This window comes from Meles meles, chromosome Y (assembly GCF_922984935.1).
Source record: "Meles meles chromosome Y, mMelMel3.1 paternal haplotype, whole genome shotgun sequence".
Classification (NCBI taxonomy): Eukaryota; Metazoa; Chordata; class Mammalia; order Carnivora; family Mustelidae; genus Meles; species Meles meles.
This window is the reverse complement of record NC_060088.1, coordinates 10,987,762-11,131,940: the sequence shown is the minus strand read 5'-3', so window position 1 is coordinate 11,131,940 and position 144,179 is coordinate 10,987,762. Positions and strand designations below refer to the sequence as shown.

The window sequence follows — 144,179 nt, the reverse complement described above, 5'->3', positions numbered from 1 at the left end:
TGCCTCTTTCTTTTGTTGACTGTGTCCTTTGCTGTGCAGAAGTTTTTCATTTTGATGAAGTCCCAAAAGTTCATTTTCACTTTTGTTTCCCTTGCCTGTGGAGACGTGTCTTGAAAGAAGTTGCTGTGGCTGATGTTGAAGAGGTTACTGCCTACATTCTCCTGTAGGGTTTTGAAGGGTTCCTATCTCACATTGAGGTCTTTCATCTATTTTGAGTTTATCTTTGTTTATGATTTAAGAGAATGGTCATTTATTTCTTTGGTATATAGCTGTCCAATTTTCACAGCACCATTTATTGAAGAGACTGTCTTTTTTCCATTGGACATTCTTTCCTGCTTTGTCAAAGATTAGTTGACCGTAGTGTTGGGGGTCCATATCTGGGCTCCCTATTCTGTTCCACTGGTCTGTGTGTCTGTTTTTGTGCCAGTACCATGCTGTCTTGGTGATCACAGCTTTGTAATACAGCTTGAAGTCAGGCAACGTGATGCCCCCAGGTTTGTTTTTCTTTTTCAACATTTCCTTGGTGTTTCGGGTCTTTTATGGTTCCATACACATTTTAGGATTGTTTGTTCCAGCACTCTGAAAAATGGTCTGTATTTAAATCAGGATGGCATTGAAAGCATAGATTTCTCTGGGCATTTATATATAGACATTTTAACAATGTTTATTCTTCTGATCCATGAGCATGGAATGCTTTTCATCTTTTTATGTCTTCTTGAGTTTCTTTCATGAGTGTTCTATAGTTCCTTAGGTACCGATCCTTTACATTTTTGGTTAGATTTATTCCAAGGCATCTTATGGTTCTTGGTGCTATAGGAAATGGAATTGATTCTCACATCATTAGTGTATGAGAAAGCAACTGGTTCCTGTGCACTGACTTTGTACCCTGCCACATTTCTGAATTGCTGTATGAGTTCCAGCAATTTGGGGGTGGAGTCTTTTGGGTTTTCCACATAAAGTATCATGTCATTTTTGCAGATGTCATCTTTGCAGATGACATGATTCTTTACCAATTTGAATACCTTTTATTGCTTTTTGCTTTCTGATTGCTGTTGCTAGGAGTTCTAGTGCTATGTTGGACAATGGTGGCAAGAGTGGGCATCCTTGTTATGTTCCTGATCTCAAAGGGAAGGCTGCCAGCTTTTCCCCCATTGAGAATGATACTTGCTGTGAGTTTTTCATAGATAGATTTTAGGAAGTTGACTGTTTCCTGGATCCCTATACTTTGAAGAGTTTTAATTGGGAAAGTATGCTGTATTTGTCAAATGCTTTTCTGCTTCAACTGAGAGGACCATGTGGTTCTTTTTTCTTCTCTTATTTATTCTGTCACATTGGTTATTTGTGAATGTTGAAGCACACTTGCATCCCAGGGAAAAATCCCACCTGGTCATGGTGGACAATCTTTTTAATGTACTGTTGGATCCTATTTGCTAGGAACCTGTTTAGAATCTTGGCATCCATATTCATCAGGGATATTGGTCTGAAATTCTCCTTTTTGATGGGGACGTGGCCTGGTTTGGGGACCAGGGTAATACTGGCTTTGTAGAAAGAGTCTGGAAGTTTTCCTTCTGTTTCTATTTTTTTGAAACAGGTTCAGGAGAATAGGTATCATATCTTTGAAGGCTTGGTAGAATTCCCCAGGGAATCCATCAGGTCCTGGGCTCTTGTTCTTTGGGTGGTTTTTGATCACAGCTGCAGTCTCATTACTAGTCCTCTGCAATCTTTGCCTCCCTGGCAATGAGGGAAACTTGATCAAGGGCCTTACGAGTAGTCACTGTGTCCTTCATGCCTCAAGCTATGATGTATAAGTGAAGGCTCATAGCTCTGTATATCCTCACACACAAACAGCCCTGTCATCTTAGGAGAAACCAGGCAGAAAACCAACAGCTTGCTAAACATGGCATTGAAACAATGCTACTGGGATTTTTCTACTAAACTATGAAAAGAATTTTAAAATCTAATGAAACAGCATTAAAAGTTCTGTATTCGTAGGGCGCCTGGGTGTCTCAGTGGGTTAAAGCCTCTGCCTTCACCTCGGGTCATGATCCCAGGATCCTGGGATTGAGTCCCACATCCAGCTCTCTGCTTGGCAGAGAACTTGCACCCCCCCTCCCCTACTTGTGATCTCTGTCAAATAAATAAATAAATAAATAAATAAATAAATAAATAAATAATCTGTAAAAATTTCTGTATTCTTGAGTGAAGAATGCCAGATTTTATCATGAAAATGAGAGATGGAAGCAATTAGTAATTACTAGAGAACTAGTTAATTTTAATGACAACCATGACATGATTATGAACTTCTGACTCATTAACTTAAGATCCTTTGGGTTATGAAATCTGTCCCCTTGAAAGTGGATTTTTCAAAAATAGATTTGGCTTCAGGTTAGTAACATCAACTGGATAGAAATTTACTTTTCTCTCACATCAAAGTCTAGTTGGTATGTCAACGCTGTTCTGTGAGTTGTGGGAATGTTACAGCATCCTATGGTGCCATGGAGGTCTGCCTTCCTTCCTCTAGACACTCTCCCACCTCTGCCATGCTCTCCTTGGACCCATGGCCAAGATGGTGCACCACTAGGCCTACATTCCAGTCTGAAGGAAAGAGGACAGAAATTAATCTTGCCTAGTTACAAGGAGTCAGGGAAATGTGTCCTGCTAAAAGAATAATGAAAGGATTTTTAAATTATGGAACAGGGGTCAACAAACTGCAACTCACAGATCAAGTTCAGCTCACTGTATTTTTATGGCCAGAGGCTTAAGAATGCTTTTTACATTTTAAAATCATTGTTTAAAGAAAAGAAAGAAAAAAGACATAATCGTGACAGAGCCTGTGTATGGTCCACAAAGCCTGAAATATTTACTATCTGTCCTTTCACAGAAAAAGTTTGTTAATACCTTTTATAGCAAGAGGGAAGATAAGACTTAGGAAAGAGGATAAACTGTATATTTCTTTTTTTTTTAATTTAAAAATTTTTAAATATTTTTCCACTTTTTTTTTATTTTCAGCATAACAGTTTTCATTGTTTTTGCACCAAACCCAGTGCTCCATACAGTACATGCCCTCCCTATTACCCACCACCTGGTTCCTCAACCTCCCACCCCCTACCCCTTCAAAACCCTCTGGTTGTTTTACAGAGTCCATAGTCTCTCATGGTTCATCTCCCCTTCCAATCTCCCTCAACTCCCTTCTCTCCATCTCCCCATGTCCTCCATGTTCTTTGTTATGCTCCACCAATAAGTGAGACCATATGATACTTGACCCTCTCTGCTTGACTTATTTCACTCAGCATAATATCTTCCAGTCCTGTACATGTGGATACAAAAGTTGGGTATTCATCTTTTCTGATGGAGGCATAATACTCTATTGTGTATATGGACCACTCTTTCTTATCCATTCATCCGTTGAAGGGCATCTTGGTTCTTTCCACAGTTTGGCAACCATGGCCATTGCTGCTATAAACATTGGGGCACAGATGGTCCTTCTTTTCACTACATCTGTATCTTTGAGGTAAATACCCAGCAGTGCAATTGCAGGGTGACAGGAAAGCTCTATTTTTAATTTCTTGAGGAATCTCCACACTGTTCTCCAAAGTGGCTGCACCAACTTGCATTCCCACCAACAGTGGAAGAGGGTTCCCCTTTCTCCAAATCCTCTCCAACACACGTTGTTTCCTGTCTTGCTAATTTTGGCCATTCGAACTGGTGTCAGGTGGTATCTCAATGTGGTTTTAATTTGAATCTCCCTGATGGCAAGTGATGATGAGGATTTTTTCATGTGTCTGATAGCCATTTGTATGTCTTCATTGGAAAAGTGTCTGTTCATATCTTCTGCCCATTTTTTGATATGATTATGTGTTTTGTGTGTGTTGAGTTTGAGGAGTTCTTTATAGATCCTGTATATCAACCTTTTGTCTGTACTGTCATTTGCAAATATCTTCTCCCATTCTGTGGGTTGCCTTTTTGTTTTGTTGACTGTTTTCTTTGCTGTGCAGAAGCTTTTGATCTTGATGAAGTCCCAAAAGTTCATTTTCGCTTTTGTTTCCTTGGCCTTTGGAGACATATCTTGAAAGAAGTTGCTGTGGCTGATATCGAAGAGGTTCCTGCCTATGTTCTCTTCTAGGATTCTGATGGATTCCTGTCTCACATTCAGGTCTTTTATCCATTTTGAGTTTCTCTTTGTGTACAGTGTAAGAGAATGGTCAAGTTTCATTCTTCTACATATCGCTGTCCAGTTTTCCCAGCACCATTTATTGAAGAGACTGTCTCGTTTACATTGTATATTTTTTCCTGTTTTGTCGAAGATTATTTGAACATAGAATTGAGAACCCCATATCTGGGCTCTCCACTCTGCTCCACTGGTCTAGGTGTCTGTTTTTATGCCAGTACCATACTCTTGGTGATCACAACTTTGTAGTAAAGCTTGAAATCGGGTAACGTGATGCCGCCAGTTTTGTTTTTGTTTTTCAACATTTCCTTAGCAATACGGGGTCTCTCCTGATTCCATACAAATTTTAGGATTATTTGCTCCAGCTCTTTGAAAAATACCGGTGGAATTTTGATTGGACTGGCATGAAATGTATAGATTGCTCTAGGCAGTATAGACATTTTAACAATGTTTATTCTTCTGATTCAAGAGCATGGAATGGTCTTCCTTCTTTTGTGTCTTCTTCAATTTCTATCATGAGTGTTCTGTAGTTCCTCGAGTACAGATCCTTTACCTCTTTGGTTAGGTTTATTCCCAGGTATCTTATGGTTCTTGGTGCTCTAGTAAATGGAATTGATTCTCTAATTTCCCTTTCTGTATTTTCATTGTTAGTGTATAAGAAAGCCACTGAGGGAGTGGAGTCAAGATGGCAGAGAAGTAGCAGGCTGAGACTACATCAGGTAGCAGGAGATCAGCTCAATAGCTTATCTAAACATTGCAAACACCTACAAATCCAACGGGAGATCAATAGAGAAGAAGAACAGCAACTCTAGAAACAGAAAATCAACCACTCTCTGAAAGGTAGGACTGGTGGAGAAGTGAATCTAAAACGACAGAAAGATAGACCGCGGGGGGAGGGGCCGGCTCCCGGCAAGCGGTGGAGGAATGGAGCACAAAATCAGAACTTTTAAAAGTCTGTTCCACTGAGGGACATTGCTCCAGAGGCTAAACCAGGGTGAAACCCACACGGGGTCAGCGTGGCCCCAGGTCCCGCAGGGTCTCAGAAGGATCGGGGGTGTCGGAGTGTCACAGAGCTCGCAGGTATTAGAACGGAGAATCCAGCTGCAGAGACAGAGCCAAGGACTGAACTCTCAGCTCAGGGTTACCTTGAACTGGTCGCGGCCTGGGTGAGCTCAGAGCGCGGCTAGAGGCTGGGGATACGGGAGTGATTGGGTGCTCTCCTCTGGGGGCGCACTGAGGAGTGGGGCCCCCGGCTCTCGGCAACTCTGGGCCAGAGACTGGGAGGCCGCCATTTTCATTCCCGTCCTCCAGAACTCTACAGAAAGCATTCAGGGAACAGAAGCTCCCCAAAGTGAACCCGAGCCAATTACTTAGTCCAGCCGCCGGTAAGGGTGGTGCAATCCCACCTTGGGCAAAGACACTTGAGAGTCACTACAACAGGCCCCTCCCCCAGAAGATCAACAAAATATCCAGCCAGGACGAAGTTCATCTATCAAGGAAAGTAGGTTCAATTCCTAAGACAGCAGCCCAATTCCAGAGGAGGAGAAAGCAAAGCACGGAACTCATGGCTTTCTCCCCATGATTCTTTAGTCTTGCGCCTACTTCAATTTTTTTTTCTTTGTTCAAATTTTTTTCTTTTTTCTTCTTCTGCTAAAATTTTTAGAACTTTTACCCTTTTCTTTTTTAACGTTTTTTGACTAGTTTATCTAAATATATATATTTTTTCTTTCTTTTTTATATTTTTTTATTTGTTTTATTTTTAAATTTTTTTTTCTGAACCTCTTTTTATCCCCTTTCACCTCCCCACAATTTGGGGTCTCTTCTCATTTGGTACAGCGCATTTTTCTGGGATCTTTTCCACCCTTTTAGTAGTTTATTTGCTCCTTCATATCCTCTTATCTGGACAAAATGACAAGGCGGAAAAAATCACCACAAACAAAAGAACAAGAGACAGTACCGAAGGCTAGGGACCTAATCAACACAGACATTGGTAATATGTCAGATCAATAGTTCAGAATGACGATTCTGAACATTCTAGCCAGGCTCGAAAAAAGCATGGAAGATATTAGAGAAACCCTCTCTGGAGATATTAAAGCCCTTTCTGGAGAAATGAAAGAACTAAAATCTAACCAAGTTGAAATCAAAAAAGCTATTAATGAGGTGCAATCAAAAATGGAGGCTCTCACTGCTAGGATAAATGAGGCAGAAGAAAGAATTAGTGATATAGAAGACCAAATGACAGAGAATAAAGAAGCCGAACAAAAGAGGGACAAACAGCTACTGGACCATGAGGGGAGAATTCGAGAGATAAGTGACACCATAAGATGAAACAACATTAGAATAATTGGGATTCCAGAAGAAGAAGAAACAGAGAGGGGAGCAGAAGGTCTATTGGAGAGAATTATTGGAGAGAATGTCCCTAATATGGCAAAGGGAACAAGCACCAAAATCCAGGAGATGCAGAGAACCCCCCTCAAAGTCAACAAGAATAGGTCCACACCCCGTCACCTAATAGTAAAATTGACAAGTCTTAGTGACAAAGAGAAAATCCTGAAAGCAGCCCGGGAAAACAAGTCTATAACATACAATGGTAAAAATATTAGATTGGCAGCAGACTTATCCACAGAGACCTGGCAGACCAGGAAGAGCTGGCATGATATATTCAGAGCACTAAACGAGAAAAACATGCAGCCAAGAATACTCTATCCAGCTAGGCTATCATTGAAAATAGAAGGAGAGATAAAAAGCTTCCAGGACAAACAAAAACTGAAAGAATTTGCAAACACCAAACCAGCTCTACAGGAAATATTGAAAGGGGTCCTCTAAGCAAAGAGAGAGCCTAAAAATAGTAGATCAGAAAGGTACAGAGAAATATACAGTAACAGTCATCTTACAGGCTAATAATGGCACTAAATTCATATCTCTCAATAGTTACCCTGAATGTTAATGGGCTAAATGCCCCAATCAAAAGACACAGGGTATCAGAATGGATAAAAAAACAAAACCCATCAGTATGTTGCCTACAAGAAACTCATTTTAGACGCGAAGACACCTCCAGATTTAAAGTGAGGGGGTGGAAAACAATTTACCATGCTAATGGGCCTCAGAAGAAAGCTGGGGTGGCAATCCTTAGATCAGATCAATTAGATTTTAAGCCAAAGACTATAATAAGAGATGAGGAAGGACACTATATCCTACTCAAAGGGTCTGTCCAACAAGAAGATCTAACAATTTTAAATATCTATGCCCCTAACGTGGGAGCAACCAACTATATCAACCAATTAATAACAAAGTCAAAGAAACACATCAATAATAATATGATAATAGTAGGGGACTTGAACACTCCCCTCACTGAAATGGACAGATCATCCAAGTGTATTTCTTTGGTGTTAGTTGTGATCTCTCGTCTTTCATTCATGATTTTATGATTTGGGTCCTTTCTCTTTTCTTTTTGATGAGTCTGGTCCGGGGTTTATCAATCTTATTGATTCCTTCAAAGAACCAGCTCCTAGTTTCATTGATTTTTTCTATTTTTTTTTTTTGTTTCTAATTCATTGATTTCTGCTCTGATCTTTATGACTTCTCTTCTCCTGCTGGGTTTATGGTTTCTTTCTTGTTCTTTCTCCAGCTCCTTTATGTTTAGGGTTAGGTTGTGTACTTGAGACCTTTCTTGTTTCTTGAGAAAGGCTTGTACTGCTATATATTTTCCTCTCAGGACTGCATTTCTGTGTCCCACAGATTTTGAACTGTTGTGTTTTCATTATCATTTGTTTCCATGAATTTTTTCAGTTCTTCTTTAATTTCCCGGTTGACCCAACATTCTTTAGAAGGATGCTGTTTAGTCTCCATGTATTTGGGTTCTTTCCAGCTTTTCTCTTGTGATTGAGTTCTAGCTTCAGAGCATTGTGGTCTGAAAATATGCAGGGAATGATCCCAATCTTTTGATACCGGTTGAGACCTGATTTGTGACCCAGGATGTGATCTATTCTGGAGAAGGTTCCGTGTGCACTAGAGAAGAATGTGTATTCTGTTGCTTTGGGATGAAATATTCTGAATATATCTCTGATGTCCATCTGGTCCAGTGTGTCACTTAAGGCCTTTATTTCCTCGTTGATCTTTTGAAGAACATACTATGAGCAACTCTACGTCAACAAATTTGACACTCTGGAAGAAATGGATGCATTCCTAGAGACATATAAACTACCACAACTGAACCAGGAAGAAATAGAAAACCTGAACAGGCCCATCACCAGTAAGGAGATTGAAACAGTCATCAAAAATCTCCAAACACCAATTCTCCTGAAGCTGTTCCAAAAAATTGAAGCAGAAGGAAAACTTCCAGACTCGTTTTATGAAGCCAGCATTACCCTGATCCCCAAACCAGGCAAAGACCCTACCAAAAAGGAGAATTTCAGACCAATATCACTGATGAATATGGATGCAAAGATTCTCAACAAGATCCTAGCAAACAGGATCCAGCAGCACATTCAAAAGATTATCCACCATGACCAGGTGGGATTCATCCCTGGGTTGCAAGGTTGGTTCAACATTCGCAAATAAATCAGTGTGATAGAACACATCAATAAGAGAAGAGAGAAGAACCACATGGTCCTCTCAATTGATGCAGAAAAAGCATTGGACAAAATCCAGCATCCGTTCCTGATGAAAACGCTTCAAAGTATAGGGATAGAGGGAACATTCCTGAACTTCATAAAATCTATCTATGAAAGACCCACAGCAAATATCATCCTCAATGGGAAAAAGCTCACAGCCATCCCGTTGAGATCAGGAACACGACAAGGATGCCCACTCTCACCACTCTTGTTCAACATAGTATTAGAAGTTCTAACAACAGCAATCAGACAACAAAGAGAAATAAAAGGTATCCAAATTGGCAAGGAAGAAGTCAAACTCTCTCTCTTCGCAGATGACATGATTCTTTATATGGAAAACCCCAAAGACTCCACCCCCAAGCTACTAGAACTCATACAGCAATTCAGTAACGTGGCAGGATACAAAGTCAATGTACAGAAATCAGTGGCTTTCTTATACACTAACAATGAAAATACAGAAAGGGAAATTAGAGAATCGATTCCATTTACTATAGCACCAAAAACCATAAGATACCTGGGCATAAACCTAACCAAAGAAGTAAAGGACCTGTACTCGAGGAACTACAGAACACTCATGAAAGAAATTGAAGAAGACACAAAAAGATGGAAGACTGTTCCATGCTCTTGGATTGGAAGAATAAACATTGTTAAAATGTCTATACTGCCTAGAGCAATCTATACTTTTAATGCCATTCCAATCAAAATTCCACCGATATTTTTCAAAGAGCTGGAGCAAATAATCCTAAAATTTGTTTGGAGTCAGAAGAGACCCCGAATTGCTAAGGAAATGTTGAAAAACAAAAACAAAACTGGCGGCATCACGTTACCCGATTTCAAGCTTTACTACAAAGCTGTGATCACCAAGACAGCGTGGTACTGGCATAAAAACAGACACATAGACCAGTGGAACAGAGTGGAGAGCCCAGATATGGACCCTCAATGCTATGGTCAAATAATCTTCGACAAAACAGGAAAAAATATTCAATGGAAAAAAGACAGTCTCTTCAATAAATGGTGCTGGGAAAACTGGACAGCGATATGTAGAAGAATGAAACTCGACCATTCTCTTACACCGTTCACAAAGATAAACTCGAAATGGATAAAAGACCTCAACGTGAGACAGGAATCTATCAGAATCCTAGAGGAGAACATAGGCAGTAACCTCTTCGATATCAGCCACAGCAACTTCTTTCAAGATATGTCTCCAAAGGCCAAGGAAACAAAAGCAAAAATGAACTTTTGGGACTTCATCAAGATCAAAAGCTTCTGCACAGCAAAGGAAACAGTCAACAAAACAAAGAGGCAACCCACGGAATGGGAGAAGATATTTGCAAATGACAGTAGAGACAAAAGGTTGATATCCAGGATCTACAAAGAACTTCTCAAACTCAACACACACAAAACAGATAATCATATCAAAAAATGGGCAGAAGATATGAACAGACACTTCTCCAACGAAGACATACAAATGGCTATCAGACACATGAAAAAATGTTCATCATCACTAGCCATCAGGGAGATTCAAATTAAAACAACATTGAGATACCACCTAACACCAGTTAGAATGGCCAAAATTAGCAAGACAGGAAACAACGTGTGCTGGAGAGGACATGGAGAAAGGGGAACCCTCTTACACTGCTGGTGGGAATGCAAGTTAGTGCAGCCACTTTGGAGAACAGTGTGGAGATTCCTGAAGAAATTAAGAATAGAGCTTCCCTATGACCCTGCAATTGCACTGCTGGGTGTTTACCCCAAAGATACAGATGTAGTGAAAAGAAGGGTCATCTGTACCCCAATGTTTATTGCAGCAATGGCTACGGTCGCCAAACTGTGGAAAGAACCAAGATGCCCTTCAACGGATGAATGGATAAGGAAGATGTGGTCCATATACACAATGGAGTATTATGCCTCCATCAGAAAGGACGAATACCCAACTTTTGTAGCAACATGGACGGGACTGGAAGAAATTATGCTGAGCGAAATAAGTCAAGCAGAGAGAGTCAAGTATCATATGGTCTCACTTATTTGTGGAGCATAACAAAGAACATGGAGGACATGGGGAGATGGAGAGGAGAGGGAGTTGAGGGAAACTGGAAGGGGAGATGAACCATGAGAGACTATGGACTCTGAAAAACAACCAGAGGGTTATGAAGGGGCGGCGGGAGGGGGTGGGGTGGGGTGGGAGGTTGAGGAACCAGGTGGTGGGTAATAGGGAGGGCACGTACTGCATGGAGCACTGGGTGTGATGCCAAAACAATGAACACTGTTATGCTGTAAATAAGCAAATAAAAATAAATAAATTAATTTAAAAAAAAAATCTCCAAACAAACAAAAGCCCAGGGCCAGACGGCTTCCCAGGGGAATTCTACCAAACATTTAAACAAGAACTAATTCCTATTCTCCTGAAACTGTTCCAAAAAATAGAAATGGAAGAAAAACTTCCAAACTCATTTTATGAGGCCAGCATCACCTTGATCCCAAAACCAGACAAGGATCCCACCAAAAAAAGAGAACTACAGACCAATATCCTTGATGAACACAGATGTAAAAATTCTCGCCAAAATACTAGCCAATAGGATTCAACAGTACATTAAAAGGATTATTCACCATGATCAAGTGGGATTTATTCCAGGGCTGCAGGGTTGGTTCAACATCCGCAAAGCAATCAATGTGATACAACAGATTAAGAAAAGAAAGAACAAGAACCATATGATACTCTCAATAGGTGCTGAAAAAGCATTTGACAAAGTACAGCATCCCTTCCTGATCAAAACTCTTCAAAGTGTAGGGATAGAGGGCACATACCTCAATAGTATGAAAGCCATCTATGAAAAACCCACCGCAAATATCATTCTCAATGGAGAAAAACTGAACGCTTTCCCGCTAAGGTCAGGAACACGGCAGGGATGTCCATTATCACCACTGCTATTCAACATAGTACTAGAAGTCCTAGCCTCAGCAATCAGACAACAAAAAGAAATTAAAGGCATCCAAATTGGTAAAGAAGAAGTCAAACAATCACTCTTCGCAGATGATATGATACTATATGTGGAAAACCCAAAAGACTCCACTCCAAAACTGCTAGAACTTGTACAGGAATTCAGTAACATGTCAGGATATAAAATCAATGCACAGAAATCAGTTGCATTTCTGTACACCAACAACAAGACTGAAGAAAGAGAAATTAAGGAGTCAATCCCATTTACAATTGTACCCAAAACTATAAGATACCTAGGAATAAACCTAACCAAAGAGGCTAAGAATCTATACACAGAAAATTATAAAGTACTCATGAAAGAAATTGAGGAAGACACAAAGAAATGGAAAAATGTTCCATGCTCCTGGATTGGAAGAATAAATATTGTGAAAATGTCCATGCTACCTAAAGCAATCTACACATTTAATGCAATCCCTATCAAAATACCATCCATTTTTTTCAAAGAAATGGAACAAATAATCCTAAAATTTATATGGAACCAGAAAAGACCTCGAATAGCCAAAGCAATATTGAAAAAGAAAGCCAAAGTTGGTGGCATCACAATTCCGGACTTCAAGCTCTATTACAAAGCTGTCATCATCAAGACAGCATGGTACTGGCACAAAAACAGACAATAGATCAGTGGAACAGAATAGAGAGCCCAGAAATCGACCCTCAACTCTATGGTCAACTAATCTTCAACAAAGCAGGAAAGAATGTCCAATGGAAAAAAGACAGCCTCTTCAATAAATGGTGCTGGGAAAATTGGACAGCCACATGCAGAAAAATGAAATTGGACCACTTCCTTACACCACACACGGAAATAGACTCCAAATGGATGAAGGGCCTCAATGTGAGAAAGGAATCCATCAAAATCCTTGAGGAGAATGCAGGCAGCAACCTCTTCGACCTCAACCGTAGCAACATCTTCCTAGGAACAATGGCAAAGGCAGGAGAAGCAAGGGCAAAAATGAACTATTGGGATTTCATCAAGATCAAAAGCTTTTGCACAGCAAAGGAAACAGTTCACAAAACCAAAAGACAACTGACAGAATGGGAGAAGATATTTGCAAACGACATATCAGATAAAGGGCTAGTATCCAAAATCTATAAAGAACTTAGCAAACTCAACATCCAAAGAACAAACAATCCAATCAAGAAATGGGCAGAGGACATGAGTAGACATTTCTGCAAAGAAGACATCCAGATGGCCAACAGACACATGAAAAAGTGCTCCACGTCACTCGGCATCAGGGAAATACAAATCAAAACCACAATGAGATATCACCTCACACCAGTCAGAATGGCTAAAATTAACAAGTCAGGAAATGACAGATGCTGGCGAGGATGCGGAGAAAGGGGAACCCTCCTCCACTGTTGGTGCGAATGTAAGCTGGTGCAACCACTCTGGAAAACAGCATGGAGGTTCCTCAAAATGTTGAAAACAGAACTACCCGATGACCCAGCAATTGCACTACTGGGTATTTACCCTAAAGATACAAACATAGTGATCCGAAGGGGCACGTGTACCTGAATGTTTATAGCAGCAATGTCTACAATAGCCAAACTATGGAAAGAACCTAGATGTCCATCAACAGATGAATGGATAAAGAAGATGTGGTATATATACACAATGGAATACTATGCAGCCATCAAAAGAAATGAAATCTTGCCATTTGCGACGACGTGGATGGAACTAGAGCGTATTATGTTTAGTGAAATAAGTCAATCGGAGAAAGACAACTGTCATATGATCTCCCTGATATGAGGACATGGAGAAGCAACATGGGGGGTTAGGGGGATAGGAGAAGAATAAATGAAACAAGATGGGATTGGGAGGGAGACAAAGCATAAATGACTCTTAATCTCACAAAACAAACTGTGGGTTGCTGGCGGGAGGTGGGATTGGGAGAGGGGGAGGGGGCTATGGACATTGGGGAGGGTATGTGCTATCGTGAGTGCTGTGAAGTGTGTAAACCTGGCGATTCACAGACCTGTACCCATGGGGATAAAAATACATTATATGTTTATTAAAAAAAAAAAAATTTGGAAGTGGAGGTGAACCATAAGAGACTATGGACTCTGAAAAACAACCTGAGGGTTTTGAAGGGTCAGGGGTGGGAGGTTGGGGAACAGGTGGTGGGTAATAGGGAGGGCACGTTTTGCATGGAGCACTAGGTGTTGTGCAAAAACAATGAATACTGTTACGCTGAAAAAAATAAATGGAAAAAAAAAGAAAATATGTAAATAAGATGAGGCCAAAAAAAAAAAAAAAAAAAAAAGAAGTGAGCTGCAGGTTCTGGCCCAAGATGAGGACAGAGGAGGCCCCCGAACTCCTCCCCAGAACACAGCAAATGCACCACTACACCCAGATTCATATTTTTAAAAGATTTATTTATTTATTTGATAGACATCACAAGTAAGCAGAGAGGCAGGCTCCCCGATGATCAGAGATCCCAATGCAGGACTCGATCCCAGGACCCCGGGATCATGACCTGAGCCAAAGGCAGAGGCTTTAACCCACTAAGCCACCAAGGTGCCTTCCAGATTCATTTTGATGAAAACAAAATCCAACTGGCTGAGCAACTCTTCTACACACTGAAATGGGCAGGAAAAGCTGAGCCAAGCCCTCACCATAAACCACAATCCTGACCTGATGCTGCACAATCAGCAGGAAGCTGCCAACCCCAAGATTCCCCTCAAACAGATTGGACTCCACATTTAGTGTCTCAACTTTTAACACAAAGGTGGGCCCCTAAAATGGCTTAAAAAAAAAAAAGATTTTATTTATTCCTTTGAGAGAGACAGAGCACACGCAGGGGAAGCGGGAGAGGGAGAAACAGACTCCCTGATGAGCTGGGAGGCAGACATGGGGCTCGATCCCAGGACCTGGAGATCATGACCTGAGTCAAAGGCAGATGCTTAACCCTCTGAGTCCCCCAGCCACCCTGAAACACCTCTCTTAAGCCAACAGGGCTTGTAGCCATGAGCTCAGGCCCAGAAAACTAACAAAGAAATGGTGCTTAACCAGCCCTAGAGGACTATCTCTTGATCTTTCCCTGAAAGGGTTCTGTTTGCATATAATTACAAACTGTTGCCTCAGAGTCCAGCTTCTACTTAGCACACATCTAAGGCTGCCTTCTAAGCCACCAGAGAAGAGGGAAGCCAGCAGATTCCTCCTCCATCCACTCCCCTCTAGCCCACTCCAAAGCTCCTGTATCTCCCCGGAAGGAGAATTGGGCCTCAGTTTTCATGGCTGCCACCCAACATATCTCTGGAGCATCTGGCTTGATAGCCCACACTGCTTGCACTCAGGAGTTCCACAGAACTACAGGGGGAAAAAAAAAAAAGGAAAGAAAAAGCAGTTTTTAATTGGTGCAGGAGCAACACTCCCCCAACTTCCCCACCTCCTTGGCCAAGTGCAGAGGAACTCAGCCTAGGGAAGATAGGAAAAACACCCATCTCACAGTTGACCTCAAAAAGAGGCGTAACCCTGTTATGCCCAAGTTTTCGCGTCTGAGAGACCACCAAGGAGCCAAGCACCGATGCAATTACACGAGGGTTTATTTGACAAGCTTAAGCTTGGGCCCAAGTATACCCAACACAGTGGAGTAGGGAATTGGACCCCGAGGTGACATGCTTAAGCTTGGGTCCACATATACCCGACGCAGCGGAGTAGGGACTTGGACCCAGAACCAGATTACAGTCAGAGTTTTTAAAGGCAGAGTAGGGGTGGACTCTGCAGTGGGTGAGGACAAAGGGGGTTATGGATGATGTAAGTCTCTAAGGAATTTTGGAAGCAGGTCTCCAGGACCTTGAGGGGCTAGCTGTTGTCTGGGGAAAAGGTTATTCATTACCAATAATAAAAATCTTCTTGTGATCCCCTTTAGATGTATATCAGTGGGCCATATGCTTGGGAATGATCGCTGACACTATCTTGGAGGTTTAGAGATAAAGTTTCACATTTCTCCTATCAAGTGTCCTTGTTAGTGAGATTTAGGTTAGGAGAAATTTAACTTTATTTAGGGCTTGAGGAACTGAGTTATTTGCCTCTGGAAATTGTGCTATTGTTAAGAAAGCTTCTTTGTTGTAAATCTCTAGGACATTGGTAAACCAAGGGAGACTCCTGCCTTGCAGGATTGTGATCTGTGCAAGTTAACTATTTGCTTTTCCCCCAGGGCAGCCAGGGGTGGCCTATGAATGTTACACATACTGCCGAGGGGAGGGGAGCAGGTGGAGAGGGGGTGCAAGGTGCGAGCTTTTGCTTTGCCAAACGGCTGTACTTATGCTAAAGCTAAACCTGAGGTGGGATGGTCTTAATTTTCTCGCCTCCACATTTCCCCCTGAACAACTCTGACCCTTAAATCTTTAAGGTTGTTGAAGGTAGAAGGTCTCATCTTCTGTAACTTCTTCCTGCTGTGTAGGGGTGTAGAGTTATCCCTAGCTACTCGGGTCAGCATTGATCAGTTGGAGAATGTATAGGGGAGTTATGAAAGACAGAGGCAGCTGAGTCCAGGGGTTTAAATCAAGATGGCTGCACTTATGTCAGGGCTAGACACAATCTGGGTACAGCCTTGTTTTTCTTGGCCTCCACAACCCAGTGTAACCCAGCCTAACCCAGAGGCTGTCTGAGAATCTGGCTTCTACTCAGACTTTGTGTGTGTGTGCTATGATCTTCCCCACAGGGACACTATGCAGTCTTGACAACACTCAACTAGCAGCAAACACCAAGAGTAAAACAATTGTCTTAGACGGTCACAAAAATTTAAGAAGCAATCAAGAGCTTGGGCCAGCCTGACTGAGGAGGTTCACCTCCCACCAAGGACCACTGTAGCCTAGGCTAGGTGCCTGGTCATGAAAGACCCCCGTCGCCAACTAATTAACTGCTCCTTTGTTATGTAAAGAGTACCCCTGCCTGCAAAGACCTTTCCCCCAGGGTTGAATTCAATGTAACTGCTCTTTTGCCTTTCTGTAACTGCCTGGCTTTTAGGATGTAACTAACTAACTGCTCTTTTGCTTTTCTGTAACCGCTTGGCTCCCTCAATACAATGTTAGTTGGTAACCTCATAACAGCTGTTTCTTAGCAAGATAGGGCACTCCCTGCAAACAGCTTTCTCGTAAGATATGGCCTAATACCTGATCACGTAGGCAGGGGGCCGCATAGTCACGTTAGTCACGTAGGCAGGGGGCTGCATAGTCACGTAGACAAGATACTTTTCTGCTGAATCCCAAGGCCTAAACTCCCCTCTTTGTTTCCCTTTCCCGCCTTTCTCTTTGCGCACGGGGGTCTCCCAAAGCCAATCCGCAAACACCAAGTATGCCTTTTTCAAATGTTCAAATTGTCAGCCAATCAGCTCCGTCTCATCCAAAACTTGTTTGTACCTGTCTATAAAAACCCTGCACCACTCCAGCCTGGTGTGCTCAGCTGGCAGGAGCTGCTGACCACCCGCAGGCGCCCGCGTTACAATAAAGATCCTCTTGCTGTTTGCATCCTGTGGCAGTGTTGAATTCTTGGGTAAGGGGATCTGCAGGTCTTACATTTGGAGGTCCCACCGAGATCATCGGACTCCTGCCCAAGGATCCAACTGACTCCCACCGGGAGGTAAGCTGGCCAGCATTTAAGCCTTAACACCTGGGTTCTCGTCTTCCGTCTCGTGTTCTCGTTTGTCCTCCATCCTGCCTATACGCCTGTATAGGATTGTACAACAGCGCGTTGTTGCTTTGTATTTTGGGCAGCTTGAGAACCCCTGCCACCCTGGGGGACGCCCCAGGGATTAAAGTATTTGTATTTGTTTGTCCGCCACAGGGGAGCCTCTTGGTTCCCCTGGGCAGGTTTTGTCCACCACAGGGAGACCTCGAGGCTCCCTTGGGTCAGTTGAATTTGTAATTTGTACTTTTGGTTTTGTACCGGAATCGCGCAGCGTTTCTTTTTGCCGGCTCGTTAAATGTCTTATGTGTTTTGTGTATCTTTCTCGTTGCACTTTGGGTTTCCCTTGATTCCATGTGTGTGACTATGTAAGGCAGATAAACTGGTGCCCCCCCTCCCCACGAATGTGCAGCTGGGGCGAAGAAAAAAAAAAAAAAAAAGGAGCTCAGAAGTGGGCTAGGCAGGCTAGAGCGGAAGCTAGAAGGAACGCCCCTACCGCCTGGGCTGCACGGTGGGCGGCGCGGCTGCAAGTTCTGAGCTGCTCGCCTGTCCAGGCAGTCGGGGGCCTCCCGACTCCTGCAGCTGCTCGCCATCTCTGTGCCCTTAGGAGAGAGGGAAACACTATGCCTAGCAAGGAAAATGTGCGATTTTAGAGACAGAACCAGTAAGTAGGAGACAAGTATGCCAGAAATAGAAACAAGAAAGATAGTGGACAGGAGGATATAAGGGAGCCAATGGCTGTAACCAGAGCCAACTGGGGTTGGTCTAACTCAGGACAGAGACCTTAAGGAATATTCCCAAGCAGCTGCCAAAACTTCTTTGTTTTGGGGAAGTTCCCTGCTTTCTCTGGCCTGACTTGGACTGCTTAACCCTAAGTTAAGTTTAATGTTTCAATTAAGATCGACATGTCTTTTAAGTTATCAGCAGTAAATGTAAAACTTCAAAGTTTACTGAAGGTCAAATAAGCTCATGTTACTGGTTAAAATTTGTTAGCAAAAAGAAATTACTAAACTGATGGTTAACTGTCTATCTCAAAGTTTTAATAGGTAATTGCTGAGATAGCTTTCAAAGTCTTTGGTAACCTGAAACTTGAAAGTTTTGCTTGGATGACAAATGGAATTAAATTTGTTGGACATCTAGGTCTTTTCCGAAGAAGATAAAATGCTAAGGCATTGATTACTGAACATAGGTTTGTGCTTTTGACTTCCTACTGCAAAGAAAATAAGAATATTTAAATCTGTTGGTAAGCACGGTTTGTGCTGAACGGATTCACAGATTGGCATCTGAGGATTTCTGTGATGACCGGTCACAACTGGTTAATAGCTGATTAAGGTGTTTCTAAGAGGACAAAATTCTGCTAAGTGTAACTGAGACTGATGGAAATAAAAAAAAAACAACAATTCTGTATAGAGGAAAGTAAGAGATATGTAAAAAATATTTAAGGAATGGAGATGTATTTTATTAAAGATAAAAGGTAATTTTGTCCTAAATGACATGGTTGTTTGGAAGAAAATGGCTTGGAAAGAGACCTGAGTGCAAAGGAAAGTTGTAGAAGGTTTATGAAGGGAAATCTCCAGAAAAGGGATTTTAGATACGGTCAGGATGGACTGAAAAAAAAAAAAAAAAAAAAAAAAAAAAAAAAAAAAACCAGCCCTCAAGGTGATTTAGCACTCTCCTAACATACCTCCACATAGATTATACTTCCAAGTGAAAGGGCCATTTGGCCTTGAGAGATTCAGAAAGCGGCCCAACCTTGAGGGACTGGGAAAACACCCCATTACAATCCCCCATTGCCTGTAACCATAGAAACTCACTCTTACTCATAAAGAATGAAAGGGGAGACTGATCACCTCCCATTAGCCAGGGATACCCAGAGGCGGGTGTCCAACCTGTTTGAATCTGAAGAGTGCCTGACTGTGTGAATGTGTCTGTATGGCTCCACCGCTCTGGCTACAGAGTCTGAGTGGGCTGCACCCTGAGTCTCGCGGGGCGTCATATGGCATATCGGTCATCTACTCCACGGAGTAGCCTGGTCCGGGACTTATACGGACAGACCTTAGCTAAGATGTTCCTAAGTTCCCGCTAGGGATGCGAGCAGGACAGCATCTAAAAGATCCCCCTCCCTTTGTCTGCGACATCATTCACGATGGGAAGGAAACCTAGTAAACCCGCTGTCTTAAGATTGCATGCTTAAGAATAAAAAGGAAAAAACACTGATATAAAAAACTGGTTTTCTCTCTGTTTAAAAGGGCAACATTTTCTTAGGTTAATTGATCTGTTATGGTTTTCTCTTTGCCTGCCCAGAAAACCCAGTTTCTATGTTTTGTTTTATCAGGTGTTTAACAGCCCTAATTCTATTTAGGCATGTGTTTTAAAACTTTCTAAGGTTTTAGCAATTGTTGACAAGATTTAAATTATAAATGAGATCTCTTTGACTCATAAGGCTTTTCCTTGGTATACTAAGTTACTCAGTAAGTACTGCTAAACCAACAATAAACCTTGGGTTACATTTGGGTAAATGCTATAACTATTCTAGAGATTCTATGCACTTCCTGAAGTTTTAATGTTTTGAGAGATCATCATTTGAATTATGGAAATGTTACATGTCACAGAAGTAACCTGATCTCCTTGCCAGCTAAATTGTAAACTCTCGTCTCATCAGCTCTAACCATATCCATTCTGAGTTTTTGTCATTTGTAATTGTTTTAATTGTCTTGTAAGATAAATTCCGTCTTAGAAGAAATTCATATGGGAGACTTTCAGGACAAATACAGGTCTTTGATATGTTAAAATACTGAAACTGAAATGGGTAAGAATTTCCAGAAGTAAGAGCTGCATTCGGACTAAACCAGAATTAGTAACATGGGTTCTGGGGGCTCCCCCGGGACGGCCCAAGGACTGCCATTGGACCCTTGGCCAGAGAGATAAAAGAAAGAGGAGGCTCACACAACTCCCTAATGTGATAGATGCTGCCTTCCCTTTGACTCGTTCTGCCTGGGATTTTAATACGGCCGAAGGTAGGAACCACCTAAATCTTTACCGCCAGTTACTCATAGCAGGTCTCCATAATGTGGGGCGCCACCCCACCGATTTGGCTCAGGTAAGACAGGTCACTCAGGGGTCAGAGGAATCTCCAACCGCTTTCCTAGAAAGGCTTAAGGAGACTTATCGCAGGTATACGCCCTTTGACCCAGATAGCAATGGGCAGAGAGGAAACGTTTCTATGACGTTTATATGGCAGTCAGCACCAGATATAAGGAATAAACTACAGCGCTTAGAGAATCTACAAGATTTCTCTTTGCAAGATTTATTAAAGGAGGCAGAAAAGATTTTTAATAAAAGAGAGACTTAGGAAGCTGCAGGAAGAAAAGGAGAAAAGTTACAGGGAAAAAAAGGAAGAACGACTTAGGAAGTTGCAGGAAGAGAAAGAGGAGAAACTAAAAGAGGAGGCTGAGGAAAGGGAAAAAAAACGAGAATGTAAACGAAGTAAGGAACTTAGCAAAATCTTGGCCGCCATAGTGCAAAGCAGCCAAGGACCAGAGGCAGGAAAGTCAGACAGGGAGGGAGACATAAGGAGGTCCCAAGTAGACCGAAACCAATGTGCCTACTGTAAAGAAAGGGGACATTGGGCCAAAGAATGCCCAAAGAAATTCCGACACCTTCTTAGTAGATACAGGGGCTCAACACTCCGTTCTAACCAAGAGCCTCGGACCATTAAGTGACCGGATGGCATGGGTTCAAGGAGCAACAGGAGGAAAACAATATAGATGGACTACAGAGAGAAAAGTACATCTGGCTTCAGGTAAAGTTTCTCACTCGTTCCTTCATGTGCCTGACTGCCCCTATCCACTCTTGGGAAGAGACTTACTAAGCTCAAGGCTCAAATCCATTTTGAGCCTCAGGGGGCCACTGTGACCGGCCCCAGCGGGATTTCTTTACACGTCCTTACCCTACAATTAGAAAAAGAATATAGACTTCATGAGGAGCCCTCCCAACCTCAGAAAAATATAGAGTCCTGGCAAAGGCAACGGCCGTTCCTGTCAATGTTAAGCAATATCCTATGTCCAATGAGGCCTACCAGGGCATCAAACCGCACATAAGGCGGTTACTAGACCAGGGCATTTTGGCCCCATGCCGGTCCTCCTGGAACACTCCTCTGTTACCTGTCAGGAAACCTGGCACCAATGATTACCGGCCAGTTCAAGACCTAAGAGAGGTCAATAAGAGGGTAGAGGACATCCACCCTACAGTGCCCAACCCTTACAACTTACTTAGCACCCTGCCTCCAGCCCATTCCTGGTATACAGTCCTAGATCTCAAAGATGCTTTCTTCTGTTTGAGACTGAGTCCTCAGAGTCAGCCCCTCTTGGCCTTTGAATGGAGGGATCCGGATTTGGGAATATCGGGTCAGTTAACCTGGACACGGCTACCACAGGAGTTTAAGAATAGCCCAACGCTGTTCGACGAAGCTCTTCACCAGGACCTAGCCGACTTCCGGGTAAGACATCCCTCTCTGATCCTGCTCCAATATGTCGATGACATCCTATTAGCAGCTACCAATAAAGAGGACTGCCAAACAGATACTGGGGATCTTCTTTAATCCGCCAACCACCAGACTGCTGGCTGTCTAATGCCCACCTGACTCATTATCAGTCCCTCCTCCTGGACTCAGACAGGATCCAGTTCGGACCTATAGTGACTCTTAACCCCGCAACTTTATTGCCCACTCCTGGGGAGACACCATTACATGACTGTCACCAGATCCTTGCTGAAACACATGGGACACGGCCCGACCTAACTGATCAGCCCATGAAGGATGCAGATCTGACCTGGTATACTGATGGCAGTAGCTACCTGCAGGATGGAAAACGACGGGCAGGAGCGGCCATCACGACTGACTCTCAAATTATATGGGCAAGCGCGCTGCCAGAAGGCACCTCGGCGCTGCGGGCAGAATTAATTGCCCTAACCCAGGCCCTCCAACTGGCAGAAGGTAAGAATCTTAATGTCTATACAGACAGCAGATATGCTTTTGCCACTGCCCATATTCACGGAGAAATTTATCGACGGAGGGGACTACTAACCTCTGACGGTAAGGGGATTAAAAATAAGACTGAAATATTGGCCCTATTAAAGGCCTTATTTCTCCCCAAGAAACTGAGCATAAGACACTGCCCTGGCCACCAAAAAGGGGATACCCCCGAGGCGAAAGGAAATCGCCTGGCTGACGCAACGGCCAAACAGGCAGCTTTGGGGCCCCAGCTATTAACTGTCACCATACTCACTGGGACGGAAGGGATAGATGGGACACCCATTTGGAATTATGAGGAGGCCGACTTGGACTTCATACAGAAGTTAGGGGCTGATTACAACTCAGCCCTGAACCGATGGGAATACCAGGGAAAAGCCATAATGCCCATAAAAATGGCAAAAGAATTAATAAATCATCTTCACCAGTTGACTCATTTAAGTGCAAGTAAAATAAAGACCCTAGTGGATAGGGCAGATCTAAAAGACTTTATCCCCAAAAGAAACTTCCTTCTTCATCAAGCGGCTGCTAATTGCAAAGCCTGTGCTCAAGTTAATCCTGGAAAGACTGTTATTGGACCAGGGGTCCAGGTACGTGGTCATCGACCTGGCACACATTGGGAAATTGATTTTACCGAAATTAAACCTGGCATGTGTGGATATAAATACCTCTTAGTTTTTCTAGATACCTTTTCAGGATGGGCAGAAGCCTTTCCTACCAAAAAGGAAACCACCAACATAGTCGCCAAAAAGCTACTGGAAGAAATTTTTCCAAGGTATGGAATGCCGGAGGTACTAGGGTCTGACAATGGGCCCGCCTTTGTCTCCCAGGTAAGTCAGTCGGTGGCCAAGCTGCTGGGGATTGATTGGAGACTACATTGTGCTTACAGACCCCAGAGTTCAGGACAGGTAGAAAGAATGAATAGGACCATTAAGGAGACTCCACTAAATTACTGCTTGAAACTGGCTCTAAAGATTGGGTATTGCTCCTACCTGTAGCACTCTATCAGGCCAGAAACACCCCAGGCCCGCATGGCCTAACTCCCTTTGAAATTCTCTATGGCGCTCCGCCCCCTGCTGTCACATTCTTTGCGCCAGATATCTCTGCTCATTCCCCCTCCCCCTCTATACAGGCCCATCTGCAAGCCTTGCAGCTGGTACAACAAGAGGTCTGGAAACCCCTGGCAGCCGCCATGCAAGAACAGGATGAATGGATATAAGATTCTATCCATGAACAAGAAAGAGGGGGGAAATGAAAGACCCCTGTCGCCAACTAATTAACTGCTCCTTTGTTATGTAAAGAGTACCCCTGCCTGCAAAGACCTTTCCCCCAGGGTTGAATTCAATGTAACTGCTCTTTTGCCTTTCTGTAACTGCCTGGCTTTTAGGATGTAACTAACTAACTGCTCTTTTGCTTTTCTGTAACCGCTTGGCTCCCTCAATACAATGTTAGTTGGTAACCTCATAACAGCTGTTTCTTAGCAAGATAGGGCACTCCCTGCAAACAGCTTTCTCGTAAGATATGGCCTAATACCTGATCACGTAGGCAGGGGGCCGCATAGTCACGTTAGTCACGTAGGCAGGGGGCTGCATAGTCACGTAGACAAGATACTTTTCTGCTGAATCCCAAGGCCTAAACTCCCCTCTTTGTTTCCCTTTCCCGCCTTTCTCTTTGCGCACGGGGGTCTCCCAAAGCCAATCCGCAAACACCAAGTATGCCTTTTTCAAATGTTCAAATTGTCAGCCAATCAGCTCCGTCTCATCCAAAACTTGTTTGTACCTGTCTATAAAAACCCTGCACCACTCCAGCCTGGTGTGCTCAGCTGGCAGGAGCTGCTGACCACCCGCAGGCGCCCGCGTTACAATAAAGATCCTCTTGCTATTTGCATCCTGTGGCAGTGTTGAATTCTTGGGTACGGGATCCGCGGATCTTACAGTCACATGCTAGAAGCCAATACAGCACGAAGGAAAATGAAGAGACAGTGGAGTGTGGTCTCAACAAAAGTCAAACTCCAGTGTTGGCTTGGTGGTCGCATACTCTTTTAAGCCTTGCCGGTCTTGGAAACTCTTTCTCTCTCCATCCATTTTGAATGCCAGTCTTGCTGGATAAAGTATTCTTGGCTGCATGTTCTTCTCACTTAGTGCCCTGAATATATCTTGCAAGTCCTTTCTGGCTTGCCAGGTCTCTGTGGACAGGTCTGACTTTATTCTGATGGGCTTTCCTCTGTACATAAGGAGCTTCTTTGACCTAGCTGCCTTCAAGAGAGTTTCTCTACAATTACAATTCCTCATTCTTACTATCAGGTGTATCGAGGACTTTTGAAAAACTATAATCTTGGGGGAGACTGTTCTGCCTCTAGTACATGAACACCGGTTCCATTCATGAGATTGGGAAAATAGTCATGGAGAACTTGTTCCACTGTATCTTCTAGACTTCTTTCTCCCCCCCCTTCAGGGATTCCAATAATTCTGACATTGGAATGTTTCATGGCATCATTTATTCCCCTGATTCTGTTTTCGTGGCTTCTGAGCTATTTGTTCCGGGCTTCCTCCTGATCCTTTCTCTCTGTTTGTCCTCCAGATCACTAATTCTATCTTCTGTCTCAGTTACTCTAGCTTTTAGAGAATTTAGACTAGATTGGAACTCACTGAGAACATTGTGAACATCATCCCTGGTGGCTTTCAGTTCTGCCCTAATCAATTCCATTTGGTTATCCATGGCTTTCTCCTACCTAGTTATTGCCTGGATAATTGTTAGCCTGAATTTCCTTTCCGACATATTGTCTATGTCGATAGCCATTAGCTCTGATGCAGAAGATCCATCCTCTGTATTATTCTTCTGTTGGGCATTCCTCCTCCTAGTCATTTTGGTGAGAGATGGCTGGATGGATGTAGCTGGATGTATCAACTGTGGTGCAGTCAAGGTGCACCCTGGAATGCTTCTGAGCAATCCCCTGATTGAAATGAAATGAAAGAAAAAAAGAAAGAGAGCAAAAAGAAAAAAAGAAAGAGAGAGAAAAACAGGAAAAAAAAAAAGAAAGATAAAAGAGAAGGCTCAGCCCAAATGGGCCCCAAGGTAAGATTTATGAAGTATACAAACAAAAACAAAAAGACTGATAAAAGTATATGACCAGGGGATACACACACACACACACACACAGAACAAAGAAACAAAAAAAGAACCTTGTCAAAAAGAACCCGAAGTATAAAATTTATATACTGCCAGGACAAACACAAATACACAGAAACACTGGTGGAAGAAAAAGATGGGAGAGTGGTCATAAATTCTCAGTGTGGGTGAGGAAGGTTATTTTGATTCTTCCTGGATGTATCTTGATGTCTTTGTTAAAGGACTCAACTTTCCTAAGATAAAGGGGGGTTAAAAAATTGGTTTACCTATAGGGGTTGTATTGATTGGGGAAAGGGGATTACCTTGAAGTTTAGCTCTATATGAATATTAAAAATTAAAATAAAAAAAAAGAATGAACTAAACTAAAAACTAAAATTTAAAAAAATAGACAAGCAAAAGAAAAACATGTATCAAAAAGTTCGGGTTAAAAGGTTATTATGGAATTTGATGTACTGGAAATCTCACTGTGATGGTAAATAGGCTAAAAATTATCTATATAAAAAATTTAAAAAATTTTAAAATGAACCAGAATAGTGGGAACAAATTAAAAATAAGAGTTGTATCTATGAAGTAGTGGTGGTGGTTCTCTTGTCATCTTTTTTAAAAATTCCGGTTGGCTTTCTGGGAGAGGGGCCTGCCACGTGTGTTTTCAGGCAGTGTTTCCTAAGTGTCTCCCCCCCCCCCCCCCCCCCCCCCCCCCCCCCCCCCCCCCCCCGCCCCGACCAAGGGTGTGGGCTCTGAGGAAACCAGTTTTTCAGGCTTTTGTTCTCTGGAGGTTTTTGTTTGCTTGTTCGTTTGTTTTCTATCCCTTTGGCGGCTCTTGATGGTTTTTGGAGGTTTAGAGGAAAGCAAACTGCACTCAGACCTCCCTCTCAGAGAGAAGCCTCAGTCTGTTCCCCTCTGGGTGCTGCAGAGCACACAGGTTCCCCCTAGGCCACTGGCAGAGCATGTTCCCAGTCATGGTCCCTGGGGACACAAAACTTCTGCTTGTACCCAAAACCACAACAGCGGCGGCCATCTGGGCAGCTCCAGACTGCCAGAGAGGTCCCAAGCAGCGACCACAGAGATTTTCCCGCTGGGCAGGCAGGGAGTACTCAGCCTTTCTGGGACCCTGACTGGCGCCTGCGCGCACTTCTCTCAGGGGAGGATGTGGGGCGCGACTTGGGCTCTGATAGCACAGTGCAGCGTGCACATGGGGACTGCAAAAAGGCTGTGTTTCTGCCAGCTGGTGAGGCTCCCAGCCCCTCACGGGAGCCACACCCCACGTGCCCTCAGGTGCACTCGCTCCCAGCTCAGGGACCAAGACCTGGTTTCTCTGCCACACTGTCTCTGGCTCAGTGCCAGGGGTGGGTGTCCTTGGTCCAGGGACTTCAGCCCCTGCCCCTAACCGCCCCAATTCCCACAATTCCCCCCCATGATCTTTTGCTCTTTTTGAATGCTTTCAACCAGACTCCAAGTTAGTGCTGGTCCCCAGTCACAGGGCACTCTCGTATTGGGGTATTACTTTCCAATTGGCCGCCTTTGGTGGCTCCCTCCCCCTTTGTTTATTCTCCAATATCAGTCTGACATTCCCACTTCGCTTTACCTGCCCACTGATGTCTTCTGCTCCTGTAGAGATCCAGACGTGTATAATTCTGCTCTCAGGCTGATTTCATGGGTGATCGGAGTTCTTTGGTAGGTAATCAGCTCACTTTAGGGTACAGGTTGAAACAGCACCTCCTCCTAGTTCTCTGCCATCTCGTCTCTCAAGAGTCAAACTCCAAAACCAAACCATAATGAAACAGAAAGAAGTGACTCACCTAAGAGTGTGAAGTAAGCTCTACAGATGTTCACGGAGGTCAGAACCACACATGAACAAACCAGAAATCTCAACAATGAGAAAATTAAGTATCAAATCATACAGCAGAAGAACACAGGAACAGCTGAAAAATTCGGTAGATGGGTCAACAGCAGACTAGATCAAACAGAAGAAAGGATCAGCAAACTTGGAAAACAGGCCAGTGGAAAAATTCATCCGAAATGCACACAGAGTGTAACTGAAGTGGCCAAAGTAAAGAATCTTAAAGCAGGAAGAGAAAACTTGCAACATACAAAGAAAACCCTGTAAGACTACCAACAGATTTGTCAGCAAAAACTTGACGTCTATTCAAATTGGTAAGAAGAAATTGCCAACCAGGAATAATACCACACTCACAAAGTTGTCCTTCAGAACCGAAGGAGAGAGAGTTTACCAGACAAGAGATAAAGGAGGTCATGACCACTACACCAGCTTTACATGTTAAAGGGAGTTCTTCATGCTGAGATGGAAAGATGCTAATTAGCAACAGAAAAACCTATCAAAGTATAAAACTCACTCATAAAGGTAAACATACAGTTAATTTCAGAATGTTTTAACAGTGTTGGGTAAATCACAACTCTAGTGTAAAGATTAAGAAACAAAGTACTAAAAATTAACTATATAATAATTTGCAAATGAATATCAAAAACAAAAAGTGGAAGCAATGTATAAATGTAGAGCTTCTGTAGAAGTTCAAACATAAGTTGTTATGAGCTAAAACTAGGCTATTACAGGGATGCCTGGGTGGCTCAGTCAGTCAAACGTCCAACTATTTCGGCTCATGATCTCAAGGTTGTAGGACTGAACCCCACATTGGGCTCCACGTTCAGGAGGGAGTCTGCTTGAGATCATCTCCCTCTTCTGCCCAGCCCCCTGCTCACTCACTCTCTCTCTAATAAATAAATATATCTTAAAAAAAAAAAAGACCGTGTTACATACCTTGTATGTAAGCTCCATGGTAATCATAAAGCAAAAATCTGTAGTACATACACAAAAGATGAAACCCAGCACCTGGGCAGCTCAGTCAGTTAGGTGTCTGCCTTCAGCTCAGGTCATGATCCTAGGGTCCTGGGATCAAGCCCCGTGTTAGGCTCTCTGCTCAATGGGGAGCCTGCTTTTCCCTCTCCCTGCCACACACCCTGCTCACACTCTGTCAAATAAGTAAATTCTTAAGCAAAGATGAGACCCCAAGCATACCACTACTGAAAATCATCAAAATACAAAGGAAGGGAAAGAAACAAAGGAATTGCAAAACTACCAGAAAACAACAACATGGTGATTGTAATCATGTACCTATCAACAATTACTTGAAATATAAAAGGACTCAATTCCCCCAATCGAAAGACACAGTGGCTAAATGGAGTTAAAAAAAAAAAAAAGGATCCATAAATATGCTGCCTACAAAACACTCACTTTAGGTTTAAGGACAGACAAGACTGAAAGTGAAGGGATGGAAGAAGATATTCCATGCAAATTGCCCAAAGTAGAGGTAAATATACATAAATCAGAGAAAATAGATTTTAAGCCAAAAACTAACGAGACAAAAGCAGCTCATCCTATAACCACAAAAGGATACATACATCAAAAAAAAATACAGCATTTGTAAATATGGATGCACCCAACATCAGAACACATAGCCATATAAAGCAAATATTAACAGACCTCAAAGGAGAATTAGACAGCAATGTGATCACAACGGAGGAGTTTAAAACCCCATTTCAACAATGGAGATCGTCCAGACAGAAAATCAATCAATAAGCAAACACTGGACTTAACACCGCATTGGACCAGATGGACTGAACTGACATTTATAGAACATTTCATCTAAATAAAACAGCCAGTTATTTTATCAGTCCAATGAGCTTATTTAGTACTAGCAGAGGAACTGCAATTTGAGCCATGCGAGCCATAGCAAACCACAGGCAGAGTCTGGAGAATAAAGGAGAGGAACCTTACAGAGAAAAAAGGAGGAAGAGCAGAAGTCTCTTAGAGGAACACCAGAGTTCAGGGTGGTGACAGGGTTTCTCACCAGCTAGGCAACTGCCGGGCAAGGAGAAAATCTTCCTCCTGCTGACCCCATAAAGTGACCTTCTTCCTGCCTGGGAGTCTGAAAAGTAAGCTGGGATTCAGAGTTCGTGTGTGACAGCGTCCCCTCCAGGGCGTTCAGACTCCATTCTAAATCAAGTTTCCTTCCATTTTCACATTTCCCCTTTTGATCAAGATCTTTCTCCAAAAGCCTAACTGATCACGAGTTGAGTTCTCTGTATTCTCGGCTTTTGTCACTTGGTGCCACGAAGGGCTTTTCCTGGTTGTCACGCCCCATGTTAGAGGCAGAATGCCTAGCAGTTACAAGCCATCTCAGGCCCCATTTGAGTAACGAGAAGGTTAGGAGGGAGAACTCCCAGGCACTTCCCATCCAAAGGCTCTATCCGGCCACAGCTGTACACACAAGGTCAGCTCGAAACAATGAGCCAGCATCTCCTTACTGGTTACATCATTTCCACAAAGGTTTGACAGGCCACAGGCACAAAACCTAAAATCATAGAGTAGAATTAAAAACAGCTGGATGGGGCGCCTGGGCGGCTCAGTCCTTAAAGTGTCCAACTCCTGATTTTGGCTGGGGTCACAACCTCAGGGTCGAGACTAACCTGGCACTGGGCTCCACGTTCAGCAGAGTCTGCTGGAGAGTCTCTTTCCCGCTACCTCTGTCTCTCCCCCTGCTTGCACTCACACTCGAATAAAAATCTTAAGGGGGAAAAAAGGTAGCATGACAATTCAGAATTGTATTATGGCTCTGAACTAGGACCCTATGCCTGAAGGTAGCCAACTGATCAGATCAAGGGACCATGGAGAATCAGGGGTAACTTGCTGCAACCACTGTGTTTGCTCCTGGACTTTTTACAGTTGGATTCCAACCTGTCTGGAGGGACCTACCCATGTGCTACAGGACAGATCCACGATTGCACAAACCCCTCTGCGTGTATTAAGTAGCTATGCAAGGGCCATCCAACTGTCCAAAATGACTTAAGCCAGTGAGTCACGTGGTCATTGCTGGACGGCAGCAGATCTGGCCGTGGAGCAGACGGGCCCTCCCGAGGGCGGCCTGCCTGCAGCAGTCACATATGCCTCCCGGAAGTTCCTGTTTGGGGTGGCTGTGGAGGTTTCATGGGGCAGACTAACATGGGAGGTTTCTAATTTATTATGGATGTTGACAGGAACAGTTAACCATCCCAGTAAGGACTGACCTCTGACTTGCCAGCTATTCAAACGCTCACACACCCATGGGAAACGCCACCCAGTGTGGACCGAAATGAAACTGGTGGGAGTACAGAGGGCCCCGGCTGAGGTCTGGTAAGTAACAGATCCATTTGCTGGAATTCCCTGATTGACCATTTTTTTTAAAAAATATTTTATTTGAAAGAGAGAGCATGAGCGGAGGGCGGGGAGAGGGAGAGGGAGAAGCTCCCCACTGCATAGGGAGCCCGACATGGGGCTTGACCCCAGGACCCTGAGATCATGACCGAAGCTGAAGGCAGACCCTTAACTGTGCCACTCAGCCCCCCCCCCCCCCCCCCCCCCCCCCGCCGACTGACCTTTTCAAGTCAGGAATCAGAGGAACCGGCATGACATTCTGCGGGACCATCCCATCCTGAAAGGGTCTTTTCTGAGTCTTGCAAAGAGCAAGTAGCGCATCTGCAGCTCCCTTGCAGGGGAATGGAATGTACTGAGAGAAGGAAAAGATTGTGGGGTGATGGAAGAAGATATTCCATGCAAATTGCCCAAAGTCTTATGATTGGCGAAGGTGCAGGTGTTGGGCTGACCTAGTCCAGTTATGGCTAGAGGAAGCGTGAAACAAGGAGTGAGAATCCCCACTGTAAATGGCCTCATTCGATAGGTAATGCCCACAAACGTGCCGGTATAATCAACAGTGGCATCTGGGACTAAGATAACTGTGATACAGAAGACTGAGGGACATCTGACATCATGAACCATCATGTCAGTTTCTGGACAGATTCGACAGTTGCAGAGGTTTCGCTTTTTGGCAACAGACTATGAAATATGGGTCAGAACGCTGTCACCCCGAACAAGAGAGGAAGAAATTAAATAAGCAGCAGCAAGAAAAAGACATACAAGCCTGGTCTGCTCACCTTGGGAAAAGGGTTGCTTTTAGCATCTCTGTTTCAGCTTCCGGAACCTTTACTTTCAGGTCACCAGTGTGTGCCCACTCAGGGTTTGGCACTTGCTTAGATGTGATACCTGGATCCAAGGGCATGTTCCAAGAAGTCTGCCAGCATGAGGGTCGATTAACAGTCTCTGACAGGGCCTGTCTATGGGGTTGAAGTGTCTTTCTGGAAATACCTTTCTAATGACAAAAGTCTCTGGCCTGCAGATGATGACAATGCTTTCATCTATCAAGAGCACACTGTGGAAGACTGTCCCACCAAAGTGTTGTTATTCCCTATGGAATTGTTTGGGCTTTTGCAAAAAAAAAAAAAAAAAAAAAAAAAAAAAAAAATCCCTTTTTACCTACTGTGGATCAAAGGAAGCAAGGATGTATTAGACATCCTGATACAAAAAAACCAGATTCTCACTGAGCTGATGGAAATATATTCCCGTGAAAACAAAGGCTATTCAATAAGAGTTCCAGAATTCTAGAGAGATCAGGTAAAGAAAAAAAGAAAAGGGACACCTCGGTGGCTCAGTCATTAAGCATCTGCTTTTGGCTCAGGTCATATTCCCAGGGTCCTGCGATGGAGTCCTATACTGGGCTCCCTGCTCAGTGGGAAGCCTGCTTCTCCCTCTCCCACTCCCCTGCTTGTGTTCCCTCTCTCACTATCTCTCTCTGTCAAATAAATAAAATCTTCAAAAAAAAAAAAAAAAAGAAAAGAAAAGAAAAGAAAGAGGGGAGCCTGGGTGGTTCAGTGGGTTAAGCCTCTGCCTTCAGCTCAGGTCATGATCTCAGGGTCCTGGGATTGAGCCCTGCAACGGGCTCTCTGCTCAGCGGGGAGCTTGTTTCCTCCTCTCTCTCTGCCTGCCTCTCTGCCTACTTGTTATCTCTGTCAAATAAATAAATAAAATCTTTTAAAAATTTTAAAAAAAGAAAGAAAAAAGATAAATGCTTCAATCATTGGTATAAATTATTGTAAGTTACAGACAGTTTAAAAGGAGAAGGGGAAAGGGGGGAGGGTCCTTTAAATCTAGAAAAGAAAGCATTAAAGCAATCAGTTTTCCTTTAGAGTTTGAGAAGTTCTTACCCAGTTCAATCAATGTTATGATCTTAAAGTAATTGAAAACTTGTATTCTAGAGTACGTGTCCAATTCCTTTGTCATGAATCCCTTTGAAGATGAAACACTTTTGTAGAAATGTGTCATAAAAGCATCAGATTAAAACAATAACTGTAAAGGACAAAAGACTTAAAAATGGCCACAACTGAAGATCTGGTAAGAGTTCACATACATATACCAAAGAGACCAGTGATGCAACTGACAAGTACATTTGCTTCATTTTGTGACATACATTTATTTTAACTAGTTATTAAAGCTTTTGACAAATTAGTTACCATTAAACTAGTATTAATGCATTTGACAAATCAGTTACTATTTTTAAAAAATTCAATTAGTTAACATACAGTGTATTACTAGTTTCAGAGGTAAAGCTTAATGATTCATCAGTTATAGAGAACACACAATGCTCAGTCCATCAAGGGTCCATCCCCCAGTTACCCCAATCCCACACCCCCCTCCCCTCCAGTAATCCTCAGTTTGTTTCCTATGGTTAAGAGTCTCTTATGGTTTTTCTCCCTTCTCTATGCCTTGTTTTATTTTTCCCTCCCTTCCCCTATGATCCTCTGTTTTGCTTCTTAAATTTCACATAAGTGAAACTGTATAACTGTCTTTGATTGACTTATTTCGCTTAGCATAATACCCTAGTTCCATCCACATTGCTGTAAATGGCATGATTTCATTTTTTGATGACTGAGTAATATTCCATTGTGTGTCTGTATACACACACTCCACACCTTCTTTATCATGACATACATTTTAAAATTATGACTGATAACACTGTACCAGGACATACCATAATTTTTAACTTTCATGTACTCTTTGGAACACGCATATTAGCACATTAAAGAACTCTTAGTATTCCTAATTAGACAATGCTTCCCATGTAATTTAACATATCAAATAACCCTAGTTAAGTGTAAGATCTGTTTTTTTAAAACAGAGAAGATTTAAGATGTTCCAGGAACCCACTAGAAATTCTTATCATGAGTTTGAGGCCAAAAATATTTTCATTAAAAATTTTAATTTTGAGAAGTTTGTCAAGAAGAGTAAAAGGTTTAGACACTTGGGTTACATAAGGGCTACAGAAAACTAACAACTACTTACCTAAACTGACAAAAAGATTCCAAATATAAATATAGATCACAAAACTGCAAAAGCTGTAACTTTTTTTGAATAGAAAACACTCAGCTTTTCTAAGTAATCAACGATCCAATCAAGATAAAACAGAGGGAGAGGGATGGGCTAGATGGATGATGGGTACTAAGGAGGGCACCTATGATGATGGATACTGGCTGTGAATATATTAAGTGATGAACCATTGAATTCTACTCCTGAAACCATTATCACATTATACATTAACTAACTAGAATTTAAATAAAAATTTGAGGGGCATCTGGATGGCTCAGTGGTGTTAAATCTCTGCCTTCAGCTCAGGTCATGATCTCAGGGTCCTGGGATCGAGCCCTGCATCAGTCTCTCTGCTCAGCAGGGAGCCTGCTTCCCTCTCTCTCTCTCTCTCTCTCTCTCTCTGCTTGCCTCTCTGTCTACTAGTGATCTTTCTGCCAAATAAATAATAAATAAAATCTTTAAATAAATGAAAATTAGGGAAGAAATTGCCAGAAAAAATAATAAAAAATAAAAAAGTCAAGTGATTTCCAGAAAGGGGGACAAAAAAAGATAAAACACAAACTCTGTTTCCTAAGCAGATTACATTAAAAGCAAAGAAACTTTGTTTACAATTTCTTATTAAGAACAGATCAATAATATACCACAGTTGTTCAACATGGTGCTGGAAGTCCTAGTCTTAGCAATCAGTCAAGAGAGAAAAAGTAAAAGGCATCCAAATGGTCAAGAAAGAAGTCAAACTCTCACTCTTCACAGATGACATGATATTCTATTTAGAAAACCCCAAAGACTCCACAAAATAAATTGCTAGAACTCATATATGAATTCAGTAAAGTCACAGGATATAAAATCAATGGGCAGAAATCTGTTCCATTTCAATACACCAATAATGAAGTAGCAGAAAGAGAAATCAAGGAATCAATCCCATTTATAATTGTATCAAAAACCATACATACCTAGGAATAAACCTAACCAAAGAGGTGAAAGACCTGTACGCTGAAAACTGTAGAACACTTATGAAATAAACTGAAGATGATACAAAGAGATGAAAAACATTCCATGCTCATGAATTGGAAGAACAAATTCTGTTAAGATGGCTATACTGCCCCTAGCAATCTACACTTTCAACACAATCCTGATTAAAACAACACTAGCATTTTTCACAGACCTACAACAAACAAACCTAAAATTTGTATGGAAACAGAAAAGACCGTGAGGAGCCAACTAATGTTGAAAAAGAAAAGCAAAGTGGGAGGCCTCACAATCCCAGACTTCAAGCTCTATTACAAAGCTGTAATCATTGAGACAGGATGGTACTGGCACAAATACACATAGATCCATGGAAGAGAACAGAGAGCCCAGAAATGGACCCTCAACTTTATAGTCAACTAATCTTTGACAAAGCAGGAAAGAATGTCCAAAGGAAAAAAGACAGTCTCTTCAACAAATGGTGTTGGAAAATTGGACAGCCATATGCAGAAGAATGAAACTGGACCATATTCTTATACCACACACAACAGTACATTCAAAGACCTACATGGGAGACAGGAAACCATCAAAATCCTAGAAGAGAAAACAAGCTGCAACCTCTGACCTCGGCTGCAGCAACTTCTTATTAGACATATCTCTGGAGGCTCAGGTAACAAGCAAAACTGATCTACTGGGACCTCAACAAGATAAAAAATCTTCTGCACAGCAAAGGAAACAGTCAACAAAACCAAAAGACAACCAACAGAATGGGAGAAGATATCTGCAAATGACATAATGGATAAAGGGCTAGTATCCAGAATCTATCAAGAACTCATCAAATTCGGGAGCCAAGATGCCCAGGAAGTAGGAGGAGGCACCATTTCAACCTGTACCCTAAAGTGAGCTGATTACCTACCAAAGAACTCCGACCACCCATGAAATCAGCCTGAGATCAGAATTATACACGTCTGGATCTCTACAGGAGCAGAAGACGCCAGTGGCAGGTAAAGCAGACTGGGAACGTCCAACTGATATCGGAAGATAAACAAAAGGGGGAGGGAGCCACCAGAGGTGACCAATTGGAAAGTAACACCCCAACACGAGAGTGCTCTGCATCTGGGGACCAGCATTAACTTGGAGTCTGGTGGAAAGCACTCAAAAAACAAACAGCAAAGGATCGCGGTGGGTAATAGTGGGAACCTGGGCAGTTAGGGTCAGGGACCTAAGTCCCCGGACCCAGGACAGCCTCCCCTGGCGCGGAGCCAGAGAGAGTGCGGCGGAGAAATCAGGTCTCCGTCCCTGAGCAGCCAGTGCACCTGAAGGCCAGCGCGCCCGAGAACGAGTGGGGTCTGGCTCCCCTGGGGGGCTGGGAGCCCGGCCAGACGGCAATCCTGAAACGCGCACGTCCCACACCCTCCCTTGGGATAGGTGCTCATAGGCGCTAGCCTGGAGCTCTGGCAGCAGGAAAAACCAGACATTCCCAGCCCGGGACAGCGGGAAAATCTCAGTGTGCAATCTCTGCTCCGAACCTCTCTGGCGGTCTGGAGCTGCCCAGACAGCCACCGCTGCCCTGGTTTTGGGTACAACGAGGAGCTCCTGCATCCCCAGGGGCAGTGACTCAGAACCGACTCTGCCAGCAGCTTTTGCAAAACAGTCTGAGGCTTCTCTCTGAGAGGGAGGTCGGGGTGCTGTTTGCTCTCCTCTAAACCTCCAAAAACCATCAAAAGCTGTCAAGGCGAGAAAGAAAGCAGATGAAAGAACATAAAAACCCCCAGAGAACAAAAGGCTGAAAAAAACAGTTTCCTCAGAGCTCACCCCCTTGAGGGGAGCTGGAGAACCTAACTCAGGGAAGATCATTGTCTGAAAACCCACGTGGCAGGCCCCTCCCCCAGAAAACCAACCAGGAAGGAAGAAAAAAAAAAAAAAAAAAAAGACTACAAGAGAACAACCACCACTACTTCATAAATACAACTTTTATTTTTAACTCTTTACCAATATTCTGGTTCTTTTTTTTTTATACATACAGATAATTTTTTAACCTATTTACCATCACACCGAGATGTCCAGTACATCAAATTCTTTAATAACCTTCTAACCTGAACTTTTTGATACATACACCCGTGTTTTTCTTTTTTCTATTTTTTTAATTTTTTAATTTTAACTTAGTCTAGTCTAGTTTATTCTTTTTTAATTTTTATTTTCTACTATACATATAGAGTTAAACTTCAAGGGAATCCCCTTTCCCCAATCAATGCTACCCCTATAGGCAAACCAGTTTCTAATCCCCCTGTAACTTAGGAAAGTTGAATCCCTTAACAAAAACATCAAGATACCTTCAGGAAGAATCAAAATAACCTTCCTCACCCACTCTGAGAATCTTTAACCATTCTCCCAATTTTTCCTTCTGTCAGTGTTTCTGTGAATTTGTGTTTGTCCTGATAATATATAAACCTTATACTTGGGGTTCTTTCTGATGAGGTTCTTCCCTTTTTTTTTTTTTTTTGCTTATATATACATACTTTTTTCTCTTGTCATATACTTTTATCACTCTTTTTGTCTGTCTGTTTTTGTTTGTATACTCCACAAATCTTACCTTGTGGCCCATTTGGGCTGAGCCTTCTTTTTTATCTTCCCTTTTTTTCCTATCTCTCCCTCTCTTTTATTTTTCCCCTTTTTTCTTTCCCCTTTTTTTTCTTTCTTCTTCTCTATTTCTTTTTCTTCTCGTTTTTCTCTCATTTGGGTGGGGAATCCTGATTGCACAGAAGCGTTCCAGGGTGCACATTGACTGCACCACAATCGATAAGTCCAGCTGCATCTGTTCAGTCATCTCTTACCAAAATGACTAGGAGGAGGAATACCCAACAGAAGAAAAATACAGAGGATGGGCCTTCTGCAACAGAGCTAATGGCTATCGACATAGACAATATGTCAGAAAAGGAATTCAGACTAACAATTATCCAGGCAATAGCTAGGTTGGAGAAAGCCATGGATGACCAAACAGAATTGATTAGGGCAGAACTGAAAGCCACCAGGGCTGATGTTCACAATGTTAGGACAGAACTGAAAGCCACCAGGGATGATGTTCAAAATGCTCTCAATGAGTTCCAATCCAATCTAAATTCTCTAAAAGCTAGGGTAACTGAGACAGAAGATAGAATTAGTGATCTGGAGGACAAACAGATGAGAGAAAGGATCAGGAGGAAGCCTGGAACAAACAGCTCAGAAGCCACGAAAACAGAATCAGGGAAATAAACGATGCCATGAAACGTTCCAACGTCAGAATTATTGGAATCCCTGAAGGGGAAGAAAAAGAAAGAAGTCTAGAAGATAGAGTGGAAGAAGTTGTCTATGAAAATTTTCCCAATCTCACGAATGGAAACAACGTTCATGTACTAGAGGCAGAAAGATTTCCTCCCAAGATTTTAGATTCTCGAAAGTCCTCACGGCACCTTATCGTTAGAATGGGGAATATTGTTTCAAGAGAGACCCTCTTAAAAGCAGCTAGGACAAAGAAGCTTCTTACATACAGAGGAAAGCCCATTAGAATAACGTCAGACCTTTCCACAGAGACCTGGAAAGCCAGGAAGGGCTGGCAAAATATATTCAGAGTACTAAATGAGAAGAACATGCAACCAAGAATACTCTATCCAGCAAGACTGACATTTAAAATGGATGGAGAGATAAAGAGTTTCCAAGACCGGCAAGGCTTAAAAGACTATGCAACCACCAAGCCGACACTGCAGGAAATATTAAGGGGGGTCCTATAAGAGAGGAAAAATCCTAAGAATATCATTGAACAGAAATACAGAAACAATCTATAGACAGAAAGACTTCAAAGGCAACACAATGTCAATAAAAACCTATCTCTCATAATCACTCTCAATGTGAATGGCCTAAATGCGCCCATAAAACGACACAGGGTTGCAGACTGGATAAAACGACAGGACCCATCCATATGTTGTCTACAAGAGACCCATTTTGAACCTAAGGATACACCCAGACTGAAAGTGAAGGGATGGAGAAGCATCTTTCATGCCAATGGGCCTCAAAAGAAGGCCGGAGTAGCGATTCTCATATCAGATAAATTAGATTTTAAACTAAAGACTGTAGTCAGAGATACAGAAGAACACTACATAATTCTTAAAGGGACTATCCGCCAAGACAATCTAACAATTGTGAATATCTATGCCCCCAATATGGGAGCACCCAATTACATAAGAAAACTATTAATCAAGATAAAGAGTCATATTGATACGAATACAATAATAGTAGGAGATCTTAATACACCTCTCTCAGAAATAGACAGATCATCGAAGCAGAAAATTAATAAAGAAATAAGAGCATTGAATGAAACATTGGACCAGATGGACCTCATTGACGTACACAGAACATTCCACCCTAAAACAACAGAATACTCATTCTTCTCAAGTGCACATGGAACCTTCTCCAGAATAGACCACATACTGGGTCACAAAGCAGGACTCAACCGATACCAAAAGACTGACATTATTCCCTGCATATTCTCCGATCACAATGCTTTGAAACTGGAGCTCAATCACAAGGAAAAGTTCAGAAGGAACTCAAACACCTGGAAGCTAAAGACCACCTTGCTTAAGAATGCTTGGATCAACCAGGAGATCAAAGACGAACTTAAACAATTCATGGAAACCAATGAGAATGAAGACACCTCGGTCCAAAACCTATGGGATACAGCAAAGGCCGTTCTAAGGGGGAAATACATAGCCATCCAAGCCTCCCTCAAAAACATTGAAAAATCCAGAATACACCAGCTGTCTCTACACCTTAAAGAACTGGAGAATCAACAACAAATCAAACCAACTCCACATGCAAGAAGGGAAATAATCAAGATTAGAGCAGAGATCAATGAGGTAGAAAAGAGAGATACAGTAGAACGTATCAATGAAACTAGAAGCTGGTTTTTTGAAAGAATCAATAAGATCGATAAACCATTGGCCACACTAATCCAAAAGAAAAGAGAGAAAGCCCAAATTAATAAAATTATGAATGAAAAGGGAGAGATCACAACGAACACCAAGGAAATAGAAACAATCATCAGAAATTATTACCAACAGTTATATGCCAATAAGCTAAGCAACCTAGATGAAATGGATGCATTCCTGGTAAGCTACAAACTCCCAAAATTGAACCAGGAAGAAATTGACAACCTGAATAGACCGATACCGAGTAACGAGATTGAAGCAGTGATCAAAAACCTCCGCAAAAACAAGAGCCCAGGACCTGACGGATTCCCTGGGGAATTCTACCAAACTTTCAAAGAAGAAATAACACCAATTCTCCTGAAGCTGTTCCAAAAAATTGAAGCAGAAGGAAAACTTCCAGACTCTTTTTATGAAGCTAGCATTACCTTGATCCCCAAACCAGGCAAAGACCCTACCAAAAAGGAGAATTTCAGCCCAATATCACTGATGAATATGGATGCAAAGATTCTCAACAAGATCCTAGCAAACAGGATCCAGCAGCACATTCAAAAGATTATCCACCGGGGCACCTGGGTGGCTCAGTGGGTTAAGCCGCTGCCTTCGGCTCAGGTCATGATCTCAGGGTCCTGGGATCGAGTCCCGCATCGGGCTCTCTGCTCAGCGGAGAGCCTGCTTCCCTTCCTCTCTCTCTGCCTGCCTCTCTGTGATTTCTCTCTGTCAAATAAAAAAAAAAAAAAAAAAAAATCAAAAAAAAAAAAAAAAAAAAAAAAAAAAGATTATCCACCATGACCAGGTGGGATTCATCCCTGGGTTGCAAGGTTGGTTCAACATTCGCAAATCAATCAGTGTGATAGAACACATCAATAAGAGAAGAGAGAAGAACCACATGGTCCTCTCAATTGATGCAGAAAAAGCATTTGACAAAATCCAGCATCCGTTCCTGATGAAAACGCTTCAAAGTATAGGGATAGAGGGAACATTCCTGAACTTCATAAAATCTATCTATGAAAGACCCACAGCAAATATCATCCTCAATGGGAAAAAGCTTGCAGCCTTCCCGTTGAGATCAGGAACACGACAAGGATGCCCACTCTCACCACTCTTGTTCAACATAGTATTAGAAGTTCTAGCAACGGCAATCAGACAACAAAGAGAAATAAAAGGTATCCAAATTGGCAAGGAAGAAGTCAAACTCTCTCTCTTCGCAGATGACATGATTCTTTATATGGAAAACCCCAAAGACTCCACCCCCAAACTACTAGAACTGATACAGCAATTCAGTAACGTGGCAGGATACAAAGTCAATGAACAGAAATCAGTGGCTTTCTTATACACTAACAATGAAAATACAGAAAGGGAAATTAGAGAATCGATTCCATTTACTAGAGCACCAAGAACCATAAGATACCTGGGCATAAACCTAACCAAAGAAGTAAAGGACCTGTACTCGAGGAACTACAGAACACTCATGAAAGAAATTGAAGAAGAGACAAAAAGATGGAAGACTGTTCCATGCTCTTGGATTGGAAGAATAAACATTGTTAAAATGTCTATACTGCCTAGAGCAATCTATACTTTTAATGCCATTCCGATCAAAATTCCACCGATATTTTTCAAAGAGCTGGAGCAAATAATCCTAAAATTTGTATGGAGCCAGAAGAGACCCCGAATTGCTAAGGAAATATTGAAAAACAAAAACAAAACTGGCGGCATGACGTTACCCGATTTCACGCTTTACTACAAAGCTGTGATCACCAAGACAGCGTGGTACTGGCATAAAAACAGACACGTAGACCAGTGGAACAGAGTGGAGAGCCCAGATATGGACCCTCAACTCTATGGTCAAATAATCTTCAACAAAACAGGAAAAAATATCCAATGGAAAAAAGACAGTCTCTTCAATAAATGGTGCTGGGAAAACTGGACAGCGATATGTAGAAGAATGAAACTTGACCATTCTCTTACACCGTACACAAAGATAAACTCGAAATGGATAAAAGAACTCAACGTGAGACAGGAATCTATCAGAATCCTAGAGGAGAACATAGGCAGTAACCTCTTCGATATCAGCCACAGCAACTTCTTTCAAGATATGTCTCCAAAGGCCAAGGAAACAAAAGCAAAAATGAACTTTTGGGACTTCATCAAGATCAAAAGCTTCTGCACAGCAAAGGAAACAGTCAAAACAAAGAGGCAACCCACGGAATGGGAGAAGATATTTGCAAATGACAGTAGAGACAAAAGGTTGATATCCCGGATCTATAAAGAACTTCTCAAACTCAACACACACAAAACAGATAATCATATCAAAAAATGGGCAGAAGATATGAACAGACACTTCTCCAATGAAGACATACAAATGGCTATCAGACACATGAAAAAATGCTCGTCATCACTAGCCATCAGGGAGATTCAAATTAAAACCACATTGAGATACCACCTGACACCAGTTCGAATGGCCAAAATTAGCAAGACAGGAAACAACATGTGTTGGAGAGGATGTGGAGAAAGGGGAACCCTCTTCCACTGTTGGTGGGAATGCAAGTTAGTGCAGCCACTTTGGAGAACAGTGTGGAGATTCCTCAAGAAATTAAAAATAGAGCTTCCCTATGACCCTGCAATTGCACTGCTGGGTATTTACCCCAAAGATACAGATGTAGTGAAAAGAAGGGCCATTTGTACCCCAATGTTTATTGCAGCAATGGCTACGGTCGCCAAACTGTGGAAAGAACCAAGATGCCCTTCAACGGATGAATGGATAAGGAAGATGTGGTCCATATACACAATGGAGTATTATGCCTCCATCAGAAAGGACGAATACCCAACTTTTGTAGCAACATGGACGGGACTGGAAGAAATTATGCTGAGCGAAATAAGTCAAGCAGAGAGAGTCAAGTATCATATGGTCTCACTTATTTGTGGAGCATAACAAATAACATGGAGGACATGGGGAGATGGAGAGGAGAGGGAGTTGAGGGAAACTGGAAGGGGAGATGAACCATGAGAGACTATGGACTCTGAAAAACAACCAGAGGGTTATGAAGGGGCGGCAGGGGGTTGGGGGGGGTGGGAGGTTGAGGAACCAGGTAGTGGGTAATAGGGAGGGCACGTACTGCATGGAGCACTGGGTGTGATGCCAAAACAATAAACACTGTTATGCTGTAAATAAATAAATAAAAATAAAAAAAAAAGAACTCATCAAATTCAACACCCCAAAAATAAAATAATCCAGTTAAAAAAATGGGCAGAAGACATGAACAGAAATTTCTCCAAAAAAGGCACACAAAAGACTACAATACGTGAAAGGATGCTCAACATCACTCGGCATCAAAGAGATGCAAGTCAAAAACCACAATGAGACACCACCTCAGGCCCATCAGAATGGCTAAAATTAACAACTCAGGAAACCGATGTTGGCGAAGCTGAGAACACTTTCACAGTGCTGGTGGGAATGCAAACTGGTAGCCACTCTGGAAAACAGTATGAAGTTTCTTTAAAAAGTTAAAAACAGAGCTACATTATGACTCAGCAATTGTATAAGGTATTTATCCTAAGAATAAAAAATGCTGATTCGAGGGGCACGTGCACCCCAATGTTTATAACAGCACTATCAACAATAGCCAATTATGGAAAGGGCCCAAATGTCCATCAGCCGGATGTGGACAACAAAGATGTGGTATATGGGGGCACTGGAGTGGCTCAGTTGGTTGAGCATCTGACTCCTGATTTCGGCTCAGGTCATGATCTCAGGGTCCTCGGTCCCTGTGTCGGGCTCCATGCTGGGTAGGGGCCTAATAGTCTCTCTCTCTTGCCCTTTGCCCCAATCCTGCCCCTACACCTTAAAAAATAAATTGTGGTATATATACAATGAAATATTACTCAGCCACCAAAAAGAGTGAAATCTGGGACACCTGGGTGGCTCAGTTGGTTAAGCAACTGCCTTCTGCTCAGGTCACAATAAGGAGTTCTGGGATTGTGCCCTGCATCAGGCTCCCTGCCTGGTTCTCCCTCTGACCCTCTCCACCCTCATGCTGTTCCTCTTTCTCTCTCTCTCAAAATAAATATATAAAATATTAAAAAAAAAAGAAAGAATGAAATCTTGCCATGTGCAATGACATGGATGGAACTAGAGTGTATTAATTGCTAAGCGAAATCAGGGAAAGACAAATACCATATGATTTCACTCATATGTGGCATTTAAGAAACACAACAGATGAATATAGGGGAAAGGAAGGAAAAACAAGATAAACAGATAAGGAGGCAAAACTGAAGAGACCCTTAACTGTAGAGAACAAACTGAGGGTTGCTGGAGGGGAAGCGGGCAGGGGGATGGGCTAAATGGGTGATGGGTACTGGTTGGGAGAGCACTGGTTGGGATGAGCAATGGGTGTTATACAAAAGTGATGAATCACTAAATTCTACTCCTAAAACCAATACTATACTATATGTCAACTATAATTTAAAAGAAAAGAGAGAGAGACCAATAATATAAGAAAGCTTTTCCTTTTAACAGTCAAAACCCCACAAATTTTAATTATGTACCAGGATACTTTTTTTATTTTTTAAAAGATTTGAGAGAGAGAGAGAGAGAGAGAGAGCAAGCGAGCAAGTGCTCAAGGGAATGGGCAGAGGGAGAGAATATCCAAGCCGACTCCCACTGAGCAGGGAAACCTAGACGGGGCTTGATCTCACGAGCCATGAGATTAGCACCCAAGCCAAAACCAAGAATACAACACTTAACTGACTGAGCTACTATGGAACACCAGGACACTTTGATTTATTAAAACTCCCCCTCCCCTTTTTTTTTAAGATTCCATCTATCCAGTTGAGAGAGAGAACACAAGCAGGGGGAGTGGCAGGCAGAGGGAGAAGGAGAAGCAGGCTCCCCACAGAGCAGGGAGCCCGACCCCAGGACCCTGGGATCATGACCGGAGCCGAAGGCAGACACTTAACCAAGTAAACCATTCAGGCGCCCCTTAAAACTCATTTTTAAAGGAATTCATTTTAGTCTTACATCAGTTTGATTACATATAAAATACTTTTCCCAAGATCCCTTTTCCACAAATCTTCTCCAACTTTCCTTGTCCACTTTGGTTTGCCCTTTGCTCTTTTCTTTCCCTTTCCGAAACAGCCAGCTTTCCTCTGGGAGAAAATCATTTTCGTTTTCCTCAACAAAATACATGTCCATTCCTTATACCTTCTTTTACCAAAAACACATATCTTGCTTTCTTTGCAAGCTTTTCATTTTTAGTTGTTTTCTTTCATGCTTATTGTTTCTAGCAAGTTGTATTTTTACCGGTATTTAGAATTCTTAATGCTCAGAATCCTTAATACCCAGCAAAAACTAAAATGTAAGCAATTACGGACTAGCAAATAGCAAATTTATAAATACATTTTATCATTTTTAGAACCATGTGTTTTTCTCAGAGTGGCATAAGGTGTTTACTAATAGACCCAAATACCTTTAGTTTCTCTGTAATAAAAAGACAAAAGTGGATAATCTACATTCAGTACTGTTTTAGTATTTTAATGTTTAAAAATTTACTCAGATACCTAAAGAAATTCCATCATTTAATTTAACTCAGCAAAACTCAAGTTTGGAGTTACCCAACAAGATCTGGGGAAGCTATTTTTAACCACACAAGCCATAAAATATAATTACTACACCTAAAAACTCATCCCACTTCATTCATCTAGTCTTGTTCCCACATGTTTAGGTCACTCACAAAAACCTCATGAGATATCAGGCAATGCCAGTCACCATCTTAAGCAAATTTTCTTGTTGAAAGATTTTGCAATAGAGATAGCATAAACTTTATTGACTAATAAACCCAGGCAGAATAAAAGTTCTATGTCTGCATTATATTCAATGTTGATAATTCTAAGACATGTTTGTCTTCATTAAATCAACAAATTAGCTTTTATTTACTGATTATCTGGAAACATGTGAACCCAGGAGACATCTGGGTTAGTTTACTTAATTTATATATGCACTTGTTTTTCTTTAAGCCAATTAAATAGAGCTCTTTACAAATTAATTTTGGCAGCACTACCTGTAAGGAGAAAAATACAGACATATGTAGACATATATAAACAGACAAACACAGAGTACTTAAGAGCTTTTGTTTAAAAAAAATAAAAATAAAAACAGTGGCACTTGGGTGGCTAAGTTGGTTGGGCATCTGCCTTTAGCTCAGGTCATGATTCCGGGGTCCCCAGATCAAGTCTCCACATCAGGCACCCTGCTCAGTGGGGAGTCTGCTTCTCCCTCTCTTGCTTCCCCTGCTTGTGCTCTGTCAAATAAATAAAAATCTTTAAAAATAAATAAACCAATAAAATAAAAAAAATTAAAAACCTTAACCTTAACCGTGTCTCAAGTACAAAACTCAAAGAACACTTGCATCCAAGCTAGATTTCGGGCAGACGGATCAGGAAATGTTACCTGCTTAGATGGCCGACATTTGCTTTGCCTTCTATTTGCATGCTGTTAAGAATCCTTTTTAGAGATGTTTTTAAAAATCATTTTGTTGTTAGCTTCTGTATACCAAAGAATGCACCCCATTGTCTCTGAAAGGGTTGGGATCTCTCTTTATAAGGGTGCCCCTTTAGGTGGATTTATCTAAGTCAAAGTTTCCAAGAATGGTCACTACAATTCCAAATTATCCAAAAGTTTGCCCATTTTTCTACAAAGGCCAAAAGCCTGGTCCAAGAACTAGGGCAAACCCATCTTGCCTTTAGAGTCCCTAAAGTGTCTTAACTTCAAGGGACCCTGTTTTCTAAGAACTGCTCTGAAACACCAGGAATCACGTGTTTCCCCCCTTTGGAATAGGACAGGTCAATTACCAAGAAGGTGCAGTGAACCAAAAGAGCACTAACAGAAACCAAAGAGTGCTCACCAGGTCAGGGTGGGGGGTGCCTTCATAAAAACCAAACCAGATGCCAAATAAAGTCAGACAGCTCAACCAAGGGAGGGAGCTTGAATCTGGGAGATTTACCGAATGGAAAGAAAAAAGACAAGTCAGGGAAGTAGAGAGCATGGAGGGCTCGAGTGGGTACCACACACGGTTCTGAGGCTTGTTACATTCATCTCCTTTAGATCCCACTTCTGAGCACCAAGTAACATGAACTTTAAAAATAAAATATCAAGTTATTTTACCAGTAAAATGAGTTTCATCAGGAATAGCAGAGGAATGGCAATTCAGAACACGCAAGGAAACCATAGACAAAGTCTGCAGAACGGAGAGAAACGTTACCTTATAGAGAAAGAGGAGGAAGTTGGGAGGGGCTGCTTTAAATGAAATTTAGGGTGCTGATGGTTACATACTGTCTGAACTGTGGTGGTTTCTCATTGGCTAGGCTGTTGCTGGGCTAGAAAATCTTCCTTCCCCTGCTGGAGCAATAGAGTGAACTTTTTCTGGCATAGGAATGAAGTAAGCTGTGACAGAAAATTCATGTGGGGGAGAGTTCCCCTGACAGGGCTTTCTAAGTAAGATTTCTCTTTATTAATTTTCACACATCCAACAGGAGCAGACTATACATTCTTCTCAAGCATGCACGGAACATTCTCCAGGATAGATCATACGGTTAGGCCACAAAATAAGTCAAGAAATTTAACAAGACTGGGGGTGCCTGGGTGCCTCAGCAGGTTAAAGCCTCTGCCTTCAGCTCAGGTCATGATCCCAGAGTCCTGGGATCGAGCCCCGCATCGGGCTCTCTGCTTAGCGGAGAGCTTGCTTCCTCCTCTCTCTCTCTCTGCGCCTGCCTCTCTGCCTACTTGTGATCTCTGTCTGTCAAATAAATAAATCTTAAAAAAAAAAATTTAACAAGACAAATTGTATCAATCACGATGGTATAAAACTAGAAATCAACTGTAAGAATAAAGCTGGAAAATACACAAATATATAGAAATTAAACAAGTTCTTAACTAACAAACAGGTCAAAGAAAGAGAAATAAAAAATCTCTTGATATGAATGAAAAGGAAAATATAACATACCAAACCTTATGGGACGCCACCTAGGCACCCTCACTAATGCTCTTCTAAAAAAAGAAGTTGACAGCAGTAAATACCTATAGTAAGAAACAAGAAAGAGAGCGCCTGGGTGGCTCAGTGGCTTAAGCCTCTGCCTTTGGCTCAGCCTTTGCCTTTGATCTCAGGGTCCTGGGATCCAGCCCTGCATCGGGCTCTCTGCTCAGCAGGGAGCCTGCTTCCCCCTCTCTCTCTGCCTACTTGTGATCCCTGTCTGTCAAATACATAAATAAAATCTTTAGGGAAAAAAAAAAAAAGAAAGAAATGAGTTCAGACACAAAAGCTACCTTTACATCTCAAGGAACTACAAAAAGAAAAACTAAGCCCAAAACTAGCAGAAGGAAGGAAATACAAAAATCAGAGCAGAAATAAATGAACTAGAGACTAAAAAAATAACAGAAAAGATCAATGGAAGCAACAACTGGTTTTTTGAAAAGATAAACAAAACCTTTGGGTAGATTAACCAAGGCGGGGGGAAGAGGTCTCAATTAAAAGTACAAATGTTAGAAGATACTACAACTCATACCATACAAGTATTATTATGAGCAATTATACGCCAACAAACTAGACAACCTAGCAGAAGTGGATAAATTCCTACAAACCTACAACTTACCAAAACTGAACCATGAATAGAAAAATCTGAAGAGACCAGGAATTCTGGGTGGCTCAGTCAGTTAAGCATCTACCTTCAGCTCAGGTCATGATCCTGGGGTCCTGGAATAGAGGCCCAGGTCTAGCTCCCTGCTCAGCAGGGAGTCTGCCTCTCCCTTTGCCCCACCAACCCCACCGTACCCCCCCTCAGCTCACACTCATGTTCTCTCTCAGTTGAATAAAATCTGTTCACACACACACACATACACACACACACACACACACAAGAAAATCTGAAGAGGCCAATTAGTAATAAGGAGATCAAATCAGTGATCAAAACTCTCCCCCACAGAAAAGCCCAGAACAGATGGGTTCACTGGTGAATTCTACTAAACACTTCCTAAAGAATCAACTCTCGTTCTTCTCAAACTCTTCAAAACAAGGCAAAACAAAACCAAACATCAAATTAAAAAACCTTCTGTACAACAAAGGGCACCATCAACAAAGTGAAAAGGCAACCTGTCCAAGTGGAAGAAAGTATTTGTAAACTATGTATCTGATAAAGGGTTAATATCCAGAATACAGAAAGAACTCATATGACTTAATAGCAAAACACAATCCAATTTAAAAAATGGGCAAAGAAACTGACCTTCTTTTGCGATTGTGTTTACTTATTTGCGTGAGAGCATGTGCTCTGCTACCTGATGGCTGTTGAGACCCTGATCGAGCTACCAAACTCCTTGTGCCTTGTGTTTCTTCATCTGTAAAATGTGGGTGGTCAGAATACACATGCTTCATATAGATGATATAAGAATTAAGTGAGTTAATGCATATTAAGGTTTAAAATTGTACCTGGTACACAAAAAGCGCTCAGTAAATGTTACTTTTTATCATCATCTAAGAAGAGGTTGCATTCATTCTCAAGAAAAAGATGTGAGAAGTAAAGACCAGGGGTGATACTGTATTATTTCTGACACCTAGGATAGAAAATCCCGTGTCCTTATTTATAGGGACAGATCAGACGGAGAGTGTTGGGGAAGATGAGACTCCTATTTGACAGTGGGTAGCCAACTCTGGAGAGGAAAGGAACACAGCTTAAACTTCCAAAATATAGGCCTGGAACTTGAGCAAGAGGTTTTCAAATAAATATAACCTATGACAAAAATGGGGAGGAAAAAAATCCCATTCTAGGGTCATGCAAAGCCTGAAAAGGAAAAATTCTAAAGAGGTGTTACTTGACTGGATAATTTCTGGTTTACATACCATGAAACCAAATAAAATTATGAAAAAAGAATCGTATCGGATTACAGATAAAATTTTTATTGAGAATTTTCTCTTGTTACAAAGAATTCATAGACCTTTAGTTATATTATATGGGTAAAATGCTGGACAGCAAACACGGTTACCAAAAGTCATCTGTTTCTTCGTGAGAAAAGCCCGTGAAACTAAATTAGGAAAAGATAAAAACAATTTTAATTTATTAAATTCTTGTCAAGTTTATTCAGGGATCCTTATAATGTTTGCACTCCTTCTCAGTGGGGTTTCCACCCTTGTTTAAAATTTCTCTCAGAAGCAATTTCACAGATTAAAAAATGAAACAGATTTATCTTTTTGAAGTCCTTAATTTTGATTGTTTCACTAATTTCTCACAGAGAGACTCAAATATCTGAATGTTTCCCTTGGCCGACACACCAGCAACATAATGGTTTGTGTAGGAACACCCCACTGAGGAAACCATACCTTTCGTCTTTGTCGCTAGATGGCAGCATGTCCACTTCTGAGGCTTCTCTGCCAACTTTCTTTGAACTCTGACACAAAGAAGGAAAAAGAATTTTGAAATTATGTATGTATCAATCTTATTCAACACTTTGATTTCTCTCAGGACTAATCTGAGATATAGATGCAATTCAAGAGTCTAAAAAAGAGGTGACTTTTAAACATGAAATTCAGCAAGCACATAAAAAAAAACTATCTGGTGCCCATTCTCAATATCCATGGCGAGACGGAAGTAAAACACCAGGGCTTTGGACAGTACTCAGGCATTCATTGTTCACAAACAGACCTTCATTACAGTCTTTCTTGTTCTTAAAATGATAGACATCCTAAACTTTTATAAAATATGACAAATCGAAACCTCTTCAACCTTCACCCAAGCAAAGCGAAGAAATTTTGTCGAGAGTCTCATGTATCAAAAAGACTCAGGGCTCTATCTGAACTGTGGATTTTCTATGCTTCCACCTTTCTGGCTCCAATGGAGAAGGCAGATCTGGGTTCTACAGTTCTGGACAAATCAAAGCATCTTGGCAGCCCCCTCCACAGAAGGCCGGTCCATAGTATGAGCACCTTTTCTGCCGTCTCCTGGTCTTGTTCCTGCTGAATAATTTTCATGTATTTCTCCAAAGGATTTTCACCACAAACAAACTGGTCTTTCATTTCCTCAACACTGATTTCTTTTTCCATTTCAATCTTCAAGGACTCTTCAATCATCCTCTGTGGAATTATAGGTACCAACACAGGAAATAAACACATTAAAATAACCTATAAGTGTTTAAAAAGGCACAGTAATATAATCTTGGTCCTTTAAGTACAACCTGCTTGCCAAATAACTTGTTTTTTGGTTGAAGTCATTGCTATCTAAGGGGGACAAACAGGTCATCTCAATGAAGGAAGGCATTAATTTGCCTCAAGTGTCCTGTGCCTTACGCCAGATGAACCAGGAGTCCAAGGAACATCCATACGGAAGATAAATTCTGGTAAGATTCAGTGGCCAGAGTAACCCATGTGCCTGGGACCAGAAGCAGGACCAAGGTGGTCAGAAGAGAACCAGAGGAAGGAGGAGAGCATGGGTGCCCCTGAAAGCCACTGCTGACCAGCAGTCACCTCCGCAGGGTTACCTTAGTTCCAGCTAGCTGATGTTGAATGTCTTCTTTAAAACCCATTTAAAAAGGGAAGACCTAGAGCAAAGCCAAGCCCACCTTCTTTACGGCTTGTTTCCAGGACCAGATGAGAATGCATGCAGTAAGCTTGCAAAAGCTCCCCGTTGGTGCTGAACTCCTAAGCTCTATGTTACACACAGGCTTTCTCAGTGCTCTTAAGCAAAGAAGACCGGGATGCCTACTTCAGGCTTTTAAACATTTATTATTATTATTTTTAAAATATTTAATTAATTTATTTATTTGACAGACAGAGATCACAAGTAGGCAGAGAAGCAGGCAGAGAGAGAGAGAGAGAGAGAGAGAGGAGGAAGCAAGATCCTGCTGAGCAGAGAGCCTGATGTGGGGCTCGATCCCAAGACCCTGGGATCATGACCTGAGCCGGAGACAGAGGCTTTAACCCACTGAGCCACCCAGGCGCCCCTACTGCAGGCTTTTAATACTAAACTTAGTAATAACTAAAATTTGTATGGAACCTCAAAAGACCCAAACAGCCAAAGCAATCTTGAAAAAGAACAAAGCTAGAGGTATCACAATGCCAGATTTCAAGATATACTACTAAAGCTATAGTAATCCAAACAGTATGGTACAGGCACAAACACAGACACACAGATCACTGGAACAGTGACTCCAGAAGTAAACCCATGCTTATATGGTCAACTGACTACAACAAAGGAGGCAAGAATATACAACAGAGAAAAGACAGTGTCTTCAGTAAGTGATGCTGGGAAAACTGGGCCATTTTCTTAAACAAAAATAAGCTCAAAATGGATGAAAGACCTAAATGTGCAACCCGAAAGCACAGAAATCCTACAAGAGAGCACCAGCAGTAACTTCTCTGACATTGGCCTTAGCAACATTTTTCTAGATATGTCTTCTGAGGCAAGGGCAACAAAAGCAAAAGAAAAAAAAAAAAAAAAACTACAGCAACAAAAACCAAACACAAACAAAAACCTACTGGGACCACATCAAGATAAAAAGCTTCAGCACAGTGGAGGAAACAGAAGGAAAAAAAAACAAAACTGAATGGGAGAAGATATTTGCAAATGATATATGCAATGAGAGGTTAACACCCAAAATACATAAAGAACTTACACAACACCAAAAAACCCAAACGATCCAATTAAAAGCTGGCAGAGGACCTGAACAGATGTTTCTCCAAAGACGACATCCAGATGGCCGAATGACACCTGAGGAGATGCCCAGCATCACGCATCAGCAGGGACATGTGAATCCTAACTGCAGTGAGCTCTCACCTCACCTGTCATAACGGCTAAAGCCAAAGAGACAAGCGACAGCAACTGTCAGTGAGGATGTGGAGAAAAGAGGAACCCTTGTGCTCTGCTGGTGGGCACGCAAACAGGTACTGCCGCTGTGGAAACAGTATGGAGGTTCCTCAAATATTAAAAACAGAATTACCCTATGATCCAGTAACTGCACTACTGGATATTTACCCAAAGAAAATGGAAACAGTAATCTGAAAAGATACATGCACCCCAATGTCCATGTAGCATTAGTCACAGCGGCCAAGAGAGGGAAGCAGCCCGAGTGTCCGCGCACGGGGGAGTGGGTGGAGAGGGGCTGTGCACACGACGAACTAGGGCTCAGCCACAGAAAGGAAAAGGATAGGGTCCTGCCACCTGTGACAACACGACGGACCTAGAGACTCATGCTGCATGAGACCCAGAGACACATGCTGCGTGAAATAAGTCAGACACAGACAGACACCATATGATTTCACTTATGTGTGGAATCTAGAGAACAAAACAAATGAACAAAGAAACAACAAACCCAAAACACCCAAACTCAAATACAGACAACAAACTGGGTGGTTGCCTAGGAGGGGCGGTAGGGAGTTGGGGAAGGAGATAAAGGGGATTAAGAGGCACAAACTTGCAGTCATAAAAAGTGTAAGTCACAGCAATCTGGAGTACTGCATAGGGAACACAGTCAGTAACACTGCAATAATGTATGGTAAAAGAAATCCCAAACCAAACAACCTGCTACTCCTATGACTTCGGGACACATTAAGGACTCATGTCCCTGGGAGCGAAGTACTCCCTGGGAGGCGCACCAGAGGAAAAGCAGCATAGAGAATTTGTGTGTACTTAGCATTACCCGCTCTTGATCCAGTTTTTCTAGTTCTTTTCGTTCCCTTTCTAAAGCTTCTTGCCGCTCACTCTGCCGTCTCTCTTCTCTCTGCCTGCGTTCTTTCATGTGCTCTTCCCACGTTTTTTCTTCTTCCTTCTGTTCTCCCATTTGTTTCTGATCCACGCCTAACGGGTCAGAAAAGAAAGGGAACGTAGTTTCTGGCATTGGATTTTTCAACTATAGGCACGACTGCTTTGCAGGGGCCCTTGCCAAAGTTCAGGAAGACTCTGCATGGCTTCTCACGGACTCCTGGCCTGCTCCATCTTCAAGCCCCCAAGCCCACTCCTAGCCCTACACCTGCCTTTTATTTTGCTAAGATGAAGACCGGTCATCCTTCAGATGAGGACTCTAACTGCCTCCCATGCCCCCCCTTCCAATTGCAGCTTCTTACGCTCTTTGCTCACTTCCGCCCTTCCCAAGGCAAGCTGTGCCTCTGTCTAGGAGCCTGCCCCCAGCTTTAGGACTCAGAATTAGCCGTGAGCCCCTCTTCACTTACACAGCACTTTCCCAGCTCTTCCCCTCGCTCCCGTACAGGCATCCCATCTCTCCTGACCCTGTACCCAGCCCCTGCCAGAGCCAGGTCACTGCCACCTCCTCCAGGCTGATACCCGACCCTTCCCACACCTCCTTCTCTAGGCCCAACCTGTTTCCTCATGTCCTGGCTTCTAACAAGCGTCCTGCCATCAACACTTGGAGATCCCGTAGCCCTGGCTTCCTTCCCGGACTCCTCATTCCTGCGGAGGATTCTGTAATCATGCTTGATCACGGAGCATGTTTCCTTCATCACGCTCTTCCCGTGCTACATCCACTCGGCCAGCACAGCTCACAGGCCCTTCCTCCTGCCGCACTGAGGGGCACTGCCACAACCTCATTAGTGCTCCCCATGATGCTGGTCTCTGCCCACAGGCAACCCACCTTCACCGCTGTGAGCATGCATCACTTCCTGGGTCTGCTCCGCACACTCTCTGCTCTGGGGGAGTCCAAACCCATAGTGGTTCAGGCTGACAATCTGCCTTTTTCTTTCCAGACTTCCTCTATCATCGTAACCTTCACGTTCGAGACCTGCCATCCACTGAGCAGCATGCCCATTGCCCAATAAGTACAGCGGCGCTGGCCTCGTGCCTCGCCCTTGCTTTCACGGCCTCCTTAACCTGAGGTGCTCTATCCCTCCTCCACACCGTGACCTGCTGCGCAAGCCCCCACTTAAATGCCACCTCCTGGGTGACGTCCTCCTTACTCCTGAAGTCACACCTGGCTCCTCCAGCACCATATGCACACGTACTTTGTACTTGCCTTATCACAACCCACAGGCATCGGTCTTCTCTGCTTGTATTCCTTCCGGCCAAGGACTATATTTTCATTGTTTGTTCCCTCAGCCTGCAACACAGGCTCCCATGCCTCACATGCTGAATTCAACCTCAAGTCCACGGATGACTTTCTTTTCCTCCAGTTCCGGCCTCTAACCTCAAGCTTCCCCAGCAATGCTAAGCAACAGTAAGTGCACAGGTTCACCACGGGACTTCAAACCTCACAGCCATGCCCTATCCTAAGTCACTAGCAAAAAGTCAGTTTTACTAATAGGACAGGAGCAACAATACTCTCTTAATCCTGGTCATGAAATTCTAAGAGCGGAGGAGGCGCCGACCACTTCCCTAAGCAGCGACGCAGCCTCCTGCCTGCTGGGGAACGAGGGTTACTCCCGGATGCGCCAGACTCTCACACGGAGCAGCAACCCCAGAATGAGAATGCCGTTTGCGAGCTAATTTAAACAGATGAAAAGGGCTGCTTCTTCCCTGGGAGGTGCACTTTGTAGCTGCCCAGGCACAATGAAACTGCCCGGGACCCTAAGAACAAAGAAAAGAAGTGTTCCCACGGGCACAAAGGTATTGAGCCTGGAGCCTTTGTGTCTCCCTGTGCACCCCAGATAAAGAAGTCAAACAATGTAAGACACTTTCTCAATGACTGCAACGTAACCACACTACTTAACAGTCCTTTAAAAAGCCATTTACTATAATCTATGTTGTGTGTCAGAAACAAAACATCTGTCTGCTCCGTTGCTTTCCCTTATTCTGTTTTCCCTTATTCTGTCATGTTTTCTTCCCTACTCACTCAGATCTTGGCCAAATGCCTGCCTATCAGACCTGCTGTCAGGTTCCATGGTCTCTATTGGTATCTATCCCACAGGAGGTCCTCGATGGCCGACTCTCCTACTACAAGCTCCAGGAAGCAGGGGCCTGGGCTGGTACACTGCTGTCTGCCCAGCCATGTGGAAAGTGCCCAGCAGAGAAAAGGCTCAAGGAATCTCTAGCATCATTTACTCTGGAATTGGCAAAAATCAACCCTTTCCAAGTCTCATGCCTCTGTCAGCGACTGCTCACATTCCCAGCCGTGTCTCAAATGAAAAAACTGGTTGTAACAGGCTCTGCGGAGGTTTTAGGGAGGACGTTCTCCCCGTGTTTGTAAAGGACCAGTAGCCAGTTTTACTTGAGGCATTTCCTTTCAACTCTGAAGCTTCAACACTTCGGTCCAAGGAGAAAAGGACCTGGCTATTGGCTGAGCCCTGGAGCAACCCAAGCTCTCCACTACACCTTTCTTCCACGCTGGGGATGCAGTGGGTCAGCTGGAGGAGGCAAGAGAAAAGACAGGGCGGGTCCGGCAAGACAAACCTCAGGGCCAGTTTCCCTGCAATGTCACCAGCTTTTCTGCAGACTGAAATATGTAAAGGTTTTGCTTGTCCTACTTTCTTAAGGCATGGAGGAAGACAAAAGACAGTAAGATTCAGCACTACTAATTCATTAATCTACTTTGTTCGTTAAAACAGAGAAAAACTTACTTGGGTAGTGACAGGACACAGGTCTGGCGGCCATGGCGGCATCTGCGTGAGGCATGTCGCCGGCGGGATGGAAGCCATCCGCTTCAAACGGCCTCGCCGCGCTCCTTGCATCTACACAAGGAGCAAACAAGTGTCCCGTGAGTCCTCCGCAGCGAGGGCAGGAGAAGGGAGCATAGCGCAGCGGAGGGAGAACTCTCGGTGAAGCGCGCGAGTTTTGGCCCAAGCAACAGGGCCAGCTCTTTGCCTAGAGAACTCTAGGAGTCTGCATCAGAGCCGCCTGACCATGGTACTCACTTCTCCCAGTGTTGTTCTGCTTTCGAGAATTAGATTCCTTTATAAAATCTCATTGGTTCCCTGACAGGAAAATCTACCAAGGGAAAGAATTCACCTGGCTTGCGGATATATCACTTGAATCCTACTTGAAATCAATGATTTAACAAACTTAGTCACAAGGATTTTGAAAAGCTTAGTAGGCCTTATCAATTAAATGTTCGAAACCTGATACTTGCACAATGCCCATGAGGCTCATGAAGCAAAATGGCAGGTTACGCAGAAATAGGAAGACTGCCAAGCTGGAAAGAACTGCGGGCATGAGCCGCGCTATGGCTCTGTCCCACTTACCCTTCCGCACTGGGCTCTGGGGCATGGCCACAGCCAGCACACCAATTCCAGACTCACAAGCTTGTATTATTTTACCTCCATTCTTGAATTTTAAAAACAGGCTTTCTAAATCTTAGGCAGTCAATGGGATCAATTAAAGTAATGGCATACTCATGTTCCATAAAAGAGAAAAAAGAATTCTTTTTTTTTTTTTTAAGATTTTATTTATTTATTTGACAGAGAGAGAGAGATCACAAGTAGGCAGAGAGGCAGGCAGAGAGAGGAAGGGAAGCAGGCTCCCTGCTGAGCAGAGAGCCCGATATGGGACTCCATCCCAGGACCCTGAGACCATGACCTGAGCCGAAGGCAGCGGCCCAACCCACTGAGCCACCCAGGTGCCCGAAAAAAGAATTCTTAAAAATCACTTATTTTAACTCTGAGGCAATCCCAAACTTGGTAAACTGAGTTAAGGATTCACTTATAGGCTCAGCTCCAACTCTGACATTGTGAGCTACTCTGAAATGCTTGATAAATGGAACTCAGAACACACCCCTGAAAATCTCCGTGATGTAAAGATGAGGCAATACATCTGTATTTGTGGTTTTATCACAAAATAAAAATGTCACAATCTGTAACTGCTCTGCTCTTCATGACAATGAGTATCTTTCACCAAACTAAGGTTTCTCCATTTTGAGCTTATAAAAATCAGTACTCGTATCTGAACTTACATTCGAAAGATGATTCAAATTCCTCATTGTCCTTAAGAGGTAGCTTGGCCGGATGTGAAAATTCACTTTTGTCCTGAAGCTCCATTTGTCTTGGACAAAGACTAGAATGGAAGAATAAAAGTCAAGAGTGTCAAGTTGTAGGAATGTAAAATCCAAGAGCACAGGGCGATGAAAACCCTTTGAGGCTCAAAATACTTTCAGAAAGCAGTTGTTCCTGGGCTCTCGGAGAATAAGAGCTAGGCTGCCGGGGACACCTTCCGCGCACCAGGCATCCCTCTAAGCCACTGGCTCGGTGACCCCTCACGGCCACCACACGCCACGAGACAAGCACTACCACCATTACCACAGTGCTCCTATGATGAGTTAACTTTCTCAAGAACCAGAAAGTATTTTTGAGAATTCTGCACACCTGAATTCTGCGCACCCTCAGCACATATCAGCTGAAGAGGTTATACTACAAGCCCATGTGAATCAAAGGGCCCTAACTCAGCTTTCTTCCTGGCTTTATTACAACAAAGAATGATATAAAACACCATTACAGGCATTAGGATCTAACAGGCCCATGTGGCAGTTTTCAATGTGTAACGGAGTCAATACGCAGAAGCCCAGACCGGAGCCCAGAACTAAGAAGCCAGCGTCTCAAGCCATGGGGACCACACACAAACAGGGGTCCTCCATGTGACTCAAATCCCTAGACTGGGCAACCCACTGCTGACCTCCTTAACACACCCACTGCCTCCTGCTTCACCAATTGCACCTCAGGACCCACTGCCTGGAATTTATTTCGATGATCTACAAAGTGGAACCTTATATATCATCAGGAACGAGACAAGATGTCCACTCTTGCCACTTGTATTCAACACAGTACTGAAAGTCCTAGCCACAGCCATTGGACAAGAAATACGAGGCATCCATATTGGAAAGAAAGAACCAAACTCTCACCGTCTGCAGATGACATGATTCTAAACAAAAAATCTTAAAGACTCCACCAAAAAAACTATTATAATGCATGGACTCAGGGAAGTCGCAGGTAGAAAATTCATACCCAGAGAGCCTGCTTCCTCCTCTCTCTGCCTGTCTCTATGCCTACTTGTGATCTCTGTCTTTCAAATAAATAAATAAAATCTTTAAAGAAAAAAAAGAAAATTCATACCCAGAAATGGGTTGCATTTCTACACAATAATAACAAAGTAGCAGAAAAAAGAAATTAAGAAATCAATTTCACTTACAATTGCACCAAACAATATCTAGAAATAAATTTAACTCAGGAGCTGAAAGACCTATGTATTCTGAAAGCTGTAAACACTGATGGAAAAAATTGAAGACATTCCATGCTCATGGACTGGAAGAAATAACAATGTTAAAATGTCCCTGCTACCCAAAGCAATTGACAAATTCAGTGCAATCCCTATTAAAATACCGAAGGCATTTCTCACAGCGCTAGAACAAACAGTAATGCTAAAATGTGTGCGGGACCACGAAAGATCCCCAAACAGCCAAAGCGATCTCGAGGAAACACAAAGCGGGAGATAGCCCAAGCCCAGATTTCAAGATACACTACAGAGCTGTAGTGATCACACAAAACCAGACACATAGATCAATGGGAACAGAACAGAGAGCCCAGAAAGAAACCCACACTAATATGGTCAATTAACAACAAAGGAGGTAAGAATACACAATGGGGAAAGGACAATCTCTACAACAAATGGTCTTCGGGCAACTGGACAGCTACATGCAAAACAATGGAACTAGACCACACACACAAAACAATGGAACTAGACCACACACACAAATCAACTCAAAGGGGTTAAAGACCTAAATGCGAGGCCTGAACCCATAGAAATCCTAGAAGACAGCACAGGCAGTGATGTCTCTGACATCAGCCTTAGCAACATTTTCCTAGACAGGTCTCCTGACACAAGAGAAACAAAACAAAATTAAACTGTTGGGACTACATCAAAATAAACACCTTTCGGACAGCAAACAGAAAGCATCACAAAATGAAAAGGCAACATACTGAATGGGAGATTTTTGTAAATAATATATCCCATAAGACGCTAATATCTAAGATATGTAAAGAACTTATACAACTCAACACCAGTAACACAAATAAACTGATGAAAATGGCCAGAGAACCCGAATAAATATTTTCCCAGAGAAGACCTACAGAAAGCCAACAGACACATGGAAAGAGACTCAACATCACTCATCAGGGAAATGCGAATTAAAGCCACAATGAGGTATCACCTAACACCTGTCAGAATGGCTATAACCAGAAGGACAAGCAGCAGCCAGTGTTGGTGATGATGTGAAGAAGAAACCTTCATGCACTGCTGGTGGAAATGCAAACTGGTGCACCATTGTGGACAGTATGAAGGTTCCTCAAAAAATTAAAAACAGGGCGCCTGGGTGGCTCAGTAGGTTAAGCCTTTGCCTTGAGCTCAGGTCATGGTCTCAGGGTCCTGGGATCAAGGCCCGGATCGGGCTCTCTGCTTAGCAGGGAGCATGCTTCTCCATATCTCTTTGCCTGCCTCTCTGCCTACTTGTGATCTCTCTCCCTGTCGAATAAAATAAATAAAATCTTTAAAAAAAAATTAAAAACAGAAACACTATATGATCAAGTAATTTCACTACTGGGCGTTTATGCAAAGAAAAGAAACACATTTATCTCAAAAGATACATGCACCCTTATGCTTACAGCAGCATTATTTAAAACAGCCAAGATATGGAAGCAATCCAAGTGTCCACAACTGATTAATGGTAAAGAAAATGTGGTGCACACACAGCTATACCTAATGGGATATCACTCAGCCATAAAAAAGGATGAGATTTTTGCCACTTGGAACCACACGGATAGACCTGAAACTATTATGCTATGCGACATATATCAGACTGAGAAAGACAAATAGCATGTAATTTCACTTACATGTGGAGTATGAAAAACAAACAAAGAGAGGCCACTGGCTGGCTCAGTTGGTTAAGCACCCAACTCTTGATTTCGGCTCAGGCCATGATCCCACAGTTGTGAGACAGAGCCCTACATTGGGCTCCACTCTCAGCGCAGAGTCTGCCTGAGAGTTTCTCTCCCTCTGCTCCCTCACCACTCACGTGCATTTTCCCTACAATGAATAAATTAAAATCTTTTAAAAAATGAATAAATAAAGAAAAAGCAGAATCAGACCTATAAATACAAAACAAAGTGGTGGTTGCCAGAGGGAAGGGGGCAGCGGGATGAGCAAAATGGGTGAAGGGGAGGGGGAGGTACAGGTTTCCACATATGAAACGAACAAGCCATGGGAACAGGAGGCATAGCACAGGGAATACGGTCAAGAGCTGTGCAACAGTGTTGTACAGTGACAGGCCGAGCTCCAACTGTGAGGAACAGAGCATAACGTGAGGAGTCCTCTCACTATGCTCTATACCTGAAATGAATGTAACATTGTCAACTATGCTCAAGCACAAAAAAAGACTGGAACCTTGTTTGTTTATATTTAAATGCCAAAAAAAATTTTTTTTTAGAAGATTTTATTTATTTACTTGACAGACAGAGATCACAAGCAGACAGAGAGAGAGGAGGAAGTGGGCTCCCTGCTGAGCAGAGAGCCCAATGTGGGGCTCAATCCCAGTACCCCAGGATCATGACCTGAAGGCAGAGGCTTTAACCCACTGAGCCAGCCAGGTGCCCCAAAATATTTTTATATGACTTTTTAGTGATCTGTGAAATTGTTTTAAGTTTAAACTGAATTTGTTTTCGCAGATTTGGTCCATTTGTTTTACCTCCATTAACCGGGTCTATTCTGAAGTAGGAAGCTGTTCACTGATAGCAGAGTCTAAGTCCTACACGCCAAGTTTAGCAAACAAACAGAAATTACTTCTTTACTAAAAAGAATGTTCCTCCCCACCTCCGACCCAGGTAATTCAAAGATCGCACGTCATCTTACAACCTGACTACCGATTCTATACCGCCACAGAAAAGCCCAGTGAGTCCAGGGTGAGATCCCGAGCAGCTCAGCAGACTCGGCTGAGGCCCAGCAGAAGGTGGTATTACCTGGCCTGCCCCGGAGGGGTGGGCAGCGGTTGGAGGGCAGCACTGTGCCTGGACTCAGCAGATGAAGGCTGGGGTATTCTGTCGGGACAAGGACTGGGGTCAGCCGCACGGGATCGGCCCAGACCTGAGGGGCAGAAGGCTTGACTTTAAGAATTGCAAGAAGACGCAACATGGTCTCCAAACAGTTCTATTACTCTGACAATGAGTTCTACTATCCTTGTAAATAGCTGTGTATGACACCTAGGTGATCTCACCAACTAACGATTCAAGCCCCTAAATGAAACTGCAGTAGGAAGAATAAAATGTACCCAGAGTTGTCTCTGAGCAGCCTCCAGTGGGCTCCCCTGAAGACGACAAGAGCAGAACCTCAGAGGCATGATTTCCTTTTAACCAGAGGTAAAAGGAAAGCCACTGTCGCTCTGCACATGTCTGTGTGCCCAGGAAAGTGCTAGAAGAGGACACTACCCCACCACTGCCCACAGCAACCCCGCAACTTCAGGGGATGCCCCTGCTAACCAGGAAAGGCAGGGCAAGAGAGAACACCAGTGCTGGGGCTCAGGCGACCCCGGGCTCGGCTCCTGCTCCTTCCCGCCTTCTCAGGCAGGCTGCGCTTGGGCTCGGGTAAGAGGCCCTCCGAGGACCAGAGCAAACCCAGAGCTTCCTGCAACCCTCCCGGCAGCCGCTCACCTTCCAGACACATTTCACCATCGAGGCTCCTTTTTGCTTTGGGCACGGGAATGGAGGAGAGGCGTCTGGAGGCGGTGCCCCTGCGTGGCCGCGAGGCCGTGCTGCCCGCCCACGCCTCCGAGGTGCTGCTCTTGTCCTCTTCGGGGGTGCCCACCAGAGGCTGCTCAGAGACAACTCTGTCCTCGGCACAAGTGCATCTTTGGGGTGAACTCAAATCGATGCTCTGGAGTGTTCCTAGCAAGTGCAGGGGTGGTGGGCTCTTGGCTGCTAAAGGGTTTTTAGCAGGGAGTTGACTAACTCTTCGATGATAATTTTGGAAAGCCTTCTCCAAACGTTCGGTCTCTTGCTCTAGCTCTTTCATCCTGGCCTTGGTACTGGCTACAAACTCAAGGTCAGAATCATGGGAACTGCTCTCTGTGCTTGCATCTGGATAACTTGTGATCCTTGGTATAACCATCATCGGCCTTTCCCGGTCGAGAGGATTTTTTAAGAAATCCCTGCCTACATCCGCATCACAAGGCACCGCCATCTTGCCACTCAGTAGTCCTCTGACGGACTGCTCGATCAGAGACTGCTTGGGCTTGTGGTACACTTCGTTCTCAAGCGCTGCGGGTTCCAAGAAGACCATGTGAGAAATGATGGGAAAAGGCAGAGAAGAGAGGTAAAATAGATTGAGATCATGATTTTTCAAAAACGAAAGGTGGTATTAAGGACAAGCTTCTACGTTAGTTTCTAAAGCTGCAGTCATGATGGTAATTTTTAACATTTATCAAAAGATTATATGTACCTTTCATTACGCATGATATTACTTCACAATCCATGACACACAATTGTGAAATCTAAAAAGTTCTGAAAACTGAAAATATATTCCTTATTTGGTGGCAAAGTCCACCGAAAAGCTTGACCTGAACCAATATAAAGACATTTACAATCTTCACTTATTCCACCTGGCATGAATATTCATCCATTTGATTACGAAGTAATTACTGTGCTTCACTGCAGGATGATGCGCAGAACCCCCAGGGCCGTGGCAAAATCCACAAGCCACAGCCCATGGCCTGAGTTTCCATAAGGGAAGGAGGACATGCAGTCTCGACAACGCTGTGGGCTAAGAACGCTCACTGCTCCCATTTTACGGATGGAGGGCAGAGACTGAGGCTGGCTCACGCGGTGAGCAAGGTGGAGAGCCGCTGGCACTGCCCCGGGCAAAGCCGGCACTCGGGACCACTACCTCTCCTGCACCGCCTCCTTGAGGATGCTGCTGGACAGAGGCTCGCAATGTGCCAAGGAGGGGGGGGGTTCAAAAGGTTTTATCTTCTTGAAGTATTTTTCATGATGTGAGGTCACCAGAATTCCAGCTGTGGGCAGTGCGGCAAACAGAATTATGGAGAGACAGTGAAGAGCAGGCATGAGTAGAAATGAGTAAAGGGAAAACCTGTGTGGGGAGGAAACAAGGGCCTAACCAGGACAGAGTACGAATGTGACGGAGGGGGTTTCGGAACAAAGAAGTGAGAAAGCATGCCCACTGGTAACAGGGAGGAACCTGCTTTGTGCCTGCAAGCAGCAGAAGGTGAGGAAGCTTCGGCATCCCTGTTACGAAGTAGGAAGGGGCGGCCGTCATGCACAGCAGTGAAAATGGAGTAAGAAAATGACAGCAGCAACCATCCCCTCGGTGTCACGTGTGTCCCAGGGCCCATACTGCCACCCGTCTCACTTCATCTTCATCCACATGGCCACTGCCTTACACAGTGAGGACACTGAGGCCCAAGGATGTTCAAGGGAGTGTGCCCAGGGTCAAAGAACGGACTTCACAATGGGGACCTGAAACAAGGAGCGCTTCTGGACTCCGCTCGCAGTGGTTTTTCTGACCGCCCTGCTTCTCGCACATGAGTACACACATCTGTGTACTCATCACATCACACCATGGAATAGTCAACTGGTCTTTGTGGCAGGGTCATACACAAAAAAGGAAAGCCTAGGTTCAGGATGAATCTGGGGACCTCTGGGTCACTTCCACACCTCTCCTGAGTCATGGGGCACCTGTGAAAGCAAGTCACTATAGCAGAGGACCTGGTTGCTAGTCCTGAAATAGAAGTTTTACTTCTCAGCTGACACATATTCCTATAACTCTTCCCCTGCTATGAGAATTACTAAAAATTCACTGAGTAATCATTACATTTTCACAAACATCAGCTTTACACACACACACACACACGTGTTAAAAATGTCTTTGACCTGTCTGGGTTTGCTTCAGTTGCAATTTCAAATCGGCAACCTGTATAGTTAACCTCTTTACGGAGTCGTCATAATCAAGTATCTGGGCCTTTAGCTGTGCAGAATGTTCGATCTGAAAAAATTTAGGGAAGAAAAAGAAATGAACATAAGATAAATCACAGCTTATTTCAAAGGACCAATTCTCTCCTCTGAATTATTCTTTCTCTTTTTTGCCAATCCTGAGCAGGTTTATACCTATGAAACCACAGAACACGCTAACAAGTTTTCTAGCTCCTTTTTTTACTCGTCTCACACAGCAGCTACTCCAGGACAGGAGACAGACAGTATTAAGTTGCAGGGTGAGGATCAAGGGATACTTTGAACAATGGGAACCATCACGACGTGGAAAATCATGTGCATGGCAGAGTTTACTTTCCTCTTGATTGTATCACTATTATGAATATAATGCCACAATCACTCAAGAATTTTCTCAGATGAGAAAGAACACTGGGGGAATGATTAGCATATGGGGGGAATTTCTCATGTTAAAGTAGATATGATTATACTGGTGTGACCCACACCGAATTTACACACCCACAAAGTGTACCACCCTGACACCCGGATGAGCCCAGAGCAATACTCACTTCACTCTGCAGCTGTTTCTGCAAAGCCTGCTTGTGGCTTTCGAACTCCTTATGCTCAAATGCGATAGTGTCTTCTGCTCTCTTGAGTTCTTTCTGAAAAACCACCAGCTCGGGAGACGGCTGAGCTATACCTATGAAGGTAAAAAAGCTTGGTCATCACCAACCTGAAGTTTTCTCATTTCCCTCACAAAAGCAGCTAAAGAGGCTTTAAGATGGTTCTGCCCCTTCTTTGTATGCACACAGTTAACATTAGTTTTACTAAATGGTCTAAGAGCAGTCCCGAATCACCAATTTCAGAACAATTGAATCACCAATTTCAGAACAAAAGAATTGAATGCACGTAACTGCAAACTTGACCACTCTTCAGAGTTCTACTCCCAGTACAAGAACTCCTAAAAATCCTCAAATGAACGTGAATGACCACTCCCTCCTCTACTATGCAGAGAGGCACTCAGGGTCCAGAAAGCAAGCAGATGGTGTTCCCAGCACGGGCCATCAGAAGACCCTTTAATAAAGAGACACTTACACAGGGCAGCCACAAAGGGTGGTGCAGTTCCCCGGGCCGGATGTGGCCACACGGTTACCAGTCCTCAGGCCTGGAGGGTTGGGAAGGGAAGCACTTCCAGAGCTGGACAGAGCAAGCAGGCACAGGGCGCTGGTGAAGCATCAGGGATCTCACTTTGCTGAGGCCCAGGGCCAGCTCAGGGCTACTCCGCAAGGAGGAGATGAAGGGATCACAATCACCTCGACCTCGCTCTTCCCTCCTTCCAAGCCTTGATCGTGTCCCCACTGGCGGGACACCAGCAGTCTGGAGGGTTCAGTGGGCAAGGGGAGCCAAGGACCCTCTTGTGTCTTAGTGCCATGACTACGCAGCAGCAAGCAAACACTAGCTTCGATTTGAGCATCTTAATTTTATAAAATCTTCCCAACTGAAGCTTCCCTTACAGGACAAAGAGCTTTCAGAATACCAAGCTAATAGCAATTACAAAGCCACGCCAATTAGAAAAAAAGACCTACGGTTTAAGAGATGCACGTTTTCACTTCTAGTCTCTTCCAGCTGTTGTTTCAGTAATTTATTTTGTGCCTGAAGCTCCAGTTTCCCTTCTTTCAGGAGCGAGTAGTCACTCATCTCTTTCACCTTTTCAGTCAGCAGACGGTTCTGCTTGGTGACTGCCGAAGACACGGCTCTGACAGACTCTAGCTCAAGCTGCAATTGAAACAGAAAAACCGGTACTTGAACGGTGACTTTACAGGGTCGCCTCTGTGAAAGCTGGAGGGCCACCCAGAGCCGGGCGTCACGACTGAATTAAGGCCCCTTGACAGAAGTCTGGTTCTCCACGACGAGACCCCAGCTCCCGCAGTACAAGTCATCTTTTGCCCTAGCGCTGGGGCACGGGCAAGTTCACCCAGCTGCTACTGTGTACAACTGTGTACAACCCTGTCCAGCAAAACTAGTGCTTCTGATCATTACCCCATTTTCCGGATGCAACTAAGGGCTCAACCAAGTCACGGAATAAACAGTCCAAACACATCAAGAGGATAAATGAAAATGAATTACGTAGGACTAAAATTGAAGTTTCATACATTGTCTTAATGTCTGTTTCAAAACAACAGGCTTAATAATTACCTCAAGCTCTTTGACACGATTCACTGAATGATTAAGTTCTTCCCTTTTTGAATTAATAGCTGTGAGCTCCTTTTGCAAATGTATAGCTTTTTCTGAAACAAAGAGCCAACCAATTAACATCATCATGTTAATAATTTATGTTAATAATCATGTTAATAATTTATGGCCCGTAGATCAGCTCTAGTGACTATTTCATTATCTAAATAAGCAGATGTCAGGGCCAAAAAAAAAAAAAAAAAGTCAGCAGGCAAGCACGAAATAAGCCCTGTTACGCAATAGGTGATGGGATGTTAGCTGCAGCTGTCAGATATGCGGCCAACGTCCTCCAGCTACACATGCCCCACCACCTACACAATCTGCTTAGGGCACAGGGCCCTCATGCCAACTGGTCTGAATTTTCTTGACATAGAGATTTAGTTGTCCATCGTGATTCTGTAGTTACTATTCTATCATTTTTACTTCATGTAACACAAGTCTATGTAGACACCTCATCAAAAAACACTTTGCTGAATACACAATGGTCTGGATACCTAAATAAGCATTCACCTTCACAAGACAGCTGAGAAGGACCAGGCCCACACTGGGCGACCTGGCTGGGCAGTATCAAGTACCTAGCCCCGGTGTCCTCCCAAGAGTCCATTTGAAATTACCACTAGAAGTTTAACTTCTTATCATCGACAAGTTCCTAGACATATATTAAAATGCAAAATACCTCAAAGACTGAAAAGTTACCCAACTTTCGTAGTTTCGGGCTAATGTCTACAAAAGTTTAAGAGGTTATCGATCATGCGAAAATATCACGAAACAGAAAAATACACTAGACGTAAAAGAAATAAGAAACTAGGTCACAGGGACAGGGCAGTCAAAATTTTCCTTAGGAAGAAATGAAGTCAGTTTCATGGTTAAGAGTGGTATTTAAGGGATGTCAATAAGTTGCTGCCACCTTCCTGACAATCACATTTATCAAAATACATGGAAATCAAGTTGGATAAAATCCTGCTGATAAATCACTGACCTCTATGAATATACGAAACCTTAAATACTAAGGTTCACAAAAAAGTCGTAAGATGGTATTTTTTTATTTTGTAAAATTAAGATAACAAAAAACAATGTTGTAAGACAGTATTTTTTATTTTGTGAAATTAAGATAACAAAAAACATGTAACTTTTGCAGTTACAAAGTGTTAGCTCTGTCTTTTTTAGGATACAAAAGAGCCGAACTAGGAAAGCTAACAGCCTATATCAGTGCTGAAAAATACATCTTGCCCCCAGAGTCACCTTCATTCTTCCTTTCCTCTTCAGTAAGCTTGTTAGTTCTGGTGATATAGTTGTCCTTGAGTTCAAGTTGATACCTGCCAATCAGAAGAACCAAAAATGAGCTCCTGGTCACTTTCCTGGACAGACTGCTGTCAACACATGAGCTTATCTATGGCATCAGGGACCCCAAGGTGAAAACAGGTAAACCTCAGGCTCTCTCAAGACAAAAGCCAGGGATCTGAACATAGAAGGCTCATAAAACCCAGCTGCGATCCTGTTAATCAGGTCCCAAAACTCAACAACACAAAAATCAAGGGTCCCAATGTTGTTGTGAGGTTCCTGAGAGCAATTATTTCTCAGTTGATCTCAACTGACACGAGGTAGTAAATTAAAGCCAACTTACAGTGTTTGTGACACTCTAGATCCCAAATGATAACCAAGTCAGTCACTTGCAATTCAACTCACCTATCCTTTCTCCCCCCTCTAAGATAGGCACTTTTGCCCTTCAAGGTGGAACACAGTAGTGAGCGCCAACTGCCCACAGCATTAGACCCGAATTAGCGAGACCCAAGGCACAGCTCATGGGGCTTCAGCCACCTCCACCAGCTGTTCCCTGCTGCTTTCTGGTTCAGAGGCCAGAGAAAGGAAGGAGAAGCAATCCTGTGATATTCTCCCAACTTCAACACCTGCAAAAGTCATCTGAGGACACCCAAAGCCCGACAACTGATACCTAACAGTTCACTCTATGCATGGCTGGGCAAAGCTAGCAAACTGTGTGGAATAAGGGAAGAAAAATGTGTGTAACAACGAGATTTACTTCAGTGCTCACTGGTATGTTAGAGGAGCAGACATAATACATAGACGAGACTTATCATTTCAAAACTGATACAATGAAAAGGTGCTACTTTTCTTTTTAACAGAATTCTTTTAAAGAATAACCTCCAGGAACCTTTGTGGGTACTACGGAGTGGAATACCCATGACAAATTATGGGCAAGGCAATAAGGTGAGGCCAGTGGGGGGCACCTATGTGGTTCAGTCAGTTAAGCGTCTGCCTGCAGTTTAGGTCGTGATCTTGGGTCCTGGGATGGAGCCCGACATCGGGCTCTCTGCTCAGCCGTGAGTCTATGTCTCCCTCTCTAACTTGTTCCCGGCTTGTTCCCTACCTCTGTCATTCTCTCTCTCTCAAAAACGTGAAAGAGGCCGAGGACTAAGACACGGCCAGAGGAGCTGAGCGGAGCCATCGCTTCAGTCCACACGCACTTAGTCAGCACTAAGAGAGCACTCAGCGTGCATCAGATGCTGTGCCACTTGGAAGGGAAAGCCACCATATGGGCTTAATGTCTTTGCACGAAGACACTATTCACCAGAACACAAAACACAGGCTACAGGAAAGCACCAGGGACTACACTTGTCCATCTTCTCCTCTTCTATGCTGTGTTTTACTTCACAGAGCTAATCCTTTTTCTGGATTCGGACTTGGCAGAACCTTGAAGGAATACTGGGCACCCGTTCAGTGACAAACGCTGTAACCACGAAGAAGGCCACGGGAGAAATCGTGGCCCATCCCCATCTTCGTGCCAGCATGAGGCGAGAACAGAAAGTGATTGTACTTCCGACTTTGCAGCTGCTCAGCTGTGAAAACTGAGCAAGTCCTAATGTGCCCTAAAAACTGAAGCAAACCCTAAGCCTTCAGTCAGTGTCAGAGAAGCTACGAGTAAGAATGAGCAGAGGATGCCAATCTCTGTACCTTTTTAAACCCATCTTAAACATTCAGGGGAAAGCAGGACTACCAATGAAAACGTAATTTTTTAAACACTAAATGTTGCCATCAACTGTCCATCTTATCTATTTCATCAATGTTGCTGTGTTTCTAGCAACTTAATGGAACACAGGATTCCTTCAGCAGAGCCAACAATTACTTGAGAAGTTCGTTCTTGAGCTTCTGGTCACAGCTCTGCTCCATGCCCTTTATATCCTGCTCCTTCTTCCTGAGTGCGTCAGCTACGCCTTTATTCTTTTCCTCTTCCAGCCTCTGAGCCCTGAAATTAGCAAAAACAGAGAAAGCAAATGAGAAAACCACAATATCTGAAGTAACAAATTTAGGGGGAAAAATCACCTGTGTTTTAGTTCCTCCATCTACGTAATGAACTGACTTAGTTCATCAACTAGCAGATGGAATGAATTATCCAGGGGCTCCTGGCTATGGGGAGGGTGAATGTACTAAGTTCAAAGTGGTCTCTTACCACACTCAGAAAGAGGTTCCAGCAAAAAGAGGGCCATCATCAACTTAGGGATGAAAGAGTGATGTTTTTAGTCACAAAACCCAAACTCGTGTACTTAAATGCTTATTTCTTCTAGAATATTATTTCTAACTGTGAGACTTAACTGATGAGCCCATTAAGAATTACAGGTAGAAGATTCATTTTTGGCATTTAATAATCCATTAACTGAATGTCGAAGAGCGCCAAAAGAAAGAGGAAACGATAGATGGGTGCTTCAGAACCTCCAAATCCAGAGAACAGAGTGCTTTTCATGGTGAGACACTCCCCCCACCAATCACCCACAAAACCAACTCTGGAGCCAGGAATCAGGTTCACAGGTACTTAGACCAGACCACAGCAAGACATATAAACACCGCCTGCTCCAAGCAAAGGATAAATCCTTTGTGTTAGAGCTCCCTCTGCTGGCTAATCTGGAAGGCAAAGGCGCATTAAATCCACTTCGGTTTAACATGCTTAGATGGGAGGAGTCCGGGAGGTGGAGGTAAGGAAATGATAATATAATCATGATTATGTAACCAATAATCTGTACACATTTTGTCCCTTTACTTTTGTGTCTCATTATCCATGTGCCACTTCCTAAGAAAGGCAGAGAGAAGAAATCAAATGAACGAGCCTACGAGAATGAAAAAACATTAATGAAGATGGAAACAAACTTAAATAAAATTGGACTCCTGGAGTATCTATGAATGTCAAGATCCCAAATGGGAAAGAAAGCTTATTCCATCAACTACAGACTGGAGAGCTTGGTATTAATCCCAGGTGAGATCTGAAGGCTGATACATCCATGAGCACTTAGAAAAGTAACACAACACCAGGAGAAACAGGTTCACCCAGTACAACTCAAGTCAGAGCTATCATATTTTCTTTCTTTTTTTTTTTTTTTTTGGCAGCTGAGCAGGTAAAGGTGAAAAGTCTGGGTGCCTGGAGTTCAGCTGCTATGTGCGCATGCAATGAATGACGCGTGCAATGAATGACGGCCCGTAAATGAGAAACACGGGATTTGTCAAAGCATCATTAGCTTTTTCAAATTATGTGTCTGGTCTTACTGTAGCCCGATGATGGTGTCTCATTCGGCTTTCACCCTAATGTCTAATATTTCATAAATGAAACCCTAGTCTTTGTTTCTCTTGTGCCTTTTAAAATCAGGTGTTGTCACTTCTATATCCAAAAACTCCACTTGGCAATTAGCATCAGACTATTAAGACACCTATTTAGTTCTTTAAAATCTCATTCATTCTGAATATGCGAAACAAATCCACGTTACTCACAATTCAAAAGCTTCCATTTGTTGCTTCAGCTCCGCTTCTCTACCTCTTAGCAAATCTATATCTTTTAGTAGAAGCTGCCTCTGAGCATAAATTTCTCTGGCTTCCATCTGTGTAAGAAAGCATTAATTTTCAGTAAGCAAGCTAAAGAAAATAAAACAGATCTGAACTAACATCCTGCCTTCTAAGTTCCAGAGAACAAATTCCAGACATTTAGTGTCACAACTTCCCTTTTAAGAGGTTTCACCTAATTCCTCATTCAAACATGTGTTCCCTACTTCAATGACTGTGAAACTCCATTAGCCTGTATTCCTAACATCCCTCGTCTATTTATTCTACATACTATCTCTCAGACTCTTAAAATTTGGTAAGTGTTTCAGCAAGGAATGGAATGACAAAATGTGTATTTAGCAATAAAGCTCCAGAAGACTAGAATGCTCCCGGTTCTGTTGCTGTCAGAAAGTTCCCATTCCTAAGTCATTCTGACTCAGCAGTAGCAAGCTAAAGGAATGGGCCACACTTCCATTTGTGTGCTCACTGAGCAAAAGGCTTCACAGAATACCAAGCCTATGTCAAACAGCACTCTTGGAGCTGGCCAGAGAAAGACGCAGAGATACAGGTCCCACCTTTCCAGAACTCAGTTCAGTCAGGGAGAGAGAAATAATCAGATGATGACGTGAGCATGTTATAACTGAACTACAGAAAGACTCTGGCCAGAGAGGCAGCCGAATGGGTCAGTAGACCAGGGAAGGCATCACAAGCAGGTAACATTCAAGCTGGATTTTGAAGGCCACGAGCGTTTCACCAGACACCGGAGAAGAAGGGCATTCCAGGTGGTGGAATGACATGATGTTGTGCATGAGGAGGGCCCTCCTGTCCAGAGCCCTCAGATCATCATATAACTAAATGAACATTCTGGCCTGGTATCTGACTGGGCTGAACGAATCAGTCACCTGACTTGAGGATGCCGTTATTTATCTAAACATAATCCAAAGATGATGCTGCCCACATTTATTTTTGGAGGAGCCCAATCACCAAAAACGGTAAACAAAATCATACAGGGGTGCAGTCATCATGAAATGACTGGGTGTGCCTGCAAAGCCCTGATCAAGAGCTCTGAATAGCAGCAGTTGCAGCTGGACACAGGAAACAGTGGTCCCAATCCAGGCAGGTGGAAGAGAGCCCCTCGGGAAAGGAACTGGAACTTCCTACAAGAATGGACCCATGCCTCCTGCCACACCACAACCTTTCCACCTCCTGTCCCATCACTTTCCGCAAGAGAAGATCAAACAGCTACCTGGCTGTCTTCAGCAAGGCTAGACTCCACTCTTTGGGGACCCCGCACTTTGACCCAATGGCAGCACACAGCATGTTGTTGCCAGTGGGCCTGAAACCTTAACCTCTTGGCCCACGCTTATCCATCCTTCTGTCGGTAGCCCCAGATGTAGTCCTCAGGTCTCAGACACTGCCACATGGCCTTCTCTTCTCCCTGGGTTAGCAGCCCCCCGCCACATTCCCTACTGACTCCCTTCACCACCCCAGTGAACCCCAAAGTCTTCAATTAAACAGGCTGCCTTTGTCAAGCTTAGTCACTTCAGCTCTATAAAGCTCTACTCCACAAGGGACTCTTTCTACCCTCACTGACCTTACAAGGCCTCCCAAGAACTGGAACAGGACAATAGCCTACAAGCACCCGATTTGGTCGACATCAGGGGCAGGCTTCCCATCTCAACTGGACCCTCAACATGGCACCGGCCATCCTGTCTGCTTCAGGGCATTGCTCTGCCTCTCCCCCCAACAGCCATTCCACAACTGCTGATCCTCTTCTGAAAGCTGCCCCCCAACCCTCAAATCTGCCCAAGAGGATGGAGCTTATTTAGTGTGAGTTTCTCACAATCCCCCCATGGATGTTCGCACTCACAGGTCTTTCCTTCCAGCAATTTCGGAGGAATGAAGTCTGCATATCGCTTATAAGCTGATCCTTCTACTTGTGCCATTGAGCCCAACTCTTAGCACTCTTGTAGGGCTCTGTCCTGTCTGACCGACTGTCCCATCCCAGTCTCAGACCTTGAGCCCCTCTACTAAAAGCTGCAGTAAACAGACACCCAGTAAATAATTTTAAAATGTTACCTCTTGGTGCTTCTGAATTCTCTCAAGGGCCATCTTTTCCCGAGAAATGAGGACTTCAGATTTTGCTTGACAAGCTCGCTCCAGTTCGTTCCGGAACTCAGCTAATTCCCTCTCAGCCTTTCTTTTCTCTTCCATTTTAACTTTTGCTATTTCCGTATCTTTAAAATACTTAAACTGCCAATTGATTACAAATAACTGTAAATACCAATAACTACACTAAAGAAATAACTTCTCTCTTGATAGTTAGGGGTTAACACTAATGCTACACTTAAATATATTCAGTTTAACTCATCTTTGGTTTCCTTTCATTCACTGTACCTGTAACATTCATTGAAAAAGCACCAAAAAATGACGTTAATTAGAAAGAATCATACGTGCAACAGTTTATCACATTCATTAATAAAGATTCCACATTTTCTCCCTTATACCTCAGACTAAGACATTAAAGACAAGCACCAGTATCACCCTTGCTAAGAGCAACAAGATACAGCTTACCTTTTGACACATTTCTTCCTGAAGCTGCTGTTCTATTTCTCTCTTATATGCATTTAACTTTAGTTCCAAAGATTCTAACTTGGGACACCGAGGGTAAGCATCAGCAAACTGATCATCAATGAGCTGAAGCTTTTTCACTATTAAAAGACAACAACACAGGAAGTTAGGATAGAGAGACACGGTCAGGTGAGCACGAGGCTAGAGCTCTGTTCAAAAGTGAAGCGTATACTTAGGGGGAAGTGTAGGGATCTCTACCACTGACTCTGAAACATCAAAAAATTAAGACGGATTAGCGGATGGGACAGACAAGGGCTTGAACAAGTATCACACAGATTTACTGGGAAAATGTAGGTACACAAGTGTTGAGCATCCAACTGTTTCAACCTTTCCCTGTGTTGGAAATTCTTCATCCTGAAATGTCAGGGGCAAAGTAAGCAAGGCGTACAGTATAAGCCAGAAGACACTGGCAAGGCAGAGAGCACTTTCAGTGGACTTTGGTAAAAGGTATGACTCATACGTTCAAAACACTGACCTTAAAATAAACAAAGATCATGTACTTGAACTCCTCTGCTTTCCAGGAAAGGAAAGTGCCCCCTACAGTTTAAGTGAGTCCTAGAGGGCTAAGCAACTACGTGACGGCCTAATAGGGACTAAGACCAGGTCCACGGACTGTCCCGCAGTCTCCTGACGTCTCCAGTACCCACAGCCCTCAAATCAACTGCGGATCAGGATGAGCCACGCGGCATGCAAACCTCGACCTAGAGGACCGCCACCAATACCCACCAAAGACGATACATGGGGTAAAAGGCTGGCAGAGGTCCCAACAGTGTTCGTCCCTTTGGAGAATTTTAGACATACGTTCCATTGTCCTTTCTGTATTTTCCAAATGCTCTGTGATTGTTACTGTCCAATACAGGACTCTCGAGCCGCATGAGGCCACTGAGCAGACAAAATGTGACCATCTGAACTGACATGTGCTCTAAGCGTAAAAGACACACCAGATTTTAAGGACTGAACATAGAAATTTTATCTAAACTAATCTCATTAGTTTTTTTTTTATATTGATTACATATTGGAATAGTTTGGTCATACTGAGTTAAATAAAATATATTAAAACAAAATCACCTGTGGGTTTTTGTTTTGTTTTGTTTTTGTTATTTTTTTACTATGGCTACTAGGCCATTAAAAATTACACATGTGGCTCATATTATTGGACAGCACTGCTCTAGAATAAGCACATACCCTGTTCCCAATGGAATAAAACCTAGGCCAAAATAAAGTAAAGGCCTCATTATACAGTGTAACTTTACAGATTATAGGCTTATCTTCTTACAGGTTAAAGGCACCATTACTCCTTAAGACTCGGGAAGGGCCAAGAAATCGATTAATCACATAATTTCAGAAAACCTGGACTCTAAGATCAGTTCTGCCCCAGGCTTGCTTCCAAGTTGCTCTTCCTCTGTGGACCCCCATTTCCTCAACTGTAAACTGAAGTGATACACCACTAACTTCTCTAGTTTTCTACAGTGCAAGTCGTCTAGGATCTTCTCAGGTAGTGGCTATAAAGTTAGATGAGATGCAGGGAAGAACCTGCCAGTTGAGAGAGGCTGAATGCAACACACAAGGAAGAACATGGGCCTCTGGAGTCCCCTTGAGAAGAGGAAGGTGCAGCCTGAGCGGTCGCAAGGGGAGGGAGCAGTACTGGAGAGAAGTTCCGGTCCCTTCCCACAGTGATGCCAGAGGAAACGAGTCCCCCCACCACCTGTGGGTTGCATCCCTCCCAATCAAGGAACAAGCTCATAATACAGTAAATCAAGTCACTGTCATTTGAAAAGAAATCAGAACAATTAAAATTCTGAAAGAAGGCTACAGTTACCAAGAGAGTCTTTGCTAGGAAATGTTGAATTTGTCTGCGTTTCCATATCACGGCTTGCTTTGGACTGATGATATTCTGCCAATTCTCTTAAAAACTGCATGAGGAAACCTAAAAGACACAAAACGTATAATACAGTTTCATGGCACCAATTTCTTTCGTTTAACCATTGCTCAGTCACTCTTTATATAATCTTGGTTTTAAAACATTATCCTTTTCGGGGCGCCTGGGTAGCTCAGTGGGTTAAAGTCTCTGCCTTCAGCTCAGGTCATGATTCCAAGTCCTGGGATGGAGCCCTGCATCTGCTCAGCAGGGAGCCTGCTTCCCCTCCCCTCTCTCTGCCTGCATCTCTGCCTAGTTGTGATTTCTGTCTGTCAAATAAATAAAAATCTTTGGGAAAAAAAAAAACAACACATTATCCTTTTCTCCATTCTATATCTCTTAAGAATAATTTCTAAGGAAAGGCCTTTGCAAACATGGCACAAAACCTAGAAGCAATGAGGATAAATATCAGTCTAACAACATATAAATCAGAAACCTATACAGCATGAAATGAAGTCAAAAGACAAGTGATACATTGGAAAAAAAATTTGTGGTAATAAATTAATTTTCATACTATTAAACAGCTCTTACAACCAGTAAGAACAAATGGAAAAATGGAACAAGACATGGACAATGTTTACACACAAAAAAGTGTTTAACTGTCAAACGTGAACAAAATTATAAATAAATGCAAAATATTACAAAAGAGAGACTGTATTTTCTGAGTAAGAGTGCTAAGATTAAGGGGCGCTTGGGTGGCTCAGTGGGTTAAAGCCTCTGCCTTCGGCTCGGGTCATGATCCCAGGGTCCTGGGATCGAGCCCCACGTCGGGCTCTCTGCTCCGCAGGGAGCCTGCTTCCTCCTCTCTCTCTGCCTGCCTCTCTGCCTAGTTGTAATTTCTCTCTGTCAAATAAATAAAATATTTTAAAATTACAGGCACAGGGGAGCCTGGGTGGCTCAGTGCGTTAAAACCTCTGCCTTACCCACAGAATGGGAGAAGATATTTGCAAATGACAGTACAGACAAAAGGTTGATATCCAGAATCTATAAAGAACTCCTCAAACTTAACACACACAAAACAGATAATCATATCAAAAAATGGGCAGAAGATATGAACAGACACTTCTCCAATGAAGACATACAAATGGCTATCAGACACATGAAAAAATGCTCGTCATCACTAGCCATCAGGGAGATTCAAATTAAAACCACATTGAGATACCACCTGACACCCGTTAGAATGGCCAAAATTAGCAAGACAGGAAACAACGTGTGCTGGAGAGGACATGGAGAAAGGGGAACCCTCTTCCACTGCTGGTGGGAATGCAAGTTAGTGCAGCCACTTTGGAGAACAGTGTGGAGATTCCTGAAGAAATTAAGAATAGAGCTTCCCTATGACCCTGCAATTGCACTGCTGGGTATTTACCCCAAAGGTACAGATGTAGTGAAAAGAAAGGCCATCTGTACCCCAATGTTTATTGCAGCCATGGCTACGGTCGCCAAACTGTGGAAAGAACCAAGATGCCCTTCAACGGATGAATGGATAAGGAAGATGTGGTCCATATACACAATGGAGTATTATGCCTCCATCAGAAAGGACGAATACCCAACTTTTGTAGCAACATGGATGGGACTGGAAGAGATTATGCTGAGCGAAGTCAGTCAAGCAGAGAGAGTCAAGTATCATATGGTCTCACTTATTTGTGGAGCATAACAAAGAACACGGTGGACATGGGGAGATGGAGAGGAGAGGGAGTTGAGGGAAACTGGAAGGGGAGATGAACCTTGAGAGACTATGAACTCTGAAAAACAACCAGAGGATTTTGAAGGGGCGGGGGTGGGGGGTGGGAGGTTGAGGAACCAGGTGTTGGGTAATAGGGAGGGCACGTACTGCTTGGAGCACTGGGTGTGGTGCAAAAACAATGAACACTGTTATGCTGAAAATAAACAAATAAAAAAAATTGGAAAAAACAAAGGAACAAAACAAAACAACAACAAAAAAAACTTCCTTTGGCTCAGGTCATGATCCCAGAGTCCTGAGATCAAGACCTGAATTGGGCTCTCTGCTCAGCAGGGAGCCTGCTTCCTCCTCTCTCTCTGCCTGCCTCTCTGCCTACTTGTGATCTCTATCAAATAAATAAATAAAATCTTTAAAAAAACCACACACACAAAACACAGGCATATAAGCCATCTGGGAAGATGGCAAAATAAGATTGTAAGCTCACCTCCTCCCACAGACATAACCAGGTAACAGCCACAGCAGAGCAATTAACCCAGAAAACAAACCCAAAGACTGGCAAAACAGACTTCACACAGTTAATCAGAGAGAGGAGACCACACTGAAAACAGTAGAAGAAGCAGAGACACAGTTGGGAGCCAAACTAACCACCAATTGTAGGGACACCACAAGCACAGAGAAAGGAGCAGAGCAGACTCCAGTCACACCAGGCAGGGGGTCCTGCACTGGAGAGATGAGTCCCTATATCATCTGGCTTTAAAAACCAGTGGGATAAGGAAGATGTGGTCCGTATACACTATGGAGTATTATGCCTCCAATCAAAAAGGATGAATACCCGGGGCGCCTGGGTGGCTCAGTGGGTTGGGACGCTGCCTTCGGCTCGGGTCATGTTCTCGGGGTCCTGGGATTGAGTCCCACGTCAGCCTCTCTGCTCAGCAGGGAGCCTGCTTCCCTCTCTCTCTCTCTCTCTCTGCCTGCCTCTCTATCTACTTGTGATCTCTCTCTGTCAAATAACTAAATAAAAATCTTTAAAAACAAAACAAAACAAAAAAAAAGGATGAATACCCAACTTTTGTAGCAACAGGGACGGGACTGGAAGAGATTATGCTGAGTGAAATAAGTCAAGCAGAGAGAGCCAATTACCATATGGTCTCACCTATTTGTGGAGCATAACAAATAACAGGTAGGAACTGGGGAGATGGAGAGGAGAAGGGAGTTGAGGGAAACTGGAAGGGGATATGAACCATGAGACACTATGGACTCTGAAAAACAACCTAAGGGTTTTGAAGGGGGGTGGGTGGGAGGTTGGGGGAACCAGGTGGTGGGTACTGGGGAGAGCACTTATTGCATGGAGCACTGGGTGTGGTGCAAAAACAATGAATACTGTTACACTGAAAAGAAATTAAAAAAAAAAAAAAAAAAAAACCCAGTGGGGGTTAACTTAGCCTGCCTTTACAATCAGCAGGGCTCCAGGTATCTTAATGATCAGCAGGCTTAGTCTGGGAAAGCTGGAGGGCAAAAGGAAACAAGATCCACCCTTAAAGAAGCAGCATAACAAACAAAGAACAAACATACAGCTAGTAACAAAATGGCAGTTAGTATGTACCTATCAATAATTACTTTCAATGCAAATAGACTAACTGCTCCAATACATAGGGTGACTGAATGGACAAAAAAGGCAGACCCATCTATGGGGCACCTGGGTGGCTCAGCTGGTCAGACTTTGTCGAATCAGGCCCACACCAGGCTCCTTGCTCAACAGGGAGTCTGCTTGAAGATTCTTTCCCTCTGCCCTCCCCCCACCATGTGGCTCTCTCTTGCTCTAAATAAATAGATCAATCTTAAAAAACAACAACAAAAAAAAAAAAAAAAAAAAAAAGGCAAGACCCATTTATACGCTGCCGATAGGAGAATCACTTCAGACCTAAACATACGTGTAGACTGAAAGTGAAGGGATGAAAAAATGTTATCGCGCAAATGGACATGAAAGCTGTGGGAGCAATGTGTATATTGAACAAAATAGACTTTTAAAACAGAGATCATAAGAAAGACAAGGTAGGACACCAGATAGTCATAAAGGGAACAATCTGATAAGAAGATACAACAATTGTGGGGAACCCCGCTGGCTCAGTAGGTGGAACATGCAACTCTTGATCTCTGGGTTGTGAGCTGGAGGTCCACACTGGGTGTAGAGATTACTTAAAAATAAAATCTTAAAAAAAAAAAAAAGAACAATACTTTTGTACCCACACAGTAGCATCCAAATATATAAAACAGCTAATAACAAACATAAAGGAAGCAATTGATAGTGATACCATAGAGGCCAAGAAAAACAAGGCTGTACACACCTCGAGTTAGTCCTGACATAAGTACAGCCAAGTTGGCCAAGCAAAAGCTGGCACCCTGCACCCCCTCTCCACTCACTCCCCTCCCCTCGGCAGTATGACATTCCTCAGCCACTCCTGACTGCCCTGAAAGAGAAACAAATAGTTAACCTGCAAAGATCACAATCCTGCAAGACAGGAGTCTCCCTTGGTTTACAAATGTCCTAGACATTTAATAATAATGTCACCCTCCCCACCATAAAACTAAAGGAGGCTGAGGCAGAAGGAAATGTAAATAAAGTTAAATTTCTTCTAAACCTAAATCTCACTACAATAGGAGAAATGTGAAACTTTATCTCTAAACCTCCAAGATAGTGTCAGCAATCATTACCAAGCATATGGCCCACTGATACACATCTAAAGGTCTCACGAGAAGATTTTTATTACTGGTAATGAATAACCTTTTCTGCAGACAAGAGCTAGCCCCTCAAGGTCCTGGAGACCTCGCTTTCAAATTTCCTTAGAGACTAACATCATCCCCTTTGTCCTCACCCAACGCCGAGTCCACCCCTACTCCACCTTTAAAAACTCTGACTGTAGTCTGGTTCGAGGTCCAAGTCTCTACTCCACTGCATCGGGTATACCTGGGCTCTAGCTTAAGCTTTTCCCTTCATGTGACTGCATCGGTGCTGGGCTCCTTGGTGGTCTCTCAGACACGAAAACTCAGGCATAACAATAATAGTAAGGGAGTTTAACACACCCCGCTTACATTAATGCACAGATCATCGAGACAGAAAATCAATAAGGAAACAGTGGCTTTGAAGGAAATGCTGGACCAGATGGGGCTAACAGATACATTCAAAAGGTTGCATCTTAAAAGAGCAGAGTATACATTCTTTTCAAGTTTACATTATATATTCTCCAAAACAGAGCACATATTAGGCCACAATATGAGTTCAAATTCAACAAAACTGAAGTCATCCCATATGTCTTTTCCAACCACAACAATACACAACTAGTAATCAACCATAAGAAAAAAATCTGGGGGCGCCTGGGTGGCTCAGTGGATTAGAGCCTCTGCCTTCAGCTCAGGTCATGATCCTCAGGGTCTTGGGATTGAGCCCCGCATCGGACTCCCTGCTCATGGGGGAGCCTGCTTCCTTGTCTGCCTGCCTGCCTGCTTCTCTGCCTACTTGTGAACTCTCTCTCCCTCTCTCTCTCTCTCTCTCCCTCTGTTAAATAAATAATCTTAAAAAAAAAAAGGAAAGAAAAAAAATCTGGAAAGAATACAACTACATGGAGGCTACTGAACAATGAATGGGTCAACCATGAAATCAAAGAGCAAATAAAAAAATACATGGAGACAAAGGAAAATGAGAACACAACGGTCCAAAATCTTTGGGCTGCAGCAAAAGCTATTAAAGACGGAAGATTCTGACAACTTAACAATACAGGCTTATACCACAAAGCAAGAAAAATCTCAAATAATGTAACCTTAACACCGAAAAGAGCTGGAGAAAGAAAAAAGCCCAAAGTCAGTAGTAGGAGGAAAGCAGTAATAAAGACTGTAGCAGAAATGAATGAAATAAAAATTAAGTAAAATCAATGGAACACACCAATGAAACCAGGAGCTGGTTCTTTGAAAAGATTAAATGACAGACCTCTAACTGGACTCATTAAAAAAAAGACTCAAATAAAATCAGAAATGAAAGGGCAGAAATAACAACCAACACTACAGAAATACAAAAGATTATAAAGAGAATATCTGGGCACTTGTGTGGCTCAGTCAGTTAAGCATCCAACTCTTTTTATTTTTATTTTTTTTATTTGACAGAGAGAGACACACAGAGAGAGAGAGAACACAAGCAGGGGGCATGGGAGGGGAGAAGCAGGCTTCCTGCTAAGGAGAGAGACGGCCATGCCGTGGGGCTCAATCCCAGGGGCTCAATGCCATGGGATCATGACCCAAGCCGAAAGCAGATGCTTAACGACTAAGTTACTCTGGTGCCCCAAGCATACAATTCTTGACTTCGGCTCAGGTCATGATCTTGGGGTTGAGATCAAGCCCCATATTGGGCTCTGTACTCAGTGAGGAGTCTGTTTGAGATTCCCTTCCTCTCCCACTGCTCCCCCGCCCAAACTCAAGCATGTACACTCTCTCTAAAATAAAATCTTTTAAAAACATTTTTTAAAGAGAGAATATTACAAAAAGTATATGTCCACAAATTGGACAACCAGGAAGAAATGGATCGATTCCAAAAAACACATATAACCTTGAAAACTGAATCACGAATAGGAAATCCAGGGGCACCTGGGTGGATCAGTGAGTTAAGCCTCTGTCTTCGGCTCAGGTCATGATCCCAGGGTCCTGGGATCAAGCCCCGTGTTGGGCTCCCTGCTTCTGTCCCTCCACCTGCCCGTGCTCGCTCTCTTTCAAATAAATAAATAAAATCTTTGAAAAAATAAAGATAAAACTATTACCAAAAACAGAGGGAAAGGGAAGATTCCAAATTTATTCTATAAGGCCAGAATTACTGATACCAAAATCAGATAAAGACTCTACCAAAACAAAGCAAAAACCAAACAAAAAGCCACAAAAGACTATAGGCCAGTCATCAGGGAAATACAAATCAAAACCACAATGAGATATCACCTCACACCAGTCAGAATGGCTAAAATGAACAAGTCAGGAAATGACAGATGCTGGCGAGGATGCGGAGAAAGGGGAACCCTCCTACACTGTTGGTGGGAATGCAAGCTGGTGCAATCACTCTGGAAAACAGCATGGAGGTTCCTCAAAATGTTGAAAATAGAACTACCCTATGACCCAGCAATTGCACTACTGGGTATTTACCCTAAAGATACAAACATAGTGATCCGAAGGGGCACGTGCACCCAAATGTTTATAGCAGCAATGTCTCAATAGCCAAACTATGGAAAGAACCTAGATGTCCATCAACAGATGAATGGATAAAGAAGATGTGGTATATATACACAATGGAATACTATGCAGCCATCAAAAGAAATAAAATCTTGACATTTGCGACAACGTGGATGGAACTAGAGGGTATCATGCTTAGTGAAATAAGTCAATCGGAGAAAGACAACTATCATATGATATCCCTGATATGAGGACATGGAGAAGCAACATGGGGGGTTAGGGGGATAGGAGAAGAATAAATGAAACAAGATGGGATTGGGAGGGAGACAAACCATAAATGACTCTTAATCTCACAAAACAAACTGGGGGTTGCTGGGGGGAGGTGGGGTTGGGAGAGCGGGAGGGGCTATGGACATTGGGGAGGGTATGTGCTATGGTGAGTGCTGTGAAGTGTGTAAACCTGGTGATTCACAGACCTGTACCCTTGGGGATAAAAATACATTATATGTTTATTAAAAAAAAAAATTGGAAGGGGAGGCGAACCATAAGAGACTATGGACTCTGAAAAACAACCTGAGGGTTTTGAAGGGTCAGGGGTGGGAGGTTGGGGGAACAGGTGGTGGGTAATAGGGAGGGCACGTTTTGCATGGAGCACTGGGTGTTGTGCAAAAACAATGAATACTGTTACGCTGAAAAAAAAATTAAATTAAAAAAGAAAAAAAAAAAAGACTATAGGCCAGTATCTCTAATGAACACAGATGTAAAAACCCTCAACAAAATATTGGAAAATTGAATCCAACATTACAAAAATTATTCACTATGAGCAAGTGGGATTTATTCCACAGATACGAGTGTGGTACGAATATCTGCAAATCAATCAAGGTGATTACATTAATACTACTATAATAATAATATATAAGATAATAATAATATAATATAATAATAATAATAATCACATTAATAATGGAAAAGATAAAAACCATATGCTCATCTCAATTGGTGAAGAAAAAGCATTTAACAAAGTACAACATCCATTCATGATAAAACTCTCAATAAAGTAGGTTTATTTTTTTTTAATTAAAATAATGGCATGTATAATAGCACCAAAAAGAAAATACCTAGAAATAAACTTAATGAAGGAGCAGAAAGACCTACACTATGAAACTATAAAATACTGATGAAAGAAACTGAAGATGACACAAATGGAAAGATATTTCATGCTCATGAACTCAAAGAGCCAGTACTGTTAAAAGGTCCATACTAACCAAAACAACCTACAGATTCAATGCAATGTCTATCAAAATACTAACAGCAGGTGCCTGGGTGGCTCAGTGGGTTAAGCAGCTGCCTTCGGCTCAGGTCATGATCTCAGGGTCCTGGGATCGAGTCCCGCATCGGGCTCTCCGCTCAGCAGGGAGCCTGCTTCCCTCTCTCTCTCTCTCTGCCTGCCTCTCTGTCTACTTGACAGATCTCTGTCTGTCAAATAAATAAAATCTTTAAAAAATTAAAAAAAAATACCAACAGCATTTTTCATAGTACTAGAATACCCCTAAAATTTGTATGGAACTACAAAAGATCCCCAAAGAGTCAAAACAACCTTTGGAAAGAAGAACGAAGCCGGAGGTATCACAATTCCAGACTGCAAGATATACTACAAAGCTGTAGTAATCAAAACAGTATGGTACTGGCACAACATCACACTCATAGCTAATGGAACCCAAAGGAGAGCTCAGAAATAAACCCACACTTATCTGGTCAATTAAGCATGAACTCCTACAATAAAAGAGGGAAGAATATCTCATGGGGAAAGTAAAGCTCTTCAACATATGGACAGCTACATGCAAAACATGAAACTGGACCACTTTCTTGCATCACACACAAAAATAGGCTCAAAATGGATTAACGTCCTAAATGTGAGACTTGAAACCATAAAATTCCTAGAAGAAAACACAGGCCGTAATATCTCTGCCATCGGTTGTAGAAACATTTTTCTAGACAGGTCTCAGGCTAAAGCAAAAAAGCAAAATTAAACCACTGGGACTACACCAAAATAATGAGCTTTTGCATAGCAAAGGAAGCCATCAACAAAACAAAAAAGCAACCTGACCAATGGTAGAAAACCCTTGCAAATGATACACCCAAAAAGGAATTAAAGTCCAAAATCTATAAAGGTCTTACACAATTCAACACAACAGAATGATCCGATAAATAAATGGGTAGAGGACCTGAATACACATCTTTCCAAAACCATCCAGATGGCCAACAGACAAATGAAAAGATGCTCACCACCGCTCATCATCAGGGAAATGCAAACAAAGCCACAAGGAGCTCTCACCCCACACCTCTCCAATGGCTAAAAGCAACAGCACAAGAAACAACAAGTGTTGGCAAGAATGTGGAGAAAAGGGAACCCTAGCGCACTGCAGATGCAAATGTAAACAGGTGCAACCACTATGGGAAATAGTATGGAGGTTCCTCAAAAAATCAGAAACAGAATCACCATATGATCCAGTAATTCCAGTACTGGGTTATTTACCCAAAGCATACAAAAGCACTACTTTGAAAAGATCTATGCACCCCTTTGTTTACTGCAGCTTCATTTACAACAAGAAAGTTACAGAAACAACTCAAGTGGCTTTTTTAAAAGACTTTATTTATTTATTTATTTATTGCTTTATCCAGTCAATGCCATCTTTTTTTGGTTTGTTTGTTCTCAGCATAAGTGTTCATTGTTTTTGGACCACACCCAGTGCTCCATGCAGTACGTGCCCTCTCTATTACCCACCACCTGGTTCCCCAACCTCCCACCCCCTGCCCCTTCAGAGTCCACAGTCTCTCATGGTTCATCTCCCCTTCCAGTTTCCCTCAACTACCTCTCCTCTCCATCTCCCCATGTCCTCCGTGTTCTTTATTATGCAAGACTTTATTTATTTGACAGAGAGAGAGAGATCACAAGTAGGCAGAGAGGCAGGCAGAGGGGGAGAGAGAAGCAGGCTCCCTGCTAAGCAGAGAGCCCGATGAGATGCAGTGCTTGATCTCAGGACCCTGAGATCAGGACCTGAGCCAAAGACAAAGGGTTTAACCCACTGAAACACCCAGGTGCCTCTCAATAGATGAATGGATAAAAAAGATACGCACACAACAGAATCAGCCATCAAAAAGAATGAAATCTTGCCATTTGCAGTAACATGGAACTACAGGGTATAAGGCTAAGTGAAATGTCAGAGAAACAACTATCATACAACTTCATTTGCATGTGGAATTTAAGAAATAAATGGAAAACAAAGGAAAAAGAGATTCAAATACAGAGAACTATGGTTGCCATAGGGGAGGTGGGTGGGGAGATGAGTCAAACAGAGAAAGAGGATTAAGAGTATACTTGTTACAATTAGTACTGAGAAATATATAGAATTGTTGAATCACCATACTGTACACCTGAAACTAATATACCACTATATTAATAACTGAATAACAAAATAACAGTATACTCAGGCAATGAAATAATACATAGCAATTAATATGAACAAACCAATGCTAAAGTAGTCTGAATCAATGTCATAATGCTGCAAGAAAGAAGCCATACTCATGACATATTGCAGGAGCCCATGCATATAAAGTGTAAAAACAGGCATTAATAATCCACGGTGCTAGATATCAGAATAGCAGTGAAGACTGGGAAACAGGGAAAGCGTAGTGATTGGGGAGAATACAAGGGAGACTTCTGGGATGCTGGCATTGTTCTATTTCTTGTGCTGGGAGGTATTTCCTGGGTACGTTTATTTTTCGATGGTTTCACCAAGCTGTAATTTCTGCATTTTATATTATTATACAAATACATTTTTATTGAAAAATATGTGTGTGTACATATATACACACACATAAAATAATATTCATGATTGCGTTGTCCAAAATGCTGCTGGATTCATCGGTTATGGCATTAAATTAAGTGGGGCACATCCATTAAAAACAAACAGGAATACCTTCATAATCCTGCAATTTCAGTTCCAGACCAGTGCAATACACAGAGTATCACAATGAATCAAGTCTAATGAATGTTTCCCAGTACATATAGAAGTAATATTTCCACTATACCCGAGTCTGCTAAGTGTGCAATAGCAATCATTATGTCTAAAAAAATGAACATACTTAATTTTAAAATACTGCTAAAAAATGCTAGCCATCATTTGAATTTTCCCCCAGTCACACACAGTCTGGCTGGTGGAGGGTCTTCCCTTGGTGTTGATGGCTGATAACTGATCAGGGTGGTGGTTGCTGGAGATGGGGTTTCCTTTCAAGAGTTCTCTGTAGCACAAGATTTACTCAAAATAGAACCACTTTCAAAACTGGAGTCAATCCTTTCAAAACCTGGCAGTATATTTATGTAATAACGTAAAGCGTTCGTGGTCATTCCAACAACCTTCATGGTATCTTAGCCAGTAGATTTCATCTCAGGAAACCACTTCCTCTGCTCATCTGTAAGAAGCAACCCTTCTGCTTAAGTCTCACCCTGAGAATGCAGCAATTCAGTCCCATCTTCAGGCTCCAATTCTGGTTGTCTTGCTATTTTCTACCACATGTGCAGTGACTTCCTCCACTGAACTCCTGAATCTCTCAAAGTCATCCATGAGGGCTGAAGTCAACTTCTTCCAAACAGGGGAATGCTCGTTCACTTGGGAGGGAATTTTATCGGGGTCTGTGTATGCTCAAATGCACATGCCCTTTGACCTCATCATTTCACTTCCCTAAGTTTACACAGCTGTACTTCCAGAGGCGTGCTTACAGTGTGCTGTACCCACTGACTGCTTCCAATGGCAAAACAATAAACAGTGAAATCTCCACCAACAGGGTTTAAATACGTTCTTTAAAAATAATTAGTCTGGGGGCACCTGGGTGGCTCAGTGGGTTAAAGCCTCTGTCTTCAGCTCAGGTCATGATCCCAGGGTCCTGGGATCAAGCCCCGCATCGGGCTCTCTGCTCTGCAGGGAGCCTGCTTTCTCCTCTCTCTCTGCCTGCATCTCTGCCTACTTGTGATCTCTGTCAAACACATAAATAAAATATTTTTTAAAAAACAGTCTGAATATACAAAGAAGTATTAGTAAATAAAGCAAATTGCCAAAGAGGATAATACAATCCCATTTACAATTAGGTGTGTGTTTTAATCACACAGACTTTCACATTCATAAACAAAATTCTGGTAGGATAAACTATTCATTCTATGTATCAGTGGAAAGGGAGATTACAGAATACAGACAGCAATTTCCACTTTTCTTTCACTTTATTCTTTTCTGAACAGTTTGAAACTTTTTTTTTAAACCATGAGTATACATTTAGAAGTTTTTTGTTCCTTAAAACAGCTGGAAGGACTTGGTTTCTGTATCAGCCAAGTTAAAGGCCTTTCTGTTTTTACCCTTTTCTGAAAATGTTTTAAAATCTAGTTTCTTACTTCCTCTAATGTGACCTACACTCCGTTCTTTCATAGACATTGCTTGCAACTCCTCTTGGGCTCATCCACTATTTTCTAGACCTTTTCCTCCCAGTCCTCCTGTCCTCTCCTCACACCTTTATGCTACTATTATGCTCAGGGTGTCTGCTCTGCCTTTACAGAAAAGGTAGGCATATTGCAGAAATGTTCTTCGAGATCCTGCAGTAGACAATCTTCTGAGGTGTGCTCTTCCCTCTCACTCGTTCTCGGTGAAGAATGGTCACCTTTTCCCAGTTCTGTAGTGCTATTCAAGGCTAATTAATTCACTTCTACTCCTCCTCTCCCCGACATATATATCCTCTCTAAGAAGGAATTCTCTACTCTCATTTATTCAAGCATTTATTTACATTGGTATGGACCCACGCGTATTTTACACATTGTATTTCAATTCCTCTGTGATTATGTAACATTTTTATATAATCCAATATTATTTTGTTGCTCCATTTGTTCTAGCTTTGGCCTTTGGAAGGTCTTTCACAGTGGATTTTTTTTTTTTAATTAAGCACTTCTTTTCATCTGGCACTATAAAAGATCCAGGCTCATCTTGTACACTCTGCCCCAGTCCTGGAAATCAGCCACTGCTCCCAGCAGTCTTGGCTCCTATTATTACAGAATGGTATTGGAATCCAAATCGTGCCCAAAACGGGGCACTAGGCATGCTCGTGGCTACTGGGGTGTCACTGCCTCTAGGCCCTCTCAGCCTCCAGAACAAGGAAATCTAAGTGTTCCACTAACCTATGTAGACACATCTGTAAATACCACTGTATATCCTCTGCATCTATATTAAGCTAAACTTGAGCTTATCCTGAGGGCTCCAACAGATCCATTCACACGTGGATCATTCCAGACTCTTCCCCTAACCAATCTGTGAACCTGCACTCTAACGCTGAGAAACTCGGCGCTCACCGTCTACTACCCATCTGGTTAACTGTGCAATTCCAGCACACATGTACAATGGTTTCCAAAGTGTTAACCAGTATCTCCATGAACAATAACTATCAACCTGAATATGGTGCCTATATACCCTTTCCTTTGCTTTTAGCCTCATAGTCTTCATTTCCAAAGCTGGTCAAGCTCAGGTTCTTTTTTTTTTTCCCCAGCCCCTCTGGTGAGGTTGTTAGTTGGTTTGGTCACAGTCTGCAGTCCATCCTGGGATCACCTGACCTCCTAAATTTGCATACATTAAGGTTCAACCTCTGTACTATAAGGTTCCACAGGCTTTGATCAGTATCTAGAGGTATATATCCTACCATTATAGTATCCAACAAAATACATTCAGGACCCTAAAAAATCCCCTATGCTTCACCTATTCAACCTCCTACACCCCTTCCCTCCAAATTCCTGGCAACCACCAACCCACTGACCAGCTCTACAGTTTTATCTGCTTTTTTTTCAACTTTTTAAGACTTTGATAGCCGTAGCAGAAGCAGAGGAGGGGGGGAGAGGGAGAGAGAGAAGCAGGCTCCCCATTGAGCAAGGAGCCTGACACAGGGCTCAATCCTGGACCCTGACATCATGACCTGAGGCAAAACCAAGAGTCAGATGCTTAACCAACTGCACTACCCAGGTGCCCCAGCTTTTGTTTTGGCATGGAATTGAAAATTCATTCCTTTGAGCCAAACAGTATTCCATTGTCTGGATGTACCACAGCTTGTTTACACATTCACCTACTCAAGGACAATTTGGCTGCTCCCGATTTCTGGCAATTATGGTAAAGTTGCTATAAACATTTCTGTCTGGGAATCTATGTGGCCCTAAGTTTTTCAGCCAGCTGGGTAAACAACTAGGAGCATCACTGTCCGATGGTATGGCAAGACTTGGTTTAGCTTTGTGAGAAACCACCGATCTCCCCAAATGCCTACAGCATTTTGCAGTGACACTATCAATGAATGGGAGTTCCGGTGGCTCCGCATCCTCACCAACATCTTGTGTTGTAAGGTCTGGCTGGATTTCTGCCATTCTAACAGGGGAATGGGGAGATCTCTTTGTTGTTTTAATTTGCACTGCCCTGATAACAAGTGCCACTGAACATCTTTTTGTATGCTTACTTGCCATCTCTAAATCTTCTTTGGTGACTTGTCTGTTCAGATCCTTTAACTATTTTTAAACTGTGTTGTCTCTTTAGGAGTTCTTTGTATATTTTTGATATGTCTTTTAGGAGATGTGGCCTTTGCAAATATTTTCTCCCAGTATGGGGCTTGTCTTTTCATGCTACATGTCTTTCAGAGCAGATGTTTTTGATTTTAATAAAGTCTAACTGGTCCATTTTTTTCTTCATATATATGCTTTTGTTATTCTATCTCATTACAAACTGAAGGTCACATATATTTTTTAATGTTTTCTGACATAAGTTTAATAGTTTGATACTCAGAATTAGATCTACCATTTAATTCTTACATAAGGTAAAAGGTCTGTGTCTAGGTTCATTTTTGTTTATGAGTGTCCAATTGTTCCAGCACCACGTATGTGGAGACATTCCTCACTTGAAATACCTTAACCCTTTATCAAAAAACAGTTGACTATACAGTTGACCCTTAACACGGGTTTTACATGGGATTTATTTCAATCAATATAGGTCAATACTGCTAATGCATTTTCTCTTTGTTTTGATTCCTAATGACATGTTTTTCTCGAGCTTACTTTGAGAGTATGGTATATATATATTTAAAACATGAAATTTGTTGACAATTTATATTATCAATAAGGGTTCCAGTCAACAACAGGCTATTCATTTTGGAGCAGTCAACAATTCTAGTGGATTTGGGATTGTGCAGAGGTCCAGGTTGCAGGGTGAGGTCAGAGCCCCAAACTCCCCTGTTGTCCAAGGGTCAACTGTATTTGCAGAGACTGATTTCTGGCTCCCTGTTCTATCCCCCTAATATACATAGCTATTGTTTTACCCATTACAGGTAAAGATTTTAAGTTCCAGAAAATAAAGAGCCAATGTTCAAATTTTCTGCCTCATCCAAATTCTCTACACAGCTTTTATCTAGGCATTATTATCTCTGAGAAGTTGGGGATGGAAAGGATGGGTAAGTGTAATCTAGGGGGAAAGTACTATGGACATTCAACAACCTAGCACCCTCAAATACAGACAGAGTAAAATAAAACTATATACAGGTCTCTGCTAGGGCCTAAACAACAGACACAAAATATCTTCCTATGTGTCTCCTATGTTCTCAATTTCTTAAGTGGAAGCCACAAATTTTTCAAATTATTTCATTTTAACAATAGCTATTTTAGTGTCAGCAAAGAGTTCTACCCAAATTTTGCCATGAGGATGCCTGACATGTCTATTAGGCAGTTTTTCTGAATTTCAGAACTTATACGAGGATGCTGGGTGAAGCCGGGAAGTGCTTTTAAACACATGTCTTTCTGAACCAGAAGCATTTTGACAGTGTATAAAGGTAAAAAACTATTTTTCAAGAGAATATGAAATATCTGTAATAAGTGGATTAGTTCCTAATATCCCTTTAGGCCCCAAGTTTCCTTCTGAAAGGAGAGTTGAGGTACAGATAAATGCTATATCCTTAGATCTGTGTGCCCTGTGCAATAGGATAAGAACTATTCATGTGTGGCTATTTAAATTTAAGATTCAATTCTTCAGTTACACTAGCCACATTTTAAATGTTTAACAGCCACACATGGCTAGCGACCATATCAGACAGCGGAGACACAGGTGACCCCCATCACTACAAACTGACATTAGACAGCCCCGCTTTGGAATACCAAATATGCAATTACTCACCACACCAAAGCTCAGTATGGATGACCTACTTTGCAGGCACTCCAGAATGTCCTGTGATCTGACTTACTCGTCGTCTGCTAACATTACTCCCAAGAGACAAGGCAATTAAGTCATAGACTAATGGCTGGCAGAAACCAAGTACTCAAATGTTTGCTGAAAGTTAAGTTTTCAGTGAATGCCCTACTGGGGATGGTGGCAATATTGGCAACAGACAAAATCCTGGAGCTCACCAACACAAAAGGGCCACTATGTAGTATTACAGATTATTTACAACAGACGTAAAGAAAACGCATTTCATCCAAGTTACTAGCTTAACTTCATGCCACAAAGTCTATTGCCAAGTCTAGCTCATAGTCTGGCATGTTATGGACTCAATGAAGGTTATTATCAAGCCCAAGAATAAAGCAATTTATCAGGCTCATATAAACACTTAATAAAATGTATATATATATAACACTCATACTGACCCAATACTTTGTTCTTTAAGCAATTATTAAGAATCTAGGAACTGTACTTGAAGGTGAGATCTAGACTAAAGACACCTAGCCTTAAAATCATTAGTGTGTGTGGAAATGTTCCCAACAGTGGGTATCTTTACAAAATGCAGCCTTCACATCATTTCTAGGGTTCTATCAACTTCTGTCTATAGTTTTGGGGGTTTTTTGGTATCTAAGTGGAAGTGACTGACATTCGTCAAAATAGATGAATTGTTCTGTTTATTTAAAAGGTAAGGTATTGGGGTGTCTGGCTGGCTCAGTCAGTGGGGCTGTAACTCCTGAACTTAGGGTCATGATTTCAAGCTCCACGTTGGGTGTAGAGTTTACTTAAATAAAATCTTTTAAAAATATTAGGTAAGAAGATAAGTACTGTTACAGCATGGAAACTCAAATTTACATTAAATTCCCTCCTTATACCTCTCAATATTATTACTTTCATAGTTTTACAGGAAAAAATACATAACAAAAATGTTGGTATTTTCTACGAAGATGAAGCCTCCTACCTTTGTTTTTTTTATCAAATCCTGATATCTGTTAAAAGAAAATATTTTATTTTTATTCAACTGTTCAGTTACAATTAACAGACCAAAGCAGGTTATAAAAACTAAACAATCCTACCAGTGATTTGTAGAGACTGGATTCAGGGTTGATTTTAATGAGTTGTAATAGTTCTTGCATAGTAAATGCCTTAAGGAAAAGAAAAGTTAGACATATTTTTAATTCAGTGTTAAAATGATAAACTAGGACATTTCTGAAGACTAAGAATCATGGTTCAGATCAAATTAAAAAATATTATGATCAAGCTAAAATAAAACTGAAGCACTTTTTTATACTATTGATAACATTAAAGTCACAAAGATAAAATATTTTTCTTGATCACATAATTAACCTCCAAATATTACACACTGAAGACAACAGGTCTAATATGCCTAAATGGTTAATGCCTAACAAATTACAAACACTCTAAAAGGTGATGAACCAGTGAATACATGTGTGAATTTGAGGGTCTTTCAAACTGCAGTAGTTTTTAAAGTATTACTGCTTCAAAATATAAGTAAACTTTTACTGTCATTACCAGAATGAATAATTAAAGCATACCTGAAATAGAATTAAACATTTTGGGTGCCTATTTGTTTTTTTTAAAGATTTTATTTATTTACTTGAGAGAGAGCGAGAGCAAGCAGGGTGAAGGGCAGAGGGATAAGTAGACTCCAGGCTAAGTAGGGAGCCCGATGCTGGGGCCCAATCCTGGGACTCCAAGATCATGACCTGAGCTGAAGGCAGATACCAACTGAGGCACCTAGGTACCCCTTGGGTGGCTATTCTTAATATATTATTTTTACTACAATATTTATCATTTACTAGGTTTACCTGGAGAACATGAATAGGTTTTCAAGTGGTTTTCCTTTATATAAAATATTCTGCACAGCATTTTAGAGTTGAACCTTTAAGTATGTGAACTGGATTAACTACTGCTGTAACAACTATGTAACTGACTATTACTCATGCAATAAGCAAAATTGTGAAACATAATTGGAAACTCGGGGGTGCCTGGCTGGCTCAGTCAGTAGAACATAGGACTCTTGATTTGAGGTCGTGAGTTCAAGCCCTTATTTGGGCTTAGACCTCACTTTAAACAAACAAACAAACAAACAACAAAACTTAAAAGACTGGTGGACCAAACAAGAACTCCTAATGTTGACAAATAAAATTTGGTTGTTAAATAAATACAGCATATTTGAATTTTCAAATACTAACATTATTCTTATTTTCTTAAAACATCTTAATATGAATTTTTAGTCAATTATAGACAAGTGGAACAAAAATAGAGAAACAACACCAAGAGTTAAACTATGGACTTTAGGGGTGTCTGGGTGGCTCAGGCAGCTAAGCATCTGCCTTCAGCTCAGGTCACAGTTCTGGAGCCTGGGATCAAGCCCAAATCAGGCTCCCTGTGAGGCAGGGAGTCTGCTTTTCCCTCTACCCCTCCTCCTGCTCCCTGTTGCTCTCACTCTCAAATAAACCTTTTAAAAAATAAATAAAAATAAACCATGGACTTTAGGTAATAAGATGTGACCATGTAGATTCTATGGCAAAAATGTATATAATGGGGGCACCTGGGTGGCTCAGTTGGTTAAGTTCAGGTCATGATCCCAGGAGATGGAGTCCTGCTGAGGACCCCACAATGGGCATGGAGCCCATTTAGATTCTCTCTTTTCTTCTTTGTGCTCCTCCCCACCTCCCTATTTATTTATTTTTTTTGTGAACATTTTATTTATTTATTTGACAGAGAGAGAACACAAGCAGACAGAGAGGGAGGCAGAGGGAGATGCAGGCTCTCCACTGAGTAGAAAGCCTGATGCAGGGCTCAATTCCAGGACCCTGGATCATGACCTGAGCCAAAGACAGATGCTTAACCCATTGAGTCACCCAGGCTTCTCTCCCACTTCCCTCTTTAAAAAAAAATCAAGTATATAATAAATGTTGCTAGTGGGGGAGGCTGTGCATGTGTGGGAGCAGGGAGCATTTAGGAGATCCTCCTTTGCTCAGCTTTGCTCCGAATCTCAACTGCTTTAAAAAATTAAGTCTACTAAAAGAAATAAGCAAAGTCAGCTGTATCAGCCTTTAAAATAATCAAGTGGTGGGGCGCCTGGCTGCCTCAGTGGATTAAAGCCTCTGCCTTCGGCTCAGGTCATGATCTCAGGTTCCTGGGATCAAGCCTCGCATTGGGCTCTCTGCTCAGTGAGGAGCCTGTTTCCCTTCCTCTTTCTCTGCCTTCCTCTCTGCCTACTTGTGATCTCTGTCAAATAAATAAATAAATCTTTAAAAATATAAAACAATCAAGTGTGACTAGATTTCTCAACCATTACTGTTAAACATTAAGCAACTAGAAAATTGCTAAAAAAATAGGTGTTTTAGGTATTTGAGAATTCCATCGATTTTTTATTTTTATTTTTTAAAATATTTTATTTATTTGACAGAGATTCCAAGTAGGCAGAGAGAGGGGGAAGCAGGCTCACTGCTGAGCAGAGAGAGTGATGTGGGGCTCGATCCCAGGACCCTGAGATCAGGACCTGAGTCGAAGGCAGAAGCTTAACCCACTGCACCACCCAGGTGCCCCAAGAATTCCCCAGATTTTTAAAAACTATTGTATCCCTCATTTCACTTGTGTAATTCTAAGGAACATAAATATTTGAAGAGACTTTAAACATAGTAAGAACAACACGTTTTAGAGATCTAGATTTATGGCCCTGCATTGATATTTACAAATCGTGACCTTGAGCAAAGTACCTCGCCTCTCCGGAGGCTGGCTCCTCATCTGTAATACAGGTAACACTAGCACTGTGACCAGTACAGTAACAACCTTACAACAGATTCAACATCAATGATGACTGTGAGTCTTAGTAGACAACACCGAATGGGAGGTCAATTCTAGCTCCAAAACAGTCATTCTTCAAATCACAATTTTACCAAAGACTGAGATTCCAAGGAATTGTATGATGTGAATTCAAAGATGACTGAAAAATGGACCTCGCTCCCTAGGGAATACGCCGCTAGGGTGCGGTACTTCCCGTTATCTCAGAAAAAAAACCTGGTAATAGAAAATTCAAAAACAGAAAAGGAAAACTTTACCTTTTCTCTGGCCAAACCACTTTCCGGAAAGAAAACAGAGTGTGAGTACTTGTAGCCACATCTTTGTAAGTGATCTGCTACTAGACAGTTAGAAGCGTCCACTAAGAGGGCACTCCCTTCCACTGAAATGGACTGGGGCTGCCGTTCTCCACTCAACACAGGCTGCATCAATTCGTGAATTAGCTGGTTGCGGAGCTGTGTCTAGCTCAAAAAAAAACAAAACAAAAACATGAAAAAAGGGGAAAAAACTCAGCAGGATTATTTCACTGGAGATACACAGATCTGCATATGAATTAGCATCCTTATTTCCAGAATGGTTCTGGACCCATGACCAAAAGCTGGGAACCATTCCCTAGATAACCCTGTGACACAAGTAGCCCACTGAGTTCTGGAAAAAAACTCATTTTCACCAACTTCCAAGTTAACTTGTGGTTCACCAGAACGCATGTACACTCTGACTTCACTTCCCCAGGAGCCCATTTCAGCAGCTTTTCACCAGGGTATCAAGTGCAGGAGACAATTCTGTACCTTTTCACCTATCTGTGGACTACTAAAGGATATGAAAATACTGGGCATATTGATCAAAACAAAACTGGGTTCCCAAAATGGAAATCACATATGCAAGAGAGAAATTGATAAACCCAAAAACATATTAAGATACACTTTTGCATACAGCATTTACATCTCAAGACACTGACGGATAATAATTTTCTTACATTTTATAAGTGAGAAAATGATAGTGTAAAGTAGGTCATTTTCTCAAGGTTGTAACACTACCATTATTCGTCTTGGTTTTAACAAAATTCCCCAACTTACTCAGACTACTGGGTATTTGTTCTAGTCTATTTTGCATATCATTTGAAAACATACATTTGGGCTGAGATTAAGAATACACTGCCTAGATTCATGGGGTTCAGCAGTAAATGATATCTAATGAATTCATGTTAATAGGATACAAGCAAGAAACAAATGCAGTTCTTATTATGCATTTTTCTATTCTTTAGCTCAAGAATAGAACAGTACATAATTACCAGTATAGAATAGGCTTTAGTATAAGTCTAAAGCCTCCTAATTGGCATGTGTGGGTGGCTCAGTGGGTTAAGCCTCTGCCTTCAGCTCAGGTCATGATCTCAGGGTCCTGGGATCAAGCCCCACATTGGGCCCTCTGCTGAATGGGGAGCCTGCTTCCTCCTCCTCTCTCTGCTTGCCTCTCTGCCTACTTGTGATCTCTGTCAAATAAATAAATAAAAATCTTTAAAGTCTCCTAGTTAAAAAAAAAAAAAAAGACAATTACAGTTAACAGAATACGCATGCCCTGCCTCATCTAGTACAATTCAGTAACTGAAATAAAATGAGAGAAATTATAGCATTCTCCACCAGTAAAATTTAGAGGTGATTTAATTAAATATGTAACAACTAAAGAATATATTCAGATTCAGCTTAATAAAATGACTTAGGGTGTTTTGCAAACAAATACTGAAATAGGGTAAGATTTAAAAGAGTGACAGAAGCAGAAAGGAAAGTACGGGGAGGGGGGTAGCAAGGGACCTTTGCTGGTGAATCCCCACCCTAACAAACACAAAAAGCAAGCCATCCAGCACTTGCTAGAAGGAATCCCACAACTGGCTGGGGACTCTCCAGCAGCCAATGTAAAGAGGGAAATCCATTCAGAATTAATGTTCCTAAAACAGAAGTAACTACAATAACTGGGAAGGGGGTAAAGAAGGCGCAGAGGGCACCTGGAAAAGAAACCTGTGTTGCCTCAGCACAACTCTCTCCAAAATTAAGAGTAGACTTAAAATAAGGAGAAAGACTTGATAAATTCCATTTAATAGACACTGGACTTTGTATTTCACCAGAAATTCTTTGCAAACACCCAAACAGAATGTTAACTAGGCCACTGAAAATTTCCATGAATTTTAAAAATTAAAACTCACTCAGGCCACCATCACTGAACTGAGAAAACACAAATTAGCTCAGACTTAGTAAAAATTTGTCTTGCCACTGATAAAGCAGGGATAACATAACTGAACAGCCAGCTACACAAAGGAAACAGTATTTCTCTAGAAGATACACATTAGTAAAGTGAACAAAGGTAACATAATCCTGATACCAAACCCAAACAGGGACAGCTTAAAAAGGATAAGGATACATCAGTATCATTTGTGACTACAAATAAAACACTCTCAAGTCTAATTCAGAAACACAGTAAAAGAAAGTATGCCATCGCCAGGAATCCAAGGATCATTCCACATTAGAAAGCATATTAATGCATTATTCACTACAATTAATTCCAAGTGGGTTACAAAGTTAGTTGAAAAAAATAAGTAAATAAAACCTTTTTATTTTATTTATTTATTTTAAAGATTTTATTTATTTGTCAGAGAGACAAAGATCACAAGTACATAGAGGCAGGCAGAAAGAGAAGGGGAAGCAGGCTCCCCGATGAGCAGAGAGCCAGATGTGGGGCTCGATCCCAGGACCTGGGGATCATGACCTGAGCCGAAGGCAGAGGCTTTAACCCACTGAGCCACCCAGGCACCACAATAAAACCTTTTTAAAAAATACGGAATATTTGTTCTTTTAGAGAAGAACTGAGAATAATCAGCAAAAAAAAAAAAAAAAAAAAAGAAAGAAAGAAAGATATGATCATATTAAAAATGTACATCACTATTTAAAGCCAAAGAGTAGGATAAGAAATGGGCCAGCCTGGGTATAAAGTAAATCTTCAACAGGGAACTGCTTGCTACATAAATCACTCATACAGTCAAAGATAAGCCTGGTGCCACGGAAAATGAGGATTTCATGGAACTCTGAAGGACACAGGAAAATGTTCACCATATAATACCAGATTAAAAAAGAGAGGTGTCTGGCTGGCTCAGTCAATTGAGTATGGGACTCTAGGTCTCCAGGTTGTGAGTTCGAGCTCTGTATTGGGGAATGGAGATAACTTAAAAAATTTTTTTTTTTAAAAAAGGGGATGCCTGGGTGACTCAGTGGGTTAAAGCCTCTGCCTTCCACTCAGGTCACGATCCCAGTCAGGGTCCTGGGATCGAGCCCGGCATCAGGCTCTCTGCTCAGTGAGGAAAGCTCCTCCTCTCTCTCTGCCTGCCTCTCTGACCACTCTGTCAAATAAATAAAATCTTAAAAAAAAGACACTTATGCCAATTAGTAGCTGTATTAGCCATGGTGTTTCTCCATATTTTTCAGATTAATCTCAAGATTTAAGTTACCAAAACAATGGGAGAGAGAAAATTTTTTTAAAAAGCTCACTTTTTCCTTAACAATTTCTTTTAAAGAAAGGGAAAGGGGCAGGGGCAGAGGAAGGGGTAAAGACAGAATTCTAAGTAGGCCCCGTCCCCAGCACAGAGCTGGTTATGGGCTGAGCCCACAACCCTGATCATGATCTAAGAGCTGGAGGCTCAACTGACTGAGCCATCCAGGTGCCCCCTTAATTTGATATTTTAAATACAAAATATACTTCTGAAATGTATACGGTAATAAAAACATTTGAGCTAATCCAACTCTTTGCTGTTCATACGTGTACTAGTATCTGCTGCCCAAATATTTATACATTTGAATACGTTTTAAGCAAGAAATTTCGCATTCTCCAAATTACTCTCCAGTAAATAGTTCACCTACTGTTTTCCATACGGTGTCTATTTCCTTCATTCGAAAGTGAGTAGGATTACAAAACCACTTAATTCAGGACTTGCAAACCAGATTTATAAACCAGGCCCAACTTTACTAGAATGTGTTCCGTTTACAAAGCTACCCACTACCACCTTAATATCAGTCCAATAAACCTATGATTTGAATATGCTCTTTTAAGACCACTCAAACTCTAAACCATTTTTAAGACTTCCGTATTCCGTTACAAAGAGTTACAGAGGTACCTAAAATTGTAACTTAGCACTACAAACTATGGCTTGCTTTTTTAAAAGCCAAGACTTGAATGTCTTTAAATCTGGACTGCGTGTTACAGGTTAACTTGTAAAAGTTATGTAAAAGATATGGCTAAAACGGATACCTTGAGCGTGTCCAGTATACCCCGATCCTTAAACGTCTGGTAGAGCTTTTTTCGCAGTTCATCTTGACTCAACACGTCAGATTTGGGGCGCATAGTGAACTGGAAGAAAAAATGGTTACGGGTTACCTGGCAGGCAGATGGACCATGAATTTCTGAAAACAGACCAGGGGCCTCCCGGGAATCCCTAAGAAGCTGAGCAGGGGGAAAGCAGCTACAGCGAAAACAAACAACAGGTTACGCTTCCACCGGTCCCTGGGGAGGAGCCAGTGTATCTACCCGAGCGGTTAGCAGCCAACTTCCCCTGCCCCCGACTTCCCCCACGCCCGTCCTGCCTCGGCCCGAGTTAACACCCCGCCGGAGCTGCAGGCTCGGGAGGAGTCCGGCGTTCAGGGCTCGGTCTCTGCCTCGGGTCAGTCGGGAAGACCAGAGGAGCTGAACACTGTCTCTCGCTCTGAACTAGGAACTCCAACCGACTCGCACTTCCGTTCTCACTGGTTCTGACGGGTAGGCGGGGTCGAGGTCCACACGCGACTTTCCCACGCGGCTGGAGGACGACGACCCGTAGTGACGCAACAGGAGAAAACCGAGTACCAACCGGAATTCGCTGGGCTCAGCCTTGAGCCCGCCCTCCCCCGAGGCCCGCCAAACGGAACCGCCCTTGTCGGGAGTACTAGGGCGCCCGCGCTGGGTTACGCAGCCCTCTGGCCGGAAGCTCCTCCCACCTCCCGCGAGATCGCAACCGCGGACTCTCCCGAGGATTGCTCGGGGAGTTCTGACAGAGGCTGCCAAGCGCCGGTCTGCTGAGGGAAGTGACTGGCTGTTTCCGTTGGCGGCATCTCCCCGCAGGTAGGAGATGGGGTGAGTAGGGGGCGGGAGGTCCAGGGGACGTTCCGGGTCCCGCGTGACGCGGGTTTTGGCCCAGTCTCTCCAGCCCGCCCGGGGACAACCGGATCGGACCCGGCCAGTCCCCGTTCGGTCACATCCCAGGCCACTGGGCCGACACACGTTGCGTTTTAGCCCGCAAGTGTCGATCAGCTCGGGGCCTTTGCTTCATTTTGCCTTTCACTGGGACATTCAGCTAACTCAGCGTTTTTTAAACGGCCGTACTGTTGTCATTTGGAGCTGGAAAATTTGTGTGCTCCGTCCGGTGAGGGGCGGGGATTAGTCCTCTCACAGGCAGCCCGATAGCTTGTAACGAAGTGCTTGGTAACACTGTCTCGAGTAAGTTTCCAGGTAACCTCAAAGGAGCAGCCCTAAGCTTGTCCTCTGGGCAGTTTGGAATAAATCTGTCAAGCCCAGAGTTTAAAGACTTGGTACACACGTAGGTACTGCCCTTTGATCACAGCCATCTTTCCTCCTACAGATCTTCCTTCCCAGTCGTTATCAGCACCAGGTCCTGGCAGTCACTGCTGGCTAATTAGAACTGGCTCACCAGCGATAACCCATTTGCCATCCCTCATCATATCCCTTTTCCTTGGGACCGCATTCATTATATTTGAAGGTAAGATCCTGCTGTGTCTTACTCCCAACCCCCAGAAAGGCCTTCCTGTTTAAACATGCTCTGTTCCCTCAGTAGCTCCTTTCCAGAGCATTCCTTACAACGTGCAGTTCAGTTATTGATCCTTTTAAAATGAGATTTCCAGAAGTGCGCTATGTTCCCTGGAGGTGTAATTAGTTAAAAGGACATGATCTTAGTGCAGCCTCAAATTGGCATTAGCGTTTTGGGTTACTGTATCAGACTACTGCCCCTTATTGAGCTTGCATTAAATGTAAACTTTTGGGTCCTTGTAGATGAACTGCTCTTTTCTTCCTGTTTTAGTTGTGGTAGTTTATATGTCTCTAGGAATGCATCCATTTCTTCCAGATTGTCAAATTTGTTGTCATAGAGTTGCTCATAGTATGTTCTTATAATTGTCTGTATTTCTTTGGTGTTAGTTGTGATCTCTCCTCTTTCATTCATGATTTTATTGATTTGGGTCCTTTCTCTTTTCTTTTTGATGAGTTTGGCCAGGGGTTTATCAATCTTATTAATTCTTTCAAAGAACCAGCCCCTAGTTTCGTTGATTTTTTTCTATTGTTTTTTTTTGTTTTTTTTTGTTTTGTTTTGTTTTGTTTTGTTTTTTTTTTGGTTTCTATTTCATTGATTTCTGCTCTGATCTTTATGATTTCTCTTCTCCTGCTGGGTTTAGGGCTTCTCTCTTGTTCTTTCTCCAGCTTCTTTAGGTGTAGGGTTAGGTTGTATATTTAAGACCTTTCTTGTTTCTTGAGAAAGGCTTGTACTGCTATATATTTTCCTCTCAGGACTGCCTTTGCTGTATCCCACAGATTTTGAACCATTGTGTTTTCATTATCATTTGTTTCCATGAATTTTTTCAATTCTTTAATTTCCTGGTTGACCCATTCATTCTTTAGAAGGATGCTGTTTAGTCTCCATGTATTTGGGTTCTTTCCAGCTTTCATCTTGTGATTGAGTTCTAGCTTCAGAGCATTGTGGTCTGAAAATATGCAGGGAATAATCCTAATCTTTTGATACCAGTTGAGACCTGATTTGTGACCCACGATGTGATCTATTCTGGAGAATGTCCATGTGCACTAGAGAAGAATGTGTATTCTGTTGCTTTGGGATGAAATGTTCTGAATATATCTGTGATGTCCATCTGGTCCAGTGTGTCATTTAAGGCCTTTATTTCCTTGTTGATCTTTGGCTTGGGTGATCTGTCCATTTCAGTGAGGGGAGTGTTCAAGTCCCCTACTATTATTGTATTATTATTGATGTGTTTCTTTGATTTTGTTATTAATTGGTTGATATAGTTGGCTGCTCCCACGTTAGGGGCATAGACATTTAAAATTGTTAGATCTTCTTGTTGGACAGACCCTTTGAGTAGGATATAGTGTCCTTCCTCATCTCTTATTATAGTCTTTGGCTTAAAATCTAATTGATCTGATCTAAGGATTGCCACCCCAGCTTTCTTCTGATGCCCATTAGCATGGTAAATTGTTTTCCACCCCCTCACCTTAAATCTGGAAGTGTCTTCAGGTCTAAAATGAGTTTCTTGTAGGCAACATATAGATGGGTTTTGGTTTTTTATCCATTCTGATACCCTGTGTCTTTTGATTGGGGCATTTAGCCCATTAACATTCAGGGTAACTATTGAGAGATATGAATTTAGTGCCATTGTATTGCCTGTAAGGTGACTGTTACTGTATATTGTCTTTGTTCCTTTCTGATCTACTACTTTTAGGCTCTCTCTTTGCTTAGAGGGCCCCTTTCAATATTTCCTGTAGAGCTGGTTTGGTGTTTGCAAATTCTTTCAGTTTTTGTTTGTCCTGGAAGCTTTTTATCTCTCCTTCTATTTTCAATGATAGCCTAGCTGGATAGAGTATTCTTGGCTGCATGTTTTTCTCGTTTAGTGCTCTGAATATATCATGTCAGCTCTTTCTAGCCTGCCAGGTCTCTGTGGATAAGTCTGCTGCCAATCTAATATTTTTACCATTGTATGTTACAGACTTCTTTTCTCGGGCTGCTTTCAGGATTTTCTCTTTGTCACTAAGACTTGTAAATTTTACTATTAGGTGACAGGGTGTAGACCTATTCTTGTTGATTTTGAGGGGGGTTCTCTGCACCTCCTGGATTTTGATGCTTGTTCCCTTTGCCATATTAGGAAAATTCTCTCTAATAATTCTCCCAATATACCTTCTGCTCTCCTCTCTCTTTCTTCTTCTTCTGGAATCCCAATTATTCTAATGTTGTTTCATTTTATGGTGTCACTTATCTCTCGAATTCTCCCCTTGTGGTCCAGTAGCTGTTTGTCCCTCTTTTGCTCAGCTTCTTTATTCTCTGTCATTTGGTCTTCTATATCACTAATTCTTTCTTCTACCTCATTTATCCTAGCAGTGAGAGCCTCCATTTTTGATTGCACCTCATTAATAGCTTTTTTGACTTCAACTTGGTTAGATTTTAGTTCTTTAATTTCTCCAGAAAGGGCTTTTATATCTCCAGAGAACGTTTCTTTAATATCTTCCATGCCTTTTTCGAGCCCAGCTAGAACCTTGAGAATCGTCATTCTGAACTCTAGATCTGACATATTACCAATGTTCGTATTGATTAGGTCCCTAGCCTTCGGTACTGCCTCTTGTTCTTTTTTTTTGTGGTGAATTTTTCTGCCTTGTCATTTTGTCCAGATAAGAGTATATGGAGGAGCAAGTAAAATACTAAAAGGGTGGCAAAGACCCCAGGAAAATGTGCTTTAACCAAATCAGAAGAGACCCCAAATCGTGGAGGGGAGAAAGGGGATAAAAAGAGGTGATAAAGGGGATAAAAAGAGGTTCAGGAAAAAAAGAAAAAATTAAAAAAAGAAAACAAATAAAAAATATAAAAAAGAAAAAATATATATCGATAAACTAAGTTAAAAACGTTTAAAAAGATAAGGGTGAAAGTTTAAAAAAATTAGCAGAAGAAGAAAAATAAATTGAAAAAAATAAATTAACTGCAAGACTAAAGGATCATGGGGAGAAAGCCATGAGTTCCCTGCTTTGCTTTCTCCCGCTCTGGAATTCCGCTGCTGTCCTTGGTATTGAACCTGATGTCCTTGGTAGACAAACTTGGTCCTGGCTGGATTTCTTGTTGATCTTCTGGGGGAGGGGCCTGTTGCAGTGGTTCTCAAGTGTCTTTGCCCGAGGCGGAATTGCACCGCCCTTACCAGGGGCCGGGCTAAGTAATCCACTCGGGTTCACTTTCCTTAGAGTTCCGGAAGATGGGAATGAAAACGGCGGCCTTCCAGCCTCTGGCCCGGAGGAGCCAAGAGCCCAGGGCCCCACTCCTCAGTGCGCCCCAGAGAACAGCGCCCAATCACTCCCGTATCCCCGGCCTCCGACCCCGCTCTGAGTTCACCTAGCCTGCAACCGGTTCAAGGTAACCCCGAGCTGAGAGTTTAGTCCTCGACTCTGTCTCTGTAGCCGGCTTCCCCATTCTAGTACCTGACTCTGCTCTGCTACACTCTGACACCCCCAATCCTTCTGTGACCCTGCGGGACCTGGGGCCATGCTGACCCTGCGTGGGCTTCACCCTGGTTTAGCCTCTGGAGCAATGTCCCTCAGTGGAACAGACTTATAAAAGTCCTGATTTTGTGCTCTGTTGCTCCGCCGCTTGCTGGGAGCCGGCCCCTCCCCCTGCAGTCTATCTTCCTGTCGCTTTGGATTCACTTCTCCACCAGTCCTACCTTTCAGAAAGTGGTTGATTTTCTGTTTCTAGAATTGCTGTTCTTCTTCTCTTCAATCTCCCATTGAATTTGTAGGTGTTTGCAATGTTTAGATAAGCTATCTAGCTGATCTCCTGCTACCTGATGTAGTCTCAGCCTGTTACTTCTCCGCCATCTTGACTCCTCTTGATGAACTGCTCTTAACCTAGGTTTCTCTCCTATTGTACAGTTTGGGGTTTGTTTGTTTGTTTTTTTCCGGTTTTTAACCTTTTTTTTTTTTTTTTTTGCATTCTGTTAAATTCTATCTTGTGCATTTCACTTAAATTCTCTTAACCTGGAGGGACTGTTGAAACTTTAGTGTTGCCTTCCAGTTTATTAGCTGCCCAAGGGTGTTATCCTTCAATGTGATAAACTGTCCCTCACTTAAGCAATCAAAATGTTGAGCTGAACTAGGTTAATGTCACACGATGGTTCCCTACAGACCCCATGATATCAACCAACTTGTACAACTTTTAAGGTATTTGGGCACTGACATTCAAGTCTGGTAGGAGTGGTCCCTCACTCAACAAATAAAATGAGTGCTGCCTGCACCCCCGTCCCCTTGTAGCTCTGACAGTACCACGGACATCTCGGAACCACACGTTTCCAGTTTGTTCTCAGGTAGATACCAGGTTACTTCATACAATGATTTGCCATCCCCTGGATTTCTCTTCCAAAACAGAAAGTCTAAGTTTGGCCAGAGTTGTTCTCATATAACCAGTACTTTGACTAACCACTTGATTTTTGTCTGGGGATTCATGTTAATGAAGTTAATGTAAATTAAAAGCTCCTAGCCTGTGTTCTGACCGGAGACAGGTATTTCATACGTGTTTCTCTTGGTGTTTTAATTCCGAAAGTACTCAGTTACAGAAGATAATTTTGTTTCTGAAAACAGTAACACTTACCTGATGTGGTTTGATGTTTTGTTGCTGAGATTTCCCATGTCCCTGATGAGTATACAGCCACTTTTGTTAGATAAAGATGTAAGATTCGCTAAGACTTGAAGATTTGTATTTATTGAGAGTTTTTTTTTTAATACACCAGTCTTGAGGTTCCTAGCCCGCCAAACTTTTTGTCACACTTGCTATTAGAAAATCATGCTCTTTGAGGGAGCTCCTGGGTGGCTCAGTTGGTTAAGGCTCTGCCATCGGCTCAGGTCATGATCCCTGGGATCGAGCGCCGCATCTCTGCTGAGCAGAGTGTGACAAAAAGTTTGGTGGGCTAGGAACCTCAAGACTGGTATATTAAAAAAAAAAAAAAAGACCTCTCAATAAATACAGATCCATTCCCCATGTGTGGTGCGCTTACTCTGTACTGGGCTCTGTGGTAAGCATTAGGGAGGCATGCTGGGCAAGAAAACCACTTAGATTATCCTCAAGTTTGCCCAGGTAGCTTCCCCCTGACACACCACTATCCCCCACTTCCTTCCTCTCCCTCCGACCTTCTACAGTGCTTTGAAACTCTTGTCCTGGGGTCAGTGAATTCCTTTTTACCCTCAGTCTCCCTAAAAAATGCACATACTTTCTGTGAGCACTTTAAAATATGTCCCTTTCCCCTCATTCCTGCAGCGTTCTCGGCTCTGATGTGTGTGCTATCTAACAAAGTTAAGTGGCTTAAATAACACAAATATATTACCTTACTTGTGTGTGGCACAGACGTCCACCGTGGGTCTCATTGGGCTGTGTTCCCTTCTGGAGGTTTTCAGGAAGAATCGGTTTCTTTGTGCTTTCCAATTTCCAGAGACCGCTCGCCTTCTGGCCCTTTCTTCTCTCTTCAACACTGGCAACGTTGCATCTTTGTGACACCCCTTACCCCCTCTGCCATTGCCTTCCTTCTGACCTTTTGGGCCTCTCTCTTCCACTTTTTTTTTTAATTTTTATTTATTTTTTTTCTTAAGATTTTATTTATTTACTTGACAGAGATCACAAGTAGGCAGAGAGGCAGGCGCAGAGAGAGAGAGAAAGTGAGAGAGGAGGAAGCAGGCTCCTAGCTGAGCAGAGAGCCTGATATGGGGCTGGATCCCAGGACCCTGGGATCATGACCTGAGCTGAAGGCAGAGGCTTTAACCCACTGAGCCACCCAGGCATCCTCTCTTTCACTTTTAAAGACCTTTGTAATTATATTGGGCCCACCTCTTAGTCCGGGCTCATCTCCCTGTCGTAGGTCAGCTGGTGAACCACCTCAGCTCTATCTGCAGCTTTAATTCCCCTCGGCCAGGAAATGAGCATTCACAGGTTTTCAAGCTCAGGATGTCGTCAGGGTGGGGCGTGCAGTTCTGGCACCACCACATGCTCAGAATGGAAGTGTTCATTTCATCCCTCTTTTTTTTTCCTTCTTTCTTTTCTTGGTGAATGGACTCATCTTGATACTCTGCTTGATCACCTTAGTCAGGCATTTGGAAACATCCTTGATTCTTCCCTCTTCCTCATTTCCCAGTTTAATCCATTGCCAGGTTCTGTGTAGCCATCTCCTCCCCACCTGGAGACTTAGTCTTCTTAGGAGAGGCTTGAAGGGCCCCTACTTTAGGTGATGGGGAAATGGAGTAGACACACACTGTTCAAGCTCACACGAATACCGGCAGCTGCTTTACTTGTACTAAAGTAATACTTTGTGGATAGAGGAAAGGGTTGCTTCTTTCACATCACAGACTGGAGTACTAAGTTACACTGCTTCCTGGGTGGAGGGAAAGTAGACTTGGCAGAACTTAAAACATTTCAAATCATTGTTACAGAGCCAATACAGAGGCCATCATCCAATACAGTAGTGACTGATCATATGTAGCTTTTTAACCAAACAAAGTGAAAAACTCAGTTCTGCAGACACAATAGCCACCGGTGGCTACCACACTGGACAGTGCAGATACAGAACGTTTCCCTCCCCGTGGAAAATTGAGTGTATCAGACAGCACAGAATTCTAAAGTGTGTCTCATCGTTGCCTACCACCATGGCACAATAAACCTCAAATACTAAGTGATGTAGACATTACCTTCTGAGACTGTGTGGTTGTAGTCTCACAAGATTTCCATTTCTTCCACTTCACCTTCCAGTTTTGCCTGTATGGTGGAATAGTCGCATTACTCATTCAGCTGCTATGAAATCAAATTATTGGCAGTTCAAGTTCTGTCCAGCTGTAGAGTTTATGATCTGATCTTTATGTGGTGTTTCCTTGGTTCCCTTTCTGTTTATCATCACCCTGTCTGACACTACGCAGCCATAGGAATGAGCCTTAGATGTGTATCGTTTTCTGCTGCTGCTTAAATGTTTGTGTGGAAGAAATGAAGCCCTTCCCTTGGCAAACTCCAGCTGCAAACTCCTATTCCAATTAATGACATCATTGTCGACATTGTTCAGATTGAAAGTTCTCATCCCTTTGCCCCTTGACAGTTTCTTTCAATCTTGAGAATTGTTGTTAATTCTGCTAGTTTTGCAGAGCTTTCACTTCATTCCTGCCTGTCTTATTATCAGTTTTACTATTGGGGCCTTTCCCCCCAACTTTCCCCTAAGACACTTCCTGTAAAGGATCAGATGGTCTTCATTGCAGTTGGTCAATCCATCATTTTGTTGTGGGGCAAAGGCCGCCTTCAGCAACAATAAAAGGATGGATAAGGCCAAATTTGGCCTGCAGGATGCAGTGTCCCAACACCTGCCCCGAGTGACATTCTAAGTTCTCTTTACCTCATCATGCCAAAAGAACATCTTATTTGCCTTTTCTTCCAGTCATGGGCCTTCCAATTCCAGAGTTCAAAGTGCCAGTTGTGCCTTGATTTCCTTAACAACAGAGATTATATTTATTAGGAATACATTTCAGATTTTCTCATGTTCGATGTGATTCAGCAGAGTCTCAATGAGGCTTGATAAGCCCTGGCCTCTGACACACCTCACCTTACCTTCCCTGAGATGGTGTACTCTCAGCCAGGTGGCTGCCCCATGTGGAGGCCTTAAGGGTCAGCACGTCTCCGCATGCGTATGCTCCTCTGTGTCATTGTAGAGAGCCAGGTATCGTGCCTAGTGCTTCACATACATTAAGTTGTATAATCCTCAAAGTCACTGTAAGGGATCTCTGATGGCTGCCTCTGTCTCACCAGGGAGGAAACTGGCATTGGAAGTTTAAGGACTGTGCCTGTGGTCATGTTTCCAGTAAGTAGCAGAGGTAGACCTGAACCTAGCTTTGATTCCAAAGACCCTGTGCTAGAAGTACATAAATACATACATAAATCCACCCATCTGTCTGTTCATCCAGATTTTGATTGTTCTAAAAGCCACAGAATCCCTGATTCCCCCCGCAACTAACCCCACTCCCCAACACTTTGTCCTCATTTTCTCAGCAAACCTATAAACACCAATTCTAAGATTTCTTAACACCTCAAATGTCTTTCTTTTTGGATTTTGGTTTCTTTAATCTTTTCTGGAATACAAAATTGTGCCTTCCTTCCTTTTTTTTTCTTTTAGTAATCCCTATATCCAATATGTGGCTTGAATTTACAACCCCGACATCGAGTCACACACACACCACCGATTGAGCCAGCTGGGCGTTCCATTCCCTTCTTATGAATGCTGTTTGAGGAGGCATATCACAGGCTCTTGCATTTGCAGAGACTTAGAATTATAGCATACATTGTTCGGGTAGAAAGAAGACAAAATCAACACGCTTTATCAATTTCTCCCAGTGTCAGTGCTAGCAATGCTAACTGGTCCCGTCCAAGTTTGTTCCAGCTTGCTCTAAATGTTCTTTTGGAGTCATGAGAATGTTGTTTTTACAATTTTGTATTAGAGGTCTTCTAGTTTCCCTGTGAAAATAAGGTGGTGGATTCTATAGGACATATCACAGACCTAATTTGTATAGTCCCAAAGCCATTTGTCTATGGCGATATACTGGAAAACGTGACAAGCTTAGTGGTCTCCTCTTCTACAATGTCAGGTTTAAGTAAAAAAATTGAATTCTAGACTTCTTGTTAACAATTTTTCATTTTCAGTATGGAAATTTTCAGTATGGAGTACTGAAAACATGTTATTTTCATTTAACTAGGAGCTATATATTGAAGACAATGTCTGGAAGCTTCTACTTTGTAATTGTGGGCCACCATGATAATCTGGTTTTTGAAATGGAATTTTTTCCAGCTGGAAAAGCAGAATCCAAAGAGAATATGGAATCTTAAAAAATTCTGTAAGAATTCTTATGTTGTTGTAATGATAATGGTGTGGCGTGATTTGACAGCTGGGAGAGACCCGGACAGATGAGGTAACTGGAATCTGCCACAATTAAATGAGGCTTGCCCTGCAGTCCCACAGGTTGAAAGAAGCCGGCCAGGGAACAGTCTCTGAGTGGCTTACTCATCCTTTGATTCACCACACACTTGGCACATACTAAGTAGCAGGATGCTCTGGGTCTCTTCTCTGATATCTAGTTCACTGTCACCCACTCTGAAAAGCTGCTCCCTGAGCACATAGGAACATAGTCCACCGGTTGTGGGACTGGAAGAACAGTTGTTACTGACTGGAAATGCCATGAGAGCCCATTCTGTCCAGGGGAATTACATTTCTCATCAGGACATACGGAGTAGGGCCATCTACACCTGGGAGGGCTAAGAGACCCTTGCCTCCATGCCCTGCTGGCCCTGAGACTCCAGCAGTTTTCAGTGCCCTTCTGCCCCTGCTGCTAGCTGGGTGGAGCCCACATGCCATTCTCCCCAGTGACACCACCCAACTTCCTTGTCACCACTAATGGTTCCAGAAAAACCAGCTTGGTTCAAGAACATGCCATGCAGAGTAAACATGTAGAATCTTGAGATGAGGATATGTGGGGCCTTCCATCTTTTGGCACTGCTCCATATTGCTCATGAAAAGTTGGGCTGTATTCTCCCAACTCCAAAATAAGCTTTCATGTCTCTTAAGAATTGATTTTTGAAATTAACTGTAACATATAATGTCCAGTGTGTGATGCTATTCAACTATTTAAATCTTGCCACAAAAATAAGATAGTTTATGTGGATTTGTGGGAGGCAAAGCTGTGCCTATAGTATTCATTGTTTTTGAACCACACCCAGTGCTCCATGCAATATGTGCCTCTCTATTACCCACCAGTTGGTTCCCCAACCTCCCACCCCTCCGCCCCTTCAAAACCCTCAGATTGTTTTTCATAGTCCATAGTCTCTCATGCTTCATCTCCCCTTCCAATTTCCCTCAACTCCGTTCTCCTCTCCATCTCCCCATGTCCTCCATGTTCTTTGTTATGCTCCACAAATAAGTGAAACCATATGATAATTGACTCTCTCTGCTTTTTTCCCTCAGCATAATCTCTTCCAGTCCTGTCCATGTTGCTACAAAAGATGGGTATTCATCCTTTCTGAGGGAGGCATAATACTCAATCATGTATATGGACCACATCTTCCTTACCCATTCGTCCGTTGAAGGGCGTCTTGCTTCTTTCCACAGTTTGGCGACCATGGCCATTGCTGCTATAAACATTGGAGTACAGAAGGCTCTTCTTTGCACTACATCTGTATTTGGGGTAAATACCCAGTAGTGCAATTGCAGGGTCATAAGGAAGCTCAATTTTTAATTTCTTGAGGAATCGCCACACTGTTCTCCAAAGTGGCTGCACCAACTTGCATTCCCACCAACAGTGGAAGAGGGTTCCCCTTTCTCCAATCTCTCCAACACACGTTGTTTCCTGTCTTGCTAATTTTGGCCATTCTAACTGGTGTCAGGTGATATCTCAATGAGGTTTTAATTTGAATCTCCCTGATGGCTAGTGATGATGAGCATTTTTTCATGTGTCTGATAGCCATTTGCATGTCCTCATTGGAGAAGTGTCAGAAGTGTCTATTCATATCTTCTGCCCATTTTTTGATATGATTATCTGTTTTGTGTGTGTTGAGTTTGAGGAGTTCTTTATAGATCCTGGATATCAACCTTTTGTCTGTACTGTCATTTGTAATTATCTTCTCCCATTCCGTGGGTTGCCTCTTTGTTTTGTTGACTGTTTCCTTTGCTGTACAGAAGATTCTGATCTTGACGAAGTCCCAGAAGTTCATTTTTGCTTTTGTTTCTGTGGCCTTTGGAGACATATTTTGAAAGAAGTTTCTGTGGCTGATATCGAAGAGGTTACTACCTATGTTCTCTAGGATTCTGATGGATTCCTGTCTCACGTTCAGGTTTTTTATCCTTTTCGAGTTTATCTTTGTGTATGGTGTAAGAGAATGGTCGAGTTTCATTCTTCTATGTATAACTGTCCAGTTGTCCCAGCACCATTTATTGAGGAGACTGTTTTTTTTCTACTGGATATTTTTCCCGCTTTGTCGAAGATGAGTTGACCATAGAGTTGAAGGTACATATCTGGGCTCTCTACTCTGTTCCACTAGTCTATGTGTCTGTTTTTATGCCAGTACCACGCGTCTTGGTGATCACAGCTTTGTAGTAAAGCTTGAAATCAGGTAACGTGATGCCACCAGTTTTGTTTTTGTTTTTCCACATTCTCTTAGCAATTCGGGGTCTCTTATGATTCCATACAAATTTTAGGGTTATTTGCCTCAGCTCTTTGAAAAATACCAGTGGAATTTTAATCGGAATGGCTTTAAAAGGATAGATTGCTCTAGGCAGTATAGACATTTTAACAAACTATAGAAATGATCCCTGAAAGTATAGTCTTCAGTATATACATTTTAAGAATGTTTATTCTTCCATCCAAGAGCTTGGAATGGTATTCCCTCTTTTTGTGTCTTCTTCAATTTATTTCATGACTGTTCTGTAGTTCCTCAGGTACAGATCCTTTACCTCTTTGGTTAGGTTTATTCCCAGGTATCTTACGGTTCTTGGTGCTCTAGCAAATGGAATCGATTCTCTAAATTCCCTTTCTGTATTTTCATTGTTAGTATATAAGAAAGCCACTGATTTCTGTACATTGACTTCGTATCCTGCCACGTTACTGAATTGCTGTATGAGTTCTAGTAGTTTGGGGGTGGAGTCTTTGGGGTTTTCCATATAAAGAATCATATCATCTGCGAAGAGAGAGAGTTTGACTTCTTCCTTGCCAATTTGGATACCTTCTATTTCTCTTTGTTGTCTGATTGCTGTTGCTACGACTTCTAATACTATGTTGAAAAAGAGTGGTGAGAGTGGGCATCCTTGTCGTGTTCCTGATCTCAATGGGAAGGCTGCAAGCTTTTTCCCATTGAGGATGATATTTGCTGTGGGTCTTTCATAGATAGATTTTATGAAGTTCAGGAATGTTCCGTCCATCCCTATACATTGAAGCATTTTAATCAGGAACAGATGCTGGATTTTGTCATCTGTTTTTTCTGCATCAACAGAGAAGACCATGTGGTTCTTCTCTCTTCTCTTATTGATTTGTTCTATCACATTGATTGATTTGAGAATGTTGAACCATACTTGTAACCCAGGGATGAATCCCACCTGGTCATGGTAGATAATCTTTTTAATGTGCTGCTGGATCCTGTTTGCTAGGATCTTGTTGAGAATCTTTGCATCCATATTCATCAGTGATATTGGTCTGAACTTCTCCTTTTTGGTAGGGTCCTTGCATGTTTTGGGGTCAGGGTAATGCTGGCTTCATAAAAAGAGTCTGGAAGTTTTCCTTCTGTTTCAGGTTTTTGAAACAGCTTGAGGAGAATTGGTGTTATTTCTTCTTTGAAAGTTTGGTTGAATTCCCCCAGGTAATCCGTCAGGTCCTGGGCTCTTATTTCTTGGGAGGTTTTTGATCACTGCTTCAATCTCATTACTAGATATCGGTCTATTCACACTGTCCATTTCTTTCTGGTTCAGTTTTGGGAGTTATAGTTTTCCAGGAATGCATCCATTTCTTTTAGGTTGCTTAGCTTATTGACATATAACTGTTGGTAATAATTTCTGATGATTGTTTCTGTTTCCTTGGTGTTAGTTGTGATCTCTCCCTTTTCATTCATAATTTTATTAATTTGGGCTTTCTCTCTTTTCTTTTGGATTAGTGTGGCCAATGCTTTAATGATCTTATTGTTTCTTTCAAAAAACCAGCTTCTAGTCTCATTGATATGTTCTACTGTATCTCTGGTTTCTACCTCATTGATCTCTGCTCTAATCTTGATTACTTCCCTTCTTGCATGTGGAGTTGGTTTGATTTGTTGTTGATTCTCCAGTTCTTTAAGGTGTAGAGACAGCTGGTGTATTCTGGATTTTTCAGTGTTCTTGAGGGAGGCTGGATGGCAATGTATTTCCCCCTTAGAACCACCTTTGCTGTATATCATAGGTTTTGGACCGAAGTGTCTTCATTCTCATTGGTTTCCATGAATTGTTTAAGTTCATCTTTGATCTCCTGGTTGATCCAAGCATTCTTAAGCAAGGTGGTCTTTAGCTTCCAGGTGTTTGAGTTCCTTCCACACTTTTCCTTGCGATTGAGCTCCAGTTTCAAAGCATTGTGATCAGAGAATATGCAGGGAATAATGTCAGTTTTTTGGTATTGGTTGAGTCCTGCTTTGTGACCCAGTATGCGGTCTATTCTGGGGAAGGTTCCATATGCACTGAAGAAGAATAAGTATTCTGTTGTTTTAGGGTGGAATGTTCTGTATATATCTATTAGGTCCATCTGATCCAATTTGTTGTTCAGTGCTCTTGTTTCTTTATTGATTTTCTGTCCCGATGATCTGTCTATTACTGAGAGAGGCATGTTACGATCTCCTACTATTAATGTATTCATATCAATATGACTCTTTCTCTTGATTAATAGTTTTCTTATGTAATTGGCTGCTCCCATATTGGGGGGTGTAGATATTTACAATTGTTAGATCATCTTGGTGGTTAGTCCCTTTAAGAATGATGTAGTGTCCTTCTGTATCTCTGACTACAGTCTTTAGTTTAAAATCTAACTTATCTCATATGAGAATTGCTACCCTAGTCTTTTTTGAGGCCCATTGGCATGAAAGATGCTTCTCCATCCCTTCACTTTCAATCTAGGTGTATCTTTAGGTTCAAAATGGGTCTCTATAGACAACATATGGATGGGTCCTGTCGTTTTATCCAGTCTGCAACCCCGTGTTTTTTATGGGTGCATTGATGCTATGAACATTGAGAGTGATTTTGTTAGATAGGTTTTTATTGCCATCGTGTTACCTTTGAAGTCTTTCTGTCTATAGATTGTTTCTATATTTCTGTTCAATGATATTCTTAGGATTTTTTCTCTTTTATAGGACCCCCCTTAATATTTCCTGCAGTGTCAGCTTGGTGGTTGCATAGTCTTTTAAGCCTTGCCGGTCTTGGAAACTCTTTATCTCTCCATCCATTTTGAATGTCAGTCTTGCTGGATAAAGTATTCTTGGCTGCATGTTCTTCTCATTTAGTACTCTGAATATATTTTGCCAGCCCTTCCTGGCTTGCCAGGTCTCTGTGGACAGGTTTGACGTTATTCTAATGGGCTTTCCTCTGTATGTAAGGAGCTTCTTTGTCCTAGCTGCTTTCAGGAGGGTCTGCCTACAACTGTAATTCTTTATTCTATCAGGTGTCGTGGGGACTTTCAAGAATCTAAAATCTTGGGGGGAAACCGTTCTGCCTCTAGTACATGAACGTTGTTTCCATTCGTGAGATTGGGAAATTTTCATAGACAACTTGTTCAGCTACATCTTCTAGACCTCTTTCTTTCTCCTCGCCTTCAGGGATTCCAATAAATCTGACATTGGAACGTTTCATGGCATCATTTATTTCCCTGATTCTGTTTTCATGGCTTCTAAGCTGTTTGTTCCAGACTTCCTCTTGATCCTTTCTCTCTATCGGTTTGTCCTCCAGATCACTAATTCTATCTTCTGTCTCAGTTACCCTAGTTTTTAGAGAATTTAGATCAGATTGGAACTCATTGAGAGCATTTTGAACATCATCCCTGGTGGCTTTCAGTTCTGCCCTAATTAATTCCATTTGGTTATCCATTGCTTTCTCCAACCTAGTTATTGCCTGGATAATTGTTAGCCTGAATTCCTTTTCCAACATATTGTTTATGTCGATAGCCATTAGCTCTGTTGCAGAAAGTCCATCCTCTGTATTTTTCTTCTGTTGGGCATTCATCCTCCTCGTCATTTCGGTAAGAGATGACTGAATGGATGTAGCTGGATGTATCGAGTGTGGTGTAGTCAAGGTGCACCCTGGAACGCTATTGTGCAGTCAGGATTCCCCACCCAAATAAGAGAAAAATAAAGAAAAAGAAAAAAAAAACCACAGAGAGACAGAGAGAGAGAAACAGGAATAAAAGGGAAGATAAATGAGACGGCTTAGCCCAAATGGGCCCCAAGGTAAGATTTATGAAGTATAGAAACAAATACAGACAAACAAAAAGACTGAAAAAAGTATATGAGAAGAGAAAAAATATATATATATAAAAGCAAAAAAAAGGAAGACTCTTGTCAAAAAGAACCCCAAGTATAAGATTTATATACTGCCAGGACAAACACAAATTCACAGAAACACTGGTGGAAGAAAAAGATGGGAGAGTGGCTATAAATTCTCAGTGTGGGCGAGGAAGGTTATTTTGATTCTTCCTGAAGGTATCTTGATGTTTTTGTTAAGGGACTCAACTTTCCTAAGATAAAGGAGGATTAAAAATTGGTTTGTCAAAGGGTAGCATTGATTGGGGAAAGGGGATTACCTTGCAGTTTAACTCTATATGTATATTAGAAAATAAAAATTAAAAATAATAGACTAAACAAACTAAAATTTAAAAAAAAGTTAAAAAATAGAAAAGCAAAAGAACATGGGTGTATGTCTCAAAAAGTTCAGGTTAGAAGGTTATTAAAGAATTTGATGTACTGGACATCTCACTGTAATGGTAAATAGGTTACAAATTATCTATATGTATAAAAAAAAGAACCAGAATAGCGGTAAGAAGTTAAAAATAAAAGTTGTATTTATGAGGTAGTGGGGTTGTTCTCTTGTCGTCTTCTTTTTTTTTTTTTTTTTTCCTTCCTTCCTGGTTGGTTTTCTGGGGGAGGGGTTTGTCACGTGGGTTTTCAGACAATTATGTTCCCTGAGTTAGGTCCTCCCGCTCCCCTCAAGGGGGTTGGCTCTGAGGAAACCGTTTTTCTCGGGTTTTTGTTCCCTGGAGGTTTTTATGTTTGTTCATCTGTTTTCTCTCACCTGACAGCTTTTGATGGTTTTTGGAGGCTTAGAGTAGAGCAAACTGCACCCCGACCTCCCTCTCAGAGAGAAGCCTCAGAATGCTCTGCAGAGCTGCTGGCAGCGTACGTTCCAAGTCATGGTCCCTGAGGATGCAGGATCTCCTCCTTATACCCAAAACCATGGCAGTGGCGGCTGTCTGGGCAGCTCCAGATTGCCAGAGAGGTTCCTAGCAGGGATTGCACACTGAGATTTTTCCTGCTGGCCCAGACTGGGAGTGCCTGGTTTTATCGGGTGCCAGAGCGCCCACTAGCACCTGTGAGCACCTCTCCCAGGTGAGGGTGTGGGGCACGCGCGTCTCAGCAATGCCCTCTGGTGAGGCTCCCAGCCTCTCATAGGAGCCGGACCCCATCCGTTCTCAGGCACACTGCCGGCTCAGGGACCAAGACCTGGTTTCCCGCCGCACTCTCTCTGGCTCAGCGCCAGGGGAGGATGTCCTGGGTCCAGGGACTTAAGCTCCTGTTTCTAACTGCCCCGATTCTCACAATTTCCCCCTGCGATCCTTTGCTCTTTTTTTTGAGTGCTTTAAACCAGAAATGCTGGTCTCCAGATGCAGGGCACTCTCGTATTGGGGTATTACTTTCCAATAGGTTGCCTCTGGTGCCTCCCTCCCCCATTTGTTTAATTCTGATATCAGTCTGACGTTCCCACTCCGCTTTACCTGCCCACTGGCGTCTTCTGCTCCTGTACAGATCCAGACATGTATAATTCTGATCTCAGTCTGATTTCATGCATGATCAGAGTTCTTTGGTAGGTAATCAGTTCACTTTAGGGTACAGTTTGAAACAGCGCCTCCTCCTACTTCCCCGCCATCTTGACTCCCACCTGCACCACTGTCAAAGTATTTTCTTACACCTTTAATTCTTTTTCAGTGTTAGTTGAGATCTCTCCTCTTTCATTTATGATTTTGTCTAGTGGGGTCTTTCTCTTTTGTTTTTGATGAGTCTGGCTAGAGGTTTATCAATTATTTATTCCTTTTTAAATTATTCTATTGATTTTTTTTCTTTTATTATGTTATGTTTGTCACCACGCAGTATATCATTAGTTTTTGATGTAGTGTTCCCTGATTTATTGTTCATGTTTAACACCCAGTGCTCCACGAAATAATTGCCCTCCTTAATACCCATCAATGGGCTAGCCCATCCCCCCACCCGCCTCCCCTCTAAAACTCTGTTTCCCATTGTCCATAATCTCTCATGCTTCATCTCTCACTCTGATTCCCCTCCTTCATTTTCCTTTCCTTCTCTTAATGTCCTCCATGCTATTCCGTATGTTCCACAAATAAGTGAAACTATATGATAATTGACCCTCTCTGCTTGATTTATTCCACTCATCATAATCTCCTCCAGTCCCATCCATGTTGATGCAAAAGTTGGGTATCCATCCTTTCTGATGGAGGTGTAATATTCCATTGCTTATATGGAACACATCTTCCTTACCCATTCGTCTGTTGAAGGGCATCTTGGCTCTTTCCACAGTTTGGCTATTGTGGACACTGCTGCTTGGGGTGCATGTGGTCCTTCTACATCTGTATCTTTGGAATAAATACTCAGTGCAATTGCTGGGTCAGAGGATGGCTCTATTTTTAATTTTCTAAAACCCTCCAGATGTTTTCGAAAGTGGCCATACAAACTTGCATTCTCACCAACAGTGCAAGAGGGGTCCCTTTTCTCCACATCCTCTCCAACATTCATTGTTTCTTGCCTTGTTGATTTTTGCCATTAAAACTGGTATGAGGTGGTATCTCAATGTGGGTTTTTTTTTTGTTTTGTTTTGTTTATTTACAGCAGAACAGTGTTCATTGTTTTGGCATCACACCCAGTGCCCCATGCTGTACGTGCCCTCCCTATTACCCACTACCTGGTTCCTCAACCTCCCACCACCCCCCACCCCCCGCCCCTTCAAAACCCTCTGTTGTTTTTCAGAGTCCATAATCTCTCATGGTTCATCTCCCCTTCCAGTTTCCCTCAACTCCCTCTCCTCTCCATCTCCCCATGTCCTCCATGTTATTTGTTATGCTCCACAAATAAGTGAGACCATATGATACTTGACTCTCTCTGCTTGACTTATTTCGCTCAGCATAATCTCTTCCAGTCCCATCCATGTTGCTACAAAAGTTGGGTATTCATCCTTTCTGATGGAGGCATCATACTCCATTGTGCATATGGACCACATCTTCCTTATCCATTCATCCGTTGAAGGGCATCTTGATTCTTTCCACAGTTTGGTGACCGTAGCCATTGCTGCAATAAACATTGGGGTACAGATGGCTCTTCTTTTCACTACATCTGTATCTTTGGGGTAAATACCCAGCAGTGCAATTGCAGGGTGATAGGGAAGCTCTATTCTTAATTTCTTCAGAAATCTCCACACTGTTCTCCAAAGTGGCTGCACCAACTTGCATTCCAACCAACAGTGGAAGAGGCTTCCACTTTCTCCACATCCTCTCCAACACATGTTGTTTCCTGTCTTGCTAATTTTGGCCATTCTAACTGGTGTCAGGTGGTATATCAATGTTGTTTTAACTTGAATCTCTCTGATGGCTAGTGATGATGAGCATTTTTTCATGTGTCTGATAGCCATTTGTATGTCTTCGTTGGAGAAGTGTTTGTTCATATCTTCAGCCCATTTTTTGATATTATTATCTGTTTTGTGTGTGTTGAGTTTGAGAAGTTCTTTATAGATCCTGGATATCAACCTTTTGTCTGTACTGTCATTTGCAAATATCTTCTCCCATTCCGGGGGTTGCCTTTTTGTTTTGTAGTATGTTTCCTTTGCTGTGCAGAAGCTTTTGATCTTGTTGAAGTCCCAAAAGTTCATTTTCGCTTTTGTTTCCTTGGCCTTTGGAGACATATCTTGAAAAAAGTTGCTGTGGCTGATATCGAAGAGGTTACTGCCCATGTTCTCCTCTAGGATTCTGATAGATTCCTGTCTCACGTTGAGGTCTTTTATCCATTTCGATGTGACATGTAAGAGAATGGTCGAGTTTCATTCTTCTACATATCGCTGTCCAGTTTTCCCAGCACCATTTATTGAAGAGACTGTCTTTTTTCCATTGAATATTTTTTCCTGTTTTGTCGAAGATTATTTGACCATAGCGTTGAGGGTCCATATCTGGGCTCTCCACTCTGTTCCACTGGTCTATGTGTCTGTTTTTATGCCAGTACCACACTGTCTTGGTGATCACAGCTTTGTAGTAAAGCTTGAAATCGGGAAACATGATGCCGCCAGTTTTGTTTTTGTTTTTCAATATTTCCTTAGCAATTCGGGGTCTCTTCTGATTCCACACAAATTTTAGGATTATTTGCTCCAGCTCTTTGAAAAATACCGGTGGAATTTTGATCGGAATGGCATTAAAAGTATAGATTGCTCTAGGCAGTATAGACATTTTAACAATGTTTATTCTTCCAATCCAAGAGCATGGAACAGTCTTCCATCTTTTTGTGTCCACTTCAGTTTCTTTCATGAGTGTTCTATAGTTCCTCGAGTACAGGTCCTTTACCTCTTTGGTTAGGTTTATTCCCAGGTATCTTATGGTTCTTGGTGCTATAGTAAATGGAATTGATACTCTAAATTCACTCTCTGTATTTTCATTGTTAGTGTATAAGAAAGCCACTGATTTCTATACATTGACTTTGTATCCTGCCACGTTACTGAATTGCTGTATGAGTTCTAGTAGTTTGGGGGTGGAGTCTTTGGGGTTTTCCATATAAAGAATCATGTCATCTGCGAAGAGAGAGAGTTTGACTTCTTCCTTGCCAATTTGGATACCTTTTATTTCTCTTTGTTGTCTGATTGCCGTTGCTAGAACTTCTAATACTATGTTGAACAAGAGTGGTGAGAGTGGGCATCCTTGTCGTGTTCCTGATCTCAACGGGAAGGCTGTGAGCTTTTTCCCATTGAGGATGATATTTGCTGTGGGTCTTTCATAGATAGATTTTATGAAGTTCAGGAATGTTCCCTCTATCCCTATACTTTGAAGCGTTTTCATCAGGAACGGATGCTGGATTTTGTCCAATGCTTTTTCTGCATCAATTGAGAGGACCATGTGGTTCTTCTCTCTTCTCTTATTGATTTGTTCCATCACATTGATTGATTTGCGAATGTTGAACCAACCTTGCAACCCAGGGATGAATCCCACCTGGTCATGGTGGATAATCTTTTTAATGTGCTGCTGGATCCTGTTTGCTAGGATCTTGTTGAGAATCTTTGCATCCATATTCATCAGTGATATTGGGCTGAAATTCTCCTTTTTGGTAGGGTCTTTGCCTGGTTTGGGGATCAGGGTAATGCTGGCTTCATAAAAAGAGTCTGGAAGTTTTCCTTCTGCTTCAATTTTTTGGAACAGCTTCAGGAGAATTGGTGTTATTTCTTCTTTGAAAGTTTGGTAGACTTCCCCAGGGAATCCGTCAGGTCCTGGGCTCTTGTTTTTTTGGGAGGTTTTTGATCACTGCTTCAATATCATTACTAGATATTGGTCTATTCAGGTTGTCCATTTCTTCCTGGTTCAATTTTGGGAGTTTGTAGTTTTCCAGGAATGCATCCATTTCCTCTAGGTTGCTTAGCTTATTGGCATATAACTGTTGGTAATAACTTCTGATGATTGTTTCTACTTCTTTGGTGTTAGATGTGATCTCTCCCTTTTCATTCATAATTTTATTAATTTGGGCTTTCTCTCTTTTCTTTTGGATTAGTGTGGCCAATGGTTTATCGATCTTATTGATTCTTTCAAAAAACCAGCTTCTAGTCTCATTGATACGTTCTACTGTATCTCTCGTTTCTACCACATTGATCTCTGCCCTAATCTTGATTATTTCCCTTCTTGCATGTGGAGTTGGTTTGATTTGTTGTTTTTCTTCTGTTGGGTATTTCTCCTCTGAGTCATTTTGGAAAAGATGACTGAACAGATGCAGCTGGACTTATCGATTGTGGTGCAGTCAATGTGCACCCTGGAACGCTCTGTGCAATCAGGATTCCCCACCCAAATGAGAGAAAAAAGAAAAGAAAAAGAAATAGAGAAGAAGAAAGAAAAAATGTGGAAAAGAAAAAAGGAAAACAAAAAGAGAGAGAGTGAGATAGGAAAAAAAGGGAAGATAAAAGAGAAGGCTCAGCCCAAATGGGCCACAAGGTAAGATTTGTGAAGTATACAAACAAAAACAGACAAACAAAAAGACTGATAAAAGTAAATGAAAAGAGGAAAAAAAATATATATATAAGCAAAAAAAAGGGAAGAACCTCATCAGAAAGAACCCCAAATATAAGATTTATATATTATCAGGACAAACACAAATTCGCAGAAACACTGACAGAAGGAAAAATTGGGAGAGTGGTTATAAATTCTCAGTGTGGGTGAGGAAGGTTATTTTGATTCTTCCTGAAGGTATCTTGATGTTTTTGTTAAGGGACTCAACTTTCCTAAGTTACAGGGGGATTAGAAACTGGTTTGCGTATAGGGGTAGCATTGATTGGGGAAAGGGTATTACCTTGTAGTTTAACTCTATATGTATAGTAGAAAATAAAAATTAAAAAAGAATAAACTGGACTAAACTATGTTAAAATTAAAAAAGAATTAAAAAATAGAAAAGCAAAAGAAAAACACGGGTGTATGTATCAAAAAGTTCAGGTTAGAAGGTTATTAAAGAATTTGATGTACTGGACATCTCGGTGTGATGGTAACTAGGTTAAAAAATTGTCTGTATGTATAAAAAAAAAGAACCAGAATATTGGTAAAGAGTTAAAAATAAAAGTTGTATTTATGAAGTAGTGGTAGTTTTTCTCTTGTAGTCCTTTTTTTTTTTCTTCCTTCCTGGTTGGTTTTCTGGGGGAGGGGCCTGCCACGTGGGTTTTCAGACAATGATGTTCCCTGAGTTAGGTCCTCCCGCTCCCCTCAAGGGGGTGGGCTCTGAGGAAACTGTTTTTTTCAGGCTTTTGTTCTCTGGGGGTTTTTATGTTCTTTCATCTGCTTTCTCTCGCCTGGATAGCTTTGATGGTTTTTGGAGGTTTAGAAGAGAGCAAACTGCACCCCGACCTCCCTCTCAGAGAGAAGCCTCAGACTGTTTTGCAAAAGCTGCTGGCAGAGTCGGTTCTGAGTCCCTGTCCCTGGGGATGCAGGAGCTCCTCGTTGTACCCAAAACCAGGGCAGCGTGTCTCTCTGGGCAGCTCCAGACCGCCAGAGAGGTTCTGAGCAGAGATCGCACACAGATTTTCCCGCTGTCCCGGGCTGGGAATGTCTGGTTTTTCCAGATGCCAGTAATCCAGGCTAGCGCTTATGAGCACGTATCCCAAGGGAGGGTGTAGGACGCGCGCGTTTCAGGATTGCCGTCTGGCCAGGCTCCCAGCCCCTCACAGGAGCCAGACCCAACTCGTTCTCGGCCGCGCTGCCCGTTGAGGCGCACTGGCAGCTCAGGGACAGAGACCTGATTTCTCTGCCGCACTCTCTCTGGCTCAGTGCCAGGAGAGGCTGTCCTGGGTCCGGGGACTTAGGCCCCTGACCCTAAGTGCCCAGGTGCCCAGGTTCCCACTATTACCGCCCCCCCCCCTCCCCGCGATCCTTTGCTCATTGTTTTTTGAGTGCTTTCAACCAGACTCCAAGTTAATGCTGGTCCCCAGATGCAGGGCACTCTCGTATTGGGGTATTACTTTCCAATCACTCACCTCTGGTGGCTCCCTCCACCTTTTGTTTATCTTCTGATATCAGTCCGATGCTCCCAGTCTGCTTTACCTGCCACTGGCGTCTTCTGCTCCTGTAGAGTTCCAGACGTGTATAATTCTGATCTCAGGCTGATTTCATGTGTGGTCGGAGTTCTTTGGTAGGTAATCAGCTCACTTTAGGGTACAGGTTGAAACGGTGCCTCCTCCTACTTCCCCGCCATCTTGACTCCCAATCAATGTGGTTTTGATTAGAATTTCCCTGATGGATAATGATGATGAACACTTTTTCACATTTCTGTTAGCCACCTGTAGGTCTTCTTTGGAGAATTGTCTGCTCGTGTCTTATGTCCATTTTTTGATTGGCTTATTTGTTTTTTGAGTGGTGAGTTTGAGAAATTCTATACAGATCTTGGATATCAGCCCTTTGTCTGTAATGTCATTTGCAAATATGCAACGCGCTGCATGGGTTGCCTCTTTGGTTTGTTGACTGTGTCCTTTGCTGTGCAGAGCTTTTTCATTTTGATGAAGTCCCAAAAGTTCATTTTCACTTTTGTTTCCCTTGCCTGTGGAGACGTGTCTTGAAAGAAGTTGCTGTGGCTGATGTTGAAGAGGTTACTGCCTACATTCTCCTGTAGGGTTTTGAAGGGTTCCTATCTCACATTGAGGTCTTTCATCCATTTTGAGTTTATCTTTGTTTATGATTTAAGAAAATGGTCATTTGGGTGCCTGGGTGGCTCAGTGGGTTAAGCCACTGCCTTCGGCTCAGGTCATGATCTCAGGGTCCTGGGATCGAGTCCCGCATCAGGGGCTCTGCTCAGCAGGGAGCCTGCTTCCCTCTCTCTCTCTCTTTCTCTCTGCCTGCCTCTCTGCCAACTTGTGATCTCTCTCTGCCAAATAAATAAATAAAATCTTAAAAAAAAAAAGAGAATGGTCATTTATTTCTTTGGTATATAGCTGTCCAGTTTTCACAGCACCATTTATTGAAGAGACTGTCTTTTTTCCATTGGACATTCTTTCCTGCTTTGTCAAAGATTAGTTGACCGTAGTGTTGGGGGTCCATATCTGGGCTCCCTATTCTGTTCCACTGGTCTGTGTGTCTGTTTTTGTGCCAGTACCATGCTGTCTTGGTGATCACAGCTTTGTAATACAGCTTGAAGTCAGGCAACGTGATGCCCCCAGGTTTGTTTTTCTTTTTCAACATTTCCTTGGTGTTTCGGGTCTTTTATGGTTCCATACACATTTTAGGATTGTTTGTTCCAGCACTCTGAAAAATGGTCTGTATTTAAATCAGGATGGCATTGAAAGCATAGATTTCTCTGGGCATTTATATATAGACATTTTAACAATGTTTATTCTTCTGATCCATGAGCATGGAATGCTTTTCATCTTTTTATGTCTTCTTGAGTTTCTTTCATGAGTGTTCTATAGTTCCTTAGGTACCGATCCTTTACATTTTTGGTTAGATTTATTCCAAGGCATCTTATGGTTCTTGGTGCTATAGGAAATGGAATTGATTCTCACATCATTAGTGTATGAGAAAGCAACTGGTTCCTGTGCACTGACTTTGTACCCTGCCACATTTCTGAATTGCTGTATGAGTTCCAGCAATTTGGGGGTGGAGTCTTTTGGGTTTTCCACATAAAGTATCATGTCATCTGCAAAGATGACGTGATTCTTTACCAATTTGAATACCTTTTATTGCTTTTTGCTTTCTGATTGCTGTTGCTAGGAGTTCTAGTGCTATGTTGGACAATGGTGGCAAGAGTGGGCATCCTTGTTATGTTCCTGATCTCAAAGGGAAGGCTGCCAGCTTTTCCCCCATTGAGAATGATACTTGCTGTGAGTTTTTCATAGATAGATTTTAGGAAGTTGACTGTTTCCTGGATCCCTATACTTTGAAGAGTTTTAATTGGGAAAGTATGCTGTATTTGTCAAATGCTTTTCTGCTTCAACTGAGAGGACCATGTGGTTCTTTTTTCTTCTCTTATTTATTCTGTCACATTGGTTAATTTGTGAATGTTGAAGCACACTTGCATCCCAGGGAAAAATCCCACCTGGTCATGGTGGACAATCTTTTTAATGTACTGTTGGATCCTATTTGCTAGGAACCTGTTTAGAATCTTGGCATCCATATTCATCAGGGATATTGGTCTGAAATTCTCCTTTTTGATGGGGACGTGGCCTGGTTTGGGGACCAGGGTAATACTGGCTTTGTAGAAAGAGTCTGGAAGTTTTCCTTCTGTTTCTATTTTTCTGAAACAGGTTCAGGAGAATAGGTATCATATCTTTGAAGGCTTGGTAGAATTCCCCAGGGAATCCATCAGGTCCTGGGCTCTTGTTCTTTGGGTGGTTTTTGATCACAGCTGCAGTCTCATTACTAGTCCTCTGCAATCTTTGCCTCCCTGGCAATGAGGGAAACTTGATCAAGGGCCTTACGAGTAGTCACTGTGTCCTTCATGCCTCAAGCTATGATGTATAAGTGAAGGCTCATAGCTCTGTATATCCTCACACACAAACAGCCCTGTCATCTTAGGAGAAACCAGGCAGAAAACCAACAGCTTGCTAAACATGGCATTGAAACAATGCTACTGGGATTTTTCTACTAAACTATGAAAAGAATTTTAAAATCTAATGAAACAGCATTAAAAGTTCTGTATTCGTAGGGCGCCTGGGTGTCTCAGTGGGTTAAAGCCTCTGCCTTCACCTCGGGTCATGATCCCAGGATCCTGGGATCGAGTCCCACATCCAGCTCTCTTCTTGGCAGAGAACTTGCACCCCCCCCTCCCCTACTTGTGATCTCTGTCAAATAAATAAATAAATAAATAAATAAATAAATAATCTGTAAAAATTTCTGTATTCTTGAGTGAAGAATGCCAGATTTTATCATGAAAATGAGAGATGGAAGCAATTAGTAATTACTAGAGAACTAGTTAATTTTAATGACAACCATGACATGATTATGAACTTCTGACTCATTAACTTAAGATCCTTTGGGTTATGAAATCTGTCCCCTTGAAAGTGGATTTTTCAAAAATAGATTTGGCTTCAGGTTAGTAACATCAACTGGATAGAAATTTACTTTTCTCTCACATCAAAGTCTAGTTGGTATGTCAACGCTGTTCTGTGAGTTGTGGGAGTGTTACAGCATCCTATGGTGCCATGGAGGTCTGCCTTCCTTCCTCTAGACACTCTCCCACCTCTGCCATGCTGTCCTTGGACCCATGGCCAAGATGGTGTACCACTAGGCCTACATTCCAGTCTGAAGGAAAGAGGACAGAAATTAATCTTGCCTAGTTACAAGGAGTCAGGGAAATGTGTCCTGCTAAAAGAATAATGAAAGGGTTTTTAAATTATGGAACAGGGGTCAACAAACTGCAACTCACAGATCAAGTTCAGCTCACTGTATTTTTATGGCCAGAGGCTTAAGAATGCTTTTTACATTTTAAAATCATTGTTTAAAGAAAAGAAAGAAAAAAGACATAATCGTGACAGAGCCTGTGTATGGTCCACAAAGCCTGAAATATTTACTATCTGTCCTTTCACAGAAAAAGTTTGTTAATACCTTTTATAGCAAGAGGGAAGATAAGACTTAGGAAAGAAGAGAAACTGGATATTTCTAACACAGTGTTAAGTGTCCCTTCTGCTCTGGGAATATTTAGAATTAAGTAACAACTGAAATCACACAAGCTCATACCATTGGGTTTTTTCATAAATTTTATGAATGGTCTGTATTATATAAGTGATTTAAGAAACTCTAACATATTCAGCTTCCCAATTTAAACTAAAAAAAAAAAAATTGATTCTAACAGAATGAGAAAAATCTTTTAACAGTTAAAACATTTCACAGAGACTGTTTGCTCTGTAAGTTTAACTTATTATAACAGCACTTTTAAATACTTGAAAGGTTTGAACTGTTTGCATATCATGTTGTCTGTGAGTCTCTGGAAACACTTTAAAAGAAAACAACAGATTAAATGCATGATAGCAGTGTAAAATATTTATTTATTTACTTATTATTTTTAAAAGATTTTATTTATTTATTTGACAGAGAGATATCACTAGTAGACAGAGAGGCAAGCAGAACGGCAGGCAGATAGAAAGGGGGAAGCAGGCTCCTCAGGGAGCAGAGAGCCTGATATGGGGCTTGATCCCAGGAGCCTGAGACCATGCCCTGATCCATAGGCAGAGGCTTAACCCACTGAGCCACCCAGGTGCCCCAGCAGTGTAAAATATTCAAAAGAATTTAATGAACTACCTTCAAAGTGGCTCTAATTATTTAAATCTGTATCTTTTCATGTGAATTAATTAAATATTCTAGATAGAAAATCCATAGGTGATTGTCTTTCTTTTGCTAGACTTAAAAATAGTAAGATTTATTCCCTGAGGTTCAAAACAAGAAAAACTAGGATTTTTGCAAGTGTAACTGTAGTAAAGTAAATATGAAGTGAAAAGCAGTTACTGTCAATAATCCTTTCCATACACACAGGCTTCCCTGTGACATCAAAGAGCTCATGGGCTGTTAAGCAGATCTTTAAGCCAAGTGGAGCAAAAGGGCAGGAGGGTTGGCAACTAGAGCAGGAGGAAGCAGGGGACACAGTCCAAGTCTAGAAAAGGTGCCGCCTCTTAAGCCAATCCTACGTTCCACTGTTTCTTGCCACAGCTCCTCCTGTAGTTGCTTATCAAACAAATTCAAGCATAGCCAGAAGTTCAAGCAACCCACACCATTCGTCTTGGTGGATTCAATCCTGTTAATGAGAACTACAAAAAAGCCAGTCATTCCAACTCTGCCATAGTCTGTGAAGCTGTTCTCTCCTGGGTCCTTGCTGAAAACATAAAATAAATGCCAGAGTGACCAAACAATCACCCGCTGAAATCGAACACTGAATTTTAACAGAAGTAGCTCTTGGAAAGATAAGATATTTCATTTTGTCACTTTGAAATTACATCGTGGTTTTTTTTCTTTAATGCCTGATTTTGAAACCTTCATATTGCTGAAAGTCTAACATTTCGCCATTTGCTATTTTAAATACAAGTTAACATTTGATGTTGTCTCTTTAAATCTGGCAAACGTTAAAGCTGTCACTTTCCCTTGAACATCTAAATTCAAACTTTGGGGGTGCCTGGGTGGCTCAGTAGTTTAAGCCGCTGCCTTCGGCTCAGGTCATGATCTCAGGGTCCTCGGATCGAGTCCCGCATCGGGCTCTCTGCTCGGCAGGGAGCCGGCTTCCCTCTCACTCTCTCTGCCTACTTGTGATCTCTCTCTGTCAAATAAATAAATAAAATCTTAAAAAAAATAAATAAATTCAAACTTTGGGTGTCTGGTTTTATTTCCCCCTTTTTGGATGTGTGTGTGTTTGTGTGGGAGAGGGAAGGGTTCCAACAGTGACACACGATGACTGCCTACAGAGTTTCCAGAACATCAGACTGTGCTCATTGGGAGCACTGCCAAGCTCTTTGTAAATGTGTGTCAAGAAGCTACACCCCCTTGTCTTTTAGGAAAAATGAGGACCACCTTGTCTACCCTTCTTGCCTGGCCAGCCCCTTCAGAAAGTCTTCTTTGCAAGCCACACTCTCTATCAGATTGATGGCCCAAATTTAAATTGGTGATTTCAGCCTCCAGTAGAATCAGTCAGTGCAAATCTAAAGTTCCCCAAATACATGGATTTCTCTTTGCCAAGTATTATAGTCATTTACAAATTAACACATGACGGTGTGAAGGCAGGTTCCCTGGGTACCCTGGGTCGCCCTTAGTAGATCACGTGGGTTATGGCTGACTTCTGGAAAACTGTCGGCTTCCTCAGAGGCAAGCTTTCTCACAACACTGGATCCCCTGTGCCCAGCAGCGTGGCTGGCACTCCAGGGTTCAGGAAATACTTAGAGAAAGAAGAATGGAAAGGAGGGAAGGAGATGGCCACTGATGAAATGATGGAGGAAAGTCGCAGAAAAGGGGATTTTGGAGATGCAGATTCAGAGCACCTGCTGACCTGCCAGCAGCTTATCTCCAGCGGCATCCAAGGGTTAGGGTTAGGAGTGGGACCCTTCTCAGTCTCCCCTTAGGGACTGGAAACTTAACTCCTTGCAGGACCCACCTACCTTCCCTCACCACCCCTCCTCTCTCTTTCCTACCCCAGGCATACAGGGTTCTCGGTTTCTGGTGTTCTAGGCCCTGCTGTCCTCTTGGGTCAGCCCCAGTAGAGCGCAGGGGCCCACGTCACCCCCCCCCACACACACACATGCACACACACACAGGACTAACAGGTGGGTGCCTCAATTTAATCCCCATGGAAAAAATGTGTTCTGAACCTCAATTAGCAATAAGGAGAAGAGGCCATATTCATTCATTCATTCATTCATTCATTCATTCATTCATTCAAGAAGCATTCTCCAGGAAGTTTGGAGTATAATGATGACTGCTGGGGTGGCCACTGGATATTCACAGCATGGGAAGGGGAGCAGACCACTCACGGATTAACCATCTCCACTTACGGAAGTGGACATTCTGTTTCCACAGAATTCCCCTCATTCCAAGTCCTAGACCTGGAGTCCCAGTCTGAGCACACCCAACCAGCTTTATTCTGAATGAGCAGCTGGTTGGGCCCTGAGGTTCCCCCCAGGTGGTAATCATTATTTTGAGGGCCCCTTCTGGACCAGGCAGGCTAATCCAGTTCTCACCTGGGAGTGCCCAGGCATGGGCCTCTGAGCGAGCTCTCATCCTGACTCAGCACCAAGAGCAGCCCTCTATACTCTCCTGCAGAGCCCTTGGCTGCTCTGGCCAGAGTGGGACTGGACCTTCCAGGGACCTTCTCCACTTTCCGTCTCAGTAAAGCCTCAGGAATGTGCCAGAACCTCCAATACCCTCCCTACAGCCCTCCTTGTAAGCCCAGACCCTCTAAGCATTTAAGTGACTTCTGAGTGCCCCACCCCCCACCTTCTCCCCTACAGCTTGATCAGCCTCTGTGCCCTGGCTGGCCTCAGGCACCAGGAGCCTTCCCTGCTTCTCCTGGAGGTCAGGACAGGATGGAGGCAGGCATTTGCAAGGACACTGGGGATTTGCAAAATCACAGGCTCAGGGTGTCTGGAGCTCTCCTGGATGCTTTGCTGGCATCCATCCAGTACAAGGGTTTTCGACCTGCTACTGTGGACACAGGAAACCACACAGAAGTGTGGCAAGGGCAGAGGAAAAAAGGAAGGAAGAGGAGAAGAGACAGGGAGGGAGAAAGACCAAGAATCCTTGGCTGAGTATTGCTCTTAAAGATGGTATTCTGAGTTCGGTGTTTACACCACTATAAAATGTAGCTAATGATACACTTACTACTCCTGCAATTTGATTATAATTCAGGAGAAGGTTTAGGATGCAAACTTCTGGGCTTGGTGAGTTTCATGAGTTCTTTGGGTGCATGGAGCTGTGCAGGTGTGTTTGCACCAGTGCTCATGTGTAAGGAGTGGGTATGAATGTGTGTATAAGTGCACACATACAAGGAGTTGGTATGCAAGGGAAACAAGGGCAAAAATGAATGGTTGGAAACAAATGATCCAATCATTGGGCTGCATGTGCCCCTTTGATCACTACCTTTGTATCTTTAGGGTAAATACCCAGTAGCATGATTGCTGGGTCTTAGGGTAGCTCTATTTTCAACTTTTGAGGAAACTCCATGGAACTCTTTTCCAGAGTGGCTGCACCAGCTTGCATTCCCACCAACAGTGTAGGAGGGCTCCCCTTTCTCCACATTCTCGCCAACACCTTTTGTTTCCTCACTGGTTAATTTTAGCCATTTTGACTGATGTGAGGTGGTATCTCACTGTGGTTTTGATTTGTATTTCCCTGATGCCGAGTGATGCTGAGCACTGTTTCATGTGTCTGTTGGTCATCTGTATGTCTTCTTTGCAGAAATGTCTGTTCATTTCTTCTTCCCATTTCTTGATTGGATTATTGGTTCTTTCGGTGTTGAGTTTGATAAACTCTTTATAGGTTTTGGATACTAGCCCTTTATTTAATATGTCATTTGTGAGTACCTCCCATTCTGTCAGTTGTCTTTTGGTTTTGTTGACTGCTTCCTTTGCTGTGCAAAAGCTTTGGATCCTAATGACGTCCCAGTAGTTCATTTTGGCCCTTGCTTTTGGTGATGTCTCTATAAAGAAGTTGCTATAGCTGACATCGAAGAGGTTGCTGTCTGTGTTCTCTTCAAGGATTATGATAGATTCCTTTTTCACATTGAGGTCATTCATTTATTTTGAGTGTATTTTTGTGTGTGGTGTAAGAAAATGGTCCAGTTTCATTCTTCAGCGTGTGGCTGGGCAATGTTCCAACACCATTTGTTGAAGAGATGGTCTTTTTTTCCGTTGGACATTCTATTCTGCTTTGCTGAAGATTAGTTGCCCATAGAGTTGAGGGTTTATTTCTGGACTCTCTATTCTGTTCCATTGATCTATGTGTCTGATTTTATGCCAGTACCATACTGTCTTGATGATGACAGCTTTGTAACAGAGCTTAAATTCTGGAATTGTAATGCTGCCAACTTTGGTTTTCTTTTTCAACATTCCTCTGGCTATTCAGGGTCTTTTCTGGTTATTTGGTTATTATTTGTTCCATTTCTTTGAAAAAAATTATTGGCATTAAATGTGTAGATTGCTTTAGGTAGCATAGACGTTTTCACAATATTTGTTCTTCCATTTGATGAGCATGGAACATTTTTCCATTTCTTTGTGTCTTCCTCAATTTCTTTCATGAGTATTCTATAGTTTTCTGAGTATGGATTCTTTGCCTATTTGGTTAGGTTTATTCCTAGGTATCTTATGGTTTTGGGTGCGATTGTAAATGGGATTGACTCCTTAATTTCTCTTTCTTCTGTCTTGCTGTTGGTGTATAGAAATGCAACTGATTTCTGTGCATTGATTTTATATCCTGACACTTTACTGAATTGATGTACACGTTCTAGTAGATTTGGAGTGGAGTCTTCCACATAAAGACTCCACATAAAGTACCACATAAAGTTTTGGGTTTTCCACATAAAGTACCATATCATCTGCAAAGAGTGAGTGTGACTTCTTTGCAGATTCGGATGCCTTTTTATTTCTTTTTGTTGTCTGATTGCTGAGGCTAGGATTTCTGGTACTATGTTGAATAACAGTGGTGCTAATGGACATCCCTGCTGTGTTCCTGACCTTAGTGGAAAAGCTCTCAGTTTTTCTCCATTGGGAATGATATTTATGGTGGGTTTTTCATAGATGGCTTTGATGATATTGAGGTATGTATATTCTATCCCTACACTTTGGAGAGTTTCAATCAAATAAGGTTGCTGTACTTTGTCAAATGCTTTTTCAGCATCTATTGAGAGTATCATATAGTTCTTGTTCTTTCTTTTATTAGTGTATTGTATCACATTGACTGATTTGCGGTTGATATAGAAGACCAAATGATGGATACACACACACACACACACACACACACACACACACACATATATATACTGTTGAATAGAACAGTATCAGCCACTTGATTTTGAGTATATTCTGGTCTTTTAGAAGAAACTACCTCCCAAAATTTTAAAGAAAGAAAACACACACACACACACACACACACACACACACACACACACAAAAGTAAGGATAAATATGACGAAGGGGTGAAACATGACTTTAAAAATGAAAATTTAATAAGATTCTAAAAATGGAATTGATAGGATAGGATAGGTTGGATGGAAAAAGGGGGAAAAAAGAGGAGAGAATGTCATCAGGCTGGAGATTAGAAGAAAGCCATGTGCTAGATTCAGGGTATATTTTGATCTATTAGAAGAAATTGTATCCCAAAATTTTAAAGAAAAAGAAACATATGTGTACAAAAAATAAGGTGAAATACAATGAAGGGATAAAATATGACTACAACATTGAAACATTAAAAAAGAGTTTTAGGTATTGAAAAGATAAAATAGTTTAAAAAGGTCAAAATAGGAAAGAGGAAAATTTTTTAAAATAGAATAAGAAAAAAATAAAATTCAAAAAATTTAACTTTGAAAGCCTAAAGAATCATGGGAGAAAAAACCATGAGTTCTATGTACTGCATTCCCCCAGCTCTGGAGTTCTGCAATTCTCATTGATTAGTGAACTTGGTCTTGGCTGGATGTTCTTACTGATCTTTTAGGGGTGGGGACCTGTTGCAGTGATTCTCAAATGTCTTTGTCCAAGGCAGAATTGCCTCTCCTTTGCCTGGGACCAGGCTAAGTAATTTGCTTGGGTTCACTCTCTGGAATTTTTGTTCCCTGAACGCTTTCTGTAGAACTTTGGAGAATGGGAACAAAAATGGTGGCCCCTCCAATCTCTGGCCCTGTAGGGGCCAAGAGCTCAGGGCCCCACTCCTTTGTGCATCCTCAGAGAAAAGCAGCCAATCCCTCCCATCTCCATGGTCTTGGCCACAATCCATACTCACCTGGCCTGTGACCAAGTGTTTCTGCCTCTGGCACATGGCCTTGTTTGAAGTCTCCAAACCCAGCAGATTCCTGCCACATGCTTCCACACTGCTCTTCCCAAAGAGGAAAGAGGGGGTATCTCTGGTTCTGCCACTTGTGGGGTCCCTGCACCAGGAGCAGTTGCCCAGCTGTGCCTTGGATCACAGTTTCAAGTAACCCTGAATTGAGAGCACAATGCCAGCTCTGTCTGTGTAGCCAGCTTCTCCACTCTAATACCTGGCAGCTCTGCAACACTCACACACCTGGTCTTTGTGTGACACTGCGGTCCCCACGAGTGCTCTACCCCAGTTAGCCTTTGGAGCAACATCCCCCAGTGGAGCAGACTTTTAAAAGTTCGGATTTTGTGCTCTGCTGCACTCTCACTTCCTGGGAGCTGTCCCTCCCCACCATGGTCTAGCTTCCTTTCACTTTGGATTCACTTTTCCCAATGTCCTACCTTCCAGAAAGTGGTCAGTTTTCTGTTCTTAGAATTGCTGTTCCTCTTCTCCCCTCTCTTCTGTTGAGTTTGTAGGTGTTCAGAATGGTTTAATGGCTATCTAGATGAACTCCTGGGACCTAATGATATTTCAGTCTCCTACTCCTCTGCCATCCTGCTTTCTCTCTTCTTTTCTTTTTATACTTATAACCCTAATGACGATATGCTCCCTAGTACTCCTAATCTATGTTAAACCTATATCTGTGTGCATGTCCATAACTTGCAAGGTCACTAATTCTGGCATATTTTATTGCCAATAGTTCTAGGAACATTTAAGTAAGAGATCAGGCCTAAGCTGATCAACCTCTTGTTGACATACCATGATATCATTGGAAAAAGTTTAGTTAGACTAATTAACATACAAACTTGTGTTACAGTCAAGTAACTCAATTGCACATGGAATTTCTAAGAGTAGTTGCCAAATTCCCATGGAGTCATTCTTCCCAACATACTGTAATTTTCCAGCTCTCCTGAATTGTGTCATACTTCCTGGCAGTAGCATTCAGGGAATAGGCTGATGCACTGCTAAGTAATGTGCAAGCTGAATAGAACCAAGTTATACCAATAAAGTTGTGAACCATCTCGTAAATGTCCTTTTCCTAGTGAAAGTCCATATAGCATTCTAATACTGAAAGCTTTTCAGATACATTTAAGTATTTGTGTATGTATTTAGATAAAGACTCTTGGCATAGAATCTGTGGACTTTTGTCAAAGAATAAATAACAGAAATTTAGATTTCTGTGAGAGCAAAGAGGAAAAAAGGTGCGTAAGGACAGTGAGTGTTTGTTGTTATTTCCAGGCATTGATAAAATGGCTGAAAAAAGAGGTCAGAGTGGGCATTTTGTCATTTATTTGGCCAACAATTATTAAAGGAAATAACTGTATTCTTATAGAATTTCTGGAAAACCTTGAAATTCTAGCTGGAAAGTAATATGATTTGACTCTGTGTTAAGCTGTATGCAGTTTGTGGATATTGATTTTTAGCTTTTATGCATTTAATGGTTTCAATTTTTGCCATCAATGTTGGTTTTTAGTGACCTCTAAACCTGCCTTACCAGTGCTATTTGCTTTACTTTTTGAAGATGTACATCTATACAACCAATACACACATTTCTAAAATCAACTGCTAGTATTAATTCAATGTTTTCCCGAGCCAAGTACATTATCTCACATAGTGGTCACAATCCTATAAAGAAGGTGCTAATGTAATCCTCATTTTATATTTGAGGTAGAAATTCAGACATGAGGAATTTTAAAGACTTTCCCAGGGTCACACAAAAATTGGAGAAGAGCAGGAGTTTCAAATCATGCTGTATGACCCAGAACTTGTACACTAAATGGGGTCATTGGTGGGTGTGGTGGACTCTAGGTGATAAGCTTTATAGAGGAGAGGCTTTGGAGTTTGGTTGTGATTGGCCAGCTCACACTTGCCATCTAGATTCAGAACAGTGGGGATGGAAGGGCAGTCCAATCTGGGAAAATACTTGTAAAATAATAGAGGTGGGGAAGTAAAAAGAAAATGTTTGTAAAGTAGTGATGGGTCAATGTCATAAAAATTATGCCTTGCATGTGAGTAATATGGCCAAAATGTGGGTGAACATCAGCATGTACAGCTTCCAAAGGCCCAACTGGGGAAACTATCTGAAAACGTAGCAGATCTTTACAAAGAAGTGGCTGTGTGCTCATTTACTACATTATTTCCTGAGTCCTCATGTGCCATTATGTCCTTCTGTGTCATTATAACCATACTCATTTCACACACAAAGTACCTAAAACACACAGGAATTAACTTAGCCAACATTATAAAACTAGTAAGGAGTAGAGCTGGGATTCATATTGAGGGAGTGTGGTTCCAGAAAGCATGATTTTAACTGTTGTGTGGCCCTAGATATTATTAAGTGGAATGATGTAATTGGATTGAGGAACCCCTATGAGGACCTAAAAAATAGGGAAGATTGGAACAGAAAGTTGAGCAAGTAGGGATGGAGAGGTACACCTACATTACTATAGCACTCTGTGTGGCTGGCACTCAGTGTCTGTGGAGGTGACTAGTAGTGAATAAACATGTGAGATCAGAGAGATTAGTGAGGTTGGGTTGGGATCTGGGAGTAAGAGCAATAAGTCTGAATTTTGGCCATGCCAAAATTCTTTGTTCACCTTGTGAACTTGGGCTAGTGGATGAAACTCTCTGCTTTGATTCACTCTTTCACAAAGTGGTAAATGCCTCAGAACTGGGGGAATTAATTCCATTTTTGGCTCAGCTGATGGTAAAGTTTTATCAGGCCACGCATCTGGCCATACCACTGAGTCAGTTGGAATCCATATCTCCAACTCAGACAAAAGCCATCAGTACTCTGAATGGACTGAATTCAACTGAAGTTGAAATTCCTTTAGTGGGGATGAGGAGAGGGATGAGAGGACAGAACATCCACAGAATAGGTCACATGGAGAAACAAGTTCCCAGGAGAACATTACATTTTTATAGATTCCTTCTTTCATAGTTACTATCTTCCTCACATCAGCATTTTTTGGTCTTTGCTCTCCCTTATGTCTTTGTTCTTACTTCATGAGGGTGCAGGGTCATCAGAGCTTTATTGGTCTCTACATTTGCTATTCCTTTGCATGAAAGCTCTTGAGCAGCATGCACTTCACAGCCTCATAGTTACTAAATGCACATATAGAACCTGAAACCAGGTGTTCCATTCATATTTCTTTTTCTTCCTTGGGGGGATTATTTATTTGTTTGTTCGTTTTCATTAATTTTTTTTCTTATTTTTAAGAATGTTTAATTGTTGTGTAGTTGACATACATCTTTTTACCTTTGATGTCCCAGTCATTTTCTTTTCTAGGAGACATCATGTATTAACCATGAAATTATGGTGGTATTTTTCATTAGCGCATGTATAATGTTAAATTTAATTTGGGGAGTTTAATTTAGTGGGTGATTAAAGATGTTAGGAGGAGGCATTTCTCTGAAAGTGGCAAGTTTCAACAATGGACTTTGAGTTTCTATTAGTGCCATTTTGGATTTTTTCCCCCAAGGGCAGACATGTCACTGGTATCTACCTCTCCTGCCTGTTATTACCTCAAAGCTCACCTCAGCAGGCTGAGGAATCCTGAAGAAAGAAAACAACATGTCAGGAAGCCTAACAGAAGCTGTGGAGATCCTTGCTGGATGACATGTATGTGTTGGATGTGAGCAACAACTCACTGTAAAGTTCCTGATGATGTCCTTCTCTTTCTCATATCCCACTCTTGTTGGTAATGTTCCCATTCCCCCCTTCACACTTCTTTTGTGCCTCCACCAGCATTTTACAGTCTTGGGACATTTAGCCTGACCACCACTCTGTGTTCTCCCTTTTTTGCCCAGTTGGAGTCCTTGTCAAAACCAGTGAATTTTTGTTATTTTTTAATCATCATTAGGAGATAGGAGAGGAGATGAGAATGCAATCATTAATTGTATCATGCTAGTTATTGAAATGAACTGAGCCACCTTTAATAAATTGAGTAGAATCGATTCACAGTAGAAGAGCATTTGCATTTTTAGACTTGAGTCAGATTTCACTGACCTTTGTTGCATTTTTAGACTTGAGTCTAAATTTCACTGACCTTTCACTGACTGGTCTTGGCATCTGTTTCTGGGTTCAAGTTCTTCCTGCTCACACCCCCCCCCCATGTGTCCCCAGCCTTCAGTAGATGGGAAGTGCTAAATGGACCAAGTAGATCTCCCCATATCTACAACTCTGAATTTACTTTGAATTTATAAAAAAGCATTAGTAGCATTAAGCTACTTTATAAACAAGAAATCAATAAGGAAAGAGAAAAAGAATCATCTTTACTCTCTTAAGCCTCAGAATACGACTTTGCCTTTGAAATACATTTTCTGTCAGAAATTTTAAAATATCTCAATTTTAAGAAGTGTACAGTTAAATGCATATGCCTACTAATCATTCATTGAATTACTGACATTTTTTTGGGCCTAATTATGGAAAAACAAAAGAGTGAGTAGAAAGAGTTTCTTAGGAAATCAAGTTTTGCAAGAAAAAAAATTGGGGTTGCTTTGGAATTCTGTAAATAAAGGATAGAAAGGCAGAGCCCAGTCTGAAATTGTCCTATTTGGGGTTCTCCAGTTATTGACAAGGCTCAAACATGATAGTTTACATGTTAGCTTAGATGACGGTTCCTGGTCAGAATTCACTGTCTTCCATTCATTCCTGCTGAAACTTTGGCAAAATTATGTAATTAGTTTGCCTAGATTTCTGTATATGTAAAACTGGAAACATAATACCTTTTTCAGAAAATTGCTGTGTGTATTATTAAGTCTACAACAATTACTTTCATCTTGTACATATTCAGCTCCTTCCAGTACCCCTTAACAAATATTTTGTAATCTGCCTCCCAGTTTTGGCAAAAATGGAATATGCATTTTTTAAAAAGTTTTTCATTCATCTTACTGTTTTGCCCATTTATTTGTTAAAAGAGGGTACTGATTTCTTGATTTTTGTCCTTCTTCTAGTTAGTAATTTATTTGAAAAAAAATCATAATTTTTAGTGATTCAGATGGACACTTTCATTATTTTCTCAAAAAATTATAATAATATTTCTTTCCCTTAATAAAAGGAATTATCTTACATCAAAACTAATGATAAACAGCATGGTATATATGATATACATACTAACATAACATAATAAAAATAATAAAAAAGGATTTATCTTACTTTCTTAAATCTTAAAAAGATTTCAATTAATACATACTGGTAGAATTGGCCTTTAAAAATTAGATGTTAAATTATGTGGGCTCTCCAATATTCTGAGATAAGTATTAACATAACTAATGTTTTTCACTTTCTCAAGTGTTTAATTTTCTTTTTATGTAATTAGTTGAGAGTATTTGTGATGATATGATGTTTCAGCCTAATTAGGAAAATCCTGTTTAGTAATGTAATCCAAATGAGATTTTCTGTTTTTTTTTTGTTTGTTTGTTTTGTTTTTTTTTTTTGAACACAGGACTGAAGACTGTGTAAATTTGATATTTCGTTTGAGACATTTTCCCTCTCTTGAAAGTACACCTTTCACATATTATATTAGTCTTTTCCATGACCATTTTTAATAAACATACTGGAAGTATTTATTACCTTGTAAAAGCTTGAATTAAAAGAACTGGAGCGAATAATCCTAAAATTTTTATGGAATCAAAAGACACCCTGAATTGCTAAGGAAATGTTGAAAAACAAAAACAAAACTGGCGGCATCATGTTACCTGATTTTAAGTTTTACTACAAAGCTGTGATCACCAAGACAGTGTGGTACTGGCATAAAAACAGACACATTGACCAGTGGAACAGAGTAGAGAGCCCAGATATGAACTTTATGGTCAAATAATCTTCGACAAAACAGGGGAAAATATACAGTGAAAAAAAGACAGTCTCTTCAATAAATGGTGCTGGGGAAATTGGACAGCTATATGCAGAAGAATGAAGCTCGACCATTCTCTTACACCATACACAAAGATAAACTCAAAATGGATAAAAGACCTCAATGTGAAACAGGAATCCATCAGAATCCTAGAGGAGAACATAGGCAGTAACCTCTTCGATATCAGCCACAGCAACTTCTTTCAAGATATGGCTCTGAAGGCAAAGGAAAGAAAAGCAAAAAAGAACTTTTGGGACTTGTTCAAGATCAGAAGCTTCTGCACAGCAAAGGAAACAGTCAACAAAACAAAAAGGCAACTGGCGGAATGGGAGAAGATATTTGCAAATGACAGTACAGACAAAAGGTTGATATCCAGGATCTATAAAGAACTTCTCAAACTCAACACACACAAAACAGATAATCATGTCAAAAAATGGGCAGAAGATGTGAACAGAGACTTCTCCAATGAAGACATACAAATGGCTATCAGACACATGAAAAAATGTTCATCATCACTAGCCATCAGGGAGATTCAAATTAAAACCACATTGAGATACCACCTGACACCAGTTAGAATGGCCAAAATTAGCAAGACAGGAAACAACGTGTGTTGGAGAGGATGTGGAGAAAGGGGAACCCTCTTCCACTGTTGGTGGGAATGCAAGTTGGTACAGCCACTTTGGAGAACAGTGTGGAGATTCCTGAAGAAATTAAAAATAGAACTTCCCTATGACCCTGCAATTGCACTGCTGGGTATTTATCCCAAAGATACAGATGTGGTGAAAAGAAGGGCCATCTGTACCCCAATGTTTATAGCAGCAATGGCCATGGTTGCCAAACTGTGGAAAGAATCAAGATGCCCTTCAACGGATGAATTGATAAGGAAGATGTGGTCCATATACATGATGGAGTATTATGCCTCCATCAGAAAGGATGAATACCCAACTTTTGTAGCAACATGGATGGGACTGGAAGAGATTATGCTGAGTGAAATAAGTCAAGCAGAGAGAGTCAAGTATCATATGGTTTCACTTATTTGTGGAGCATAACAAATAACATGGAGGACAAGGGGAGATGAAGAGGAGAAGGGAGTTGAGGGAAATTGGAAGCGGAGGTTAACCATGAGAGACTATGGATTCTGAAAAACAACCAGAGAGTTTTGAAGGGGCAGGGGTTGGGAGGTTGGAGGAGCCAGGTGGTGGGTATTAAGGAGAGCACGTATTGCATGGAGCACTGGGTGTGGTGCGAAAACAATGAGTACTGTTACGCTGAAAAGAAATTGAAAAAAATAAATAAACCTTGCTAATATAAAATTTTCACCCAGCATGTTTCATTAGACATATGAAAACACAGATGATGATTTTTAGAAGAAATATAAATAGATGATAATACTTAGTAAAATTTCTATTCCTCCTAATAATTTTATAGAAGTTTCAAAATATTAAATCTTCCTTTGTAGTCTAATGTTGTATCAGTTTATTTATTACTGAAATTGTTCAACAAGATAAAAAGTCATTTTACAGTATTACAATATCTAATACTATTTTCAGATTTTACATTTAAAGCTTTTATTATTTTATATGTTCAGATAGTTCAGTCATTACAATTTATTCTAATAGTGACTATTTTAAATTAATACCATCAATTTTCATTTGGTATATTTCCTATGTGAGGGTATGTACATTTGACTCTTTTCTAGCTGGGATGATCTATTCTATGAATAATTGTTTAGAGTATTAAAGATAGATTTTACTAGATTAAATTAGTTACTTAATTACTTTAGTAGATTAAATTAGTTCAGGTTGGTAACATAAAATATTCCTTTATAGTCACTTAAAAATATTTCAACCCCTTACATTGCATGGGTAGCACCTTGTATTAACAATGAAACCAACTTGGGGGGGAGTCAAGATGGCGGGGAAGTAGGAGGAGGCACCATTTCAACCTGTATCCTAAAGTGAGCTGATTACCTACCAAAGAACGCTGACCACTCATGAAATCAGCCTGAGATCAGAATTATACACGTCTGGATCTCTATAGGAGCAGAAGACGCCAGTGGCAGGTAAAGCAGACTGGGAAAGTCCGACTGATATCAGAAGATAAACAAAAGGGGGAGGGAGCCACCAGAGTCGAGACCGATCGCAAAGTAACACCCCAACACGAGAGTGCTCTGCGTCTGGGGACCAGCATTAACTTGGAGTCCAGTTGAAAGCACTCAAAAAACAAACAGGAAAGGATCGCGGGGGGGTAATAGTGGGAACCTGGGCGGTTAGGGTCAGGGACCTAAGTCCCCGGACCCAGGACAGCCTCCCCTGGCGCGGAGCCAGAGAGAGTGCGGCGGAGAAATCAGGTCTCCGTCCCTGAGCCGCCAGTGCGCTTGAACGCCAGCGCGCCCGAGAACGAGTGGGGTCTGGCTCCCGTGAGGGGCTGGGAGCCTGGCCAGACGGCAGTCCTGAAACGCGCGTGTCCCACACCCTCCCTTGGGATAGTTGCTCATAGGCGCTAGCCTGGAGCTCTGGCAGCTGGAAAAACCAGACATTCCCAGCCCGGGACAGCGGGAAAATCTCAGTGTGCGATCTCTGCTCGGAACCTCTCTGGCGGTCTGGAGCTGCCTAGACAGCCACCGCTGCCCTGGTTTTGGGTACAACGAGGAGCTCCTTCATCCCCAGGGACAGTGACTCAGAACCGACTCTGCCAGCAGCTTTTGCAAAACAGTCTGAGGCTTCTCTCTGAGAGGGAGGTTGGGGTGCTGTTTGCTCTCCTCTAAACCTCCAAAAACCATCAAAAGCTGTCAAGGCGAGAGAAAGCAGATGAAAGAACATAAAAACCCCCAGAGAACAAAAGGCTGAAAAAAACAGTTTCCTAAAAAAAAAAGAGCTCACCCCCTTGAGGGGAGCGGGAGGACCTAACTCAGGGAACATCATTGTCTGAAAACCCACGTGGCAGGCCCCTCCCCCAGAAAACCAACCAGGAAGGAAGAAAAAAAAAAAAAAAAACTACAAGAGAACAATCACCACTACTTCATAAATACAACTTTTATTTTTAACTCTTTACCAATATTCTGGTTCTTTTTTTTTTATACATACAGATAATTTTTTAACCTATTTACCATCACACTGAGATGTCCAGTACATCAAATTCCTTAATAACCTTCTAACCTGAACTTTTTGATACATATACCCGTGTTTTTCTTTTGTTTTTCTATTTTTTTTAATTCTTTTTAATTTTAACTTAGTTTAGTCTAGTTTATTCTTTTTTAATTTTTATTTTCTACTATACATATAGAGT

At 42.1% G+C, this 144,179-nt stretch overlaps 1 protein-coding gene and 1 long non-coding RNA gene across 10 annotated transcripts; one reads left to right on the top strand and one right to left on the bottom strand.

Annotated features, from left to right (window-relative positions):
- Window positions 1–49,664: 49,664 nt before the first annotated feature.
- Window positions 49,665–101,112, bottom strand: LOC123935763 (oral-facial-digital syndrome 1 protein-like). 9 transcript variants are annotated; one of them, XM_045996571.1, is made up of 22 exons: window positions 100,504–100,804; window positions 96,474–96,674; window positions 93,459–93,527; window positions 93,344–93,371; window positions 76,132–76,239; window positions 74,256–74,392; window positions 73,761–73,934; window positions 71,634–71,740; window positions 70,003–70,122; window positions 68,103–68,176; window positions 66,825–66,916; window positions 66,215–66,404; window positions 65,198–65,328; window positions 64,575–64,686; window positions 62,340–62,945; window positions 61,653–61,776; window positions 57,605–57,705; window positions 56,277–56,387; window positions 53,411–53,568; window positions 50,703–50,849; window positions 50,100–50,167; window positions 49,665–49,804 (listed from the first exon to the last, which is right to left on the bottom strand). In XM_045996571.1, the coding sequence occupies exons 1-22, from the start codon at window positions 100,594–100,596 to the stop codon at window positions 49,762–49,764; spliced, it is 2,994 nt and encodes a 997-aa protein (XP_045852527.1). In that variant the 5' UTR covers window positions 100,597–100,804; the 3' UTR covers window positions 49,665–49,761. The 9 variants fall into 9 exon arrangements, 8 of the variants coding, with proteins under 8 accessions (XP_045852527.1, XP_045852525.1, XP_045852526.1 ...); XM_045996569.1 differs by adding an exon at window positions 100,996–101,112 and having other exon boundaries at window positions 49,687–50,167; window positions 100,504–100,602; XM_045996570.1 differs by adding an exon at window positions 100,984–101,043 and having other exon boundaries at window positions 49,687–50,167; window positions 100,504–100,602.
- A 143-nt stretch (window positions 101,113–101,255) lies between these two features.
- Window positions 101,256–110,899, top strand: LOC123935847. Its single transcript, XR_006817029.1, has 3 exons — window positions 101,256–101,349; window positions 101,867–102,004; window positions 110,767–110,899. It is a non-coding gene; the product is annotated as an uncharacterized LOC123935847 (long non-coding RNA).
- Window positions 110,900–144,179: the final 33,280 nt, after the last annotated feature.

What these genes read in the sequence shown, in the direction of transcription:
- LOC123935763 (XM_045996569.1), bottom strand. Translation starts at nt 100,596, where the DNA reads ATGCGCCCCAAATCTGACGTGTTGAGTCAAGATGAACTGCGAAAAAAG. An exon ending in AGAGGAAAGGAAGAATGAAG is followed by an intron (nt 66,917 to 68,102) that starts GTGACTCTGGGG and finishes TCTTTGTTTCAG; the next exon opens with AAAAAGCTATACATTTGCAA. An exon ending in AAAAACTGGATCAAGAGCGG is followed by an intron (nt 50,850 to 53,410) that starts GTAATGCTAAGT and finishes ATAATTCCACAG; the next exon opens with AGGATGATTGAAGAGTCCTT.